At 32.1% G+C, this 141,292-nt stretch overlaps 16 protein-coding genes, 2 long non-coding RNA genes and 3 pseudogenes across 39 annotated transcripts in view; 10 read left to right on the top strand and 11 right to left on the bottom strand.

Moving 5' to 3' along the window:
- Positions 1-3,328, bottom strand: part of LOC123211528 (kelch repeat-containing protein At3g27220) — a 10,812-nt gene extending 7,484 nt beyond the window's left edge. The window contains exons 1-4 of one of the 2 annotated variants that reach the window (XM_044630317.1): positions 3,095-3,318; positions 2,944-3,004; positions 927-1,112; positions 104-333 (exon numbers count right to left, since the gene is read on the bottom strand). In XM_044630317.1, coding sequence (XP_044486252.1) covers positions 104-333; positions 927-1,112; positions 2,944-3,004; positions 3,095-3,153 — 536 coding nt within the window. In that variant the 5' untranslated portion in view covers positions 3,154-3,318. Of the gene's footprint in view, positions 1-103; positions 334-926; positions 1,113-2,943 lie in introns of both variants that reach the window. The other variant, XM_044630316.1, reaches the window with a different exon arrangement.
- Positions 3,329-4,151: 823 nt separating this feature from the next.
- Positions 4,152-9,045, bottom strand: LOC123210534 (uncharacterized membrane protein At1g16860-like). Of its 6 annotated transcripts, none has more exons than XM_044628948.1 (6): positions 8,839-9,045; positions 5,848-6,817; positions 5,386-5,541; positions 4,943-5,154; positions 4,569-4,780; positions 4,152-4,444 (listed from the first exon to the last, which is right to left on the bottom strand). In XM_044628948.1, the coding sequence occupies exons 2-5, from the start codon at positions 6,739-6,741 to the stop codon at positions 4,588-4,590; spliced, it is 1,455 nt and encodes a 484-aa protein (XP_044484883.1). In that variant the 5' UTR covers positions 6,742-6,817; positions 8,839-9,045; the 3' UTR covers positions 4,152-4,444; positions 4,569-4,587. The 6 variants fall into 6 exon arrangements, with proteins under 6 accessions (XP_044484883.1, XP_044484880.1, XP_044484878.1 ...); XM_044628945.1 differs by adding an exon at positions 8,186-8,252 and having other exon boundaries at positions 4,152-4,780; positions 8,839-9,041; XM_044628943.1 differs by having other exon boundaries at positions 4,152-4,780.
- Positions 9,046-10,936: 1,891 nt separating this feature from the next.
- Positions 10,937-16,697, bottom strand: LOC123210533 (uncharacterized membrane protein At1g16860-like). 3 transcript variants are annotated; one of them, XM_044628941.1, is made up of 6 exons: positions 16,583-16,697; positions 16,303-16,470; positions 14,485-15,422; positions 12,500-12,655; positions 11,809-12,020; positions 10,937-11,584 (listed from the first exon to the last, which is right to left on the bottom strand). In XM_044628941.1, the coding sequence occupies exons 3-6, from the start codon at positions 15,367-15,369 to the stop codon at positions 11,392-11,394; spliced, it is 1,446 nt and encodes a 481-aa protein (XP_044484876.1). In that variant the 5' UTR covers positions 15,370-15,422; positions 16,303-16,470; positions 16,583-16,697; the 3' UTR covers positions 10,937-11,391. The 3 variants fall into 3 exon arrangements, with proteins under 3 accessions (XP_044484876.1, XP_044484877.1, XP_044484875.1); XM_044628942.1 differs by lacking the exon at positions 16,583-16,697 and having other exon boundaries at positions 14,485-15,403; positions 16,303-16,528; XM_044628940.1 differs by lacking the exon at positions 16,583-16,697 and having other exon boundaries at positions 16,303-16,527.
- Positions 16,698-20,514: 3,817 nt separating this feature from the next.
- On the top strand, positions 20,515-23,271 carry LOC123211196. Its single transcript, XM_044629765.1, has 3 exons — positions 20,515-20,951; positions 21,473-21,574; positions 22,899-23,271. Exons 1-2 carry the CDS (start codon positions 20,573-20,575, stop codon positions 21,544-21,546), a joined length of 453 nt encoding a protein of 150 aa, XP_044485700.1. The 5' UTR covers positions 20,515-20,572; the 3' UTR covers positions 21,547-21,574; positions 22,899-23,271.
- A 284-nt stretch (positions 23,272-23,555) lies between these two features.
- LOC123211195 (E3 ubiquitin-protein ligase MARCHF1-like) lies at positions 23,556-31,060 on the bottom strand. Of its 10 annotated transcripts, none has more exons than XM_044629757.1 (9): positions 30,571-31,057; positions 28,739-28,763; positions 28,435-28,615; positions 28,216-28,301; positions 27,982-28,128; positions 26,580-26,682; positions 25,500-25,612; positions 24,790-24,914; positions 23,556-23,761 (listed from the first exon to the last, which is right to left on the bottom strand). In XM_044629757.1, exons 1-8 carry the CDS (start codon positions 30,882-30,884, stop codon positions 24,822-24,824), a joined length of 1,062 nt encoding a protein of 353 aa, XP_044485692.1. In that variant the 5' UTR covers positions 30,885-31,057; the 3' UTR covers positions 23,556-23,761; positions 24,790-24,821. The 10 variants fall into 10 exon arrangements, 9 of the variants coding, with proteins under 9 accessions (XP_044485692.1, XP_044485695.1, XP_044485691.1 ...); XM_044629760.1 differs by having other exon boundaries at positions 23,556-23,601; XM_044629756.1 differs by lacking the exon at positions 23,556-23,761 and adding an exon at positions 23,763-24,032.
- Positions 31,061-33,223: 2,163 nt separating this feature from the next.
- On the top strand, positions 33,224-35,847 carry LOC123210153 (AAA-ATPase At3g50940-like). The gene is made up of 3 exons (XM_044628377.1): positions 33,224-33,395; positions 33,771-33,870; positions 34,400-35,847. The coding sequence occupies exon 3, from the start codon at positions 34,691-34,693 to the stop codon at positions 35,807-35,809; it is 1,119 nt and encodes a 372-aa protein (XP_044484312.1). The 5' UTR covers positions 33,224-33,395; positions 33,771-33,870; positions 34,400-34,690; the 3' UTR covers positions 35,810-35,847.
- A 982-nt stretch (positions 35,848-36,829) lies between these two features.
- On the top strand, positions 36,830-39,770 carry LOC123210154 (annotated as a pseudogene).
- An 877-nt stretch (positions 39,771-40,647) lies between these two features.
- On the top strand, positions 40,648-42,797 carry LOC123211254 (AAA-ATPase At3g50940-like). The gene is made up of 2 exons (XM_044629860.1): positions 40,648-41,834; positions 42,198-42,797. Exons 1-2 carry the CDS (start codon positions 40,848-40,850, stop codon positions 42,588-42,590), a joined length of 1,380 nt encoding a protein of 459 aa, XP_044485795.1. The 5' UTR covers positions 40,648-40,847; the 3' UTR covers positions 42,591-42,797.
- A 1,476-nt stretch (positions 42,798-44,273) lies between these two features.
- LOC123211253 (V-type proton ATPase catalytic subunit A-like) lies at positions 44,274-51,909 on the bottom strand. The gene is made up of 20 exons (XM_044629859.1): positions 51,623-51,909; positions 50,735-50,861; positions 50,536-50,591; positions 50,394-50,450; positions 50,184-50,295; positions 50,020-50,057; positions 49,809-49,910; positions 48,836-48,892; positions 48,676-48,747; positions 48,481-48,582; positions 48,300-48,362; positions 48,084-48,216; positions 47,768-47,874; positions 46,566-46,760; positions 46,203-46,289; positions 45,965-46,069; positions 45,489-45,586; positions 45,259-45,337; positions 44,774-44,862; positions 44,274-44,667 (listed from the first exon to the last, which is right to left on the bottom strand). The coding sequence occupies exons 1-20, from the start codon at positions 51,698-51,700 to the stop codon at positions 44,553-44,555; spliced, it is 1,872 nt and encodes a 623-aa protein (XP_044485794.1). The 5' UTR covers positions 51,701-51,909; the 3' UTR covers positions 44,274-44,552.
- Positions 51,910-53,072: 1,163 nt separating this feature from the next.
- On the top strand, positions 53,073-57,620 carry LOC123209990 (pentatricopeptide repeat-containing protein At5g12100, mitochondrial-like). 3 transcript variants are annotated; one of them, XM_044628118.1, is made up of 4 exons: positions 53,073-55,214; positions 55,296-55,705; positions 55,811-55,925; positions 57,280-57,620. In XM_044628118.1, the coding sequence occupies exons 1-2, from the start codon at positions 53,148-53,150 to the stop codon at positions 55,563-55,565; spliced, it is 2,337 nt and encodes a 778-aa protein (XP_044484053.1). In that variant the 5' UTR covers positions 53,073-53,147; the 3' UTR covers positions 55,566-55,705; positions 55,811-55,925; positions 57,280-57,620. The 3 variants fall into 3 exon arrangements, with proteins under 3 accessions (XP_044484053.1, XP_044484054.1, XP_044484052.1); XM_044628119.1 differs by having other exon boundaries at positions 53,073-55,384; positions 55,461-55,705; XM_044628117.1 differs by having other exon boundaries at positions 53,076-55,705.
- Positions 57,621-58,300: 680 nt separating this feature from the next.
- Positions 58,301-59,656, bottom strand: LOC123210899 (GDSL esterase/lipase At1g29660-like). The gene is made up of 4 exons (XM_044629391.1): positions 59,419-59,656; positions 59,180-59,313; positions 58,713-58,958; positions 58,301-58,633 (listed from the first exon to the last, which is right to left on the bottom strand). Exons 1-4 carry the CDS (start codon positions 59,654-59,656, stop codon positions 58,385-58,387), a joined length of 867 nt encoding a protein of 288 aa, XP_044485326.1. The 3' UTR covers positions 58,301-58,384.
- A 4,547-nt stretch (positions 59,657-64,203) lies between these two features.
- On the bottom strand, positions 64,204-73,839 carry LOC123210898 (GDSL esterase/lipase At5g45670-like). The gene is made up of 5 exons (XM_044629390.1): positions 73,602-73,839; positions 73,363-73,496; positions 64,837-65,082; positions 64,517-64,757; positions 64,204-64,436 (listed from the first exon to the last, which is right to left on the bottom strand). The coding sequence occupies exons 1-5, from the start codon at positions 73,837-73,839 to the stop codon at positions 64,204-64,206; spliced, it is 1,092 nt and encodes a 363-aa protein (XP_044485325.1).
- Positions 69,484-69,829, top strand: LOC123212471. The gene is made up of 3 exons (XR_006501552.1): positions 69,484-69,518; positions 69,627-69,710; positions 69,795-69,829. It is a non-coding gene; the product is annotated as an uncharacterized LOC123212471 (long non-coding RNA).
- Positions 73,840-79,073: 5,234 nt separating the features above from the next.
- LOC123210897 (GDSL esterase/lipase At1g29670-like) lies at positions 79,074-80,855 on the bottom strand. The gene is made up of 5 exons (XM_044629389.1): positions 80,615-80,855; positions 80,339-80,472; positions 79,792-80,037; positions 79,472-79,712; positions 79,074-79,388 (listed from the first exon to the last, which is right to left on the bottom strand). The coding sequence occupies exons 1-5, from the start codon at positions 80,853-80,855 to the stop codon at positions 79,156-79,158; spliced, it is 1,095 nt and encodes a 364-aa protein (XP_044485324.1). The 3' UTR covers positions 79,074-79,155.
- A 2,421-nt stretch (positions 80,856-83,276) lies between these two features.
- LOC123211070 (GDSL esterase/lipase At5g45670-like) lies at positions 83,277-85,893 on the bottom strand. The gene is made up of 3 exons (XM_044629597.1): positions 85,460-85,893; positions 85,129-85,259; positions 83,277-84,133 (listed from the first exon to the last, which is right to left on the bottom strand). Exons 1-3 carry the CDS (start codon positions 85,701-85,703, stop codon positions 83,405-83,407), a joined length of 1,104 nt encoding a protein of 367 aa, XP_044485532.1. The 5' UTR covers positions 85,704-85,893; the 3' UTR covers positions 83,277-83,404.
- Positions 85,894-88,193: 2,300 nt separating this feature from the next.
- LOC123210959 lies at positions 88,194-89,615 on the top strand. Its single transcript, XM_044629454.1, has 2 exons — positions 88,194-88,782; positions 89,264-89,615. The coding sequence occupies exons 1-2, from the start codon at positions 88,230-88,232 to the stop codon at positions 89,527-89,529; spliced, it is 819 nt and encodes a 272-aa protein (XP_044485389.1). The 5' UTR covers positions 88,194-88,229; the 3' UTR covers positions 89,530-89,615.
- Positions 89,616-90,414: 799 nt separating this feature from the next.
- LOC123210896 lies at positions 90,415-91,720 on the top strand (annotated as a pseudogene).
- A 3,779-nt stretch (positions 91,721-95,499) lies between these two features.
- On the top strand, positions 95,500-107,528 carry LOC123210891 (annotated as a pseudogene).
- Positions 107,529-110,760: 3,232 nt separating this feature from the next.
- Positions 110,761-120,335, bottom strand: LOC123212324 (receptor-like protein 14). Of its 2 annotated transcripts, XM_044631423.1 has the most exons (13): positions 119,928-120,335; positions 119,473-119,634; positions 118,446-118,520; positions 118,067-118,141; positions 117,764-117,838; positions 116,996-117,070; positions 115,942-116,016; positions 115,408-115,482; positions 114,646-114,720; positions 114,353-114,418; positions 113,690-113,764; positions 113,294-113,368; positions 110,761-112,939 (listed from the first exon to the last, which is right to left on the bottom strand). In XM_044631423.1, exons 1-13 carry the CDS (start codon positions 120,307-120,309, stop codon positions 110,802-110,804), a joined length of 3,423 nt encoding a protein of 1,140 aa, XP_044487358.1. In that variant the 5' UTR covers positions 120,310-120,335; the 3' UTR covers positions 110,761-110,801. The 2 variants fall into 2 exon arrangements, with proteins under 2 accessions (XP_044487358.1, XP_044487359.1); XM_044631424.1 differs by lacking the exon at positions 117,764-117,838.
- A 9,556-nt stretch (positions 120,336-129,891) lies between these two features.
- LOC123212330 lies at positions 129,892-134,387 on the bottom strand. 2 transcript variants are annotated; one of them, XR_006501534.1, is made up of 4 exons: positions 132,083-134,387; positions 130,530-130,572; positions 130,332-130,387; positions 129,892-130,204 (listed from the first exon to the last, which is right to left on the bottom strand). It is a non-coding gene; the product is annotated as an uncharacterized LOC123212330 (long non-coding RNA). The 2 variants fall into 2 exon arrangements; XR_006501533.1 differs by lacking the exon at positions 132,083-134,387 and having other exon boundaries at positions 130,530-132,075.
- Positions 134,388-136,851: 2,464 nt separating this feature from the next.
- LOC123210888 (pumilio homolog 5-like) lies at positions 136,852-138,583 on the top strand. Its single transcript, XM_044629376.1, has 4 exons — positions 136,852-136,941; positions 137,122-137,334; positions 137,446-137,556; positions 138,160-138,583. Exons 1-4 carry the CDS (start codon positions 136,852-136,854, stop codon positions 138,244-138,246), a joined length of 501 nt encoding a protein of 166 aa, XP_044485311.1. The 3' UTR covers positions 138,247-138,583.
- Positions 138,584-141,292: the final 2,709 nt, after the last annotated feature.

Raw genomic sequence — 141,292 nt, 5'->3', positions numbered from 1 at the left:
AAAAACAGCAAAGCACAGAAAGAGAGAGACAGAGAGAACAGAGAATATCCTATCAAGCCCAAAACACATTTCAAGGATAACAATATATCAACAGGGAACATACCTGGGAACGGGTAAAGGCGGCAGGTCCAACCATTGCTTTGTCTCAGTATCAAGAACAAATGTATGGGCTGTAGGCCCTCTACATTGTGGACCATATTGGCCTGTAACTACATAAATATATCTCCCATCTGTACCAATTCCTAAATGTGAATGAGCCATTTCTTTAGGCATATCAAATCTTCCTCCCCATGTATTATCAGTGAAATTGTAGATATCAACATGAGAATGTACCTATTAAAGCAGTAAATATAAAAATAAATGCTAACTTTAAGGTTTTCATGGACAAGCAAACATTTTGCAAAAGACTATGAGAGGGAAAAAATAATGGTAGCATGACCCACCCTAGGCTTATGGGAGGGATGCTAAATTAGGCTTGCATCATTACTCATGATAAGAACAGAAGTAATATGCAATGACAACACAAATAAATTGTGAAAGGCCTCACACTTAAAATTAATCAATTAAAAATAAACAAGCCACCCACTATTGATAAAAAAATTATTATTGGCCACTCCAATATAAAGTCCAAAAGATTGCAAATTTTGAAGGTTAAGTTTTTATTAGAGAACAATGTCGCATATTAAATTTGAATATGTGGAGGTAAAAAATATGTCAGAAATTCAAATAAAGAGAGTCTGAAACTGCTAAATATGGAGAAATTATAATAAATAGGGATGCTAGCTATGAAGACAAGGATTGCTGGGCAGCTTCCTTGTGAGTTTGTCTCTATTTAGAAAATTTTATTCAATAAAAAGCATAATCAGTACAAGAAGTAGAAACAATGTGTATAAAAATAAGTAGTAGGAGCTAGAAAAGGTTCTCACATAATCAGAGGTACCATATCCAGCAAACACATATAAAAGATTTTTTATCTGTATTGCAGCGCCATCTAGACGAGGCACTGGTGCTGACGCCATCTTCTCCCACGTCAAATTCGGTGCTGGTAAATCTTGAAAAGTCGCTGATAAGAATCTCTCAGGAAAAACATCCTTATTTTTAGCTGGGTCTCCCTTCAAATAATGCATGGAGGTTATTAATTCACAGATTTAGAACAATTAAACATAAATATTGAGGAGCAAGCCTTTTTGTTTCAAATGAACCAGCAAACTTATTGAGGTAAGCCAATCAGGGTATTAGACAATTCTTAAAAGGGCTCACAAGTTTGGTTTCAAGTCATGCATGTCTTGAACTAAAAGAAATAAATTTCAATTTCTTGTTCTCCTAAGGTACTCTCACAGATACAAATGCACTTCTGAAATTGCGAAATAGAGGTCATGTTTAATATTCCAAATAAGATGTGACTCAAATCAAACACTAGATCACATTATTAAATGTAAGGACAACCCAGTTAAGGATAAAGTTCATGAGAGATGAAATATAACCCAATCACTAAAGTCTACAAGAAGAAGGGTAAGAGTGAGAGCAGAAGAACTTCGCCTTTTGGTGAGGTGGCAAATATCCAAAAGGAGGGCACATATGTAAGGTTTATGATAAATGATGAAAAATAAAATAAAAGAGTTTTGGCACTGGTATAAAAGAAAAAGGAGAAAGAGGAAGTGGCCAAGAAGATATTACTGGAGAATAGGGAAAAGGGGGGTGTTTAGCCTGGGAGGATTTGGCACCTCTGTTGCCAGAATAGTTTCAGTCCTTCTTAAGGTCGTTGGATCATTCTTATTTCATTTTGCAAGCACTAAGGAGTAGGGATTGGATATATATATCAGTATATTTATTGTTCGGTTGACACTCTTACAGATTTTTATTTGGTTGGACTGTGTGTTGCTGTGTGTGTGAAATTGGACTGGAATATTTGGGGTCAGTTTTGCAGGTTATCATCGTTTTGGCTTAGCAGGAGCAGTGTCTATTTGGTTGGATTTCTCAAGCATCTATCAAATAATCAAATCGAACTTAAATGTTTGGTTTTACTCGTCAATCATTCTGTATAGAATTTAAACAATAGAACAAATCAATTGATTTTGCGACATTTTTTAGTCAATCAAATGAAGCATATACAAAATTCACAACACTCAGATAATTGTTAAATTTAGTATTTTCTGCATCTTTCTAACTAACCAAACAGAATTTTAACTTTTCATATATCTTATGAGGCTTTCTATTGGCATGACAATTAAAGCTCAAATGAGACTTATCACGAACATGAGATGGACATATCAAAAATTACATAATAAAATGGAAAATGGTACTATTTTTCATAGAAATACTAAATTAACAATAAAATCATTCAACAAAACCTAATCTCCACATATCCACTTAAACTACCAACCTAATTACTCTAAATTTGCGACTTTCCTGTTCACTTCTATTTCAATTTTTTAAATAGTTACATAAAAACCTTATTTAACTGTAATTAAGAAAACAGAGATCCCAATTATTAACCTCATTCAGAACTGTACTATGAATCTCTTCTTCGTAACTTACATACCCATCAAAATTTCGACAAAAAACATAAAAAATTCACAATTAGCTTAGAATCAATAAAATCAACAAAATAATGAATACTGACTATCAAACACTGACACTACAATTAATCTTTGACTCCCTAAATTTTAAGAAGCCCAATTGCATAAATCAAACCTTACCCATGAAAACTTCGGCACCAAACATCACAATCAGCTTAGCAAGAAATCAAATCTAATGTTTAAGCTCTTTCACTAAAAATAAGCCGTTATTTCCTTGTAACTTTTCAGGAAAAAAAACTCAATTGCATAAATAATAACACAGCCTTTAAAATTACCATATCAAAAACTTAATTGAGATAATTAGATTAAAAATCAACCTAATGTAAACAGTTAGTTAAAGCAGCAATTGAAGTACTAAGCTTACTTTTTTCTGTGGTTGGCCGGGCACGACAAGGGGGTAATGGGAGTTCCACTTGGAGTCGATACTGAAATAAGAAGAAGTGAATCGTGAAGAAGAAGCCCAGAAGAAATCAGCGATCAAAGCAAACGCTAAAATCAGCATAAAAATCAGCAACACCACTCTAGCCGGTGAGATGGCCCTGGCTCCTCCTATAGCTGAAGAATAGCGCACCATTTCTGAATTCTAATGCATAAAACTCTGCAATATGAATGCGACTGGACAGAGAGAAGTGAACAAAGATTTGAGACAGATCTTGAAACATTACACCGACAATTAGCTGCCTTGCAATTGCATCAATTTTTCAAGTTAAGTTAAAATTCAACAGTTCCACTTGAATTTCCGCCGAAATATTATTTTTATAAATAAATAAAACATATACGACATTACTTTGCCAATGAAATTTCATTTTTTAATAATTAAATTATTTTTAAATAATTAATTTGTAGACCCCAATTTATTCCGTACATATTTACTTTTTACTGGGCTATTCAAATCGAGGATATGTAATTATACATCAAATTGTATATATAATTTTAGATTCAAATTATTATCTTTAACAGAAAAATGTTCTTTCTTTTCTTTTTTTAATTTCTTTACTTACTTCTCAAATTCTTTTTTTTTTAATTTTAAATTTATTATATTTTGCAACAAACTTTGGGTATTAGATTCGGCTGTAAAGCCCAAAATTTTGTTGTCGAATAAAGATAAAAGTTAATTTCTCCCTACAAGTAAGATACCCAAAACATTGTTATATAATGTGTCATATGTGATTGAGTTTTATTTTATTTTTAATTTAAAATTACTTAATTATATGATAAAGTGGCATTTGTATACTTAATTATGTATTTAAAATTATATATACATAATTTTATTTCGAACCCATAACAACACTGGTCCTTCATAAGCCCTGTATTGGCATCCCAGACACTAAATAATGTAAGTTCAAGTACTCTGTCTAGTATACCTATACATTCCATCTCCACCTTTCAATCTTATATAATCTAATATTGAGAGTTAAGAATTTCCTACCAGAATTGCCATTGCACTGCTTTAGCAAAAATTTCTGCCCATACACCATTGATAAGGCTTGTCAACAAGTTCAAGTCACATAGCTTTGGAAAAGATAAGGCCCCATCAAGGGAAGGATTACATGAGAGATGGAGACAAAAAAGTTTCATGCCTAAATATAAGTCAGTTCAATATAAATTATATAATGCATCAACAAGCTGTACTTACAAATTTCAGCCAGAGAAAGGTAGACACACTATAGAGATTGCATGTGAAGACAATATACTTGGTAACTCTTTTTTTTTTTTTTTTTTTTTTTTTTTTTTGTTTTTATAACATAACCGCAATCTGCTCACACATACATTTCCCTACTGCTGAACCAACCCTCCTCACAAAAGAAAAAATAAAGGGGAAGAAACCCTGAAGAGCTATACATTGAGTTAAGCACTGCAACCAACTGCATATTCAAGCATCACAATCAACCATCACTCCTGAATACTACCATTTTACCATCCGCAGCATCAAATATTAACAGACAAAAAGAAAGAAGAAAAGAATATTCCTTAAAGAGAAAGGCTTACAATGCACATAGACATAGAACTAAACTGGTATGACATCATTCTTTGACGCGTCTTCACATCTCAATACGATACCATCAAGGTTAGCTGGAACAATACATTTTGCCCATTGGCATCCTGTTGTGATGGGGTCAGGTGGAGGGACAATCATGAGCACATTGTCATTCCTCTGAACAACTCCCATTACACTGGCAGTGCTACCTTCTTTGATATACCTATAAGACAAATACAATTGTAAAAGATGTGGATACTAATAGAAAATTCTTAGAAGGTTATATCCCCCCTTCCAATACACACAAATATCGAGAGAGAAAAAGTTCCATATTTGGACCAGTAATTATGGTGTAAAATGATGATATCTAAGAGATCATTTTTACCCTTCTTTCAATCGCATTACACGATCATCACTTGAAAGGTTCCTCTCTGCCAACCACCTAATGAACTCAGGAGACAACTCTTCTTTAGCTGGATTAACATCTATGACAAGAGAGTTGTCAACATAAGGTGTGACCTTTGCTCCATACCCAGTTTTAACCAATGCTCTTAACCCAGACTGGAAATCAGAGATGTAGAAGTCAACTGCACGCCTCTGTAAAAAGACATATAAGAGATTACATCAAAACTGTGAAATGTAGCAACTTAAAAATAAAGGTTTATTCATAAGCTGACAACAGCCCCTTGATAATAGCATATAATTGCATTAGATCCAGGTTCTAGTAAACAGAGACTCTCCAAAATAACTCAGGAAGCAGCATCAAATGTACTTCACATACGTTAAAATATAAAACGATATTACCATTACAAATTTTCAATTACTCACTTCTAATGACCTGAGCCCCCAAGTAAAACGACGATGTGTAGGGTTGGCAGCTTTTGAGTCCCATCCTCGATACTCATACAAACTTGTGGACGTATATATGCATCTAGGAACTTTTTGGAAGGATGACTCAAGAGGCACATTACCACAGGTGACCACCTTCAAAAACATAACTAAACATTTTAGATCACCAACATTTGAACATTTGCAAATGGATTACAGAAAACAATGAAAACAACCTCATTGGATGTGCTTGAAACTATATATTAGTCAAAATCATGTCCAAATGATTAAACGGCATTATATACAAGAAATATATTATCCTATTCTCATGGTCACAATGAACTCTTTGCAACAATCGTTAGTGAATGTCCACAGAGTTAGAAAAAAATAGCATGAAAATCTAGATGCACATACAAGTGCAGCAGACAATGCAATCTGTAACCTTCAATAAAATTTACTTACCCCAGAGATCTTCACAAATTGGCCATTCTTGGCATTTCTAAGTTCAGCATCTGGATAACGAGCAATATAACTGATAATAGCTTTTCTTCCCCACCAAGAATTCCAACCAAATAAAGCACCAACAGCACCAAAAAGAACCACGACAACAATGAGAAGAATGGCATTATGTACTGCACCAAGAATAAAACCACCAGCAATAAAGCCCATCACAAATAGTAGAATCAATGACCACAATATTGGCTTTGGGAAATTCCTTTTGAAGGAAAAGTCCTCCTCTTGGCTAAGAACAGTCACAGCCTGGTTATGAGCAACAGAGCTTGGTATTTTAATTGGTCCCATAGAATCCAAAGGGCCAGATACTTTCTTAGGAGCCCCAGATGAACTTAGTGGACCTGAAGAGATGGGTCCAGACGTAATAAGACCAGTTGCAGGGAGAACAGGAGGAAGCGGGCCAGAGTTTTGGCGCCCACTTGGTGTTACTCCACCTGATTGAGGGCCTGAAGATTTTTTTATAGGCTCCCCATGTTTATTAAGTGGTCCAGAGTTCGACTTCTTTAATGAAGCAGAAGCAGACATCCCTCCAGAAGATACAGAACCGGATGTGAAACCAGCTCGGGCAGATGCGTTAGGCATGATCGGACCTGAATGCGAAGCAGCACCTCCAAAAGATCCACTCCTTGAAGGAGCACTATTTATAGGTCCAGATTTTCTAGACTTGGAACCATCAACAGGGATATCAAACATTTTCCCTAGTTCTCCAGATTTCTTGATATCCCCACCTGTATAAGGCATGGCTACTGAACTCATAGTTGGTGTCCTTTCTTTTGGCTGCTCAGGCCGGCCCGATACATAAAGGCCATTGCTGAGCTGATGAGATGGGAATCTAGAACCCATCTATCTCGAGGAGACAGCCCAGAATACTACACACTATACAATAATGGCAGTGTAGTGGCAAGATTTCACAGCCCACCTGACAACAGAAAATACCATAAGAGTCAGAAACAATGTTCAGCAAAAAAAAAAATACCATGGATGTTACTTCATGACTATCCAGGGCCGTAAATCAATAAGCATATAACTAATTATTAATTATAAATTTACTATCAGTTTCCTGTTGAAGGAAAATGATAAGAGGAGCCCAATAAACCACTCAAGCTTATGGAGATACATAAACAAGACAAGTTCAAACTTATTTATCAGTTAATAGTACTGCCACTGCATCAACTGACAAGGCAAAGGAAAAAGCCCAAAAATCTTGATGGTTAATATTACATCAGACTTTCGTATCAGATTTTTGATAAAGCAAATGGAATACGTGGTTACTCAGGTAAATTTAAGATAATCTGTGCATACAGCGAGATCTCAATTGAAAAAAAAAATGTAAACAAAACTAAATCAGATAATGGTAACTAGCTCCAAATTGAATTAAAACTAGCCAAAGGACATTGCCTACTAAAGTGAAGAATTTTCAAACATGGTTGAACAAACTTGACAACTTGACGAAGCTAATGTACACAGAACAGGATTTTTTAAAATCAGATTACTCTCTTGGCAAGTCCAAATGAAAACATACGATAGTTAATCCCAAAGGAATGAAGAACAACAAATAAAATTACAGGGTCCTAAGTTTCTAATACAGTCCAAATTTTACATCTAAAAACCCAGTAACCCTATGAGCTTGAGCAAGAAGCAGGAAGAGGACTGCAAAGTTAAGGACTAATATCCAAGTTTCTTGGTTTTCTCTTTCTCTACATTATAAGCGAAATTACTTAAAATTTTGTAAAAGAAAATATGAAATAAAAGTTAGTTAAATTGCAAGAGAAGAACATCACAGCCATTCAGAAAACTGATAGAAACCAACGCAATTTACTGCTGAAAAAAGCAAAATCTACAAAATGTTAAAGCAGTTTTTAACTGATGAACTTGTCTGAACTAAAAATTCACAATTTCAAATTTTGAATACCTTACCCACCCCACTATTTCTATGCAGCTAAAATAAAGTAGGATCACTTGAGTAAAGAAACCCAGAACTTTAGAACAAAGTAAAAAATTGAAGTTGACAACGAAGAAGACTGTATAATTGTGAGAGACTATTGTCAGTTAGGTAATTGCCATGTGAAGCCTTCAATGGCAAAATATTTTTCATCTTTCCACCTACCATTCAACTCTAGTAACATTATCCTCTCAAAAGTACATACAAAGGAATATGATTATCGTTTAATCCCAAATAAGTCTAACCATAACATACATAGACTTCATATCCACAGAACCAGAATCAATCAACCCTCAATCACCATTTCAAACCAAATCGTAAAAGGAATGAGATAAACGAATTTACTTTCTCTTGAGCAGAAATCCAAGTTTCAATACTTGAAAGTCTCTTTCCGTATCTTGTTTTCACTCAACTTTCAAACAAGCAAAAAAGAATAAATTTGTAATGAGATCGAAACTTGCCATTTAAGGAAGGTCTCAAACAAAAAGCAACATCTGTAAACATCTCACTTGTTACAACAACAGAACCAGACTCCAAAAGCAAAACAATTTTTTAACTAAAAAATCATTCAAGAAACAAGATCTACCACTGACAAGTAGATTTTTCAACCTCAAGAGTTCAGCTAGAAAATCAACACTTTCCCCTGATTAAAATCTCCAAATTCCTTATCACGTCTGACATTTTCCTCAACAGGAAAAAAAATTAAAAAACAAAACACACTCAGTTCAAAAAAAAGCACAAACAAGCACCGAAAAAACTTCCATTTCCACAACGATTCAACAAAAAGTAAAAACCATGAAATGACCTTAAAGGAGCAATTTTTTAGGCGAATTGGAGAAACTAAAGCATACCCTGATGACCATTCTGAGGAAAACCCAAGAAAACGGGAAAGATCTAAGAAAAGAAGGAGAGATTTGACGCGGGTTCAACGCTAAAAAGTAGAGTAGCCATGCGTGAAGGACAAAATGGGAACTAAAACAAAATACAAACAAACTCACCTGTAAAAGTAGTTCAAGTTTGAGTACTGGAAGTCGAAGTAACTAAAACAAAAGAGAGAATAAATCTTCAGATTTGACAACATAACAACGAAGTAGTGAAAAGTAAGTAGAAGAAGCAGAAGCAGAGAAAAGAAGAAATTTGCTGCGGTTGTTGTCAATGTCAATGTACGTGTTTTCGTTTCTATCGCAAGAAAATAAAAAATAGCAACTTAAAATTTTCTCGCTCTAAACTTAAATATATAAAAGAAATCCGTAGACACGATAAGGTTTTTGAATCTCTATGTATTAAAATTTAAAATTTACATAATTACAAATTAACAAATAAATTTAGGTGAGTTTCTCAAAAAAATCTAATAAGTAATATTAATTATTATATATTGTATTAACGGTTAAATCTACGTATAGATTTTTACAAACAAGCATATCAAAATTAAAATTTTCAAACTCAAAGTGAAACAATGTTAGTTTATCAAAGTTGAGGGGGAAATTAGTTATTTAGCTTTTTATTTTATTAGTTTTAGTAATTATGTGAAAACACTTTTATTTATTTATTTATTATTTCTCGGCTTTGTTGCCACAGTTTTGAAGATACTTTCCCATAGGATTAGTGATGTGATATAATTGATACTTTTTATTAAATTACAATATTACCCTCTCCTTTTGCTTCTTTGACTTTTTTAATTCTCAACTTTAATGCACTTAAATAATAAATTTAAAAATAAATTGAACGTGTGTTATTATTTTATTTAATTTTATTTCTTTCCCAATCAGTCTTTAACAATTGTCAATCTGTCTTCAATTATAAATCAAATTAAGGAAAAAAACACACTAAGTGTCGCATCAAATAGATAATTGATAATAACTTGATTTAACCAAGTCAACATGTCATATTCAGAAGAAAATATAAAAATATAAAATGGGATTTCTTATTTATACGTAAAAAATTTCAAAGACTATGTGTTGTCGTTGGTGGGAGACAACCATGAATGTTGAAATATCCATGTTTTCAGCAGACATGTTCAAATAGACTTTTTATTTTATTTTATTTTTATTTTACTAATAAAATTATATATTTTTTTTTAATACTTCAGTATGTTATTACAGGTGTTTTAATAATTTTATAAAATATTTATTAATTAATTCTATCAGTGTGAACAAATTATTACTAATTTTTATATAAATTAAAAATTGTTGGAATTTTGTAAAAATAAAATAAAATTATAGAGTGTTGAGATAATGAACTAAGTTTGCAGGAAGATCATTTTGGATGCACGTTGTCAAGGGTAATTTGGTAAATGTATTGGATTTCTTAAGATTGAAGTTGAAAAAGACTCTTGAGTATTGCTTAATGGTCAAGATTGAATAATTTGGTGGGTGTTTTCAACTATTATAAAAATAAATTATTTATTTTTACAATACATATATGATTAAATGATTTATTATAATATAAAAATAATTTAAAATGTTTTTGGGAAGAAACACTTGATAAATAGTCTGTCTTTCACATATGGATAAGTTGCATTTACTTTATTTTTAAGATAAGTAGGGACATCAACATTTATCTTTTACATTTTAATATTTCCAAAATTTTAATTTCTTTTTTTTTTTTTAAGTTTTTGAGTTAATTTCTTTTACTCAAGAGATTGATAAATATCAAACGCCCGATTAATTTTTAAATATTAAAATACCATTCAAATTTTTTTGTTGTATTTAAATATTTGAAAAATAAATTATTAATATTTGAAAATGTGACTTATATTAAAGTAAAGCATAAATATCCAGAGTTTTGCATTTTGAAGATTTTTATTATTATTTTAAGGGGGAATTTACCATTTTTGAAGAATTAACAATTTTATTTATTTATTTTTTTTTTTTCGGTTCTAGATTTTTTTCCTAGTCAAGTTTTTATTAGAATATGACTTTGCGGCCAGAAGACCACCGAATAAAATAGACTTGGCATGAAAAAGGAAATCCAGTTTGCCCGTCAAATATGCCTTCAAGCTGTGATTTTTTCCAAAGCTACAATTCTTAAACATTATACACATAATTACAAGAGATTTTAGAAGCCAACAAACACAGCTTTCCGTAAAGAATGACAGAATCAAAATAATGTTTTTGCAAATACACAGAGAAATGGTTTACAGACTGAACCAAATATAGCACAGAAGGAAAAATAAACTACATTTTGAGCATTTGAACAGGGGTTTTACATTTTACGAAGTGTAAAACACAATCTAATAATAACTTGTAACATTTCCCTTTTTTTCACTCACATAAAAGGTATCTGCTCAAACATGAAATATTCCCCCATAACCCACATCCATTACAGAAGCTTTCAAGCCCTAAAAAATGCAAATGAAATCGCCAAAACTATACAACAAGTTTGCACAAAAAGAAAAAAAAGAAACCCGACACCTCATTCCTAGCCATTATACTAATGGTCACTTATCACTACAAAACCACCGCACACCACCATCAAATTAGTAGAGGGAAGTAATATTTTTCAGTAGGGGTAAACACTTAAACAAGTTTGAAATGCACATAGACTACTTACTAAACAGGGATGACATCGTTATTTGATGTATCTTCACATCTCAATATGATACCTTCAAGGCTTGTTGGAAAGATACATTTGCTCCATTGAAATCCAGTTGCTATCGGCTCTGGTGGAGGGATGATCATAAGCACATTGTCATTTCTCTGAACAATTCCCATTATACTTACTGTGCTACCTTCTTTAATGTACCTAAAAGCACAAGTCCAAGTTTCCACAAGATTAACTCAGAGATCATAAATGATGTTATAAGATGGTAAATGCTGCAAGACTCTTAATCATTAACTTATTGCATTGACCATACGGAATTCCCTGAGAAAGAAGTAGTATGTTTTTTGCAATGCTAACACTTTAAGGCACATGCAATATTCCAATGACTAGGATGAACTTAATAGTTATACAGCAGAGTATCCTACCCTTCTTTCAATCGCATCATACGATCATCACTTGAAAGATTTTTCTTTCCCAACCACCTGACAAACTCTGGAGACATATCTTTGTTTTCTGGTTTAATATCAATAACAAAAGAGTCATCAACAAATGGAGCTACTCTTGCACCATTTCCAGTCTTAACCAGTGCTCTCAGCCCAGACTGAAAATCAGAGATGTAGAAGTCAACCACGTGCCTCTGTCAAAAAACACAAAGAAACTCAATTAGACATGAGCTTCAAAATACCAAGGTTCAGTACTTTGGTTTCGACCAAGGGGTCAGGAAAACAAACCCCCAGGCAATAAAGCATCTACAAATTTCGTGACTATCAAGCTTGCAAGGACTGATAATACACCTGCTTTAGAACTCAGTAGAAGTTGAGGGTTTTAAAGATAATGAAAATGAAATTCTCACGGGTAACTGTTGTTGCTCAATGGAAAGATAAGGTGTCCCTAAACAAAGGAGAGCAAGGTTCACGCTTCACTTCAAATCTTAACGAGAAACTCAAATAGCATCCAGCAAAGTTGATCAAGACTTAAATTAAGAGGGTCATCATTTCAGACATTTCTTTCTTCCATAGACAAAACAGCCATTTGGAGCATGGACTTTGTCTAACAGGTCTTTGAAAACAAATCAATGGTCAAAACATAAAAACAAAAAGTTTTCAGGATACTTACATCTAATGACCTCAATCCCCATGTGAAATGACGGTGTTTAGGGTTGGCTGGTTTTGAACCCCATGCTCGATACTCATATAAACTTGTAGATGTATAGACGCATCTAGGAACCCTTCGGAATGAAGATTCAAGGGGCACATTGCCGCAGGTAACCACCTTTAAAAAAATGCCAAGAGACATTAAAGAACTGTCATTTGTTCATAAAAAAGGTTCAGAAATCAACATTCCATCCAGACCATAACCTGGTACAATAAATTTATATATCAAGGAAATCATTGGTCCATGTAAAGTTAAGGAAGCTATTTAAGCAGCTAACAAAATCTCAACTAAGAAAGTTATTAAATTATAAAGCCATGAAGCAGTTATTTGGTTAGTAACAAATGTTGTTTACTAGGAAGCTTTGACTTTAAAAACCCTCTAAAAAAAAAAAAGCAACAATAAATGGGCTGATCTAACAACTAGACTAGCAAGAAACAAAAATGGGATAGTATACATACAATCCACATCCATCAGATTCCACATAGCATTAGGTTCAAGCATCCAATGAATTACTGTTTGTTTTCATTTTGAGCTGATCCAGGGTGAAAAAAGGTTGTTATTAGCTTCAGCTTTGTCATGTGAAAATAAAAAGGCTAAAGCTAATTTCTAGAAAATGACTACTATAAAAAGGTACTACCATACTTTAGCTACTTCAAAGAGTTCAGGAAGCCCCTTTTGTTTTCTTATATTTATCATTACTGGTGCTCTTCCTTCAATGTCATTCTCTTAGTTCTTTCTTTTCTTTTACCATTTTAATTTTTTCAATCACCACTGTAAAAGTTATAACCACAGGAAAATCACTAATGCAATTCTTCTTACTAAGCTGTTCGCTTAAGTTTCAAATATATATGCCAGTGATGTTATATTTTACTTAATAGCATGCTATCTTCTATGAACATATCCAGTACACAAGTAAATTAGATAGGTGAATGAAATAATATTACTAGTGTACATGTTCCTAATAGAAGTACATATGTATATAACTTTATTTTAAATTTCAGAAGTGACCAGCCCATTCTTATTGACAAAGTTCTCCCCATGGTCAGAAGGCGAAAAGGTGTAGTGGGTTTCAAGGGATATTAATATCATGTCAAGTATCAAAAAAATTACTTACTATCTCCCAATTCTAAAGTTAGACAAAGGAATGCTTTCTAGAAGGAAGCTAATAGTGGCACAAGATTAAAGGGATGAACTAATAGTAATAAAAGGTGCTATATGACAAGTTCATGCCTTGAAAAAGAAAACAGAGATTGAGAAAACTTAATCTTTTTCTACTTGGACGTCATCCACAGGATGACTATATAGGTCATTATTTATGTACTTTTCTGCTATTAAAATGACTTAAGGTTGTGCTTTAGATTGATTATTTAGGTGGGAGTCTTTTCATTGTTGTGTATAGTTCTCCTAAAGGAGAATTTAAAATCAGGTCCTTCAATTATTCAACTTTCAAATTTTTATGTCAAAGTTTATTTGAGAAAATTATAACTTTATTTATCCTTCGAAGTTTTATTAGTCATTTGTACTGTATGAAAAGTTTTAGTTATTTCTAAATTAGTGTTAAGTTTGTAAAACCTTTGTAAAAAGAATAAGAGTTGCATCTAAAAGTACCAGCTTGTGATATTAGCTCTCCCAATCTAACAAAAAGTTGAAGACTTTTTTCAATATCAAAGGTGAATGTCGCTTGTGATTCTTACAGCAGAAATCTGCCCTAAAACTAAAAGATTTGTGAAGATAAAAACGTTTAGAATTTAATAGATGAACTATTGTTAAGATACCCTTTCAATTTTCTCAATCCTTTCTGATCGGGACAGCATGTTGAACACATCTATTCCTTCTGCTAAACTATTCAATTCTCACTAGTCTTGCTACAATTTGTCAGACTATAATGCAAAAGTAACAAATAAGGAAACAAAAAATTTTCTGTAACCAGAAACTAAAATACATACCCCAGTAACTTTCACAAATTGCCCATTTTTGGCAGTTCTAAGATCAGCATCAGGATAATGAGCAATGAAATCTGTAATAGCTCTTCTCCCCCAACATGAATTCCAAACAAATATTGCAGCAATTGCGCCAAAAAGTACCACAATAACAATGAGGAGAATGGGATTGTGAACTGCTCCAAGAATAAAACCACCAGCAATGAACCCCATCAGAAATATCAGAATCACCAACCATAATACAGGCTTTGGAAAGTTCTTCCTGAAGGAAAAGTCATCATCTTGATTAATAGTGGTAACAGCTTGATTATTTGCAATTGAGGAACTGTGCATTTTGAATGATCCTCCATTGTCTAAAGAACCAGATACTTTCCGAGGGGCCCCAGAAGAATTTAGGGGGCCTGAAGAAATGGGCCCAGATGTAATCAGACCTGTAGCAGGAAGATTTGGTGTAATAGGACCAGAGTTTTGCCGTGTAACTCCACCAGACTGAGGGCCAGATGACTTCTTTATTGGTTCCCCATGCTTATTCAGTGGTCCAGAATTCGTCTTCTTCATCGAAGTTGAACCAGACATGCCCACAGATATAGGACCAGAGATGTTATAGCCAGACCGAACAGCAGCATTAGGAATTGACCCAGAATGTGTAGTTGGCCCTCCAAAAGATCCAGTCCTTGAAGGGACACCAGTAATAGGCCCAGATTTCCTAGATTTAGAGCCATCCATCGGGATATCAAACATCTTACCCAGTTCTCCAGATTTCTTAATATCTCCACCAGTATAGGGCATGGCCACTGAGCTCATTGTTGGAGTCTTTTCTTTTGGCTGCTCAGGCCGACCTGATACATAAAGGCCATTGCTGAGCTTATGAGATGGGTACCTGGAACCCATCAAGTCTCTTCACAAGAACTGAAATTAAGAAACCCTGCAAAAAAGTCCTTGTCCTGTTATGAAAAAGACAAATGTCAAAACGTGTGGAAGCATTTTAGAGCAACAAAGTCATAAAGAACCATGCATCAACAATAAAAATTTTAATTAAAAAATTGCTGTCATCAAGGCCAAGCCAAAATAAATCTCGATAATGGAAACAGTATATGATGCTTGAAACTTGAGCTAGAAGCCAATAAATCACAGAAATACAACTGCAATCTAAACCCTGAATTTAGTTGTCATCTGTAATTTCCAACTAAGAACCAAAAAAATAGTAGGCTTGCCAGTTAGATTGTTATTAGCACAAGCTGAATTGAACAATTAGCTAGATGCAAACTAAAAATTCACAGTGATATACACAAATAAGAGAGCTTAATTCGCATCAAAGCAACCTAAGTTGAAGACTTTTCCTTAACACACAATTAACGTATACCAATATTCTCATTAAATCAATTGAAAGCAAACAATAAAACCTACAATGTTCAGATTAAAAAAGAACAACAATAACGGATCTACAAGCTGCAACTACAAATAAACACATAAAACAATGAAAAAGAGTAGAAAATTAAAAACATTTTTCCCCGATAACAAATCACGAATCTTACTAAAAAAATTTGTGTTAAATAATCAAAATAAAACATATTAAATATTTGAAATTCCCTTTCTTTCCCTAGATCAATAAAACACAAGATCAATTTCCCACTCATTCTCTCTATTTCCTTTCACTTCAACTTCCTCACTAACCAAACAAACCTCACTCCCTCAACTTACATTCCCATTCCAATTTTACCCACAAGTCAAACACACAAAAAACCCCAGAAAACAGCAAACAAAAAACTTGACAAACAAAAACACAAAGAATGACCAGAAGAAAGAGAACCCAGTTGAGAATACCTGAAAGGAAAATGTGGAGATTAGTTGAATGAATGAAACTGAAGTAATACTAGTAGAAGATGAATCAACAGTAATGAAAATGAGATCCCATCTGCGAATGTCTCTCTCTCTCTCTCTCTCTCTCTCTTTCTCTTCAAAGAGCCGCAACAACTGGTGGGTTGTGTCTACCTGCAAATGAAAAAAAAAACACCCACTAAACGATCAATAATTGTTATAACTTAGATTATTTAATAAAGATTTGATTTTTTTTAAAATATTGATATGAAAACACTCCTTTCACCTTCTGCGCTCTTTTCTCTCTCTTAAATTTTAGAAAGGAATTAGAGTGAGTGAAGTGATAGATTGTGTTAAATGTCAGAACTGTCCCTTCTCTCTCTTTCTAATTTGTGCCTTTTGCTTGCTTCATGGATTATTTCTTTTTTTGAATTTTCATTTTCATAATTTTGATAGCACAATAATTAATTGGTTTATAGAAAATATAATAATTAATCAATTAATTATTAAAATCTGTACAATAATAAACATGAGATTATAGATTATATATAACAATTAATAATTCATATATGATTATAAATATGGTATCTATAATGGTAATAAAATATAATGTGGGGTTTTTTTTTTAAACAGAAAATCTCAAAAAAATTATAAATTAATAAATTTTTAAATAAATAACTTAGGTTCGAATATTTATCATGTTTACAAAATCTTGAAAAAATTAATTATCACAAAAAAAAAAAAAAATAGGAACCCCACCCAATTTGGAAAGTATACCATTTCTTGATATCAAATCTAAGTATTATCATTTAATCGTATAATAATATATCATTTGTGTATCTAATTATATATTTAAAAGTGTAAACGTATAACACTATTCTTTTTATAATTATCAAATAACAATTATTATCTTAAAATTTGAAGTATATCAATAAAAATATATACACCCAATTTTGAGTATCTAATTAGGTATTTAGACATCGTTTTATTATGTCATTTAATAATTTTATAGAAATAATAATGTAACATCTAATTATATAATAATGTATTATCTAAATATCTAATTAAATATTTAAAATTAGATAATCGAATGATTAATACAACTCGGGTTTTATTAAAATAATATATTGTTGTATTAATACTTGGGCATAAACAAAACTGTATTAATATTTAATATATTGACATAGAACTTTAAACAATTGTAACGTAGAACTTATAAATTAGAAACGTACATGTTAATAAAATACATTTATAAAAATATTTGTAATATATTTAAAACCATCAAATATTTCACAATTTGTGGAAAAAGGAACCTTTAAAATTTTCTTGATTTCAATGTTTTTACTTTGACTAAGAGACTTAATGACTTTGATTTTGACCATTCTTCAAAAAGAACAATTTACCTTTTTGTAATTTTGTATTACGTCTGGTTGGTGACAGATGGTAATTAACAGTGTTGATTTGATTAAGATAAGATTGGTTATTAGTCGTTGTGTGTACCAAACATTGCTAAATTATTATTGATTATAGATTATTCTTTGCTGAAAACGATTTTATTATTATATTTTAATTAATTAATTAATTAATTAATCTACCGATTGATTATTAATTACTTCTTTTTAAAGTAAATTGAAAAAATGGTTGGGAGTTAATATTTAATCTCGGCAACAGGCCAATGGGTTTTCAAGAAATGATGGAGGAATGGCATATTGGTTTAAAAAAATTATGAAGCCTTCGATAAAGCCCAAACCAACGATCAAACATGGGTTGAATATGACATTTAAAAACCTAGCAAATTATTTTTTTTCCCCTTATATCTCAAATCATTTCTCTATTGTATCCGTGATATAGAAATGATTTTTAGATTATCTTCTATATAGACAAGAAAAAAATATATTTTTCTTTTTAAAAATAACGTCGTTATTTTAAATATTAAGTTTTAATTTAATGAAAATAAAAACATATAATAATAGATAATATAGATATGGTCGATGGGTAGAAAACAGAACGTGCAAATTATTTTTCATACACTCATCATTTTTATGATATATTATAATATCAACTAAGAACATAAGTTTTTTTATTGTCAAATTAAACCACGTTGATTTTATTTTATTTTATTTTATCAAATCTTTAGCGTTGTTATTATAATCTATACAGAATTTTGAATTATATACATCAATTAATGGCAAAAAATATCATCGAATGCATATTTGCTTTGCCACACTACGCCACTAGTACTCCAACAATCATCATGAACAAAAAAATTTATTATTTGTTTACCAAATTCTTATAGCGATTATGCATTGTTTTGCGATTTTAAGCCAATTATTACAAAATTGGGGATAACAATCAGATTAATTTTTATATTATTGATAATAGAAGATTTTAAATATTTTATAATTTAACAAATAAAATAACATAATATAAAAAATGGATTAAAAGGATATTCCTGATACTTGAGGCAAGAAATGGAAATTATCCCTTTAAATATCTTTTTCATAAGTAGCCATTTTTTTGCCGAAGGGACCAAAACATTCTTTTTATGACTTTCTTCAACAACACTGCTTTCTACCGAAAAGAAGAAATAAATATCTCAAGCTTTAAAAAATCAAATGAAAAAAAAATAAAATAAAATTTTGCCGACATGAACAGCAAATGGAGTCTCAAGATCTTTGCAGAAGTCACGTCTCCTACATATTTCCTCTGTTCTTTCTGCAAATTATCAACGTGTCATCAGAAGCAGGAATCACAAAACCACCTTCTCTTTTCAATACTTCTGCATGCTGTTTTTTTGTATAAACCAGACAAAAATGGCAAGACAACACACCTCCATTCTCTTGACTCAAAAGTACAGCTTTATCTTTTTGATCTGATGGAAAATTAGAATATTTTCTTTTCAAATTATACCCATTCTCCTTCTCTTTTGTATAATTATAATATACAATTACTTGTAACCTCTCTATCTTTCGGGGAGAATGGGAATTCTGGGGTCGGTGTGTAATTCGTTAAAACTCAAGGGTTCCCGATGAATTATTAGTTAGATCTATATTTGAAATTACCAAAAAGCCCGATAGAGGGTAATAATATAAAAAAGGGCAAAGAATTATTTTTCATTTGAGTTTTAGCTCAATCTAAAAAATATACTACTGACAGATAAAAAATTCAAATATCCATTAATTCTGAAACTGTCATTAATTTTTTTTTGTTAAATACAAGAGTAAAATCGTTATTTAACAATAATATAAAAAATCTCATTTTCTCTCTTAAACTTTAAAAATTAACATTTAACCGTATATTTGAATTTTGAAAAGTGACTTTCACCCCTCAAATGTCTAATTTTTTCTTCACTGTCCCTTCGGTCACTAGTGACTGACATGGCTGGAGGTTAAACCATAAACATTGTTGAGATCTAGATAATACTCGTCATCCTTTACTGGACGACACTCGTTGTCTAGATCTAGATGATGCTCTCTCATTTTGATATTTAGATGCCACTCATCGTTTAGATTTAGATGATGCTTTGTCATCCAGATATTTGGACAATGAAACGTAGTCCAAATTTGGACGATGCTCGTCATCTAGAGGATGACCTCGGATGAAGACTTTTCTGTCATTGGTCAGCCATCTCTAGAGAAAATGGTTGGATTTTGAGAAAAAAAGTGAATTTTTTAAAATTTAATTCAGAGAAAAAATATTAATTTTTTAAATTAAAAGAGAAAAACGAGATAAAATTTTAATTATTTTAATATTACTGATAAAATGACTAATTTACCTTAATAAAAAGATATGTAAGTGTATCCTAACAAAATAAACTTTAGGTCAAATTTAAATTTTTTATTTGTTATGAATATATGTTTATCATTTTAATGAAATTTGAGTGAAAAATAGTCTATTTTTTATATAAAAGTAATTTAATTATTATTTTTTAAACGAAAGATTAATAAAACAATATCAACATTGGTTATAATTATTATTTTATTTATTAAAATTTTAAAATAAAAATATATTATTTTAATTAATATAATAAATAATAAAAAAATAATATTTTTAGTATTCAAATAATTAATATTTTAATTTGTTTATTATATTCAATTAAATAAAATATCTTTGTATTGTAATTTTTTTTTTATATATAATAAAATATTTTCCGAATCAAAGAGTGAAAGACAGCATGAATGTATTTATCAACTTACTTTATATTAAATTTCCAAATTTAGCCTTCTCTCTCCTTGCTAAGACGCCACACGCCTCTCAGTCACTTCCACCCAATGCGATGGCTCGTTCACTTTTTCTCTCTCTCAACAAATCAATCTCCACCGTCCATCTCCAGCACCACTGCCTCCCCTTCACACAATTCTCTCGCTTTGTATCTTTCCGCACTCAATCCAACCAACCCGACCTCTCCGACCTGTCCACGACCGACCCTTTGCTCTCGAAGCTCGAGGACGCCATCCACTGCATCATCGTCCGCCGCTCCGCACCCGATTGGCTCCCCTTTTTGCCCGGTTCTTCGTACTGGGTCCCGCCTCCCAAATCCCAATTCTACGATGTGGCTCAATTAGTTGAGAAATTAGCCAATCCGTTGACCCCCGAACAACCTATGTCTACTAACAACTTTCGAGGCTGGCCGTCGTCGGATTATTTTGTTAAAGGTATTATGAAGTTTGGATTTTTATGAATTTTGTTTCTGGGTTTCTTTATGTGAAGTCAAAGTTGTTATTATTATGGGTTTGAATTTCTTTGGTTTACATATTTGGTTTGTTTTTGTGTACAAAAGTAATTGCAGGTGGATCTACTGGTTGATCATGAATAATGAATTTAAGTAGTTTGTTTCTAGTTATGCGATAATTGTGGGTTACAATTTCATATGATTTTGTCCAGCTTTCGACAGGCTAGTCTCTCTCCCTCAATCAGCCAAAGGTTGTCCAAACAAAGCCCAATTTCTCCTCTCCTTTCCTCCATCCACAATCTCTCTTTTATGCTTGCTTTTTTCAGAACTGCCCGAAGAGGTTTCATAATTGTCAATCCAATCTCATAACTGCCCATACATATTTCATCGAAATATTAGTCCTAACACAATTTCACCTGGGAACTATTTAGGTTATTAATTATCATTTAATTACAAGTTTTAAGTATTAAGAATGCTTAACTTATTTTGAGTTTTTGATTTTAGGTGCATCTTTATATCCAGTGGAAGCAGACACAACTTCCACTAATGTATCTCAAACTGAAGATGAGGAGGGATGAATGACTCCTTAAAATGTCGCGCATATGGGTGAGGAAGATTTTGATTTGTATATGTATATTTATTGAATTGTTTAGCTATGTCTTTTTAATTTGACTAGCTGTAATGGCACCATAAATATTCATTAAAGTAGATGTCACTGAAAAACTGCAGTGGTCGAGAAATATAGGTGTTTAGTGTATTTGTAACATCCCAATCTCAATGTGTGACGATAGATTAATCTGTAAGATGATTTCAATTTTCAATATCAACATCTTAATTATTACAACATCATAGAGGTGGAGGGTGGAACTTACTGTGGTTGTTGGTGTTGGCTTTTGGTGGCGTGTTAGAGGTGGTGAAAAGTAGTAATTATGATGAAGGTGGTGCAGGATGTTGATGGTTTGATCTTGGAAAAAACTAATTGTAATGACGATCATTTTGGTGATGGGAGAGCACCATCCAAGAAAATGTAATGTCATATAACAGAAGGGTGGGCTGTATATTTATTAAACCTCAAGTTAGTCAAGTTAATTGTCCGGATTTTGTTCAATGTTTGATCATTTAGTATATATCTGTGCACTGACAGATAGATATCCCTCTTAGAGTTTTGAGATATTTTAAGTTATAAACTAGTGGGCACAAGCAGCTACGATGCCCATGATAACAGGCATGGAATGTGACGGCATATTTCTCTGTAGGTAATGAGTATTTGGTCTAGGTATCAACAGGTACTTCTTGTGGTTTTGCTGGATTATGCATATGAAGATCATTTTTTGAAAACAATGCTTTTTAAAACTGGAATGATGTTTTGTGTCTGAAAACTGGAATACTACTGCTAGTGACTCTGGATTGGAACCTGTGACAGACTCATCATTCATGTGTAAGTGAAAAGTCTCATATAATACAAATGGGGATGGCATTTCAATAAGATAGTTGGTTCCACTTTAAATGACTGATTGAGAATTTAGTGTCTCCTGAGCCTTGATGCTTTGGGAAATGCAGGCCTAATGTTGCTTCTTGGACTTTATTAAAAAAGCTTTCATAGTAGTATTGTGAAACTTATATTCTGTTTGTTTGTATTGGTGATTTTGGTTGGTAGGTCTAAAATGTTTTGGCAAGTGATATCTAGTATACAAATTGTGGACTTCTCTAGGACTTGAACATACTTAACACAGATTCTATCTGATAATTTTATTTGTAATTCTATTCTTTAAATTTGAGCCCTGCTTGTTCCATGTTTTCAGAACTTTTTGTGCTGCATGTGTCATGTCTGCCTGCTTACCTTATCTTCTTATTGAACTTATAATGTTATCTGATTTTTGATGAAGAAACTATCATACATAAACATGAAGATCCATTGTGTGATGTGCAGGCACCCCTCAGAGCTGTAAATTTATGTAGAACCAAGATCAGAAAGCAGAAAAACCCCTGCATCGACAGACTTCCAAGGAGCAGATCCTGCAACTTCGTTTGGGATGATAACTTATTTCCAAATTTTCCACTGCCCGAAATAACTTTACATCATTCCACATGTTGTTTGCCATTGCATCTTATGTCGGAATCATATATATAATTGTATGTATAGATTTTAGATACCCTCGTTTCATCTGATGATAATGTAGTTATTTGACATTTCCTAACTTTATTATACATCTGCTGCGGCGGATTCTTGTGAAAAATTGTCTGTTGTCATTCTGGGCTCCCATTTTCTTCAAAAGATTAGTAGAAATTTCAACTTGTATCAATTTCTTTGGATTACCATATTATTCTCAATCCAATTGCGAAAGTAGCACATGACCCTTGATCTTCTGTATCCTTGAGGGATAAAAAATTGCCATCAAGCGAGCTATTATGAAAAGTATCAAATTATTTCGCTGGGATGATTGTAGCAAAGAATGGCAGGAATGTCAGCTCTGCTAGTCGCTATGGAATCTCCTCTCCAGGGGCATTGTTTTTAGAGAGGTCTGGTAAGTTGTGAACGTTGGTAGAGATGTAGGATGTCGATAGGAGACTATTGTTGGAAAGATGGTGAATGTAAGGCCAAGCCCTCTCATTTTGGGAATTGATTCTGAAACCTATTCATAAATACCAAGTTACAGGAAAAGAGAGAGATGTTGGTACACCATTGGGCCTGAAGCCACTCTGTCGACAGAAAAGGTCAAAAAAAGGCTTCATGCGTTTCAACTCTCTTTTTTCAGCTATGTAAAAAAACATAAGCAAAGATTACAAGGCGCCCTGCACAAAAAAGTTGTAAAAAAATGATTTTGGGTAACTCCGTATAATACAAGTTTTTTTTTTTTTTTTCTCGTTTCTATGAAGCTGATATCTAAGAACAAACATTGATTACTTGATGGTGGGAAACGGGTGTACTCCTTAAGCTTGTGCAGTTTGACAGAAAAGATGAAGTGCAATGCTTAGATATATGAGTTCTGGAGGGAACAAGACCAATTATAAACTGTCGGCTCAATACCATTTCCACGATGACACCAACTAGTGGAAAAATGACCTGAAGTAAAATATAAGAACTATTTAATGAAGTCCCTCCAATGATGCATAAATTTATCTAAATTCTGAGTAGTGGTACTTGCAAAAGTCATAACACTGAAAGCAACAGGATCCTTGGAATCGTCAACAATCCCACAAACAGGGGATGAATCCAAATCACTAGTACTTTTGGTTCTGTTAGGCTCAAACGTGTGTGCACATGCAGGTCTATATGAAAGCGTTGGTCTGAGGGAAGATCAAGATCCCATTAACTTGATGAGATGTTGGAAATCAATTATAATTACCACTTGAAGTCAGCTGCCACTGATGTAACATGGATACAAATTCCAACTTACTATCACTTCATCAAGGTTGAAATCAAATCCTAACTCAACTTGTAAGAGAATGGACAAGTAAGTTCAAATTATAATGAAAGAAATCACAAGGATGAAGCTTTAATATATAACATGAATGGCTAGGAAAGCCAGTGAACAGAAAGTAACTGAGGGAAAAATTGTAGCAGCTGATTGGAAACAAAAAGTTCATCAGTTCTCCAGAATTTGTTAAACATGAAATCGAGAAGGCAATAACAGAGAATTTGATATGTATTTGGGGAATCTGGAATCAATCTAACTAGAAGGATGAACAACCAAAAAAGAACGAGGAGGCAATTACGTGCAAATACACATATGCATGCATGTGGGCATCTTTAATCTAGACAGAAGTGGGAAACGCATGCGAGGGAAAATGTGAAAGCATACAAAGTTATAGATGCTTACATAAAGAACTGTGGAATCCTCATACTTCCAAATTAGTAAAGGCCTAACATTCTTAGCTCTGAGATATGGCTCTGATCAAGTTCAGGGACATTTTTGTTACTTTCCCGGTCCTCCACCACATATTCCTGACATTATGAAATACAGGAATCCATCAAATGAACTGATATATTAAGAGTTCACTGGAGGTTAACAAATTAAAACACTCAGTATAACAAATTCCAAGCTATCAAGTGTATTAAGGAAATAGGAACAAGACCATATGTGTCAAGGAAACAACACAAATTAATAAGAATAGCGAGGAGGTCTTTTTAAAACTTAAGAATAAACCACCCCACAACAAAATTGATATATTATGAGGATACATTTAAATACTGTAAATAATATTACAAACACTAGAAAAAAAAATTTAGAAAAAGTATACATTACTCAAAATTTTTATCTGGTTTTGAAAAATAAATTCAAAAAATGATGAGAACAACTTAACTATTGTTCTCACCTTTACAGATGTTATACCACTTCTTTATTTTCTAGATGGAAGGTTCTCCATATTTTCTAAATTCAGAAAACAGAATTATTTTGCCAAAACAAAAAGCTAATACCTGAACAACCAGTTGTTTTCTCACTTTAACTACAATCAATACATTCTCCAATGAAAGCACATCCCAATAAAGTTCTACTTCCAACCTGTTCCATCAGGAAATGTTAGATACCTTTGTTAGTTCTTGTATGGCCAGAACATGGTAGTGGCGTTCACTAATCCTCTGTCCACATATTATGGCTATGAAGAAACCATAGAGCAAACCCACCAAAACAATAGCTAAACCTAACAATAAAACAACATAATATAGAATCAAATTTGCATTCAACAATATGATAAGCTGTATAATGACATGTGCATGCCATATAAATGCATTCATGTGAGTTTTCCGAAAAAACAAGTCAAGATGAAATCGATAAAAGAGTACAAGAACAAATAAGGGTCAACAGTTAAATATTGGAAGAAACTGAAAAAAAAATTGTAATGAGTTAAATAATCTATAGAACCAATGTAATATGATGGGACAAGCACATGAACCATAGACTTAGTATGAGTCAAAACCAAAAGTATAGCCCATGTCTGTTTTGAGAAGTTCAAAATAAATTTATAGTATTTGTGTGAAAAGCAAAATTTGAAATAAGGATCCGGATGAGTCATTTCAAGTACAAGGGGAAAAAACTTACAAGAAAGTAAAAAATATGTCATTCTATTAAAAGAATATATACCTAAAAGATATATATACTAAGATACATAATACTTCCAAGTCATTACCGTCTAAAATATGTGACCAAATTTTGGGTCAAAAACTCAAAATGTTATAATCCGTTAAATACATATTTATGACCACTTATTTTACAGTTGTTCAACCATTTGCTAAATTCAACATGATGCAATGCCTCAATAAAGTAATTGCAGAAGGAAAATATTTTATATGAAGCATGCAACTAACTTTTTCTAGAACAACAAAATAAATTGAGAAACAATTCCTTGAGAGAAGTGGGAAAACATGTTTATTTATTTCCTTTGTTACAAATATAGAAACAGTTGACAAAAGACAATGTGATTTCATACATGCATGCATACATGTACACACAAATAAATATAATTTATACATGTCTTAGCAAAACAAAAAAAATAATAATAATAAAAAAAATTTATATGTGATGTATTCACTATCAAGCATTAGTATCCTTGTTCAATTAACGCATATCGTCTATACAGGTGGATGCAGAAAGTGAGAAAAACAACATACCAGCCATAATATAGAACCCATAAGGATGCTGATCATAACCAAACATTTCTCTTAGTTCCTCCCCGTAAAATTTGTACACCAGCACCGCCAACAATGCCACAATCTGTTAAGAGCTTCATTAAGTTGCATGTAAATTCTAACAAGGAAAACTTCACATGCTGATTCACATTAGAGACAAAAATGTATAGCAACAATCAACTAATAAATAAATTCCTTTTATCTAGTAATTAAATTCATATAGAAACACCCAAGGTTTTGAAATGTTAACAATAGCATAATAATGAAACAGAAGTGTTCATAAATTATTATGAAATAAGCAAATTGTCTTTGGACCCTTAATTGGCAAATATGGCTGTATCAACATACTTCTATCACGAAGACACCTAAAAGATCTAAATATATAATAGTGCACAGTGTCTAATTGTAATATCTAACGAAGCTTCCATGGCCATCCATTTTGATGAACACATTCTCTTGAAAATAACATCGATTATGGCTAAATTCAGTTTTTACCTCATTTTACTGCCAGTGGCATCATTTTAACTTATGTAAAATTAGAAATTTTCTCATCTCACACAATTAATAGATTAATTAGAGTATCAAAAAGAAAGAAAAGATTGCCTCAACAGTCTATCAATTAACACATTTTGAAAAAATAGTTAAAGAATTTAGAAATTATTAAAATATCCACGAGAAACAAACACAGGAAATTTTCCAGAAGCTGAACTAATGATATTTTTGTAAAAACAACTGAATAAATATAAGCAGCAGGGTATTTGAGCATTATAAGTTTTGTACCAAATCTAACGAGGAAAATTGCCTGTATACTCTCTCAGAAGATAATTCTTTTTTCACAAATTGCTTCCATTGAATCAATATTCTATTTCTATTAGATTTTTCCATAATTTCCTTTTAAGACTTTTTCTTTGCCAACTAACTCGCAATATATTTATATAACATAAAAGATCACTACCTAGTATCATTTTCACTAGAATACAACCTCCGCAACTCACTGGCCCAACATCTTAAGGGCCAATCAGGGGGTAAAAGTGAAAAGAGATTGCATTTTTAATTTTACAGAAATTTCTAGAATTCTCCAGAAATGCACCTGTTAAGGAAAATCCAAAATTTATCAGTCACAGGAATGCTTCCTATTACAGCAACAAAACTCTCCATTTTGTTTGCAGAGCAGTAAGAACATGCAATCTCCAATAAACAAATGGAATTGCTAAACTTCATATGATAATAGCAGTATTTCCAACAGTTATACTTTCTACAATCAATATGGCATGCCCTAAATTGAGAAGTCATAATATTCACATTTGATTATAGCATAACCAATTATCTACTGAGTCACTATCTAGACCAAAATATTGATATAGAGAAACTGAAATCATCTTACAAGCTGAACAACTACAAAAATGAATGCATGGTCCCTAGCAACAAGGAATTGAAATTTCAATCTCAACCACCAGCGGTCAGCTGGAACATTAGCACGTAATAGGAATGCTACCCTGCACTCTGTACAGTGAGAAAAAGCAAAACCTTCCTGAAACAACAAAGGAAGCGATATAATAGTATCAATCCACAGAACAAATATACCAATCTTTTTTTTATTTTTCCAATCAGTATTCACCTTAGTTGACCTCCAATGATCAAGACATGATCTATGAACATACTTTTGAGTGCCTCTGCAATTGCATGGTGCAATCAAGTCTTCTCCTTAAAAAAAAAAAAAAGAAATAGTAAACAATTACTAATACAAGTGCACCCAGAATATTGATATATATAGTGAGTGCCCAGAAATAATCTATAAGAAATTAAAAAAAATACCAAGTAGAAAAGGAGTAAAGACCTCCAATATCAAAACATATACGGCATTGTGGTTGGTCAGCATTCATCAAATGGCTAGTTTCATCGACATCAAGATTTTGCAAATCATCAGCCCCTCTAACAGCTGTAATTTCAGATGAAGGTGAAGACAAAGACGACGAAGATGCAGAAGAAGATTCTTCCACTTTTTGCAAACTCTCAGACTGAGACAAAATAGGTTCACTTTCTGAAATATCTTCTTTATGACTATCACTTGACACTAATTGCATTGCGAAAATTATCAGATCAAAATGAGAAATTCAAACAGCAAAAGCAATAGTTCCTACCGCCAACATCAACAAAAGATACAACCTGCAAAAAAACAAAAAGGAGAAATACCAATAAGCTCAAAAATTCACTCGTTAAATAATATCAACGAACTCTATTAAGCTCAACGAACTCTATTCGAATCAAGTCTTGCTAAATTATTCATAAAACAACAACATTATATTTTGAATTCTCAGCTATGTCAAATTTACCAAACAACATGAATTACGAATCAAAATTATAGGAAAAAAAAGTGAAAAATTGATCAAACGCTCACCTGACATTCAACAGAAGCCTCAAAAACCGAACGTTCTCAGAGTTCTCTGAACAATTTCACAATAAAATGAAGCAAAATTACGGAGGTCTTTAGGTTTAAACACGGGGAATTCAACAACTCTGTGTGGAAAATGAAAGACCAAATTTTAATTCAAAAAATCAAGGTAAATTAATGAGGTAAATCCACGTATAATATTAAAATAACTAGAACTTCTCGAGAGATAATCTGTTACAAATTTTGGAAGACAGCCTAGTGGATGGAGACCACGTAAGCAAAAAATAAAGATGTGTTGACTGCAGTGTCTGAAGTCTGTTGACGGGCAAGTGAGATGAGCATAAAAAGACAAGAGTTACGTAAGATTTGTCATGACGTGGCGCGGATGTATCTATTCAGGATTATGTGAATCCTCCCATGTAAGAATTTCGTCTGATAATTTAATTTAAATTTATATATTATAAAAATATAATTTAAAATAAATTTGTCTTTGGACTGCCAGCACAAACCCGATGGGCTTGGTATCCAACCCGGTTGGGCTACGTCATAAAGTAATGATGGGCTAAATTGGGTCGATCTTAAGTAATGTGTAATTTGATATCATTTCTCTCTTTCACTGAAATCTAAATGAACGCCACAATTGAATGATCACAACCAAATCAAAATAGGAAAACTTTATATTAAAATGGACTGAGTTTTGAGTATTGGAATTTTTTTAAGAATACTGTTACAATGTTTCAATAATACATCTACACCGTCCATAAGATATTCCAGTTAGCACAATCATGAAACAACTGCATAACCATTTGCTCAAATGGGTCAGCTAACTATTGGGAATTGAATCACCAAACATCTTGGTAAAAAATTTCTCTCCCTGGACCTTAGAGGAAAATCGTTCTGGAGGATTATCAATGGCTGTGAGTTTTTATGAGTCTTTGATCAATGATTTGTGAAGACCAAGAAAAGCAGCTGCAGCATCTTACTACAAACCACTCTAACCTGTATTTTCATGGGCCAAAAAATAATTCCAGAGTTATTATAATTTTAAAAAAAAAAGTATAAATTCCGGTACTGGAATGTTAGCTAATCACTTAATTCCATTGAGATATGATAAAATAACAAATCCCCCAGAGGAAAATTCGATAATATTTGCTCAGCTTAATTACTAACTGTTTATTAAATGCAGGGGGATTTGAATGGTAGATGTCTTGAACTTTGAGGGGAATTCAGCTGTATTAGTTCAGATTTCAATGGCTTTGACTGGTTGTTAGGCCGGTTTGGATTTAATATTAAAATCGGTGTCTTCAAGATGGAGAAAGAAAGTAAAAACTACCAGTCAAATGATACCTGAAAAGCTATATTTGCAAGGAAAACGGGTTTTCTGGGTTAAAGGCACAACTCAAACTCCTACCTAGATTCCAATTTTACACAGAGAAGTAAAGCAAGATTTATCTTCCAAGACAAGGAACTTAATTTGCAATGAAACCAAGTTTCAGAAATAATCATATTATGCAATACATAATCTGATAAAGCTAGAGATCCTAATAAATGTAATAGAAAAAAATTATGCAGAAAACTTACAATTCTGTAAGGCATGAATTGGAATCACCAGATGGCTTATCCGGGGCTCTTCTATCCAAAGAAAATGCTGATGGCGTCTGGGCTGTTGCAGGCGTGGACAAGGTTTCCAGCAAGAAGGGGAGGTTGTTAGCTGAGCCGTGGCTGGAAGAAGGCGGTGAGAAGGGCGGCGAGGGCGATGGAGACGGCGAAAATGAGTACTTTTGGTTACCGGGTCCTACACTAATGGGAAGAGGTGATGGTGGAGTTGGAGGAGATGATGATGGAGAAATGTATCCATTATTTTTTATCACATGATCTTCTCCAAATTCTTCCATGAAAAAACTGCTATGTGTTCCTCTGTTTTGTGTTTTTGTATTTTGGGAGTTGAATTAAATGTAAGTTTAGTTTCCCGGTAGTTTATTATTTGAATTGCCGGTAAAACCTAACGGTCTTTGGCAACCTACCGGCTAAGCTGTACATTTCTTTCTCTTTCTATCCAAATTTCAAAGCAAATTTTGAGTTAAAAAGATAATACAAGCTTGAGAAGAAGAAACACATTATGGATAGTAATATATACATGGCAAAATGATGGTAAAATTTATACTTTACATAGAATTAATTTTTACCGTTATTAATATTACAAAATTAATCTTTTCAAAATTTTCTTCTTCGACATGGAATTTCAATGAATTATCTAGAAATCATCACCTTTTTTTTTGTTTAATAATAATGGGATGACTTGTTACTCTACCTAAATAATATTTTATTTTTCCTGAAAACTTATTATTTCGAAAATGTTTCTATTGAGCTAAGCATTTTGTACAATACATTGTTGATGATAAAGTGTATAAAGGAAGATGGAGGAAACTAAATCATTCAATTGGGTTTGTGCATATTAGGGTTGGATTCGAATCGAACCAGCTCGAACTCGATTTGATCGAGCCCAAAACCAGTCGGCCTTAGCCGAGCTCGGTCGGGCTCGAGCTCAAGCTTAAGCTGCTCGTTAGATTTTCTAATTAAAATTTTTGATATAAAACGACGTCGTTTTGACTAATATGTATTAAAACGACGTCGTTTTGATAACGAAAAACGAATCGAACTGAATTCGAATTGAATTTGAGCTCGGCTTTCACGAGCTCGAGCTCAAACTTGAGCCAAGTATATATGAACATAGCCGAGCTCGAGCTTGACTCGACTCAAATCCAACTCTAGTGCAGATTATTGATGTATTTGAAGAGTTTACATGACAACAAACAATGAAAGAACTGGACATATATGACCTTGTATGCTATTAATAGAGATGTTGGGGAGACCTGTGATAATGACATTTCATCATTTGTATTTATGGTGATTACATAAATTATGAACTGAATTCAAACAATTTGAACAAAGAAAATTTTAAAAAGCAATGTTACATATACATATTTCAAGTACATAAAATAGGTATACATATAATATGTAATTATGTGATTGAATTTTATTTTATTCTTAATTTAAAATCACATGATAAAATGTTTATTTTTTGTACTTAAATATGTATACATAATTTTATTAAATTTAAAAAATGTATAAGATTTCTAAAGGTCAAATGACTATTTCCCACCCAAGGTCATATGAAAGGATAAATTCCCATTTTTTAAGTCTTAAAAACCCAAATTTTTACTTCTCATCAACTTTTGTTGATAAATATGTTAAATATTCTTAAAAATAAATATTATGTCCTCTTATTAAAATTACAAAATTATCATTAAAACTCAATGTATATGTCTAATTACCAAAATTTTTTTATTAGTTTAAAATTTTATCACTTAAATTCTTAAAAAATATCAAAATTCTAACAAACTTTAAAACATTGCATTTTGGTCAATTTTTTGGGGATATAATTGTTATTTTTGAAACTATTAGGAGACATATAAAATTTTAAAATTTTCAAAAATTCCCATAATTTTTTTTGAATTTCCATAACCTCTAAAAATTTTATTAACTCTTCTAATATTTTTTAAAATTATGTTTGCCCCTTAAAGTTTTGAAAAGAGATAATGGAAAAAATTAGAATGGTAATTTGGAAGACAAGTTGAATTTAACCTTTCAAAACTAAGTAGTGAGAATTCATCATTTCAACAAACATTAGATGGAAAAATGACTGTTGGCCTTTTAAACAAATTCTCTCAACTAGAAGATAAATTAAATTTCAATGATTATTAAATAATTATTTTTATTAAGAAATTTGAAAAGCTCCCTTCAACATAAATAAAAAAACTATTAAATTAAGGTCATATGGTTATTTCCTATCCCCTGTATGATGAACGGATAGATTCCCAACTTTTAAATTTGAAAAAATCAATTTTTTACTTAATTAATTTTACCCATGGAAAGATAATTATGTTATTTTGTCCAGATATTATAATAGTGATATAATTCATATTGTTTAAATTTCATTCTGTCCTAAAGTTACATTTTTTTGTAAGTAATGCCATTGCAAGTGGTTGCCAAAATACAGCGATGGTGAATTGCTGTTTTGGTACCTTGATTGCCTGTTTACTCTTATTATCCTCAACTCATTTCCAACATAAGATAATACTTACCATGATCAGTGTTTTTTTGTCTAACCAATTGTGGTAAAAAAAAATTCTGCTTTTTAGTATGAGAATTTTATGGTGGTGAGTTTAATTATAATCATGATGATCTCCTCTTTTAATTTCTTCTGTTGTTATTTTACCAGTATGAAGAGAATGGGAAAGTAGCAGATTCCATGCTTGTAAATACAATTTTGATGCTGGTTTATGTGGCAAAGTTCTTGTGGGAAGCTGGGTTCTGGAACACTATGGACATTGCACATGATCGAGGTTTACATAGGCTCTATTTCTCTTTTATTCTTCTTATGCTGGTTCCATATTTATGGTTATTTTAATGATCGAATAAGAGTACAAGCTTGTATACAACCTAGAATGACCATGGACCTTAATGAAATAACACCTACCCACATGTTTGAAGACTTGAAGAGAAAAAGATAGAAGATAAAGACCTTGAGGAAATGACTTTCTTGAGGGATTTGATTGTAAACTCCTGTTGTTGTGGGCTTTATATGCATGATTTTTTCTTTTGGATTCATTTCTGTTTTGATTCAAACAACTATGTTGTTTTTAAGTATTAAAGATTCTTTATGCCCTTTTCTTTTTGGAGTTTATCTTATCTTCCTGATCTATTTAATTTTCCAACAGCTGGTTTTTATATTTGTTGGGGATGCTTGGCGTGGGTTCCATCTACATATACCTCCCTGGCATGTACCTAGTTAATAATCCAGTGCATCTTGGAACTCAGGTAACAGGTTTCAAAGTTTTGTTGGTTTGCCAAATGTATTGGAGTAATGAGTTAAAGCACTGTTTTCTTAGCCATCTTTTTTCAATACATGTTTTCACAACTCAGTTCTTATTTTGGGGATCTGGAATCGAAATGTTTCGGAAACAATCATGTCCCTTTTGTTTATCATATATATGCCCTTGGGATGGATTGAAGGGAAATTTAAGTGTTGAAAACTTGGCTGTGAATTTGAGCATCTGACCTTATATATGAAGTCAGATACTTTTTACTGGTGTGGATAAAATACTGACTGCAGAAATTGATAAATATATGAAATTTGAAGGAACAATTAAAATATTGATGGTTCGGTTTGCCGAATTACAGTATGAGTTTGGCAACATTTCCGAATTTATATTTGAGTTTGAGTACCCCGCCTTTGCCAATAACTGAACCTAGTTGGATTAGCATAATTTCTTTTGTTTTAGCAGGTAAAGAATTCCAATTTACATGTACATATTGTTAATGCTAGTAAATTTATTCACTTTTGCAGCTTGCACTTTTTATTCTGGCGGCTGGCCTTCTTTGCATATACATCAACTATGACTGTGACATCCTTAGAAAATGTGTGTCATCGAGTGATCCAAATTCTTCTCCCTTTCACATCCTTAGAAAATGCATTAGTTGACTATGGTGAAGAAAAAGAGACACAGACCGAGCGTTCACACTTTGATCCTAAATAATATATAGCATCAATGAAGCAGGCAAAAAATTTGCAAGAGCCTAAGCAAGCTTTGCTTTTTCTAACCCTCTTCCCAAAACTCCTTTCAAATCTTATCTGAAAATGTCTAAAGCCCAGATAGCTTTGTCAACAGCAGCCTCACTTGCTGCATCTGCAATGCTAATTCGAAGCATTGCCAACGACATTTTACCCTCCGAAATTCAAGACTACTTGTATGCCGGCCTGTACAGGATTTCGCGCTGTATGTCTTCTCAACTCACCTTTGTTATAGAGGAGTTCCAGGGACTCGCCATGAACCAGGTCTTTGAGGCAGCCCATTTGTACTTGGGTGCGAGAGCCAACGCCACTTCAACTCAGAGACTCAGAGTCGGCAAGACTGAGAATCAGAAGACCTTTGCAATCAGCCTCGACAGAAATGAAGAAATTCTCGATGTTTTTCAAAATGTCAAGCTGAAATGGCGATTTGTCTGTATGCAAATTAAATCACCTTCAATGTACGGACATGGAAACATGCAGGATTATAATTCGTCGCTGCGATCAGAATTTAGACAATATGAATTGAGTTTTCACAAGAAACACAAAGACTTGGTGCTGAATCTCTACTTGCCACACATAGTAGAGAAGGCAAATGCAATAAAAAAGGAGAGCAATATGATTAAGCTTCACACTGTTAACTATGACCGATGGGATTCAAACGACACCTTTCTTAAGCACCCAATGACCTTCCAGACCCTTGCGATGGATGAAGAGCTCAAGAAGGAGCTCATGGAGGATCTGGATAACTTCATCAATGGGAAGGAGTACTATGAAAGAATTGGCAGATCTTGGAAACGTGGGTACTTGGTACATGGACCACCAGGCACCGGGAAGTCAAGTTTGATTGCAGCCATGGCTAATCACTTGAAGTTTGACATCTATGACTTGGATTTAACAGGCATCGAATCCAATTCAGATCTTCGATTTCTGCTGCTTAGCATGCCCAGCCAATCTATGCTTGTCATTGAGGATATCGATTGCTCTTTGAAGCTGCAAAATAGGGAATCAGAGGATGCATCAGAGAATCAATCAAAGAATCAGAGAGAAAACAAGGTTAGTGCTATTAGTATGTTGACAGAAGGAAACTCCTATGAACCGGCCAAGCCCGAATATCTGTTGGTTCATAGAAAATGGTTTAGTTCAGATTTAGTGGAGTTTGTCAAACTAAAATTAAAAGTGGGTTGAGTTTAGTTCGAATAAAAATAATTCAGTTCAATACCAAATTTGAATTGAATACCCCGTAGTTTAGAATCAATTCAATTTAAAAAATGAGTTAAATTTTTTTATTTAAATTTAAATCAAATAAATTTAAATTAAATTGAATCAAATCAAATTGATTCTCGATACCAAATCAACCTGGAGCATATCCAGCCCTAGGTGATATAATTTTAACTCTGTGTCTTTCAATTTTACAGGTTACGCTCTCAGGCCTGCTGAATTTTATTGATGGGCTGTGGTCATGTTGTGGTGAAGAACGTATAATCATATTCACAACCAACCACAAGGAAAAACTGGACCCTGCGTTGCTGAGGCCTGGAAGGATGGACAGGCATGTTCTAATGTCATACTGTAATGCTTCTGTGTTGAAGCAACTCGTGTTCAACTATCTGGGGATTAGCCATCATCGTCTTTTTGAGAAAATTCAAGAGCTGATAATGGAGGTGGAGGTTACTCCGGCGGAAGTGGCGGGAGAGTTGATGAAGAGGAAGGGTGCTGGTGCTGACATCTGTCTTGAAGGCTTTGTCAAATTTCTTCAAGCAAAGAAGATTGAATTAGATAAAGTGGAAAACCAAGGTGAAAAAAATTAGATAAAGTTCTACTTAATTTTACCAAAATCATACTCTTAATTCAATTTTCAAATTATTAGAGGCATAACATAATTCATTCAAGACTACGGTTAAAAAGATAATTTCTTTTCCTTTTGGGAGTTTTCCGAAAAATTTCCGTTCCCTTGGTTTCAAAAAACGTCGAATTGAAATCGCACACTTTCTTGGGTTCATTCGAGACCGAAGGGATATATCATGTACGAATTTTCGGAATTTATATGAAGAGACTTTCGGGCTGTTGTTTTTGTTTTAATAGAAAAGTTATGTTTTGATGCTCAAAAGGTTTTGAACTTAAACATATTTGAGTATAAATCATTTGAATTTGTCGGTAAATTTGGGAGGCTCAGACATTGATAAATTGTTTCAATTTGACAGGGAAAATGTCATCATATGATAATGCTGTAACTGGGAAACTGAAGCTTAAAGGAAAAGCTCTGGATGTCAAGGCTAGTGGGGTGAATTAAAAAAACAAACACAAGCAAAGTAATGATCAAATTACCAAACTCGTGAATGATGACGTCGAAGCAGGTTTGTTGTTTTCCCTTATCGTCGCATGTAATTGGTGTAGGAAGTGGTTTAGCATATACAAGTCTTAATGTACTATTGTTTGTTTGTAAACTGTGAAATTGATTTTTTTTTTGCTGTCTTTCTTTAAAATTTTTTCCTAATTCATTTAATAAGGTTTGTAGGCCTATTTCTCTGCACATGCGTTTACCTAGCTGGTAGAGAAGGCACGATTTTCTAGTTTAAATATTGTAAACCCATTTGAGCGTTTCACGTCGTATATTTTTCAAGTTGCGTTGATTATCCTACCCTGATGGCCTTTTTTTCATTGTTGGCGATAAGGTGGTGTGCGATATAATTTTTGTTCCATCTCTTAGTAGGAGAATATTTTAATAACTCATTTTACTTGAATATTAGTTTCTTTTCTGGGCCAGCATCAATATAAAAATGCTCTCTTGTAGCTCATCTAATGGTTCAGATGATCTAGTTGACAAGTAGGAATCTTGTCCTGCAGCTAAGTAATCTTTTATGTGTATCACATAAAAGACCTGTATAAAAATTCTGAAAGGCATCAGTGTTTCTAGTGCTTTTGCAATTGATGGTTATTACGCTTGAAAGCATTTGTGTCACAATCCCCTTTTGCAGCCAATGTTATTTTAGTTGCCGATGGATGTAGCCCATAAAATGTAAGAGTGAAAGCTGCTCTAATTCTTAGCATAAGCTCTGTATAATCATAGGTCATATTCTTGTACGAAACTTCTTCCCGCTGGCTTTAGACAGGGTGGTTGCTCACATTACTTTTGTAGTGAAGTCAATGTAATGGTCTCCTAAAACCAATACAATATCAACCACAATGGGCTGGATGAAACTAGAGTGGTTCCATTCAGTATTGGGGCCAGTAGACCTCTGATTTGATCAAGCATTGTGGCAATGACCGCAAAATCATAACTTCTGATTCTTCTATTAAAGCACCTCCGGCTTACTGTAAACGCTTTTAGCATTTTCCTATTCTTTGAAGTGAAGTGACATAGTCTTCTTCTTGCAACCAAGACCTTATTTAATTAATTGGGTCGAGGAAACTAAACCACCTGTTCCTAATCACTGCTAATACAATTATAAGAGCCTTGATTAAGCAATGGTAAAGCTACATCTTGTTGTGACACTGAGTTGCCCTGCTATTTCATCCTTGATATCAATGGTTTATTTATCTGCGGTATCACTCTTGCCCCAGCACAGCCCTTCTTGAACAAAGCATATGGAATTCTGTCCCCCTGCCCATAGGATCTCTAACGGTCCTATTAGAAGGATGCTCACTTGCCCTAAGATTCACTATGATTGTTTAGTTGCTTTGAATTTTGATTAAGCAACACTATTAATTAAATAAATAATGTTATCATCTGATTCTTGTCTCTGATGACCCTCTGTTTACCTTAAAGCAAGCGATAAGTGTTAAACGAGCCTTGTAGTAATGCAGCATTCTCCTTGCAACCAATAACTAGAACAATGTCAATCATCATTGTGTTTAGTAGACCCTTGACTAAGTAACAGTGTTAAACTACCCCGTGATCATGACATCTGACTCTCTATTGTTAAGTCAAGTCATAACATCTGATTTTGGTATGAAAGGTCTCTGCTATCTGGAGACAGATTGATGTAGTTTTCTCTTCTCTTTGTTATTTAAGGTTTTGAAACTGTGTGAATGACAAGAATTTGTTGAAATTTTGGCTTTACTGAACTTTTTACATTTAAACTCCTCCTGTGTCTTGTTTCATAATCTAAATGGTTTGTATGTGTGCTGTGTCAGTGGCAAGATTGAATTGCTGAAGTTTGCTTAGTTAGATCAGCACTTCATCCTTATGCCTTGGCTGACATGGTATGAGAGTGAGGTGGATTGGGTAGGTGGTATATTCCTAATTAAAGAAGTAAATAATGAATCTCTTAATAGTACAAATAAAAAACTTAAGGATGCAGCAGCATATGTTATTTGTTTATTTAGGGATTTATCGCTGAGGGTGAGTTTAATTCTTGGAAAGAAAGTGAATGTGCATATATAATGAGATCACATTACAACACCAGACAATATGCATTTTTTCTGAAGAACCTATTTTACAAAATGGGCTTTGTTACTTAAATTTCATAGCTGTCCATTCACTATCAAAACAATATTTGCCATTGTGGTTGATGATAAAGTGGCTTTTCATTAATATTATATCTGTGGATTGAAGCCAAAACTTTTGGCAACTTCTTTGGCCTAATTTACACATTTTGATTGGTACTATACTTTTGTAGGATCTTCTTCTCATTATTGTAACTTCTTATGACTGTTCAATTAATGTCATTGATCTGCTATTTTCTGTAGGTGGAAGCACAGAAGTATCAACTGATCCTGGTGAGAAAGAGATAGACAATCGTAACAGACTGACTGGAGAAGAGAAAGCTGCTACTTATGATGACCATCTCACACCTGCAGAGAGACGATACATTGAGCAGAGAGAGAAACTTGACATTAATAGGTTGGCAAAGGAAGCTAATAAATCTCATCGTGATAGAATCCAAGACTTCAACCAGTATTTGGCAAATATGAGTGAGCATTATGACATCCCTAAAGTTGGCCCTGGTTAATTCAGACTAGACTTGGTTATATGGACATAGTATCAACTTTTTACACAAATTTTAGTGTAATATGAATGTAGCTGTGATGGTATCCCACAGGTTTAACAACTCTGGATTGCCTGTTGGCATATTGCAGATGATGCATACTGTTTGTTATGTTTACTTGAAATATTCAGCTCTTTGTTAATGTTTTGGTTGAGCTTGGAAATCTCCTTGATGTAGTCTCTATGAAAAGTCACATCCGTCTTCCCTTTACAAGTCAATAGTAGAATATTCAAGTCAAGCATTCAACTCAAATTATAAGTTAAAAGCCCCACTGAGTTAATAATTGTGATCCCAGTTGGAAAGTTCTCTAGTAAGAAAACTTAGCTGCATTAATGTTCTCAGGATGTGAAATAATCTTTTTTGTTTCCATTCTAAAAATAATAGAACCAAAATGCAAGCTAAACATGACTTGGCCATGCCTGCGCAAGAATCACAGATATGGGGCAGCTTCCTCGATGCTTCTGCCTACTTGAAGAACGAGTTATATGCAAAACCAGTAATACAACGGAGTTGAAAAGTTGGTGAATTTAATGCTAAAGAAAGACTGTTCTATTAAATTGATTTTAGTCTTCTTTTTACATTTGAAATTTAGAAGAATTTCATTTTAGAAAAAGACATTTTCCTGTTAAATTTATCTCTAAATTATTGATTAAATTATAGTTTTAAGACCAAATCGAACTAATTACTCTCATTGGTGAGACCAAGTAAAAATCAAATTTAATCCAATAAACATAAAAAAATTAATTAATATAAAAATAATTAAAAATATATATTTAATAATAAATTATACAAAATTATTATTTTGAAGACTATTTTTAAAAAGCTAACCCATCCAAACATTGATCTAATGGTTAGATTGAATTGTACCTTCCACTAAATCAACATCCAGTCTAGCTCTAAAAGTAAGTTTTGAACTTAATATCAATTGGACTTAATATTAATTTAATCCTTGAGAACAGAATCTTTTCTCTAGTATTATCTAGTAAACTCAAAAGCACACATTAATATATATGTATATGAAAGCCAAAGTTGATCCAAATTCTTCTCCCTTTCACATCCTTAGAAAATGCATTAGTTGACCATGGTGAAGAAAAAGAGACACAGACCGAGCGTTCACACTTTGATCCTAAACAATATATAGCATCAATGAAGCAGGCAAAAAATTTGCAGGAGCCTAAGCAAGCTTTGCTTTTTCTAACCCTCTTCCCAAAACTCCTTTCAAATCTTATCTGAAAATGTCTAAAGCCCAGATAGCTTTGTCAACAGCAGCCTCACTTGCTGCATCTGCAATGCTAATTCGGAGCATTGCCAACGACATTTTACCCTCCGAAATTCAAGACTACTTGTATGCCGGCCTGTACAGGATTTCGCGCTGTATGTCTTCTCAACTCACCTTTGTTATAGAGGAGATCCAGGGACTCGCCATGAACCAGGTCTTTGAGGCAGCCCATTTGTACTTGGGTGCGAGAGCCAACGCCACTTCAACCCAGAGACTCAGAGTCGGCAAGACTGAGAATCAGAAGACCTTTGGAATCACCCTCGACAGAAATGAAGAAATTCTCGATGTTTTTCAAAATGTCAAGCTGAAATGGCGATTTGTCTGTATGCAAGTTAAATCACCTTCAATGTACGGACATGGAAACATGCAGGATTATAATTCGTCGCTGCGATCAGAATTTAGACAATATGAGTTGAGTTTTCACAAGAAACACAAAGACTTGGTGCTGAATCTCTACTTGCCACACATAGTAGAGAAGGCAAATGCAATAAAAAAGGAGAGCAATATGATTAAGCTTCACACTGTTAACTATGACCGATGGGATTCAAACGACACCTTTCTTAAGCACCCAATGACCTTCCAGACCCTTGCGATGGATGAAGAGCTCAAGAAGGAGCTCATGGAGGATCTGGATAACTTCATCAATGGGAAGGAGTACTATGAAAGAATTGGCAGATCTTGGAAACGTGGGTACTTGCTATATGGACCACCAGGCACCGGGAAGTCAAGTTTGATTGCAGCCATGGCTAATCACTTGAAGTTTGACATCTATGACTTGGATTTAACAGGCATCGAATCCAATTCAGAACTTCGATTTCTGCTGCTTAGCATGCCCAGCCAATCTATGCTTGTCATTGAGGATATCGATTGCTCTTTGAAGCTGCAAAATAGGGAATCAGAGGATGCATCAGAGAATCAATCAAAGAATCAGAGAGAAAACAAGGTTAGTGCTATTGGTATGTTGACAGAAGGAAACTCCTATGAATCGGCCAAGCCTGAGTATCCGTTGGTTCATAGAAAATGATTTAGTTCAGATTTAGTTCGAGTTTATCAAACCAAAATTAAAAGTGGATTGAGTTTAATTCGAATAAAAATAATTCAGTTCAATACCGAACTTCAATTAAATACCTCCTAGTTTAAGCTCAGTTCGATTTAAAGAATGAGCTAAATTTTTTTATTTGAATTTAAATCAAATAAATTTAAATAAAACTGAATCAAATCGAGCTGATTCTCAAGACCAAACCAACCCGGAACATATCCAGCCCTAGGTGATATAATTTTAACTCTGTGTCTTTCAATTTTACAGGTTACACTCTCAGGCCTGCTGAATTTTATTGATGGGCTGTGGTCATGTTGTGGTGAAGAACGTATAATCATATTCACAACCAATCACAAGGAAAAACTGGACCCTGCGTTGCTGAGGCCTGGAAGGATGGACAGGCATGTTCTAATGTCATACTGTAATGCTTCTGTGTTGAAGCAACTTGTGTTCAACTATCTGGGGATTAGCCATCATCGTCTTTTTGAGAAAATTCAAGAGCTGATAATGGAGGTGGAGGTTACTCCGGCGGAAGTGGCGGGGGAGTTGATGAAGAGGAAGGGTGCTGGTGCTGACATCTGTCTTGAAGGCCTTGTCAAATTTCTTCAAGCAAAGAAGACTGAATTAGATAAAGTGGAAAACCAAGGTGAAATAAATTGAGTTTAGCAGCGCAATAGAAGAAAATAACGAAGCTTGTTCTGAGATTTGCTTCTCAACCTGCAAAAACTTTAGCTTCTGCGATCTTGCATTATATATATCCACTCCCAGAAATGCATATCACTTGATTGTAACTTAATTCCCCATTGACAACAAGGTATTGTTCTTATTCTCCATTGACAATCACAATCATTTGACCCTTCAGCATTATTAACTTCTTGTATTGAAGCATTTCTATGTTATACTGTTGAAGAAAAAAGGGTTTTCTTCTTCTTCTACTTCTTTTTTTAAAATTTTTAATGCAATAACTGGATTCAACAATAAAAAATTGCAAACCATCATCGTCTACTATCTCTGCGACCAGAGTCGATCGACTCCTACTTGATAAAAACACTATACCAATGATGGGCAACATGACATTCGAGATTATCTCAAATCCTACAATTACTTCCATAACGGCAAAGCAGAGCTATAATGAGGGAAGGGGGAAGGGGGAGACAGAATATGGCTGTAAAAAAAATTCTAGAGGAAATAGAATTAAATTGGAAGGTGAACGAAAGAGAAAATAAGCATGAGATTATATATTACCTTCTGTTATTTCTTCGGAACAATAAGTCAGAAATGTTGTGGGTTGGTGTCTAAATCAATAAATCAACCTCGATCAAGTGGTAATTTTTAAGAAATTCGCCAGAATAATACAACACCAAATTAAAGAAAACTAAACAAAAGCAAGAATGTACAACAATATATTATATGGCTGAAAACCCTATTAATGTGAGGAGATAAAAAATACTACAAAGTCAATCTTCCTCTACCACCAAATGTGCATGCAACAAAACTTCTCTTTCGATAAAAGTACAGTGATGCACCAGTAACTCTCAACATCGAACAATTTTGGTAAAAAGAACATATTTTATATTAGACAAAGGAAGTTTTTTTCACCAAAACGAAGTCAATTTTGGGCTTTTGAACATTTTATTTGCAGCTCCAAAAGATGTCCACCGTTACGACGAAAAATGAATTATGAAGTTGCACGAGACCACACATCAGCCTTGATCAGAGCAAATGATTAAGGGTAGTTAGACCCCTGAAACCTAGAGATTATTTGCCTCATTTCTTTTTGTCTTTCAAGCATTTCGCCTTACACTTTATTCTCCTTTAGGATCTCATTTAATTAATACTGCATATAGGCTTGGGTCACCCTCACTTCTAAATTTTAAAAATTACAAAATCAAAATTTATCTTCCTATTTTCCACATTTATTTTTAAAAACAAATATTTCAAGTACAACACTAAATGCCATCTTAATCCTAGACCCACCTCGCAAACTCAGGTAGAAATACAGATCTTTAAAATAGAGAGAGTAAACATTCCACAATTTGTATATTATTTGGTGCAAAATGAAAGTATTGAGTGAAGTTAGAAGGTGAAACAGGACCCAATTGGCGAGGAAGTTTCGTGGCTTGGTTTTTACAACACAAACAAAAGAGAGCACGTCTTATATATGCACACCCATGTTTTCAAATTTCAAAACCACCACCGATCACGAAGAAGAGATACACCTCATAATTCTATGAAACAATTTGCTGTTTCCATCAATTCTGCTTTTATTCCATTTGAGAACTGGAGATGAAGAAAGGGAATAGAAAGCAAATTTCTCAAGCATGCTAAAAAAAATCAGACAGATGAGCACCACTCAAATCGACACCTTATTAAATAAATACATAAAATAACAATTTGATTTAATTTCTTGTCAAAAAAGAAGTTGGGGAATGACAGGAATACAAACTAAATCAAAGGTAGCCACACTACAACAACTAACAGGCCAAACAACCACCGGAAAGTGACAGATATGGACCCGCCAATTCAGTTTCCTGTACAATGAAATATAGGGAAACCACATACTGAAGCCGCAAGATCATAGCTGCCACTTGGATTATGAAAAATCGAATGTGAACCCTCAAATCATCGGGTTTCATCCTCTAAGGCACGGAAACCAGCGGTCAGATCCTCATGCAGCTTGTTGAATTTTTCCACAAGGGCTGCTTCTCCTTCTGCTGGGTCCTCAAACTTCTGGGACCTGCAATACCAATGTTTCCTGAGTAAGACATGTTATCCTTAAACCAGAAGCAAATAATTTTTTTCGGGTATTTATAGTTACACTATTATCAGAACGAATTACTTACACTAATCGGTAAAAAAGATCCCCCAGCCGGTGCTTGATAAGACTGTAAGTTATCTTCTGACCATCCATACCAGCTGCCTTCTCTACTGCCTGTATAAATAAAATTCAACAACTTAAAAAAGCCACAACAAAGTAAAAGAGCTCTATGTCATTTGGTTTGACAGTTGTGGGATAACATCATAAATCAGTCTAAGTCTATAGAACATTAAAAGAAACAAAAGGGAGAACACTCGATCTATTCATCTCATTCCCTTATATACAAGGAAAAAAAAAGATATAAACAATACGCTTTAAGATTGAGAAGCATTCACATTTCCTTCCTCTCTCTAAATTCCTTTAAAGGACCAAAAGGGTGATAATGAACCAGGAAAAAAAATTTTCAATCAACTCAAAATCCAATCTATCAGGATTATAACAGAGGGTTGAGATCCATGAAGGAAAACCTGTAGATAAGAAGTGAAGAAACAACATGTGGATGTACTCTACCTGATTGGCCAGATTAAAAAAATGGATTATGTTACGCATCATCCACACAGACTTGTAGAATGGACAGAATTTATCATATCTGTTGCAGTCAAAAAAGAAAAAGGGTAAGATTATAGACAGTAGTTCTTAACAATGAAAAGAATTTATCATATCTGTTAAGTCTAGCATGTTTGTAACAATGAAATGATCACCATTACAGATCTACAAAGCTTAAATACTGCAGGACTTACGGAGTGAATGCATTTTGAGCAAGATAGTCCTCCCTCAAAAGCTTAGCAGTATCAAGGGTAATCTTATCTCCTTCAGCCAAAGCATCCTTTCCTACTAGCTGCACCAATCAAACCAGTAATTAATCTCAGTGATAAGACAATGAAATCCACTGAAATTTACTGCACAATTTCCAAGAACAGAAAACAAAGTAGGACATGTGTTCAAATCTATTTGGTTAGAACTGGGAGCACATGAGAGCAACATGATCACTCTGTACACATGTTTCTATATTGGTTGTGTTTCAAGAAGTAGAAAACAGGGCAGCACCCCGCCACATCTATAATACTCCTAAATGAAAATACCCAGTTTCTATAGCTGACAATCTCTCTCTTTATCTTAATCCTAGGAGAACAGCTAACCTACATAGCTGAATTCCATTTTATCTGGGAAATGCAAGTGTTAAGCTGTAAAAGAAAGTAGGACTATAGAAACATACCTGCACAATTTCATTCAGGTCATCTTCTCTCTGCAGCACTTCACGGGCCTTTGTCCTGATGTTAATAAAATCAGGATCAAATTGATCATAGAAAGACTCCAGTGCCTGACACGTTAACAGAAAAAGTTAATACATACACAGGTCCTCCAATGCCACTGACAAAAGGAGTGATGACTGCATAAAAGGGTAATGAATGTTATATGACTCAGAAAAGAAAAAACAGATTCAAAGAACATACCGCTGAATACTTAGAGTAGGAAATAAGCCAGTTCACAGCGGGGAAATGCTTTCTCTGGGCAAGTTTCTTGTCCAGACCCCAAAAAACCTACAAAAAAGAAATTGAAAAAAGAGAAGAACAAAGAAAAAACAAGTTCATTTTATATAGAAAAACCACCACCAAACAATGATAATGTAGTATAGAATTTAGTCCAACAATGAATATTATCCATGAAATTCAAACATCTGCTGAGGTCAAGTCATGGACGATAGGCATATGAGGATGCAGTCGTCATTTTACAATGCAGACCTGAGAGGCACTCAATTGCTTTGTTTTCACGTACTTATATTATTATACAAATGATATAAATAATTTTATATTTACCTGGACAATACTGAGGGTTGCAGAGGTCACAGGATCAGAAAAATCTCCACCAGGAGGAGAAACAGCACCGACAATTGTGACACTGCCAGTACGTTCTGGTCCGCCAAGACATTTTACTTTTCCAGCACGTTCATAAAATGAGGCCAAACGTGCTGCCAGATAAGCAGGATATCCACTATCAGCAGGCATTTCTGCCTGAAAGAGAAATCATGAGAAGACCCATTAGAATGAGTTAAAGTCTTCATATATTGTCCAAAACACTCAGAAAGAATGTCAATAAAATTTGAGTTCAGAACATGGTAGATAGATTACTGCAATGCTTAAACTCAACCAATTTAATAAAAAAGTTTAAATCCAAAACCAAAATTTCTCCCTGAAATGGCAATATAGAACATTACACACTACTTCAAACATTGAATGGATAGGTGGAAATACCAAGAAGATGATTTCACCTTGAATTCTCACAGCTAGAATCTTCATCATTAACAAAGATACCAAAAATTCTTCTCTGTGCACGGCCCAATCAGAGTAAACTTTTACAAAAAAAAAAAAAAAAAAAAATTTGCAGGACCCTTAAATGTCTTAACAAATCCTAAAATTAACAATTTCAACTATAAGCCTTCAAGATGCAAAATAGAAATCTAGTACCCCCTGAAAACTGAAATTACTACAACATTTATTGCAAAAGCTACAAAAAAACTTAAATGACAGAAAGACTACATTGTTCTCTAGATCCAAAAGATTGAAAATTTTTGTGCATTTTTTATAAAGATTTTAAAGCTAACAGACAATAATTATTCTTCACTCAGAAAACAGTAAGCTTCCCACTCAGTTTAATTAAATGCACAAGTCTTCTTAGCAAAGTGATCAAAGAATCAACAACACGAGTCAATTAATTGAATATAAAAGCACACTATTTTGTACTGGTACCTCTTTCTATTACTGCCATAGGCATTAGCATCATAATGTTAGCAGATGGAGAAATGCTAACAAATTCTACTCTAGCTTCCCACAAAACTTGAATGAAAATTGCACCTCCATCAAACATTATAAAGCAAAAGGCAAAATCAGTACAACCATACAAGCAAACAGCCCTTGTTGCACTGTTGCTATATAATTTTGACACTTGCCATCCAATACACTGATAAAGGTTCCATATATAACAACCATAACAAACAAAGCTTCAACAAAAAGAGACTTACCAAACGCCCTGAAATTTCACGCAATGCTTCTGCCCACCGAGAAGTTGAATCAGCCATCATACTAACATTGTATCCCATATCTCTGAAGTATTCAGCTATGGTGATTCCTGTCATTCGATGATAACGGGAGGAACAGTATCAACAAAATGCACATCATGACAACTTAATTCAAGTTTCTATACCTATTGATGTGTCAATACTGACAACAGCTATACCAAAGCTACTTTTGATTATCACTATGAAAAAAAAACCACCTATTTCTGAATACTCTTCAACTAAGTATATGATGCATAATATTTTTTGCATGACCTTTTACCTGTATAAATTGAAGCTTCACGAGCAGCCACTGGCATATTAGAAGTGTTTGCCACAAGTGTTGTGCGCTTCATGACAGATTCTTCACGGCCATCAGGCAATGTCATTGTCAATTGTGGAAAATCCATAAGGACCTAAATGATTGGGCACCGTGGTTCAAAATTCCACAAGAAGTCATGAAATAATATGTAATAATAAAAATGACAGAAGCATGTACCTCTGCCATTTCATTTCCTCGCTCCCCACAACCAACATAAACAACAGTATCAGAGTTGGAGTACTGCACATAAAAAAAATCACATAAATTATAAATTTGTTCCTCAGGAAAAAAAGTATAAATCATTAATCCCACTACATAAAAATCAAAGCAAGACTGAAATGCAGCTATGCCAAAGCACCTTGGAAAGAGCTTGACTAATAACAGTTTTCCCACAACCAAAGGCCCCAGGAATGGCACAAGTTCCCCCAAGAACTGAAGGGAAAAGGGCATCAAGAACACGCTGAGAAGGAAAAAGGTTGTCATTAATGCTCATCATCAAAAGAAAACAATCATAGAAGAAGCAATCACTATATTTATTCCATTTAATACTCACCTGCCCTGTAAGTAGTGGGGTATCAGCAGCAAGCTTTGATGCAACCGGCCTAGGTGTACGTACTGGCCAAGTCTGCAAACCAAGAATTTTAAATTTAGCAATTCTTTAAATACATGAAATTAGGCTCTGGAATTGTATACATAAGAACAAATTTCCATACTTGGAGCATAGTGAACTTCTTCTTGACACCTTGAAATTCAAGCTCTAGCACAGTATCCTGGAAATTTACAGAAGTCAGAGTATGCTTTCCTAGAAATAATCAGTGCATTATAACAACTTCTAAAATTTTAAAAGCATTAAAAGGAAAACAAAAGACTGAAGCCATCCCATTCAGTTTCAGATAATGTTTGGCATTTCCAAGTTTAGCATACAGAAAAATTCCATTGTAACTTGACAAAAAGCCATAAACAACTTTAGCATTACACTGTGTCACCATAAATGAGAACTAAAGGCTGTTATGAGGCTCAAAGCTAGTATTTGCATTGTGAAAGTCTTACAATATTCTTCTTCAATTCAACTAAGGCTGATGTTATCCCCATTCAAAACACTAGAGTAGCAAAACAGAATAATATTTAATAACTGTGACAATTGCTACATTCAGAATCAATTACACTTTCAGGTAAAATTTTAATTTTTTTTTCACATAATATCTGATTTAGAGGTTCTGACATGGATGCATCTAACTGTCATTTTCTATTCACTCTGCTTTTATTTCTTTTGCCTCTCTCCTTTTATAAATAATAAATAAATAAATAAATATGTATGTATGTATGTATACAATAGGCAAAGATGCACTGAGTGCAAAATATACATACATTCACTGACTTATAGGCCTTTCCAGGTCATTTCAATACTACTTCTTACTCCAAGATGTCTAAATTATCCTAGAAGAGACATATATGATAACTTATAAAAGTCAACGTCAAAATCATTCTCCAACAGATGTAATGCATCCCAATGTATGTATACCAAGTAATGCAGCCAAGTCTAGAAGTATAAATTCAAAAAATATACCATATAGTACAGAAATATGGATTAAACATATCTAGGTTTTAAGACAGGCATACACACTTTGCTATGAACAATCAACTTCAAAAATAAAAAATAACAAACAAAAAGGTTAAAAAGTAAACCTTCAACGAATATTGCCCAGGAGATGCAATGTAAGTAACTTTTCCCATAGCATCAGGAGGAAGTGCAACATGGTGCTGCATAAGACTATTCTCAAAGACAGTCTGCATCAAAATATATCCATGCAGGAACCTTATATAAGTCTTAGTGCAAAATGAAAACACTATTATTTTACACAAGGAACTGCTATAGGTTCAATTCTAATAAACTTACAGCATATAAGTCTCCTCCAGTTAGAAGATCTCCCTCACCTGAAATCCGCAAATAAATTAAAATTTGAGCATATCAGACAAAAAAAAAAAAAATTTACAACCAAAGACAAAAATTGCCAAAAATATTTTAAACAAAAACAGCAGTAATTGATTTTCTTCAATTACCTATCTTTTTTGGCTGAAATTCCCACAGTGTATCTTTATCAAGTGCAGGGACAGAGACACCACGAGGGATGTAGACATCACCAGATCTCTTTGCAATAGTTTTCAATGGCCTCTATTTTGATTAAACAAAAAAAGAGAAAAGAAAAAATGTTGCTTCTGAAGTTGCAGTAGTAACATTTAAAGGAGAATAGCAGAAGTTTAGCACCAAACCTGAATGCCATCAAAAATATTTCCCAGTATTCCAGGTCCTAACTCAACTGACAGAGGCTGTGACATTAAAATATATATTTATATAAGCTAATGCAGTCAACTCATAGCCCAGAAAAACACTAACAAATAAAAAATAAATTACCTTGTGTGTCCTTAGAACAGGGTCATTTACCGTCAAGCCAGCAGTTTCTTCGTAAACTGAAATAAAAATTCATAACAAACTTTCTGGTCAATTTTGATGCCAGTTTGAATTCAATAGAAGAAACAATACTAACTAGAAATTCAAATGACTTCTTCAGTAATGGAGAAATCATAACAGTACTATAACCAAAAGAAGAAACCTTGAATTGTTGCAGAATCTCCTTCCAAACGAATGATTTCACCAATCAAATTGTCATGTCCAACACGAACTAATTCATACATAGCAGCTCCAGCCATTCCATCAGCAACCACCACGGGTCCTGATACCTGTTCAATAGTATTTATGAGTACAAAAAACATAGATAAAAGTACAATAAGTTGGTTCACCATGGTAATTACCAAAGCCAAGCTTCCAAAGGAATGACATTAAAATAAGAATAAAAAGCCAGACTGCACAAGCAGCCCGAAAATGAATCTATACAAATTCTTTCAGATGTTAAAATGGAGAGAACAAGAATAGAATCAAGAAATTATTTCAGGTTTCAGTAAAAACTTAAATGAGTTTGGAAAGTATCTTCTGCTGCTGAATTAAAAGATTCTGGATTTAACTTTGAAAAAAACTGTATTAAAAAGTTTTATCTTATTCAGTGAGATTTATAAACTACGACAGAAAAATTTACAACAATTCAGAGAGCAAACATGTGTCACCACAAACACTCGGCAATCACTCATACTATCAATAACATTTAGAAATAAATTTAACAAGCTGCAAATGACTCAAAATCAAACAGCTACAAATGAAACCATTGAAAAAATCTAATATTAACACACGGCAGAATTCAGATCAAAGTAAACAATGGAACAAAATTGAACCAATCTAATCACTCTAATTCTACCTTCAAACACTATCCAAACCAATTATTAACCAACAGATCAAGAACTCAATCAAAACTATATATTAAAAAATAAGTTTAAAAACAGAAAAAATAAGTTACATTCAGCTTCCAGAAACCGAAACTAAACGATAAACTTAGAAAAAAAAAAAACAATAAACACAGATCGTAAAAGACTGAATTTCATTTCCTTACCTTGCGAACATATCCATACTCACTCTCCTTCTCTGAATCTTCAAAAGTGGTCAATCGTGCTCCGTAAATCGACGGCATTTTCCCGATGAATCAAGACGACGTCCAATCGTGGTTGATTGGAATGAAATTCGGGATCTGATTGGAAAATAAAACGGAAACGAAAATTAAGTTAACGAAGATCTATCAAATTCAGCGGCCTAGGGTTTGAATCGGGGAATTTCGTAGATGCAGAAGGAGTGCTTGTCAGTGTGGCTGTGGTTGTGATAATTGAAAGGAAAAATAATTATGTGCTAGCGGACAGAGGCTAGTAAATCATAATGGATTTTTCTCGCTTCAGAGAGAGTGATCATGTGCATGCTTCTGCAGTCTGCTTCATGGTCATGACCTATCAGATTTCGCCATGGGCACCAGTAAGAAGTGAAAACTAAAAAACTAACAAGTGGGCGTGCCATTTGCGTACTCTAATTTTTTTTTAGTTTAGCGTTACTGTACTTGTTTTTCCCTTAAAAACATATATGATTAATGTATGAGATAATTTAATTATTAATTTCAATCAAAAAATATTTAAATAAAACACATTAATTTAACCAAACACACTTTAAAAAACAATGGAAAAAGATTATTTTCTCATAAAGTTTTAGTTAAAATTCAAAATCATATTACAGTAGTTGAATAATCTAAACTTTTAATCATAATTTAACTTTTGTTAATTTTTCCTATTAAAAATAAGAGTAAAATACTCATTTTACTGTTTATATTAAAAATATATGAAACTTATTATTTTTTTCTTTTAGGTTTTAGAAACTTTTATATAAAGTTTTCAAATTTTAAAGAATAAAACTTTCACCTCAACCCTAGAGTTTTTATATTTTTCAAACTCAGTCAGCCCTATAACTTTTAAAAACAATACTCTCACCCTTATTCTTCAACTTCAACTTTTAACATCCCTTTTAGTATCCTTTTAGGCCTCCTCTATCTCTTGAGTTGGCGATAGACGTTGTACGATGTGACGAAGAGATCTTTATCTCTTTATTGCACCATTTATTGTTGGCTTAAGAGAAAAAAGAGACTAGAAAAAACGTTGGAAGAGATGTCTAAAATTGAAGTTAAAAATGGGGGTAAAAACTATTGTTTTTAAGAGTTTTAAGGGGTGGTTATAATATGAAAAATATAAAATCTCTAGATTTGGGGTGAAAATATTACTTGTTAAAGTTTAAAAACTTTATACGAGGATGAAATTATTAGTTTTTGAAATTTAAGAAAGAAGAAATAATAAATTTTATATTTTTTTAATATAAATAATTTTATTTTTATTTTTAACATAAAAAATTAATAAAAATTAAATTATAAATGAGAATTTAAAATTTTTAATTATCATAAATATAATTTTAAATTTTAACTAGAACTTGTGTGAAAAACACTCTCCCTCCCCAAAAATAATTATATGCTATTAGGTTAAAATTATAGTATAGCAAGAGTTTGACAGGCTTTAAGCAAAAATGCATAAAAAATTAAAGAAGCAGCCATGGCTAGGCAACTCCGTGTTCTTCCCAGGTTGCCTCTCACTCCTCCACTCAACCACTTGACACTGTCTATCTCCCTCTGTACGGACTCGTCAAACACCAACTACCATTTTCAAGAACAACAGCGCAATGAACAAGTTCGCAAACTCCGAATCCTCCTACAACAAAACCGCACTGAAACCGCCCAAAATCTTCTCAAAACCCTCCTCCTCTCTAAAGATTCCCCTTTCTCTTCTCCCCATGAACTCTTCTCGCTTTTCTCCATTTCTTCACCCTCCTTAAAACCCATTTTCTCCGATATGTTGTTGTCATTTTTATCCACCGCTAAAATGCCCGTTGAAGCTACAGAGCACTACTATTCTGTTCGAAAAGAGGGTACTTTTCCTTCTTTGGCTGCTCTCAGTGTTTTTCTTGAGTGTTTGGTGAATTGTAATCAATTTGATGAGACTCTTGAGCTGTTTGAAGAGATTGTAGCGTCGGGTTTTCGACCAGATAGGCTTATGTATAGTAAAGCGGTTCAAGCCGCGGTGAAATTGGGTGATTTGGAGAGGGGTTTTAAGTTTTTTAAGTCTATGAAGAAGAGAGGAGTGAGTCCTAATGTGTTTGTTTATAATATTTTGATGAGTGGGTTGTGCAAAGAGAAGAGAATGCGGGATGCGGAGAACATGTTTGATGAAATGTGTAGGAGAAAATTGGCGGCGACGATGGTTACATATAATACGTTGATTGATGGGTATTGTAAAGTTGGGGAGGTGGAGAAGGCTTTTGAGTTGAGAGGAAAGATGGAGATTGAGAACGTCAAGGCCAATATAGTAACTTACAATTCTTTGCTTAGTGGCCTTTGTAGGGCAAAGAAGATGGAAGAGGCAAAAAGTTTTTTCAAGGAGATGAAAAATAATGGCTTTGTGCCTGATGGGTATAGTTATAGTATCCTTTTTGATGGGTTGTCAAGGTGTGGTGATGTGAAGGGTGTGATGGCTTTGTATCAAGCAGCTAGTGAGAAAGGTGTTAGGATTAATAATTATACTTGCAGCATTTTATTGAATGCATTGTGTATAGAAGGGAAGGTTGAAAAGGCCGTGGAACTTTTGGAGAAGGAAAAGGAAAATGGACTTGTTCCAGATGAGGTTATGTTTAACTCAATTGTGAATGGGTATTGTCGAAGGGGTGACATTAATCAAGCTATTTTGACTATTGAACAAATGGAAAATTATGGGTTGAGACCGGATTGCATTACTTTCAATTCTTTGATTGACAAGTTTTGTGAAATGAGAGAGATGGATAAGGCGGAGAGATGGTTGAAGAAAATGGAGGATAAGGGTGTTTCTCCAAATTTAGAGACACATAACACCCTAATTGATGGCTATGGACAGATGGGCCTCTTTGATAGGTGCTTCCAGATTCTTGAAGGAATGGAAAATCATGGGATAAAGCCAAATGTTGTAAGCTATGGCTCTCTCATAAATTGCCTGTGCAAGGATGGTAAACTTCTTGAAGCTGAGATAGTTCTCAGGGATATGGAAGGCAGAGGGATTTTTCCTAATGCTCAAATATATAATATGCTCATTGATGGTAGCTGCACAGTGGGGAGGATTGAAAATGCTTTCAGGTTTCTTGATGAGATGGTGAAAAGTAGAATGGGTCCAACACTTGTAACTTATAATATCCTAATTAATGGCCTTTGCAAAAAGGGAAGGGTAAGGGAAGCTGAAGACTTGCTTCTCCACATAATTAAAAGTGGTCTTAGTCCGGATGTGATCACATACAACTCACTGATCTCGGGTTATTCTAATGCAGGAAATGCTCAGAAATGTCTGGAGCTATATAAAAATATGAAGAAGCTGGGCATTGAGCCTACTCTAAAGACTTATCATCCCCTGATTAGTGGATGTAGCAAAGAGGGAATTGTAGCTGTAGAGAAACTATTTAGTGAAATGTTGCAGGCTAATTTGTCTCCTGATCTACCTGTGTATAATACACTCATTCACTGTTACGCACAGCATCGAGATCTTCAAAAGGCATTAGCATTGCATAGTGAAATGGTGGACCAAGGAATTCATCCAGACAAGGTGACTTATGATAGCTTGATTTTTTGCTTCTTAACAGAGGGAAAAGTATCTGAAGTAAAAGATCTTGTCAATGACATGAAGGTCAAAGGATTGATCCCTAAAGCCGACACGTACAACATGCTGATTAAGGGATACTGCGAACTTAAGGATTTTGGTGGAGCATACATTTGGTACAGAGAGATGTTTGAAAATGGTTTCCTCCCCACTTTTGGTATATGCAATGAACTTACCACTGGTCTTAAACAGGATGGGAGGTTGGAAGAGGTCCGGATTATTTGCTCTGAAATGAGTGCTAAAGGAATGGATGATTTTAACACTACTAAGGATCTTTCTGCTGCTGCCAAAATGTAAAGAGAGACTTCGTGTGAATAAGTACTCATAATCTAGATGAATTAAGCTCTCAAGGAAAGCTGGAAATGCAGCTGCATAAAGCACTGTGATTACTTGGGAATTCGTGATGCTTATGCCCAGCCTGGACCTGATTTTCTCTGGTGAGCCATCTTTCTTGTTCTCAATCCAGAATTTGTTCTGTTTCAGACTTTGTTGGAAATTGGTACGAAGTATCATGTGGTTTCAATGAAATTTTAAATATACAGGGATGACAAATGTGTAATACTACTGCTCTAAATGTGGTTGGAGGACGGTGAAAATATCAATTAACTGTCTGCTATTCTTGGAGTCAGGAAGTCCATATTTTGAGGCAGTCTAAAGGTACTTTATGTGCAATCTTATCTATGATTTTCTATGTTCTATTCTGATACACCAAAAGTCCATACTTTCTGTTAGAAGCCCATTCTTTCAATGTGGGATCTAAGTACCATAACTTACACTTGAGATTGTAATATTACACTACACTTCATAGCCCCAGCCGCCCAGCACTCATGCAAGCTGACTGTTTGCTAGCTCCCTAGCAAGCCTTGGGTGAACACTGATTGCTGGCATCACCACTTGCATCGCATGATTGCATCTGAGAGACATAATGGTGACTCTTATACCAAATGATATGAACCTTAGGAAAACCATACCCTAAAAGTTAGATGTTAAGGTTGAAGAACCTGGAGCTATATAAATCCTATAGAAACCTAAACCCATATTTTTTTTATGTGTGATGCAAGTCTTGTACTTTGCATTTGAGATTATAACATATTCCCAAATGGAATTTCTTCCATGAAAGGAAAAAAGATAGAAGCATTATCTTTATTGATTGATTTTCAAGGTGCACAAGTCTTGTTCAATCTTTTGATGGTCAGCAGCTGTGGGCCTTATAACCTGTCCAAGAAAATATTAATGGAGATTTACTAGAACAAGTTCATGTCATGTGTTTATTTATTTTTGGGCTTATTTTTATTGAAGTTTTCTGTCATTTCCTAAGAGATATGATCGCAAGCAATTCTTCTAAAATGGATAGAAAAATCAGGGAGCAAAATGAAATCAAATTAGTAGTATTTTTTTTCCATGTTTATGCAGAGATGTGATTAAGGAAGTTGTACATGTGGTCCGTATCTTCTTTATGAGGGAGAGATAGTTTATGATTTTCACATTTATCTTTGCTTGCTAAGAAGTCCTTTAGTCTCATTCACCTTTCTGGGATCTATTTTCCAGTGTTCTTGCTGGTAATTGGACTGTCATTTATTCTATAAACTGAAAAACTTACCTTTGTTGGTTAGAGGCTGGTCAAATAATCTGAAGGATCTTCATTCTTCGCTGAGAAACCAGTAGACTCTGTTAGGAATCTACCTTGGAATAGGTCAAAGCACACAAACACACGTGAAATAAAGTAATGTTATATGCACAAATAATGAGCACAAACTTGTATACAAAGATAATATGTCATCATGTGATTAAGTGATTTTTTAGGGAGTTGATTTTACAGAGAGGGAAAAATCCCATTTCCTTTCTCTGCCTGTTAATTGTATGAGTTACCAAGTACTTGATAAGAATTCCAAAGTATCAGCTATTTTAGCTTCCATAGTTTCTTTGTTGCAACACTTGGTTTGGGTGTTTCCTTGTCTTCTGTTATGGACAAAATTATGTAAGATTCAAAATTCTTATGTGTCTTATACAGGTTTTATTGGCAAAGGGTCCAGTATTGACCAGAGAAAGATAAATTTGGTTGTTGCCAAACACCCTGTCAGTGGCCACCATTTTTTGATAGATTGGATGCGTTTGATACCACGGCCGAATAAAATGCCTTAGTTGAGGAGAGGGAATCCGCTATTTGGCTGGCTTTTCTTTTCAAGGTTAACTCTTGACTGATCATTGGTAATAAAATCCTTGTATTATTAAGTAGGGCTGGTGTCATTTCAAAGTATTTCAATTCTTTTGAACAAGAGAGGTTTGATGCTTGTAACATTGTATAAATTTCACTTCTTACTAGAGAAATAAGCAGTTATCTATTTCTAGAAACGAATATACAGATAGGTAGCAAGTGAATGTCTGTTTTGGGAACAGAGCAGATACATAAACACGTCAAAATGGTTTGTTTGGAATGAAAGAAATAATCAGGTGTTCCATGATGCTCATAGGCACCATCATGAGATTGTTCTGGATTTCTGTGATGTGGTTAGCACTAGGATCATTTCCTTGGAACACAGCTATGAGGCATCATCACAGTATCGGGTTATTTGACAGTTACCTAATTTGTTTACTTTTGTTTGAGCCTGTATGCTCTTGTGTTTTGTTTTTTTGTCTTCTCTGACGTTGTTTAGGTATGCCTCTCATATTTTGTACTACATATATATATATATAAAACCTTTCGAGCAGCTATCAACTAAAGATAAAATAGATGGTAATTAATTTTTCAAAGAAGAAAGAATAATTCATCCCATTTATATATGCTAATAAAATTGAAGTTCTCCATTTCAATTTTGAGCAAGTCTACTAATATCCTCTGGATAAGCATCAGAAGGAAGTTGAGAAGTGTATGATCTTCCTGCTAGGAACAAACTGACAGCCTCAGTTGGATGAGTTGCATCCCAAAGTATATACTGGGTTCTATCGGGACATACAATACCGTAAGGAATGCACGCCGAAACTCCATTGTTCATCGCTAGATTCGCTACCTCGCAGCACGGAATATTGCTTACTAATGATCCTGAGATGGGTGTACATCCATTGAAATCAATAAAACAAATAATTAAACTTACTAATTAATGAAGATAAGATTAAGTTTATATACCAGATGGCAGGGTAGAAGAAATCCCAAAAATGTTGACATATATAAACTTGGCGTCTGGAAATTGTTTATTGAGGTCATCCACCAGTGATAACAGTTTAGCATTAAATAGTTGGACTGCAATATTAATGGAGTCTACGCATGAAGATCCATTTGTCCCATACATAGCCACACTGCCGGGCGTACAGCCAATGAGACCTAATCCGAATACCGCTATCTTTCTCGCTCCAAGCTCGTACAAATCCTACCAAATTTCAAATAAATAATTACAAATTTTGATACAGAAAATCAGATTGCAGAAATTAATGAGAATGAACACACACCTCCAATCGCTTTGAATATTGTTGAACAAGAAGAATGGAAAATTGCTCAGGAGAATATTGGTGACTTGTAGGGTAAAACTGAGGCAAGAAGTAATTGTTTATGTAATCGTTGTTCCCAATTCCGACTGTATACATGCACTTTCTCAGATGCTCTTCTGCTGATATATTGCCTCTGTATATTCTTATGATATGTGAGACAGTTTCTTGGTGATGTAGTAACTGCTTGTTCATGCTGATCACTTCTCCCTGTGAGACGACAATGGGTTTGTATCATGAAGAACATATGAGTAATTTGCACGTAATTTAGATAATATAAGACAAATATATATGAAAGTTGGTTTGCATTCCAGCTTTAACCGTTTAGAATATTTTCTCAAAAATTAATATATATAAGTTAATAAGATTTGTTTATATGTATGCGTAATTTTATTCTGATAGTAAGGCAAGGCAATGAATGTTTTATTTACTAGGTTTTGGATTGCAGTTTCATCACGAATTCCGGCTCCTCCAGATGCATAATTTACACCTTGGAGAATGTCTTCACTACGATTTTTAGTACTTGCAAAGGATGGAATGTAACTTTCAAATCCTAGAAGTTCAGCTGCATGAACAATGAATTTTCAATTAATATTTTATACCAATTTACTCTTGCATGCATGAGCAAAGTGGTAAATTTATGCAGAGAGAAATTAATTAAGAAGAAAACCTAAAACATCTGCCCCGTTTCGACCATTGCTAAATCTTCCTGTTGGTCCTCCGGGAAAATCAATCCCATATGGAGGATGATTGGCTTTGGCCTTGGTCAGCAGGTAATTGTTGTTGACATTATCGAATAATGAATCTCCAAAAATGAAGTAACAAGGGACCTGTGGAACTCCATAAACCCAAGTTGACGTATGTAAAACTAACACTATTAGATGCCACATTTCAGGCCTTCTCACCATTTTTATATTTTAAAAAAAAAAAAGAATGAGGAAATGTACAGAATATTTATCAGTTTGATGATAAACTGAGAGGGACATTGTTATATATAGGGGAAGATATGCACAATTGGAAATAAATTATCATATATTATGATGATTAATAATAATATTTTGGCCAAAGGACTATTTCCCACCCAAAGTACGTGGTTTTCTCAATTTTCCCCCCATTAACTTTGAAAATCTCATTTACCCACCTATGGACTGTTAAAATTAATAAAACCCTAACCCCTAAAAAATTTATCTCATTTTCCCTCATAAACCCTAAAAACTAACAATTTCCCCCAACCAAAGTTTTAAAAAACAGTATTTTCCCCCCTAGGGTTTTCAATTTTTGGGAGTTAGTTTTCCGGCTCTGTTTCTTGCTCTCCGACGACCTTCAGGCGATGCTTCTTCCTCTCTGGTGCAGCCTCCTTCTCGCGGTTGTCTTGGGCACTATCATCGACGAAGACGAGCCATCTTCGTCGACAACTGTGCCTAGGACAACTGTCGGAAGGAGGCCACGCCGAAGAGGAAGAAACGATGTCAAAAAATTAACTCCCAAAAATTGAAAACCCTAGGGGGGAAAATGTTGTTTTTTAAAACTTGGGTTGGAGGAAATTATTAGTTTTTAGGGTTTAGAGAGAAAAATAAAATCAAATTTAAGTTTATTTTTAATAATATAGACAAAATAATGATTTTATCCTTGAAACCGTTAATTTTAACCGATCACGGGTGGATAACTGAGATTTTCAAAGTTAACAAAAGAAAACTTGAGAAAACAATATACCTTGGATGAGAAATAGTCTTTTGGCCTAATATATTTATCTTCTTTTGTTACCATGATAGTTGAATCGATTTATGTCATGTCACTTTTTAATTAATTCAGTATTTTTTTCTCATTAATTTTGGATGATTAATTAACCATTTGAATTTGGAAATGTGTCAATTGCCATTATTTAATAAAAATATCTATTGTTGTTATCCGTCTTTATTAGATTATAATTAACAATTTGTTATTATGCTTGTGATGAATAAAAATACATATATATAAATTCTTTTGTGGGGGTAATTATATGGACCGCAATATTTCCCTAACCAAAAAGGAATCACCAAGTGCTCAAAAATTCAAAAGCTAACCTAAAATATATGGGAAAAGGACTATTTCCCACCCATTTTTTAGCCTATCTCAACGCATACCCACGGAAAATGAAAATCCACTGTTTCCACCCATGACCAAACTGTCATCCAATTTTTCAATTAGGGACAGAGGTAAAATCATCATTTTACTGATTATATTAAAAAGTTATAAAGTTTATTACTTTTCACCCCCTTAGGTTTTAGAAACTAACATTTCACATTTACCTAAAGTTTTTAAACTTTGAAAAGTAACATTTTCATCCCCAAACATAGGGTTTTCATATTTTTCAAAACGCGACCACGCCCCCATAACTTTCAAAAATAGCAGTTTCACTCCCATTCTTCAACTTCATCTTCCGACGTCGTCACCGGCCTCCTCCTTCTCCAGGCGCGATGGCGGTGGTGCGACAAAGAGACGAAGATCTCTTTGTCGCACAAACGACACTTCGTCGTCCTTCGTCGCTCGTCGCGTCATCTAGACACTATGACGAAGGACGACGAAGCATCGTCCTTCGTCTATTCTTCTAGATCTGGATGACGAATGGTTCCTTTGTAATCGGAGATGGAAGATCGATGGAATACGTCAGTTGTCGGTGGTGGTCGGAGAAGGAAGCAAACCCTAGGAGTGAAATCTAAATTTTTTAAACTTTGAGGATGAGTTGAGGTGTTAGTTTTTAAAACCTGGAGGGGGGAAATAGTGAAATTTTAAAGTTTTAAGGTTTAATAGTAAAATAACGATTTTACCCCTGCCCCTAACTAAAAAATTGGATGGCAGTTTGGTCACGAATGAGAAAAATAGATTTTCATCTTTTGTGGATATGTATTTGAGATAGGGTTAAAAAATGGGTGAAAAATACTCATTTTTCCCAAAATATATAGTTGATTTGTTCCCGATTGTAAAATGAAACAATTAAACACGTTTAAACTTCTTGACACCGACTTAAATAATCAAAATCATAATATATAAATAAATAGAGAATATAAAAATAAGAAAAGTTGAAACCCATTCAAGCCAAACCCACATGCAACTTGAAGAGAAAAAGTAATACATTCTAGCAAGATAAGAAACCCACAAAAAACCAGATCAAAACAAGTATTAATGATCACAGCAACAACATCATCCTATTAATTGACACACAATTGCTCCTCCGCCCACATATACCAAATTTTGAAGGATGCATTATTAATATTATTTTGTTTGATTTATAAATAAATTTTTTTTTGTAATTTTTTATTAGCAATAATAATTTTCTTCTATTCACAAGTTGAATTTTTCAAAAATGTTGATCGGTTTATGTTATGTCACTCTCTAATTAATTTGGTATCTTCCTCTTATTAATTTTGAGTGATTAATTAACCATTTGAATTTGGAAAAGTGTCAATTACCATTATTTAATAAAAATATTTACCATTGTTATCGGTCTTTATCAGATTATACCAAACCTATTAATTAACGTACAACTATCATTCTGATAATTAAAAAGTAATTTGATTATCTTTAATTTTTTTGGTCTTTAAGTAAAAGGTAATTTGAGCGTAATTTATTGTTGTTATCAATCTTTATCAAATATTACCAAACCTATTAATTGATGCACAACTGTCCCTTTGGAATAAATAGAAAAATTATTTATGTCATATCACTTGGATGTGGCACAAATCCTATTAATCGACACACAACTACCCCTTTACCTATATATACTAAAACTTTTAAATTTTGTAATATTTTATTATTAACAGTGATATGACATATAATAAAAAAATAATTAAATTATCTTTAATTATTTTTTTACTTATTAATTTTATAAAATAAAGATAATCTCATTTTCAATTAATATAACAAGTAACATCTAATATATTTTAAAATAATAATATTCAAAAGTATTCAAGTAAAATAATATTTAAGTATTCTCTTATTATTTCTAATAATAATTTTTACCAAATTTTATAAAAAAAAAAAAAAATTTATACCTAATAATTTTCTAATTAATCTGTTTTTGAAGTAATATTTTATTTTTGATAAAATATTATCTAAATCAAATGTCCTATAAGAGATCAAATGGATAACAATGAGCCTCCAATGATCAATTACATGATTCCAAAAACAACAAAATATTCACATACAACATGTCTTTAATATGTAATTGAGAAATATGGGTTATTTTATTATAACAAAGATTTTTTTTTTTTAATTCATTACAAAAGTACCAAGGCTGCAATGAGCATTAGGGTTACACGTAAACAAGTCTACCTACAATATTGAAGTCACAATGGTGACTGATAGATTGGTAAAATATTGAAATTTAGTTAATAATATTTAATCATTTATTGATATATTATTATTTAAATCTTGATTAGCAATAACAAAGATTTCATATACAATTTTGATTAATATGGCGTTAATTAAGAAAAACATATTTTCTCTTTTTTTTTTTTTTTATATTGAAATTTGTGAACATTGAATAGATCATACATAATCAATTTTTAAGTTAATCTTGATTCTTTAAAATATATATTTTTTATATATTGTATATAAAATATATAATATGAGGCAACTCTATGTCAAAAAGCACATATCATTATCTCTCCCTCTCAATTGTAACTAGGGGACAAAATGGTGACTTATATGAATCTTAAGAAAACTATATAGTCAAAGCTAACTAAGAAGGTTGGAGAACCCAAAACTATATAAATTGTGTATTAAAAACTCATACCCGTTTTGTGTGATCCATTGTCTTGTGTTATGGACAAAATCATGTAATATCCAGTCTTCTTTTCTGTCTTACACAGTTTATTTGGCAAAGGATCCATCATTGACCACAGAAATATAAATTTGGTTATCGCCAAACACCCCATCAACGATCACCATTTTTTGATACATTGGATGCGTTTGATCCCACAGACAAATAGAATGCCTTAGTTGAGGAGAGGGAATCCGCTATTTGGCCGGCTTTTCTTTTCAATGTTGACTCTTGAGTGACCACTGGTAATAAGATCCTTGTATTATTAAGTGGGGCTTTCGCCATTTCCAAGTGTTTCAGTTCTTTCGAACAATAGAGGTTTCATGCTTTTGAATTCATTGTATAAATTTCACTTCTGACTAGACAAATAAGCTATGAAACCAGTTATCTATTGCTAGAAATGAATATACAGATAGGCAGCAAGTCCAGGTGTTGGGAACAAAGCAGATAGATAAACATCTCAAATTGGTTTGTTTGAGATTGTAGGAGTTGTATGATTTTCTTATTCTATTTATTTATTTATAACTATCTTCAGGACCAATTGAGGGATGTTCTTATTCTTAAATTCATGCTGTATCATGTGATTTCGACCAAATTAAACATTTTTTTCAGGAAATCCTAACAATACATCCCCAAATATTTAAGTCCTTCATATCAAATTTGAGCAAGGCTACTAATATCCTCTGGATAAGCATCAGAAGGAAGTTGAGAAGTGTATGATCTTTCTGCTAGGAAGAAACTGACAGCCTCAGTTGGATGAGTTGCATCCCAAAATGTATACTGGGTTCTATTGGGACATATAATACCGTAAGGAATGCACGTCAAAACTGCATTGTTCATCGCAAGATTCGCCACCTCACAGCACGGAACATTGCTCACTGATGATCCTGAAATGGATGTTCATCCATTGACTTCAATAAAACAAGTAAACTTACTAATTAATGAAGATAAGAATAAGTTTATATACCAGATGGCGCGGTAGAAGAAATCCCAGAAATGTTGACAAATATAAACTTGGCGTCTGGAAATTGTTTATTGAGGTCATCCACCAGTGATAACAGTTTAGCATTAAATAGTTGGACTGCAATATTAATGGAGTCTACGCATGAAGATCCATTTGTCCCATACATAGCCACACTGCCGGGCGTACAGCCAATGAGACCTAATCCGAATACCGCTATCTTCCTCGCTCCAAGCTCGTACAAATCCTACCAAATTTCAAATAAATAATTACAAATTTTGATACAGAAAATCAGATTGCAGAAATTAATGAGAATGAACACACACCTCCAATTGCTTTGAATATTGTTGAACAAGAAGAATGGAAAATTGCTCAGGAGAATATTGGTGACTTGTAGGGTAAAACTGAGGCAAGAAGTAATTGTTGATGTAATCGTTGTTGCCAATTCCGACTGTATACATGCACTTTCTCAGATGCTCTTCCGCTGATATATTGCCTCTGTATATTCTTATGATATGTGAGACAGTTTCTTGGTGAAGTAGTAACTGCTTGTTCATGCTGATTACTGCTCCCTGCGAGACGACAATGGGTTTGTATCATGAAGAACATATGAGTAATTTGCACGTAATTTAGATAATATAAGCAAAATATATATGAAAGTTGGTCTGCATTCTAGCTTTAACCATCTAAAATAATAAAATTAACAGTTTCAGACAACCTAATGTGGTATCATAAATCAATAGTTCAAATAAGGTAATAAGATTTGTTTATACTATAACTTTATTCTAATAGCAAAGCAAGACAATGAATATTTTATTTAGGGAAATTTTAAAAATTAGGCAAAATTAAAGGGGTCTAAGCGAAATTACCCAAAAAATTAAGCTTTAAGCAAAAATACCCAGGTTTTGTGAAATGACGAAAATGCCCCCATATATAAACACAGCAAATTTTCACTGTGCAATTCAAAGAAAATTCGAATTTTTAACGCATCCCACGGGAATCCCACGGGGAACGTCATTTTCGCCGATTTGCTTGCTTTCCGGCAACCGAAAATGGAAAATAATGTTATCACATCTCCCGTAATCTTGTTTGGATCAAGTTATTGCTCATATTATTGAGATTTGATTGAGATTTTTAGGTTTGAAATTTTAGGGTTTACGGTTTGAACAATGCTTAAAATGTTTTGATTCTTGGTTGTTTTTGTTGAATTAATTGAGGGGTTTTGTGTTATACAACGTGTAGATTCGATTTATGTGAAAATCGGTGGCTAAAACGACCAAAATTTGGCCGGAAAAGACTGCAGAAGAGATCGGCAGTCGACTGGGAACAGTGTTTCCCACGTTAAAATCAATAAGCCCACGTTCAGCCTAATTTCGGGGGGGAAACATAGCTTTTTGAAACAATTGGGGTGACGTGGGAAATTCTTATCCCACGTGGGGTTTTTTTAAAATTTATCACGTCAACGCGAGTTTAGCAAAATTACGAAAATGTCCATATATATTACACAGAAAAAATTGCTATTTCCCACGTTAATATTACGAAATTACCCTAAAATTTCTCTCAAATTTCACGTACCCACGTTCATCCCACGGGCGATCCGATTTCCGTCGATTTCCGTCAATTTTCTTGATTTCCGGCACCCACAAATGGCAAAGAAGGTTAGTATATCTCCCTTAATCTTGTTTGGATCAAATTATTGCTCATATTATTGAGATTTGATTGAGATTTTTCGGTTTGAAATTTTAGGGTTTACGGTTTGAATAATGCTTAAAATGTTTTGATTCTTGGTTGTTTTTGTTAAATTGATTGAGGGGTTTTGTGTTAGACAAGGTGTAGATTTGATTTATGTGAAAATCGGAGGCTGAAACGACCAAAATTTGGCCGAAAATGACTGCCGAAGAGATCGGCAGTCCGACGTGGGAACAGTGTTTCCCACGTCAAAATCGTCCAGTCCACGTGCAGCCAAGATTGGCTGTTTTTGGGGGGGAAAAGTAGCTTTTTTAAAATATTGGGAAGCTGGGGAAATTCCTTAGATTTTCAGTGGACCTTAGATTTTCAGTTTTCATGAGGGGGTAAATTGAGATTTTTCTTATCTAGGGTTTTTGATTGTGTACTTTTCGAATTTTATATCCGTTTTTTCTGTTCTAGGGTTTTTCAACTTTTAGAATTCGAATTTCAATTCCGTTTTTTCGAATTTCATCGTTTTACGCGATATGGACTCGTATTTTTAAGATTTCCGAAGGATTTTTTGATTGTTCCCATTCTAGGATTTTTCAACTTTTAGAATTCGAATTTCAATTCCGTTTTTTCGGATTTCATCGTTTTACGAGATATGGACTCGTATTTTTCAGATTTCCGAAGAATTTTTTGATTGTTTCCATTCTAGGGTTTTTCAACTTTTAGAATTCGAATTTTAATTCCGTTTTTTCGAATTTTATCGTTTTACGAGATATGGACTCGTATTTTTCAGATTTCCGAAGGATTTTTCGATTGTTCCCATTCTAGGGTTTTTCTATTTTTAGAATTCGAATTTCAATTCCGTTTTTTCGGATTTCATCGTTTTACGAGATATGGACTCGTATTTTTAAGATTTTCGAAGGATTTTTCGATTGTTCCCATTCTAGGGTTTTTCAACTTTTAGAATTCGAATTTCAATTCCGTTTTTCGGATTTCATCGTTTTACGCGATATGGACTCGTATTTTTCAGATTTCCGAAGGATTTTTTTATTGTTTCCATTCTAGGGTTTTTCAACTTTTAGAATTCGAATTTCAATTCCGTTTTTTCGTATTTCATCGTTTTACGAGATATGGACTCGTATTTTTAAGATTTTCGAAGGATTTTTCGATTGTTCCCGTTCTAGGATTTTTCAACTTTTAGAATTCGAATTTCAATTCCGTTTTTTCGGATTTCATCGTTTTACGAGATATGGACTCGTATTTTTCAGATTTCCGAAGGATTTTTCGATTGTTCCCATTCTAGGGTTTTTCAACTTTTAGAATTCGAATTTCAATTCCGTTTTTTCGTATTTCATCGTTTTACGAGATATGGACTCGTATTTTTCAGATTTCTGAAGGATTTTTCGATTGTTCCTGTTCTAGGGTTTTTCAACTTTTAGAATTCGAATTTCAATTCCGTTTTTTCGAATTTCATCGTTTTACGTGATATAGACTCGTATTTTTCAGATTTCCGAAGGATTTTTTGAATGTTCCCATTCTAGGATTTTTCATATTTTAATGTTTTTTCCACGTATACATTTGTTTACATATTTGTTTTTACTCATGTCTAACGAATTTTTTACATTGTCTCAGGATATTTCTCGCAAAAGAAGACGGGTTGACAGCGAGCTGCGAATCCCTGACGAGACCAGACACTTCCGGGCAGAGGCGATATGTCGTGCACAGCGTGCCGCATTATCTCGGATTACTGCTACATTGACCCCAGATCAGCTACGACTATTTGAGAGGACATGTTTCGGGTATCTCCTTCGTTTACCCGAAACCAAATTCTCCGGGATGTTGGTTCATGCGTTTCTACTCCGACAGTTACATCGACCATCTACCAGAGACGAGTTTTGGTTCAGGGTTAGTGGGGTTGATGTCAGATTTAGTCCGTTCGAGTTTGCACTAGTCACAGGTCTATCGTTTAGTCGACGGACTGATGTCTCTTCATATATGCCTCGCTCTTCCGGACATCGGATCAGAGATACTTACTTTCGAGGTTTTTTGACGGTGCAGTATCATGACTTAGAGCGTATTTTCTTGTCGAGGCCATGGGGGGCTGACGATATTGACGCTGTCAAGATGGCCTTGTTGTATATTCTTCACATTGTTTTGTTGGGGAATGATCGACGAAAGAAGGTGTCCACGGATTACTTCCAGTTAGTTGATCATTTGGACGGGTTTAATTCCTACCCGTGGGGCGTTGTTGTGTGGCAGATGACATACGATTCTATGTCACAGGCGAGTGAGAGAGTCTGTTCTGGACGGATGCCGGAAATCCGTAAATACGACCTTTACGGATTTCCGTTCGTATTTCAGGTAAGTTTTATATTATCATTTATATATATTAATTGACAAAAATATAAATTGATTTATTTACATCGTAAATGATTATATTACAGTTTTGGATATACGAGACTCTAGAGACGTTACACGATTGGATTGACCTTGTCGATCTCTATTCGTCCCCCCGGATGTTGAGGTGGCGTACGCGAGACGTCCCTAGTTGGACTCATATAGGGCGTATTTTCAGTGGTGATCCGGTATGTACTAGTTAATTAATAAGTTGATTAATTCATTATATGTTACAATTATTTTGACTTATATATCTTCATCATTAGGAGGATGTTACATTCCCTCTTGAGCCATCATCGATCGAGGAGGGTTTACCGTGGTACGCTGAGATTCGTGAGTACACCGGTTTACCCGATGCTGATTCTTCCTCATCTTCTTCGGTTCCGATCGCTACTACAGACGGGGCTTCTCCATCCTCAGGCCCTTCAGATGTACCCGTGGAGACTTCCGAGACACATGAGGAGCCCATTCAGCATCCTGTTCAGAGTCCACAGACAGACCATCTTGCAGTGGAGGACCACCCTGGACTACACGACGATTCCACCCATCATGCCACCGAGCAATGTCCCCCATTCGCATCACCCAGTTTTGCTACATTAGATGCTACATTAGCACACTGGAGTGCTACGATTTTACGTGAGATATCCAGTTTTCGTGACGATATCTCTTCCCAGATGACCCGATTACGTGACGATGTCTCTTCCCAGATGACTCGATTAGAGGATCGTATGACTCGTTTGGAGGACATCATCACGCGTTCATATCCAGCCTCCATCGCTCAGGTTGTAAAACCACTTTTAATTTATTACTTACATAAAATGTCTACAGTGTTATTATTCTGACAACTATTATTACATTCGCACAGGAGAGGGACGAGGATATCCCACCGACATCCCCTATTGATACCGCAATACCATCCCGTCACCCACACGAGGTCCGTATGATATTTCAAATTTATATTTATTGTTAAATGTCATTATTATATTATGGTATTGTTATATATGAAATGTCACTAATTAAGTTATTATTACTAATATCTTAGGGTAGTGGCCCGGAGGACGCACCGGTTAGTCCTTCTGTTGCATCGATCGAGGGTTCTCCCCGAACACCTTCCCCGGAAGTTCAGGTTAACTTTATTTTTAAATTGTCATTGATTGATCTGTCTTTTCAATTATATTATTTATTTAATGATGTTTTGACTATTTTTCAGGACGAGCGATTATGGTTACTTGCTGATATCCCGAGCTCGACAAAAAAAATTGTGGATATTGGTTCACAGGAGGAGGACTTCCAGGAGGACGATTTTGAGGCCATCCCTATTGAGGTATATCAATTATACTTAGTATATAAATAGTTGTATATACTGGTCATTGAGATGTTCAAAATTTGTATTTTCTAGTCTGCCGAGGGAGCACGCGTGGTGGACTTGACCGTGTTTCAAGATTCTCCAGCTAAACCTCCTCCCGCATACGTGGAGAAGGTAAGATAAATCGATTAATGCTAATTGTTGCGTAATATGAATGATGAATTAATTATTTTTTTGGGATCATGCAGATGATTCGTACAGCACGTGGCCGGATCGTCCGGAAGGGTCCGCTGGTTCGCACCCCGTATACGAATCCACTCAAAGGGAGGGCGAAACGGCAACGACCTACGGCCATTCCATCCTCTGCCTCTGAGCGTGAGGAATCTTTCCTCACGTGGTACACCAGCGCCGCGGCTTCCGACTCACATGATGTCTACTTCATCGGGTCGAAGTCAAAGGACAGCTTCTGGACGCTTGTTGTAGAGTTGCGCGAATGGTTGACCGACGATGTGAGTTGTCTATACTATATAATTTGATAAAAAGCTAGATATATTTATTAATAACTAACACGCGAACTTGTTTATACCATTGTAGCATGTGGATTCCTTTTTGGCTTTATTACGTCGGCAGCAGGATGATCACCAGTCGACTATCTCACAGCGTTGGACGACTGCCCACACATTCTTCGGAGGCCATATTGAGATGGCCTGGAAGAGTTGGCAGACCACACCGATTGGAGAGTTTGAGTTTTCGGGGCTCTTCACGAGGATGGTTGATGCATCGTACACCCCGGGATTGATGTACAAACCATGGGGGATGGTCGATCAGGTAGAGTTTATATATATTTCTGTTATATTCAATTGGTTAACGACAACGATAAGTAACTAAAATGTCTCATTGTTTATAGGTTTTCATCCCTATAAACTTCGAGAACGCACATTGGGTCGCCGGAGTTATAGATTTCCGTGAGTGGTCGATTACGGTGTACGATTCAGATGTTTCATATTCGGGGAATATAGGGACTCTGGAGCAGCACATGCGACCGTACATGACCTTTATTCCCGCGTTATTAGAGGCGACGACTTTTTGGACAGCTTCTAGGAGGACTCCACGACGTGATCCCCTCACTTTACATCGAGCGTCGGATGTCCCTCAGCAGGGTTTGGGCTCCGGTGACTGTGGCGTCTTTATGTTGCGATTTTTTGAGTGTTTGGCGTTGGCACGGAGCTACGTTTTTCCCCGAGAGTCGTCTACCTCTATGCGTCGACGATTAGCGACACAGTTATATTTTCATTGTATCGAGTAGCTCACGGATGTATATTTATCGTTATTCCTATGTTTAGATGTATATATTTATTGTATGTTCATATGTATATGATATACTTTATTTGTGGTTATATATGGATGTGTATCGTATTTGAGTTCATTTTTTAAATAATCTTGTCATAAAAAAACAATAAAAACGTATAATTACTCAAACATTTACACACTTGAAACAAATTAGAGAAAATATAGTAATAATGAAATAAATTAACACCAAATCCAACAATCCTTCGAAAATCTGGAAAATACAAGTCCATATCTCGTAAAATGATGAAATTCAAAAAAATAAAATTGAAATTCGAATTGTAAAAGTTGAAAAACCCTAGAATGGCAACAATCGAAAAATCCTTCAGAAATCTGAAAAATACGCGTCGATATATCGTAAAACGGTGAAATTCGAAAAAACGGAACTGAAATTTGAATTCTAAAAGTTGAAAAACCCTAGAATGGAAACAATCGAAAAATTCTTCAAAAATCTAAAAAATACGAGTCGATATCTCGTAAAACGGTGAAATCTGAAAAAACGGAACTGAAATTCCAATTCTAAAAGTTGAAAAACCCTAGAATGGAAACAATCGAAAAATTCTTCAGAAATCTGAAAAATACGAGTCGATATCCCGTAAAACGGTGAAATCTGAAAAAACGGAACTGAAATTCCAATTCTAAAAGTTGAAAAACCTTAGAATGGAAACAATCGAAAAATTCTTCAGAAATCTGAAAAATACGAGTCGATATCTTGTAAAACGGTGAAATCCGAAAAAACGGAACTAAAATTCAAATTCTAAAAGTTGAAAAACCCTAGAATGGCAACAATCGAAAAATCCTTCAGAAATCTGAAAATACGAGTCGATATCTCGTCGATCGGTGAAATTCGAAAAAACGGAACTGAAATTCTAATTCTAAAAATTGAAAAACCCTATAATGGAAACAATCGAAAAATTCTTCAGAAATCTGAAAAATACGAGTCGATATCTCGTAAAACGGTGAAATCCGAAAAAAAGGAACTGAAATTCAAATTTTAAAAGTTGAAAAACCCTAGAATGGCAACAAATGGAAAATCTTTCGGAAATCTGAAAAATACGAGTCGATATCTCGTCAAACGGTGAAATTCGAAAAAACTGAACTAAAATTCGAATTCTAAAAGTTGAAAAACCCTAGAATGGCAACAATCGAAAAATCCTTCAGAAATCTGAAAAATACGAGTCGATATCTCGTAAAACGGTGAAATCCGAAAAAATGAAACTGAAATTCGAATTCTAAAAGTTGAAAAACCCTAGAATGGCAACAAACGAAAAATCCTTCGGAAATCTGAAAAATATGAGTCCATATCTCGTCAAACAGTGAAATTCGAAAAAACTGAACTAAAATTCGAATTCTAAAAGTTGAAAAACCCTAGAATGGCAACAATCGAAAAATCCTTCAGAAATCTGAAAAATACGAGTCGATATCTCGTAAAACGGTGAAATCGGAAAAAACGAAACTGAAATTCGAATTCTAAAAGTTGAAAAACCCTAGAATGGCAAGAAACGAAAAATTCTTCGGAAATCTGAAAAATATGAGTCGATATCTCGTAAAACGATGAAATCCGAAAAAACGGAACTGAAATTCGAATTGTAAAAGTTGAAAAACCCTAGAATGACAACAAACGGAAAATCCTTCAGAAATCTGAAAAATACGAATCGATATATCGTAAAACGGTGAAATTCCAAAAAACAGAACTGAAATTCGAATTCTAAAAGTTGAAAAATTAAAATGCCTTTACAATGTAAAATATCCAAAAACCCCTCATATTTATCTAAAATTATTTTAACCCTATAATGAGTGAGGGGAGTTATATAAATGAAGGGAAGGGTAATTTTGGTATTTTAGAAAAAGTTTGAAATAAATAAATAAATATCAAAATGCCTTTATAATGTAAAATATCCAAAAACCCCTCATATTTATCTAAAATTACATTAAAACCCTATAGTAAGTGGGAGAGTTATATAAATATGAGGGGAAGGGTAGTTTTGGTATTAAAAAAAGGCATAGGCATTTTTTTTTTTGGAACAGTGATTTTGGGCATTTTGGCTTGAAAATAGTGATCTTGGGTATTTTTGCTTAATGGGAGGTCATTTTGGCCATTTTTTAAAATTTCCCTTTTATTTACTAGGTTTAGGGTTGCAGTTTCATCACGAATTCCAGCTCCTCCGGATGCATAATTTACACCTTGGAGAATGTCTTCACAACCATTTTTGGTGCTTGCAAAGGATGGAATGTAACTTTCAAATCCAAGAAGTTTAGCTGCATGAACAATGAATTTTCAATTAATATTTTATACCAATTTACTCTTGCATGCATGAACAAAGTTGTAAATTTATGCAGAGAGAAATTAATTAAGAAGAAAACCTAAAAAATCTGCCATGTTTCGACCATTGCTAAATCTTCCTGTTGGTCCTCCAGGAAAATCAATCCCATATGGAGGATAATTGGCTTTGGCCTTGGTCGGCAGGTAATTGTTGTTGCCATTATCGAATAATGAATCTCCAAAAATGAAGTAACAAGGGACCTGTGGAACTCCATAAACCCAAGTTGACATATGTAAAACTAACACTACTAGATGCCACATTTCAGGCCTTCTCACCATTTTTATATTTAAAAAAAAAAAAAAGAATGAGGAAATGTACGGAATATTTATCAGTTTGATGATAAACTGAGAGGGATCGACATTGTTATATATAGGGGAAGATATGCACAGGTGGAAATAAATTATCATATATTATGATGATTAATAATAACATTCTTATCTTCATTTATTACTGTGAAAGTTGAATTATTTGTTATATTCATAAGTTGAATTATTCAAAAAACTTGATCGATTTATGTCATTTCTACTTCTACTTTATGATATTTTATTTGCTTTTTTTCTTATTAATTTTGGATGATGAATAAACCATTTGAATTTGGAAAAGTGTTAATTATTATTATTTAATAAAAATATTTATTGTTGTTATCCGTCATTATTAGATTATAATTAACAATTTGTTATTATGCTTGTAATGAAAAAAAATATATTTATGTAAATTCTTTTGTAGGGGTAATTATACGTAAATGGACCACAATATTTCCCTAAGGAATAAGGAATCACCAAGTGCTTCTAAAATTCAAAAGCTGACCTTTAATTTGTGGTTGATTTGTTCCCAATTGTAAAAAGAAACGATTAAACATGTTTAAACTTCTTGACACCAACTTAAATGATCAAAATCATAATATATAAATAAATAAAGAATATAAAAATAAGAAAAGATGAAAACCCATTCAAACCAAACCCACAAGAAACTTGAAGAGAAAAAGTGATACATTCTAGCAAGACAAGAAACCCACAAATAAAAACCAAATCAAAAACAAGTATTAATGATCGCAGGAGCAACAGCATCATTCTATTAATTGATGCACAGCTGTCCCTCCGCCCATATTTACCAAACCTTCAAGGAGACTATACTAACATTACCCTGTTTGGCAAGGGAAGTATTAAAAAATTTTAGTAACATATTATTATTAATTATGATATGATAAGTAATATAAAAAATAATTTGATTATCACATCTTCTTTATTTATTAAAAGATAATCAAAATAATTTTGATTTTATTATAATTATTTATTTACTTATTAATTCTCTTGGATAAAAATAATCTTATTTTCTATTAATATAACAAGTAATATATAATATATTTTAAAATAATTATATTTAAAGGTATTTAAATAAATAAAATTTTAATATTTTTTTACTATCTTTTACCAAATATAATAATTATTTGTATTTATTAATTTTTATCAAATTTTATTAAAAAAATAAATAATTTACACTCAATGATCTTCTAAATAATTTGTCTCCGAAATAATATTTTATTTTTTATAATGAGCATTAATGTTACACATTGACAAGTATACCTACAATATTGAAGTCACAACATTGGCCTATAAACTAGGAATATTGAAATTAAGCTAATAATACTCAATTATATATTGACATATCATTATTTAAATCTTGATTAATAGTAACAAAGATTTCATATTCAATTTTGATTAATATGTTGTTAATTAAGAAAAACATATTTTCTCCATTTTCTCTAATAACAATTATTTTAATCTTTCACTTTGTTGCATGTTTATGTAGTAAAATTAGAGGTAGGCAGGAATAGAAAATCCTGATGGATCTTTTTGTAATTTTACAACTTTTGATCAATTCTTCAAATTTTTAATGTATAATTTTCTTCTACTAAAGGTAATTTAGAAGATTGAAATGTAGAAATATTATTATCTTTTTCAATATAGCTTATACATTTTCATTTTTTATATATATTTTATGTCTATTTAGCATAACTTATGTTTTGGATTATGATTATACATTTTGTATATACCATACAATATTTAAATATTTTTTAAAAATATTTTTGTATTATAATATATGTTTTTTTAAATAAATTAAAAAATATATTTTTGAACATCGTTTATATTTTTAATACAATATAGTTTATACCAAACGTGTAAACTATGTTTCATTTTGAAAATTATAGCTGTTGTGTCATTGTATCTAGGTGTGGCTATAGATGTTGGGATTTCAAAGTGTGAATGCATACATTAACTTAGGAAGCTATTATGTGATTGGAGTCCCGTTAGAACGTTTTTGAAGGTTTTTAAATTTACACGTGTTGCGTGAAGCGGGGTTTTCCACCAAAGCAATGAATATAGACTTGTCTTCACAAAGGCAATAAATGGAGAGGCATTGACAATATATGAAGACTGCATTGAAGTCTTGGGTGCCTTTAATATGGGCGGTGCACTTGTGACTTTGGGTGGTAGTAAAGGCATTAAAAATAGCCCAATACTTCTCTCATTTTGTAAGATAAGAAAGAGGCACCAGTTTCATTTTGAAAGTTTATATGCATGCTCTTCTCTTTACTTTGTTAGTTTCTAATCTTTTGACTCTAAACTTCTTTTGTTTTATTTCCCTCTTATTCCTCTTTGTACATTTATAGCATATTATTAACATGAATTGTTTAGATATACTTTAATACTAGTGATTTTTCAATTATATTATTATTGTCTCGTTGGTGTATTATAAATATGAATATTTTAATTATGATATTATCTTGTTTGCAAAATATAAATCATAGATACTTCAATTATTATTATTATTTTGTCTAATTTCTTCATTACATTTATTCTTCCATTTACAAAAAGCAAATTGAGATTATACCTTATTTACAATTCAAAGTTTGTAAAATCATAAATAATATAGATATGAAGTTTGAAATATAATCAAAACTAAGCTTTTGATTTAAAACTCAATGTTCTGAATGTTAATAACAAATCCAAAAGTTTTGTGAATATAAAATAATATATGAACCTGAAGTTTAAAAAATTAATCTTAATATTTTCTCTATAAAATCAAAAGTTTTATGAATATGTGATAATATTTGAATATAAAGTTTTTAAGATTGGATGAATAAAATTATATAGGTTTTGACTTGATTCTCCACTTAGAATATATAAGCCTTGAAAAAAGACAAATCCAAGACCACCGTTTTTCTTTGGCATCACATTCATGAAGAATTGCGGATCGAATATGTGGATATAATAATAGACCAAGTAAATTTGTAGAGAAATTTGAAAGACAGATTTGAATATCAAATTCAATAATGACTTTGTAAGTTAATATAACGCTACTATATTTATAATCTTTTCTGATTGAGATAACGTGGAAGAAAAAATATTTGAGAGAAAATATTCTTCACCTTTCATTCTTAAAATATATTCATACAATAGCAATATCGAGAAAAGAAATTATGAATTAATATTATGTTTGCTCATTGATGAAAAACTATTAAACTCATCTTATTGATACTAGACTATTTCTTAAAGTGAAGGTGACTACTAGTAGGAGTTACACACTTACAAAAACTAAAATGAAATGTAATATCCAATTTTCCCTGCCTCAATCAGATACCACAACTGAGAACAAAAAATAAAATGAAATGAAAACGAGATGAGTGCAGACCCCCCTAGCACAAGGCTAGCCAAACATTTTCTATAGTTCCCATAACAACCCACCCAGCTCTCCAAATAAACGCCTCATTCCCTGGCTCTCTCTCTCCCCAACAGCTGTTGCCATGTGGTTTAATCCCTCTTTTATGGAATCTTCCAAAACTATTTCAACCCCCAACAGATTCTTTCCACTGTGTGTTGCTCTATTCCTCCTAAGATACACCTTAGGAGGTCTAACACTATCCTCCAGGTTAAAGAGGCTATTGGAGCTCCTGGGAATCTTTAGATTGAGGGCTGGACTTTGGTATACATTCTCAACTACAACTGCTACCTTTTATTTCATGTTTTTGTGTTTACAGCCTTTCATTGCTAGGTTTGAGGTCTAATTCTTCTTCAAGGGCAATGTATTGCCTGTTGGGAAAAAAAACCAACTCCTTTATGAACAAACGATCCATTTCATTGCTAGGTTTTGTTGACACATTTGAGTGCTAGTCTTTGGGAGTTGAGTTTACGGGAAGGGGAGAGTCCCATTTCCTTTGTTTGCAGTACTAGATAGGAATTCCATCGTATTAGATATTTTAACTTTCATACCATCTTTATTCTAACACTTGGTTTAGCTGTTGCCTTGTGTTATGGACAAAGTCATGTAATATCCAATCTTCTCAACTGTTTTGTACAGGTTTTATTGGCAAAGGATCCATTATTGACCAGAGAAAGATAAATTTGGTTATTGCCAAGCGCCCCATCAACGGTCACCATTTTTTGATAGATTGAATGCGTTTGATCCCACAGCCAAATAGAATGCCTTCGTTTTGAGGAGAGGGAATCCGCTATTTGGCTGGCTTTTCTTTTCAAGGTTGACTCTGATTATTAAGTAGCGCTGGTGCCATTTCCAAGTGTTTCAATTCTTTCGAGCATGAGAGGTTTGATGCTTTTGAATCCATTGTATAAATTTCATTTCTTACTAGAGAATTAAGCTAGGAAAGCAGTAATCTATTTCTAGAAATGAATATACAAAGACAGGTAGCAAATGAATCTAGGTTTTTGTGAAACATTAATTTATCTGAAACATTAATGGTGAGTTTTGTCATTATATTTCAAGTTTATCTATTTAATAAATACAGATGGTTCTAGTTATTTAAAAAGAAAAAAAAGTGAATTCAGGTTTTGGGAACAAAGCATATACATAAACATCTCAAAATGGTTACTTTCGTTATTCTATTTATTTATGGTCATCTTCAGAACCAATTGAAGGATGTTCGTATTCTTAAATTCATGCTGTATCATGTGACTTCCACCAAATTAAACATTCTCTAGAAAATCCTAACAAAGCATTCCCAAATATTGAGATTACAAAATGAAACTTTTTTTTATATTTATATTCATTTTTTAAAAAATAAAACAATTATATAGAACTATGGATGGCCCTTCATAAATCTCTCAATCTCTTTAGCGTGTATTTTATTTTCTAATAATTTTAATTTTGATCATTTTTAATTTCTATTTTTATTTTTAACAAATAATAAATTAAATTTTCAAATACATTTTTATCCTCATATAAAGTTAAATACACAATATTTTGATAGGTTTGACCTTAAGGAAAAATGTGATAGGATTTTAGTTTTATCATGTAATCTAAGAATAACTATATATAGGATTGTAATTCACACACTTATAAAAACTTTTTCTTGTTTTCCTTACGTGGGATTATTTTCTTGCTCATTGATCTGATCAGTTTGAGAGTTAAACCAATCGGCTCTACAATGATAGTCTAACGTCCTTTACTAATTTTATAGTTTTGTCAATTGCTCATTGAATCTGCCTCAATATGAAAATAAGTGAATTGAAGTAATTATTCAAAGAGGAATTAATTCATCCCATTTATGAATATAAAATTGAAGTTATATATCTATATCAAATTTGAGCAAGGCTACTAATATCCATCGGATGAGCATCAGAAGGAAGTTGAGAAGAGTATGATCTTCCTGCTAGGAACAAACTGACAGCCTCAGTTGGATGAGTTGCATCCCAAAACAAATATTGGGCTCTATTAGAACATATAATACTGTAAGGAATGCACGTCAAAACTCCATTGGTCATTGCTAGATTCGCCACCTCACAGCATGGAACATTGCTCACTGATGATCCTGAAATGGATGTTCATCCATTGACCTCAGTAAATTAAATAAACTCAGTAATAACTGAAGCTAAGAAGAATAAGTTTATATACCAGCTGCCGGGGTAGAAGAAATCCCAAAAATGTTGACATATATAAACTTGGCGTCTGGAAATTGTTTATTGAGGTCATCCACCAGTGATGACAGTTTAGCATTAAATAGTTGGACTGCAATATTCATGGAGTCAACGCATGAAGATCCATTTGTCCCATGCATAGCCACACTGCCGGGCGTACAGCCAATAAGACCCAATCCGAATACCGCTATCTTCCTTGCTCCAAGCTCGTACAAATCCTACCGCATTTAAAATGAATAATTACAAATTTTGGTACAGAAAATCAGATTGCGGAAATTAATGAGAATGAACACACACCTTCAGTTGCTGTGAATATTGTTGAACAAGATGAATGGAATATTGGTCAGGAGTATACTGGTGACTTGTAGGGTAAAATTCAGGCAGGAAGTAATTGTTAATGTAATCGTTGTTGCCAATTCCGACTGTATACATGCACTTTCTCAGATATTCTTCTGCTGATTTCCTGTCTCTGTATATTCTCATGATATGTGAGATGGTTTCTTGGTGACGTAGTAACTGCTTGTTCATGCTAATTACTTCTCCCTGTGAGGGGACAATGGGTTTGTGTCATGAATAATATGTGAAGAACACGAGTTTCGCACGTAATTTAGATAATATAAACAAAATATATATGAAAGTTGGTTTGCATTATCTAGTTTTTTTAATAATACTATATGTACAACTAAATTGTATAAACTTATTTATATAATCTAGCGTGATAATATATGATTCGGTAATTTTGAAATAAAAGAACATTACTCAATTATAAATCGTTATCTCAGTTTATATAAATTAATAGGTGTAGTTTTATTCCAATAATAAAACAAGAAAATGAATTAATTACTAGGTTTTGTATCGCAGTCTCATCGCGAATTCCAGCTCCTCCAGATGCATAATTTACACCTTGAAGAATGTCTTCACCACCCTTTAAACTGCTTGCAAAGGATGGAATGTAACTTTCAAATCCTAGAAGTTCAGCTGCATGAACAATTAATTTTCAATTAATATATCTATACCAATTTACTCCTGCATGCATGAACTAAGTTGTAAATTTAAATTTCAAGGGATGATTATGAGTGTGTATGCCATAGAATTATGCAGAGAGAAATAAGAAGAAAACCTAAAAAATCTCCCATGTTTCGACCATTGCTAAATCTTCCTGTAGGACCTCCGGGAAAATCAGTCCCATATGGAGGATAATTGGCTTTGGCCTTGGTCAGCAGGTAATTGTTGTTGCCATTATCGAATAATGAATCTCCAAAAATGAAGTAACAAGGGACCTGTGGGACTCCATAAACCCAAGCTGACACTTGTAAAATTACCAACACTACTAGATGCCACATCTCAGGCCTTCTCACCATTCTTCTTCTGGCAAAAAATGAATGAGGAAATGTAGAAAATATTTAGCAGCTTGATAATAAACTGAGAGAGATGGACATTGTTATATATAGGGGAAGATATATATGAGTTTGATGCACAAGTGGAAATAGTATATCATATATTAAGATGATTGATAATATTATTCAGTTATGGCGGCGAATTGAGAAACTGAATTGTTGAAGAATTCTGGGGAGGCTGATGGAGATTTGATTTGAATTGGCAATTTTCTTATCGAGATGTTGACTTTTAAGTCAAGAGAAAACAAGAATTCGAGTTCCCGAAATTTTTCATGTCACTATTTGTTATATTCACAAGTTGAATTACTCAAAAAACTTGAAAGATTTATGTCATGTCACTTTCCAATTAATTCCTTCAACTTCTACTTTATGATATTTTATTTGGTATTTTTCTTATTAATTTTGGCTGATTAATTGACCATTTGAATCTGGAAAATTGTGAAATGATTAGTTCCCAACTGTATATAGTAGCAATTAACATCCTTGAAGCTCTTGACATCAACTTAAATAATAATAATAATAATAAAATTAAATAAATAAATAATATACAAAATAAAAAAAGTTGAAACGATCAACCCCCTAATGCTATATAAAATTCTTCTTAGCCTTTTGTCATCCATTGAAAACCCGTTCAAACCGAACCAATAAGAAACAAGAAGAGGAAAGTGTTACATGACCAAATCAAAACAAGCATCAATGATCACACCAACAGCATCATCCTATTAATTGAAGCACAACTGTCCCTTCACCCACATATACCAAAACTTAATGAAATAAAATTGATAACTAAAAGCCTCGCAAAATGTGATTCCAAAAACAATAAAATATACACCCACAACACAACATTTATCTGAAATGTAATTGAGATATATGATTTTCTTTTATTATATAAAACATAAATACTTTTCTTTATTTATTAATAAAATTGCCTACGTTGCAATGAGCATTAATGTTTACGCGCAACATGCATTGACAAGCCTAACTGATGTCACAGTAATATTAAAAAAAAAGGGGATATTAATTATAGTCAATAAAAATTTTTTCGCCTAAATCTTTTTAGGGGAATATATAACGATTTTATCTTTATAGACAAATTTACTTTTAATTCTAAAAATATTCTCTCTCGGCTTATTACGTCACTCTCTACGATTTACGTCACGTTCGATAACCTAAAATTTTTTTAATAAATTTGATAATTTTTTATTTGAACTATCACTAATTTACGTTCTAAAGATTAAAAATATACTTAAAAATTGATAAATTTTTATTTTGGTTTCAAATACAGATAGTAACAAAAAAATAGCATAGATCAAGAGAATGATAAGTACGAACCGACGCTGTATCACAATACATATGAGGCGTAAAAGGTGCGTAAAGTGCATACAAAGTGTATAGAGTACATAAAAGATGCGAAAGTGTGTAGAGTACGTAGAATGAGTAAGGAGTGCGGGGTGCGTAAAGGGTGCGAGGTGCGTAAAACTCATTTTAAAATCTAACACATAGGGGGTGCGAAGAGGGTGTGCACCCTTATTGCACCTTTGTTTTATATATATTTATATATAATAATATAATATAATATTTAAACAATATAATACATATTTAAAAATTATGATTATTATTTATATATATTATATTAAATATTATAATATTTAAATATTAAATAATAATATATAAATAAATAATTTATAATATTATAATATATATAAAACAAAGGTGTGATGAGGGTGCGCACTCTCTTCACATCCCATATATACATATATATATATGTGTGTGTGTGTGTGTGTGTGCGCGCGCGCACGTGCACGCATATATTTATATTTATAGATTTTAAAATAAGTTTGGCGCACCCCATACTCTTTACGTACTCTACACACCCTGTATGCACCTTAAACACCCTATACGTATCATGTATGTACCTTGCACATACCTTACGCATCCTATACGTATCATGTATGCACCTTATACGCACCATTTACGTCCCATACGCATCGTGATATGATGTCAGTTTGCACTTATCATTCTCCTTATCTATGCTATTTTTTTGTTACTATTTGTATTTGAAACCTAAACAAAAATATATCAATTTTGAAACATGTTTTTAATCCTTAGAACATGAATTAGTGATAGTTCAAATAAGAAATTATCAAATATGTTAAGAAAATTTTAGATAGTCAAACGTGACGTAAATCGCTGAGAGTGACGTAATACACTGGAAGAGGGCATTTTTGAAATTAAAAGTAAATTTACCTATAAAAGTGAAATCATTATATATTTGCCTAAAAAAATTTACGTAAAAAAATTTTTATCGATTTTAATTAATATCCCTATTAAAACCCTGTCAACTACATCTGAACACATATTGATATATTATTATTTAAATTTTGATTAACCGTAACAAATATTTTATTATTCGATTGTACCGTTGTGCTGACACCCTCGTCCTTATGGTACAAGAACAATTTTCGTGTAAAATTAAGCAAGCATACTCATTGATAACAGCTAGACTTAGATTACTAAAGCTCAACTAGTGTACTAATATCAAATGGGTAAGCATCAGAAGTAAGCAGAGCAGAGAATGCTCTTGCAGCTGAATAAACATTTGCAGCTTCAGATGGATGCGTTCCATCCCAAAACACCCGTAAAGATCTACTAATACACGGATTTAGCAAAGGGATGCACGTTAAAACACCATTATGCATCTTCAAATTGGCCACATCACAGCATGGACTATTATCCACTAAGAATCCATCTACACCAGCCACTAGAGACCCCAATATCCCAAAGGCATCAATGTAGGTAAACTTGGCGTCTTTCAGATCATTGTTCAGTTCATCCACTAGAGATTTAACCCTGGAATTGAATAGCTCAATGTGTCTGGTTATGTAGTCTACACATAAAGATCCGCTAGTGCCATACATGGCCACGCTGCCGGGTGAGCAGCTGAAAGGGCCTAATCCAAATAGGGCAATTTTTCTTGCTCCAGAATTGTACAATGTTCTTAATTGTTGAGAGTATTGCTGAGTGAGAGCGATGGCGTATTGCTCTGGTGTGTACCAGCGACTTGTGTTGTAAAACTTAGGCAATAAGTAATTGTTGACGTAGTCATTGCTGCCGATTCCGACTGTGTAAATGCACTTGCTTAAGTGCTTTGAAGCTGATTCTTTATCTCCTAGTATGCTCTCAATGCGGGAGATAATAGCTTGATGATTTAGTAATTGCTTGTTCATGCTGATTGCAGCTCCCTGTCAAATTAATTATAATCAAATTTGATGAACATAGATAAAATTGTTGCTTGCATTTACGAAACAGAGGGAAATTTGGATAACATGAAAGCTTTCCTAATGTAGAATAAATGGGTGGAAGATAGATTGTCGGATGTTTTGCAAATGACACTTGGAGTGCAATAATGGGGAATGAATTGTGACGAAACACAAAGTCTACGACTGTGACTCATTGTCTCTTTTGTTGCATTATTGGGGGGACGGTCCCATTGACCATGAAAAATTGATTACATCTCTCTCCTCCTTTTCGCCTCTACAATCGGATCTCCCTCACATGCTCCGGTGATGGTGGAATAAGTGGAGGGAAATTGGTGTTAGTTGTGGTGGCAATTATACTGGTAGCATGTTTGGTTGGGTTTGGATGTACTGTATACGTACAAGAAGAGACAAGACAACATAGATTGATAATTCTTATACACGTACTTGTAAGTTCACTCCAATCCACAGGAATGGATACAGGTTTTTATTTTCATGACCCATTTAGATTGATTCCTTTTGAACTCATACCTGTATCCATTTCGATTCGGCTTATACCCGTCTGCTTGCCAGTTCTAGGCAATACCACAATTGTGTTCTGAATTTTCTTCTTATAAAAGGATATGCTTTGTATATGAACTCAATATCCATTTGAATACAAGTTTAGACCTGTTTTCATTGAATCCTTTAAAACATTCTTTCGTTTCTCTTTCTTTCAATCCAAACACTCTCAATGAATTCTGAACAAAATATTTTTGAAAGACCTCATAATTCTCATATTCTACAAAGACTTTCATCTAGACCTTCATCGCAAATTATGAAAATCAGTTGACATTTAAATTGAACTCATCATGTACTTAAAAAAAACAATTTGATCAAAAAATTTTGTACACACACACACATATATATTCATATATCGCCAATGTGGAACTATATAAATTAAAGACACAGGCACAAAGGTTGTGTCAAGACTTAATTACCAGGGTTTTTGATGCAGTTTCATCTCGAATTCCAGCTCCTCCAGATGCATAATTCAACCCTTTGAGAATTTCCTCATCACTTTTTGCAGTTGCATGAGGTGGTATAAAATTCTCAAATCCAAGTAGTTGAGCTGCAAGAACATTAATTATGACAGATAGCCAGTTGTTGGATAATAATAATTTGAGGGGGTAAAAAACAGAAGAAAAGTAATTTTAAACAAAGAAGTTACTCTAAACCCACTGGTAAATCCCTTCCAAGTTCAAAAATAACAAAATCTATCCCTCTTTAAATACACAAGAAAATGCATACTGGAGAAAGAAGAAATTGAACCTAACATATCAACGAGGTTTCGGCCATTGGTAAATCTTCCAGTCGGCCCTTGAGGAAAGTCCACACCATAAGGCGGGTAATTGGCTCTAGCCTTGGTTGGAAGATTGTTATTATTCCCATTGTCGTATAAAGAATCTCCGAAAATGAAGTAACAAGGAACTTTTTGACCTCCCTCAACAGCCCAAATAGTCGACAAACTCAAAGTCAACACCAGTAGACGCCATTTTTCGGGCCCCCGTGCCATCGAGAGGTTGAAGTTGATGCTGAAGAGATTTGAAAAGGGTTGATCAAAGACAAATGAGAAATTGAATCTGATAAAAATGAAATGCCATTGTTATTACAGGAGTATTAGGAAATGGTGAGGGGGAAGAGAGAATGGAGAATTTGAAATAGAGAACGTGAAGGATGTAGTGTCTTACATTAAAATAAAAACAGTAGCAAGAATATGATAGCGGTGAATTTGTCGGTAAGATGGACTGTATTAAATTTGACTGTGACAATTGGTTTATAGATATAATAAATATTTGCCAGAGGTTGGGCTTGTTAGTTGAGCGGAAAAACTTAGTTAAAATAATAATAAAATTACATCCATATAATTTAAATATATAAAATAAATATATAAATAATGAGTTTTTAATTAAAAATAAAATAATAAATAATTATATATTATTTTATTATATATTATATACATGAATAACATATAATTATTCATATATATAATATATAACAAAATAATATATAATTATATATTATTCATATATAATATATAATATATATATTTTATGTATTCATAATAAACTCACATTTTCTAAAAATAAACAGCGAGGAGTCAAGGGGACAATGCCATACTGGATACAACCGTAAGGTAGGACGTGCACACATGCAAACTTAATTGGTGACCATTTTAGTTGAAATTTTAAAGAAAAGAATATACCATTGTCGATTACCACTATATCAGCTGGAGATAACACTTAATAGGGAGAGCGACAACTTTTCGCCGAAGGTTTGGTATATTTATGCTTTCTCACCCACCAAGTTCCAGAAAAATAATATTCTACCCATCAATAAATTTTAGATGGTTACTTTTACAAAAATTGTATATTGTAGGATTAATATTAATTACACCTTTTTTTTTAAAGTATATTAATTACACTTTTAAAATATAAATAAATTATTTTTTTTACTAACCTGAAAATTAAACATTAAAAACCTATATTTTCAATAGAAAAAGTCAAGACAATAACCTAACATTATTCTAGGTAGCATGGATATTGTTTTCGGGTGTAATATTTGACCATATCAAACCTACCGTAGTATTATCCAACTAATCGCATAATTTTCCGTATAATCAGGTCAAGATCATCATTACCGTGCTATGGGAGACGATTGTCATCTTCGCCTAGGAAGACGAAAAACTTTGTCTTCCCCAACGAAGTTTTTCGTCTCTCAAAGCTTCTCCAACGCCAATTGGACATCCAAATGAGAGGAAAGAGATCGTCGGAAGGAGAGGATGCTTCAGGAGGGAGAGTCTGTCGGCAATGGAGTCAGAGATGTCATCGGAGATTTCAAAACGAAACCCTAAGGTGAAACTACCATTTTTTAAAATTTAGGCTAGGGGAAAATTTTAGTTTTAAAGTTTAGGGGGGGTAAAAATAGATTATATTTTAGTTTATTTTTAATATTATAGAGAAAATGATGATTTTACCCTTACCACCGTTAATTTTAACTATTCATAGGTGGATAAACGGTATTTCTATTGTTAATAGGGAGAACTTTGAGAATTCAGTATAGTTTAAGTGGAAAATTGTCGTTTGGCCTTATATTTATATAATTCTTTCAGTGAAGATTAGAAACAACTTTAAAAAAACTATTTTAACTAATTACTCTTACATCCTATTAATATATTTCTTAGGCCGAAGAACTATATCCCACCCAAAATATAATGTTTTCTCAAATATCCTCCTTTAACTTTAAAAATTCTAAATACCTACCTACAAACAGTTAAAATTAACGGAACTTTAACCCCTTAAAATTTATTTCTTTTCCCCTCCTTAAACTTTAAAAACTAAAAGTTTTCTCTTAACCTAAGTTTTAAAAAATGACAGTTTCTTTTTGAAGTTTAGTTTTCAAATCTTCAACATCATTATGGGTCGTCTATCCCTCTCAAAGTTTCCTCTCCCTCCAACGGTCTCTCTCCACCCATTTGGAAGATGAAACTCTTCATCTTCCCAAACATCTTCTTCTGAAAAGACGATCGTCTTCTCAGACGAAGATGACAGCTTCATCTTTCAAACAAAGATCAACACCGAACGGACATCTAAATTGATGGAGAGAGACTGTCGGAGAGAGAGAAAACTTCAGGAGGGAGAGACAATCGACAATATTGTCAAATTTACCGTTGGAGATCTGGAAACTAACCCTACGGCGAAATTATCATTTTTTAAAACTTTGGTTAAGGGAATACTTTTAATTTTTAAAGTTTAAGAGACGAAAATGAGATCATATTTTAGTTTTTTTCAATATTATAGATAAAATAATGATTTTACTCTTATTATTGTTAATTTTAATCAATTATAGATAGGTATTTAAGATTTTTAAAGTTAAAAGGTGATATTTAGACAGACAACATAGTTTGGGTAGGGAATAGTCCTTCGGCCTATTTTTTATTGATAATTTTAGTACTTAAAATTTGATAATGGAGAACTTAATAAATTTACTCCACAAATCAACAGGCGAGATTACCCATCTCTTCGTCCCACCACTCTTTTCAATGTCTGCGGTCTCCACCTTATCATTTATCTCTGCCTCCATGAATGTCTTCCTCTTTCACACAATTCCAACTAGTCACACCCACCTCACTTTCTCCACCATCTCATTCTCATTCAAACCCCACAAAAACCCTTTAAAAATCTCCAAATCTCCTCCTCCAAGAGACACAATCATCGACTTCGGCAAGTACAAAGGGAAAATGATGGGCACCCTCCCTTCAACCTACCTCAAATGGGTCTCCAAAAACCTCCGCGCCAGGGACTTCGAGCACTGGGCAAAACTCGCAGACCAAGTGCTCCAAGATCCCGTTTACAAAGACAGAATCGAATGGGAGTTTGCAGAAAGCGTCTTGACCGGAAATAACGCAAATACTGTTAATTTCTCAGGAAACGATACGAATATTGGCGCAGTTTCTCAGTTGTTAGAGTTGAGTGAAAGGTTCGGTTGGGATAACGAAAACAAAGCGGCGTGGAGTCGGGTTAATTTCGAGCTTCTGGGGACAAGTAAGGGTGGAAGAATACCGAGAATTTTGGACGGTGAAAGTGAAAATGATGGAGAGTGTCGGAAATATAAATTACGCTTATAAATGTGTAGATTGAAACCCATGTTACACAAAATTAATTGGCTTATGTTAATGTCCAATCTACAACACTTATATACCACTCATTTTACTTAAGTTTATTAGATGTGGGACTCAACACCCTCATTTTACTTAAGTTTATTAGATGTGGGACTCAACACCCCCGCTTAAGTGCAAGCATCTAGGGTGTTAAACCTGCCTTTCGACAGAGCCGGTTTGTGGCTGGGTGCATTGTCACTTGTATCTAGGAACACTTAGGCTGTTAAACCCGCCGTTTGGCTCGCGCTCTGATACCATGTCGGAAATATATATTGGGCTTATAAATGTGTAGATTGAAACCCATGTTACACAAAACCAATTGGCTTATATTAAGGTCCAATCTATAACACTTATATACCACTCATTTTACTTAAGTTTATTAGATGTGAGACTCTTCTTTATTTGAGTCCTCAACAGAGAGAAAGAGTTATTTGAAGTGCAGAAGAAAGAGAGAGCTGGGATGTTAACAGAGAGTGAAAAAAGAAGAAGGGAGAGGAGGTTGAGAATGAGATTGGGGGCGAAGGAGAAGATGAAGATTAGAAACGATGATAAGATTAATGGTGAGATAAGAAGTGAGATTAAGAGGGATGATGATAAAGATTTGAGGGTGGAGATTAACAATCCATTTCCCGGACGTGAAGAATTATTGAAGAAAGTGCTTAATCGGAAGAGAATTTTGTAAATGTATATCGAGTCAAGCTGCGAGCTGTTTAATTTGTTTACTGCTTTATTCACTTGATACAATGGCAGATTTTCGGTCTTTAAAATTGAAAAATTAATTTTTTAAATTTATATATTAAATTTATTAAAAAATATACATTAAAGTTTTTATAAAATTATTAAAAATACAAAAAAATTTGCAAACTTAAACATTTTGTCTCAAAATTGTATTAAATAATGTTTTAAATATATTTTATATCAATTTTAGTCAAAAAATTATACATAAGAATATCAATTATATATAACTTATGTATTAGATAAATTATAATTTTTAAAAGAGTTAGTCTGATAATAAAATTTTGAAGGTATTCAAAAAATATTTAAAATTTTGAGAGTGTTTTTAAATATAATATACTTATTAATAGTTTTAAAAACTATAATTATACCTTAAAAATAATAAAAATATAAATATTATATTACAAAATAATTGGTATATAAATATATTTTTGATAAATATATATTTTTCAAAAAAAAAAAAGGAAAAAATCCTTTTACTATTATAAGTTTTGAGAAAGGATACTCACTCTCTTACTTATCCTCTGTATTATGATATTAGGTAAAATAATATAAACATCTGTTGATATTCTTATGATATATATAAGAAATTGGCCTTTTTCAAATTTAATAAAGAAAAAAAATTATCATTTTATCTTTAATTTTGTTGAAAATAGTCTTTAAACTCTTTTTTAAAATAAAATTTGTTAATGTGCCATGTCAATTATAATCATCAAATCTAATAGTCATTCAGCTAATATTTTATTATTAATTTGATTTTAAACTTTACAAATATGACAAGTGTGCTGCAATTGATATTTCTGTTATTACTTCTACTTTGAATGATATCAATATGGCGTTGTACATTTGATGATGTTGAATTTTGTAACCCATTAACCCGGGTAATGTAAAATTCTGCATAAAAAGTGGTATTCTTCTTAAATCTTTAATTCAGATTCTCTAATGTTGTTGCTTACTCGTGTTTTCTATTTCTTTTCCCTTTTTAAATCTTTTTTTCTGTTTGATCAATTATTATTGACTTACAGTGAAGTATTCTCAGAAGCTACCATGGGTATGCACAACTAGTTATTGGCCCTGCTGGCAGTGGAAAGGTAAGTGAGAATATTTGGGTTCTTGCATTGTGATTCTGGGCATTTTTTAGATTATGATTTCAGGAAAATGCTGTATTATCTTGTATAATGTGATTTTAGGAGAATGCCTTAATATTTTGGTTCACATTTATGCTATGAATCACTAATTACATGGTGGATTCTACACTTTGGGGACCATATTTCTTTCTTTTCAAACAGTCAACTTACTGCTCGAGTTTGTATCAATACTGCGAGAATGCTCAGCGATCAATACATATTGTAAATCTGGATCCTGCTGCAGAAAATTGACTATCCTGTGGCTATGGGTAAGTTTAGTACAGATATTGCCTGATTATGCGGTGAGTTTGTAGAAGCGATTTCTTTTCTTAGTTTTAGAGTGATTTATGTTTTTTTTTTTTTTGGCAGATATTAGAGAACTTATTTCTCTGGAAGATGTTATGGAGGAGCTTGGATTGGGTCCTAATGGTGGTTTGTTATACTGCATGGAGTGTCCTTTCTGTTGCTTTGTTTCTTCATCTTTATTAATTTCTCTTTTTCCTATTTTCTACTAGTTAACCATTGGTCCCTGTTTGTGGTTGAGGCCTTAAATCTTTGAAATTCTATGAGTTAATTGCTATATTAAGTCCTATGAGTTGCCATGAGCTCGGTGCATGGTATTATCTTCTGAAGGAAGGAAGGAGAACTTTCTTGTGGCTAAATATATGCGAAACTGTTTTTTGGTATAATTTTTATTCTGGAAATGAGTGACCTTAATGTCAATGCATAGACACCTGGAAGATAATCTGGACGACTGGTTGGAAGAAGAACTGGAGCATTATATGGAAGATGACTATCTAGTTTTTGATTGTCCAGGTATCTACTACTTCTCAGTGCTTGCATGCATTTCCATACATATTTTTTTACACTACTAAAATTAATTGATGGGAGAATGGAATTAGAGAGGGGGTTTCTATTCTGTGACCTTTACCACATAAAACTCTGGCTAAGGGTTTATTATACCCTACAGTGTCCTGAATAACTCTGACTGATTACTAGGCTTGTCTTGGTGCTGCTAGAATAGGGAAAATTTCCTACACTGCCATATGAATTTGCTGTGTTTTACCTTTTTAAACTGATTTGATCTTATGGCTGAAAAGTGAATTCACTATATCTGTCTTCCAACTGTTGCACCTACCTATTGATGATAGTCTGTTGAAAGAATATTTTTATTTAGTTACTGCTTAACTTAGTTCACAGTTAGCATTAGCATTTTTTTTCACGTTTTGTTTGTCATGTCGAAATAATTGATATAATATTTGGGTATTTGATTTGTGGCCTGTCTATCATTGGAAGAACCATATACACTGTTCAATTACCCGGGAGATTGTAGAAATTAGTATTTTGGTTTCATTTCTGCTCAGAAGTGTTGAAGTCATGCATTATGCTGTGTTTTTCAACTAACATTGGTTGTGCAATGACTTGTCTGTTTTCTAGAAATAAAGTCCCACCTAGGGTATAACTAGAATTGTTTGACCAGTGATGAGGATTGCTTAACTCTCATATGATTTTGTTGTATTAGGTGGATGAGTACAGCATGGTTAGTTTTGTGCCGCTTGACTTGAGGAAGCAGAGCAGGCGCTGCCTCTATCTCTCGTGTATGTTATTGGATATAATGCTTCTAGAACTAGATGCATGACTCTCAGTGTCCTTTTTGGCTAGTAAAAAATGGTTCCTCTTAATTTGCTAATGACTCTTATAACATTTTTTTCAGAAAAAAAATTGTCTACAACAGATAGGGGATGATTAGCTGTAGCAGGAATAATACAAATCTTTCTGGAAATAATATGTTTATTGCAGGATTTGGTTTGTGGTTAATTTAATAAATCTGTTACATTGGATAGGCAAAAAGAGAACACTGGACCTAATACCTTATGCTTTTACTGTCATGTTTGGAGCCTAATTTTGTTGGTTTCTAATTTTATATGAACTTGGAAAGTGATTCATGTCATGAAGGAGTTAAAGATGAAGTTAAGTTGCTGTATTTGATTTTTCAAGCAGATAATGACCAGTGTTAGCTTTTTCTCTTTTGTAGTATACGATATGTATTTAATCAAATTGACATCTGCATCCAGTTCGGAGAAGACGCAGACGTGAAAGTTAAGGATTTTGATCCACCAGAGGATGACTAATCTCACTAATAGCTCAAAAATACTACCAACTTAGTTGTGACTGGGTAAAACTAGATGTTCTGCAGATATATCCTTATTGGAAGAAGAAAAAAAGGAAGTTTTTAGCATATATCTATTTAAAACTCAATATATATTTACGATATAGTATTAGCGTACGAGTTAAACAATAGGTTTAATAGTCTAAGTGCTTTTAGATACTAATAACAATAGGTTTAATAGTCTAAGTGCTTTTAGATACTAATAACAACGCACCTAGCCAAAAAACTGACTGAAACAAAATGACAAGTCTAACAACCTAAGTGATTGCACTTAAGTGAGGAGGTTAGAGACTCAGATAAAAAAAAGAGTCTCATATCTAATAATTTTTTAGTTTTATATAATTATTAATAGGGGTGGATGTAAATTTTATAATTTTTTGGGATAAACATTATTTAGGGGCCGTTTGGTTTCAAAATTTAAAGATTACTTTAGTAATATATTTTTTATTATCTTGTTTAGTTTGTCAGTAATATAAAATTACAATAATCTTCTATTATCAATACTGATGTGACAGGTAATATAATTGTTAATCTGATTATTACCTTTATTTTAGGTATTGAAAAATTATCAAAGTAATCTTAATTTTATTATAATTATATTATATTTATTAATTTTTTAAGACAAAAATAAATTTATTTTTAATTAATATAACAAACAATATAAAAACATTTAAAAATAATTATATTTGAGAGCATTTAAATAAAAACATTTCTTATTATTATTTTATTACCTTTAACTAAATATAATAATTATTTATACTTACTAAATTTATTAAACATAGTAATCATTTATATACAATAATCTTCTAAGTAATTTATCTTTAAGATAATTTTTTTATTTTGATAATAAAATATTATCAAAATTAAACACCCTTTATTGTCATAGATTTTATCATTGTATCAATTTTATGAAAAAAGAGATTAACATTTTCTTAACACTATTAAGAACAAATAAAGTTAAAATTTTGGGAACAATGGGATGTAGGTGTACTTGCACCAAACTTCAGGGTTAATGAAAATTTTCCTTTGTAAATTGGCCTTGACTATGTAACCACGCAATTTGCGATAGGCCGAAAGCACTTATTCCCGCCAAAATTACTTTTTTTTATTTTTATTTATTAATTTTAAAAAATTTAAAATTAACGAATGAAAATGTGAGAAAGGAATAACTGTAGGTGAAAATACGTCATTGGCCTCTGCAAAAATGATACGTGCAAATGAGACAAGTTTTTGTTGGGCTTCGTGTTCAAAAATCGCTATTTCCCATGTCACGTCAAATCTCTGGCTATATATTTGTATAACAATCCTGCAGATTTCCCTGGTTTACTAGACCTTTTGAAACTCCACATTTCTCAAAATTGGTAATCAATTCATTTTTCTAATTTTCTTGAAACCCAACAATCCACACCCAAAGTTCATGGGGTTTACACTTTCCCACTCAGTCTAACGGGTTCTGTGGAACGTTTACATTGTTCCAAGTTTCCAATAGTTGATTGTTGCACGGTATTTCACCCACCCACCCGCATTACTCACTCACTTCTTGGAAGAGGTATTTTTTGAGGTGGGTTTGGTGGTGTTGATCAAAATGTTGCCTTTTTAGGCGTTTAATGCTGCGTAAATCTGTAATTTTGTGAGATTTTTGAGTCTCTTGATTTTCTTGTGAGTCGTCGTTGGGATTTTGAGGTAAAATAAAGTTGGTTTCTTTGGAGTTTGTACTAACTTGAACCTGATTAAAGCTTTAAAGTGTAAAGTGTTTCAAATTTGAGCTCTTTCTGTTGTGCTCTTCAAGGAATGTTTTATGAGATTCTTGCATGAGGAACTATCAAGATTTATAAAATAGTTTGTTCTAGGACCCTTTTGCATGAATATCTTAAAGATGAAAAAGTTAGATTTATTAGACGGAAAGGTGAAAAGAGATCCCTGGCCTATCCTTTTTCCCTGTTGATAGTTGTGGGAAAAAACTGAACAAGCAAACATATTTGATAGTCAGCCGCCAGGAGATCCTCTCCCAGTTCTTTTCAATTTTGGATACTAGCAGGACCCTTGTCTGAGGATGATACAGAAACCAATCTTCCATGTATAGTCAGCTCTGGGTTTCATGAAACTACCTTTATGTTACCAAGTGTCATAAGGACAATAGGGAAATGTATTGAGGAAGCCTTTGGTGCTGAAGTCTGCAATAGAAGAAACTTTGGTTGCGTATTGTTTAAACAATTTGTTGATATGCACGAGTGGCATGGAGGAAGAAGCATTTGTGTTATCTTTTGGTAAAAGGGTTACTTGTGGACACTAGTAGGATGAAGGACAAGCGAAAAAGGACATCAGCCTCTAATTTGATAAATGTAAGCATGATTAATGAAAAAATGCATTAAGTGATAGCATGGTGTTGTTTCTTTGCAACCATAATGTTGTTGCGGAGATACATTGTTCATGTGTTGTAAAAAAGTTATTTCTATATTAGTGTCTTCTTGTTCAGTGCAAGATTTAAGAATAAATTTGCAATTTGATGTTCAGGAAATAGTATGATTTCTAATTGATGAACTTGATGTTGTATCACTGCAGGCAATAATGTGAGTGTCCTTGTTTCAGAGAAAAAAGTGGCTAATGATCCCTAAATCAAATGGCGACCGAGAGCCCTATGAGGATGGTGGAGGGCGGTGGATGTAGAAACTGACCCTCATCCAAGGATTCTGCAATGTGTGGTTCCCAATTGAAGAATATGGCAGCAGAGGAATTGGGATTGCTTCTGAAGGGGCACAGATTTCGTGGAGACCAAACAGACATGATTCCCAATCGAAGTCGTAGTGCCCCACCAAGTATGGAAGGGTCATTTGCAGCCATTGGAAACCTTTTAGCCAAACAAAGCTCTCATCTGAATTTAGGCTTGCAAAGTATAAGCGATGATCTTGGACATTATGAATCTGAGGAGCAACTGCATTCTGATCCAGCTTATTTTGCTTATTACTGCTCTAATGTGAACTTGAATCCACGGCTTCCTCCGCCTATGATTTCACGAGAGAATCGGCGCTTGGCATGCCATATTGGTGTGTATGGCAATAATTTGGGTTCTACTTCATTAGATGATAGTGGCAACAGTATCTTGTACCTGTCTCGACGTTCCCTTACTACTCATAAGGAGGAACCAGAGGATGATAGGTCCCCTAGACAAGCTTCAGACAACTGGGCATAAAACAGTTCTGCATTTATGTCAGGACAGAAAACAGGTTTAGTTGTGCGGCACAAAAGTTTGGTTGATCTGATGCAGGTAATTTTCTGGGAATATTTAGATGTTAGATGGTTAACAGGAGAGTTCTGAACCAATTGAAGCTTGACTTTTGGTATAAGTGGTGGTTACATGACAATAGAAAATAAAATAAGGGAATTTTGTTATTGAGTTGGAAACAATTTTGAAACTTAGATAACTTTTTGATATACCGACAGGGAACAGACAGAAAAAGTTTAATGATAGGATTTAAACTAGTTCTGAAGATTGTATTCTAAAACTCCTCATATCTCCCAAAGATGCATTTTCTCAATTTTCTGTTTTCATAAAAGGAGAAATGGATTGGGATTTCATACTAAATGTTCCCTTTGTTCTTAATCATGCCTATCTGAATTAATGCATCAATGGTCATCATGCTTGCACATAATATTGAATCTTATCGAGCTTCTTTACGTCTCTTCTGACCTGGGGTTTCAATGTTTTTCACCACAGACAATTGGAAATATCTTCTATATTTTTTCTTTTTTGGGGAAACTTTATAAAATGAAAACACTCATACCAGTGTTGAGTTCTTGTGTGACATTGCATCCCTTTAGGATCTGCTCTCTATTGAGCTAAAATCTTGAGTTCAAAGAATCATGTTGACCTTTTTATTTGTGTTGTTGATGCTTTGCTTCTTCTTTTGGTGTATTTGTAGGAGGATTTCCCCTGCACCCCTTCTCCTGTATATAATCAGTCTGACTCCTCAAGCCACTCAACAACAGATGAACTGGTTAATCATGATGCCCATGCAGTTGCTTTGGATGTTTCTGCTATTAACATTTCAGAAGTACCAGGATCAGGTGGATCTGATGATGTTTGTGTGGATACATCTGCCTTAGATTCAAATGATATTGCATTAATATCCAAAAATGATCCTCTGGCTTTGTCTTTTTCTAGTTCAACAATTGCTGATGGAGCAGCATCCTCTCAGAATTTGCAAATTGATGAAACAAACACTAAAACTGCCTTGGAGGATGATGTGTCAGTTATTGTTGCCCCTCATTCGGGGAGAATTATGAGGAAACAAGAAGAGCAACAGTGTCATAAGGGAAGTATGCTGCAACAATATCTGCCTGCAAGCGACCCCATATCAGGTTCAGGGTCAAGCAATATCACCAGGAATGAATCATATCCATGGTGGCATGGAGAGACACTCCCATTGTCATCCTAAGTTCTCTTCTATTGAGGTACAGGCATCAATGCATTCCCCTGGTCTAACTACTCCTATGTATGTGACCGCAGGAACCTACATGCCATCAGGAAATTCATATTACCCAAGTTTTCAGCCATCTGGTGTATATGCTTCACAATACGATGTGGGTGGATGTGCTCTGAATTCTGCATTTCTCCCCCCATTTGTTTCTGGATACCCTCCGCATGGTCCTGTTCCTATGCCATTTGATGCTACTTCAGGTCCAAGCTTTAATATTCAAACTACTGGCATTTCAACAGCAGAAAGCATTACCACATATGGGTGATTTGCAACATCAGAAATTCTGTGGACAACATGGAATGATGCTGCAACCTTCTTGTGTGAATCCTCTCCAAATGCAATACTTTCAACACCCTTTTGGGGATGCATACAGTGCTTCAGTCCAGCATGTTAGGTTGTCTTCGAGTAATAGTACTGGGACTCAAGTTGATTCTTCTATATGGAAAGAGCCTCCTTCTGCTGCTTTTATGGGTGATCAGAAACTTCTGTCTCCAACAAATGGTAGTCTGGGTATTCCAAATCCTAGAAAACTGGGAATCAGAATTGGTAGTTATTATGGGGGTCCTCCAGGCATGGGTGTCATGGCACAATTTCCAGTGTTGCCTATTTCTAGTCCTGTGTTGCCATCATCACCTGTTGGTGGAACAAGTCATCCAGGTCGGCAAAATGATCTAAGGTATCCTCAGGGTTCACATAGAAATGCAGGTATCTATTCTGGATGGCAAGGGCAGAGAGTAGTAAGCATCTTTGATGACCCCAAGATGCATTCATTTCTTGAAGAACTAAAATCCAGCAATGCACAAAAGTTTGAGCTCTTGAACATAGCAGGGCGTATAGTAGAATTCAGGCAGTGTTCTTTACTGAGTTTGTTTCCTAAAACCTTACATCATGTATTTGTTGTAATATCTGCAATATGAAAATTAATTTGTATGCATGTCTCGCTTTAGTGTGGATCAACATGGGAGTCGATTTATTCAGCAGAAGCTAGAACATTGCAGTCTTGAAGACAAGGTGTCCGTTTTCAAAGAAGTTCTTCCTCATGGTTCAAAATTAATGACAGATGTTTTTGGAAATTATGTTATTCAAAAGGTTTGCTTTGCTACATTATGTGGTCCTAAATGCATAGTTCTCTTAAACCAATTATCTTGCTGGATTTGTTAATTCTACAGTTAGCATTCTATTGATTGTTGTTTGTTAATATCTATTTCTCACAGTTCTTTGAGCATGGAAGTCCTAAGCAGAGGAAGGAGTTTGCAGGTAAACTTGTTGGCCAGATATTGCCTTTAAGCTTGCAGATGTATGGTTGCCGAGTGATACAAAAGGTAGGCTGAATTTTCTGAAATATCTCCCTTAAAAGTTTAGTGGTACATTGGCTTCTTCTAGAGCATTTTTTTGAGCTGTCAACTTGAAGAGAAGGTTGAACTGTTCATGATGGTTCGACAATTGGTGCTGGCTTTAAATTCTTTTAGCCTTCTTTTGTTGGCCTGCAGACCTCATAAATGATTATAAGGCATTTAAGTTAGTTTAGTCATTTAAAGTTGATTGCCTGGAAGTTGAGACAATCAACAAATACAACCTCACCCTTTTTAGGAGTAGACTAGGCGATCAGAGAAAGCGAAGTAAATTCCAAACTGAAGTCTTTCAGTGTGAAGTAAGATACCGAATTAAAAAGGAATTTTGGCAGGGAATATTGTGGGGGAGAGAGAAGGGGGGTTTGTTTTTCAGAAAGAATGCATCATTTTTTTGCTTGAATGAGTTCCAAGTATAACTGTTTATCCTTTGGTTCGAAATTTTAATAGCATTTTCTTTGAATCTTGATTCTTTTTCCTAGGCCCTTGAAGTCATTGAGCTTGATCAGAAAGCACAGTTAGTCCTTGAGCTTGATGGGCATGTCATGAGATGTGTATGTGATCAGAATGGGATTCATGTGATACAGAAGTGTATAGAATGTGTACCTACAGAAAAAATTGGATTTATTTTTTCTGCTTTTCAAGGTCAAGTTGCCATGCTTTCTACACATCCATATGGTTGTCGTGTTATTCATGTAATATAACTCGAATTTCTTGGTTGTGCAGACTTTATTTATTTGAGATCACAGTATGTTTATTGTGCCTGCTGAAACTAATATTTATTTATGTATTTTTCTTTTCAATACAGAGTTTTGGAGCATTATTCAGATGAACAACAAGGTCAATGTATAGTGGATGAAATTTTGGAATTTGCTTATGTTCTTGCTCAGGACCAGTATCGGAACTATGTTACCCAGGTAGTTATTGTGTGCTTTGTGCTGTTTATTTGATAATTGTTGTCAGTTGTCTATTAAGTGCTTAGGAACTGGTTAATTTGTCATTAAATATGTGTCGCAGCATCTGTTTTCTAACAACATATAGTTTATTTTTGTATAGCCTCAAACTGACTTCTTTGAACTAGTTGCTGACCAATCTTATTCGTCTTGATTAGACTTGTTGTTTTCTTTATCTTTTAGCACCAAGCTCACCAATTATTCCACCAGTTGGTGATGTAGATGATTTTTCATTATTGATTTGGGAGGAACTCTCTTCGGTGCTCCCTGACCTATGAGTAGTATGGAATCTGGTGTTACTTCAATTGGCTTGCTGTTTCATTCTTCTGTCTTGACTTGAGAGTGCTTTGCAATTTCAATAGGTGAATTAGATGTATTTGCAATTTTGTTCTTCTCTCTTGAGAGTGCTTCACTGGGTTTCAGTTGGTCCAAGTCATTAATTGTTTGTCTGGAGTTCCTTACTGCCTAAAATTCCCCAAGTTTCCCTGCTCTATCTGTAAAGCATTTCTAATCTCTCGGATGATGTTGTTCTTGACTCAAATATGAATTGTTTGTACTGCTCCCAGCATGTTCTGGAGAGGGGAAAGTCCAATGAAAGTAGCCAAATTATCAACAAGTTGGCTGGAAAAAATTGTACAGTTAGTCAGCATAAATATGCCTCAAATGTTGTTGAGAAGTGTTTGGAGTATGGCAATGCTGCAGAGCTGGAACTCTTGATCGAGGAGATAATTGGGCAATCTGAAGAAATATTAGTGAGGCAAATTAAAACCTTAGTTTACAAATTCTACTATCATCATACCTCCTTCCAAAGCTTATTTTAAGGTTGTCTTTTTCTATTTGTTGACTCTTGAAGTTTTGACTTTCCATAAATCAGATAATGATGAAGGACCAATTTGCTAACTATATGATACAAAACATTCTTGAAATATGTAGTGATAAACATTGTGAAGTATTGATCAATCGAATAAAGGTTCATTGTCGTGCTCTGAGGAAATATACTTCTGGGAAGCACATAGTTGCTCGGTTTGAGCAACTTTATGGCGAAGGTGCATGAATCTCCAATATCCCTGCATAGATGCATTTACAATCTTTCTCATGTTTTTATATTTGGTAATGTTTGTTTGCCCTGTGTGTATAACTAAAAGACGCTAAAATATTTAGATTGGACGTGGTATTTGCATTTGGATAATCATCTTGAAGAAACTATGGGAAAGAATTGTTGAACAATCATCTCATTCTTTGTAAATTCAGGATTGTGTTTCTTTTTAAACTCAACTTCCATAGATGAAACTTCTCCATTTTCTTTCCGTTATTGCCAATTCAATCTCTCATTCACCATAGCCGTCAATGTATCTTGTCCTTGGTGAACTATTATCTACACATCACTGATTCTAAAATATCACCAGGGTCACATGCATTTGATTATTACCATGTATGTACAACATCAATTACTGACATTGCATGCTTTATCCATGCTATTTGACATATCTTTGTCTTTAATCTATGATAATCAACATATTTAGATTCAGTGAAAGTATATTGTCTGCTTCTGAATTTATCAAACAATTTTTTGTCAAAATGCTAGCCATTATAGTTACATGATTCGTCAAAAACCACTCTTAAAATTGTCAAGATCATCATAGATATTCTTTAAAATCCTAAAAAGACTTCTCATAAATGTATTCTAAAGAAGTGTGTACTTAAGTTAAGACAGCGTAATTAGCAAAGCATCTTGCATGGTGAATGACATTTGTCCTTTAAAATAGTCTTTCTTTGGAGGTGTCACTCAGTTGTCATCACTTCCATTTGATGCAATAAATAAGATTATGAAAAATATTTTTTTCTGTTACTGTAAAATTTTATTTCAAGAGGTCAAAAATTACCTAGTGTGTTTGGTTTTATGGACGCACACATTCGATGTTTTGGTATTTGATGCTTGTTCTTTGATTTCATTGAAATAATGTAAAAAAAATGTTGATGTTGATCTTTGATGTGCAGAAAGCCAAGCCTCAGAATTTTCAGATAGGTGGAATGGGATGGCCCCAAAAGACTGTTTGGAAAAAATTCCACCCTGGTATGTGATTCTAATACTTGCCAATTCGAAAGAGCTAATTAGTAAGTATATGTAATATACAAAACATGCAATGCTTAATCTGTGTATAGAAGTAAATAATGGTGATTGCTCATATAATTATTAGTATTGCTTTTATTTGCTTTCTATATTTTCACATTTGAAGTAAGTGGAGCATTTACATTAATAGAAGGTTACATGCATAACGTGGTGTGTCAAATTTACTTTTAAAGAAATCAGTCATTATTTGATTTGAATCAATAAAATTAAAGTTTAATTCGAAATTCCAATAATTCTCCAATGGAGTTGGTTTTCAATAACATATATTCATAAATTCTAGTTTTTAAGCAAATTCGGTAAAAAATTATTCTGTTTTGGTGAGAGCATGAAATATGAGAGTATAATATGCACATCCCAGTTATATTTGTTTTAAGAAAAGGGTAGGGAAGAGCTATTTGTGGGCCTATGACGGTTATAAGGATAAAGAACAATGTTATGTGTATACATTTTCAGTATATAAATATATACATTTATGAATGCGTTATCATATAATTAAGTGTTATTTTATTAATTCATGTGTGTACATATTTGTGTATCAAAATTATGTATATATAGTTTTATTTTAAATGAAATTATAGAAATAAATGTAAACAATTTTATCATTTAAATTTCATTTTTTTTTGTATATATTTTGGTCATCCTATATTACTTTCCTATGAGATGGAAATTTAGTAAAAATTGAAGTGAAAGGTTACAAGTTGACATATGCAACACCAAATCTTATGCTGATTGGAGAGTTCATACAAGTGATGGAAGATTTTGAGGCCAAATTTGAGCTTTTATTTCATAATTTTAGAATTGTTTGCTGGCTAAATTATGATATGTTTATTATTGTTCACTTCAATGTATTTTTTTATTATTACATTAATCCTGATTTGGTTTTAGGTTTCATTTTAATCTGTTCCTAGGCTTGTATGAAGATGCAAAACCTAAACAAGAGGCTAAAACCATCTATCTAATTGCATTAGTTACTGATTTAATATGGCAGTTCATCATTATCAACGTCACAAGACATATGGATGGCATAAAATTTTGTAGTGCCCGATTTCTTCTGGGGCAAATATATAAAGAACAAAAAAAATGGAAAAAGGAGAAATCATTGTAGGTTATTGCTTGTGCTATATGGTATTGTCTATCCTAGAAATTTCTCTCCGAGCGACTTCTTTTCAAAGGATTTTACTCAAGTAACTATAACCAACCATCAGACATCAAACTAGTACCTAAGAAGTCCTTTTTATCCTACAGACAAGAGGGGCATCAAACTTAAGCAAAGTCATAAGTGTAACTACTAAAAGTGGTGTGATCTTTTAACTTAAAATTTGACTGACACATGGATTCAGCCATTGGTAGTTTCTTATACATGAAAATTAAAATGAGATCAACTTATTATGACATATATATTGATCAAAATCAATGCCAAACATACTTGATAAACCAGTAAAAACATAAATAAATAAATACATCAATAAAATTAAACCAAATTCTACGCCAATATGGGTTGATCCAAATGATTAGTATCAACACTATTATAGTTGTGACATATGATCCAGTGAAACTCCAAGCAAATGCTACCATATCGATAACAGATTCATCATCATCATCTTCATCTTGCATAGTTGTTGAAGGTGGTGGTATTGCCACATTAGTGCAATTCTTCTTAATTAATTGCCCACAGAGATAAGGATTACCTTCAAAATCGTCTTCATCAAAAGTTCCAAATTGAAATTGACTAGGAATTGGTCTTGATAAATTATTGTGTGCCACATGGAAGACCTCCAAATTATATAGTTGAGTTAATTGTGGAGGAATTTGACCTTTTAATTTATTGTGGGAAAGGTCTAGACTCTCTATCTCTTTCATATGGGCAAAGCTCTTAGGTATAAGTCCCGATAAGATATTGTAAGACAAATTCAATGCTATGATTCCTTGCAGCTCTCCAATTGTTGATGGAATTTCACCAGTTAATTCATTGTTTGACAAATCCAATCCGGCAATATTTTCAAAAGTATATCCCTTGTATGAATCTAATCTATTTTTCATCGTAAATTCTACTTCGAAGGATATTTTTATATCTACTGATTCATAAAAGCCTTCCTCCATATAAAATGATGAAATTGTTGAATCAGAGGAGAAATCTAGTTCCTCATTAGCAATAATCCAACCATACACCAAAATGGAAGGCTTACAATCAATCTCTCCTACCATTCTCCAGCATGTCAAATTAGTAAAACATGAAGGTATTGACCCATTGAGTTTGTTATGTGAAAGATCTAAGAGACCCAAGTTCATTAGTTGACACAATTGATTAGGAATACTGCCTTGTAGGTGATTGTTTGACAAGAGAAGAAAATGAAGAGCTGAGTCATGATTAAACCAACAGGGATCAATATTTCAAAAAAACTTGTTGTCTCTCAAATCAAGTGTAACTAATTCAGAGTTTTCAAACAATGAATTTGGGATTGATCCACTAAGAGAATTTTTTTGCATGTAAAGATGGTTCACTGAAAGATTAAAGTCATATGGTATGGATCCTGACAACCTATTTTCAGAGACATCTAGCATTGAAAGTGCTTCAAGATTGCTTAGCTCAATGGGAAGAGTACCTTCTAAAAGATTATTTGACATTAAAAGATAAACAAGACTTGAAATTTTGTCAATCCATTGCGAAATTTGACCAGCTACTTCATTGTTGCTGATATCTAAGAAAAATAAAGAAGTTGCATTCAATAGCCCATTTCCAATCTTCCCACTAAAGGTGTTGTTATCCAAGTATAACCACTCCAATCGAGTTAGGTTTATCCGCCTAGGAAAATCTACCCTTGAAATTTGTTATTTGATAGTCTTAGTATTCTTAATGAGAAGCAACCATTGACAAAATTATCAGGTAACCCTCCTGAAAAATTATTACTAGAAGTACTAAGTCTTTTCATTTCACCCATTGAAGAGGGAATTTTACCTTGTAATAAATTCTTTGACATGTCTATATACGACAAGTGAGGCAAAATTATACCTATATTCTTGGGTAACTGACCTGTAAAATTGTTGCTAGCAATATTTAGAAGACTTAGATTGCATTTAGACTTGGGCACATGAAGGATTCCTGATAATGAGCTATTCCTTAAAGTTAGATCTTGTAATTTGGTGCAATTTTCTAACAACCAAACGGGAAAATTTCCAACTAATTTGTTATTAGAGAGGTCAATGTATCTTAAATTGTAATGGTATGAAAGAAACTGAGGTATGGTAGATAAGCTGCAATTCTGTAATAGGATACCCTTCAATTGATATGTTGGAAGCTCATTTTCACTTGTAGGTTGAAACAGATCATAAGTCGAGGAACCTTCCAAATTGTTATGGGAAAGTGACAAATATTCAAGGGATGTGAGATCATGAGCAACAAATGACAAGAAGTTCCCACTTAACTGATTGTCTGAAAGATCAAGAGTCTTAAGCTTACTCAAGTAACTCTCTTGAAAAATTTTTATTAAATAAGTCCAAATTACGAAGTCTCTTCATTTCATCCATTGAAGAAGGAATATTACTTCCAATAAATTGTTTGTCATGTCTCTATGTGACAATCTAGGCAAAATTGTGCCTATATTCATGGGTAATTAATTTGTGAAATTGTTGTTAACAATATTTAGAAGATGTAGATTGTACTTAGACTTGGGTACTTGAAAGATTCCATGAATTTAAATGTTGTAATTTGATGTTATTTTCTAACAACCAAACAGAAAAATTTCCAACCAATTTGTTGTCAGAGAGGTAATTGAATCTTAAATTGTAATGATACGAAAGAGAAAAAAGGAGGCATGACATCTACGAGGCATGAAAGAAAAAGACGTCACCCTTTTTAGGCAATCAGAGAAAGCAAAGTAAATTCCAAAGTGAAGTCTTTCAATGTGAAGTAAGATACCAAATTAAAAAAGAATTTTGGCAGAGAACATTTTGGGGGAGAGAGAAGGGGGTTTGTTTTTCAGAAAGAATGCATCATTTTTTTGCTTGAGTGAGTTCCAAGTATAACTGTATATCCTTCGGTTTGAAATTTTAATAGCATTTTCTTTGAATCTTGATTCTTTTTCCAAGGCCCTTGAAGTCATTGAGCTTGATCAGAAAGCACATTTAGTCCTTGAGCTTGATGGGCATGTCATGAGATGTGTATATGATCAGAATGGGAATCATGTGATACAGAAGTGTATAGAATGTATACCTACAGAAAAAATTGGATTTATTATTTCTGCTTTTCAAGGTCAAGTTGCCAGGCTTTCTACACATCCATATGGTTGTCGTGTTATTCAGGTAATATAACTCGAATTTCTTGGTTGTGCAGACTTTATTTATTTGAGATCACAGTATGTTTGTTGTGCCTGCTGAAACTAATATTTATTTATGTATTTTTCTTTTCAATAGAGAGTTTTGGAGCATTGTTCAGATGAACAACAAGGTCAATGTATAGTGGATGAAATTTTGGAATCTGCTTATGTTCTTGCTCAGGACCAGTATGGGAACTATGTTACCCAGGTAGGTATTGTGTGCTTTGTGCTGTTTATTTGATAATTGTTGTCAGCTGTCTATTAAGTGCTTAGGAACTGGTTAATTTGTCATTAAATATGTGTGGCAGCATCTGTTTTCTAACGACATATACTTTATTTTTGTATAGCCTCAAACTGACTTCTTTGAACTAGTTGCTGACCAATCTTATTCGTCTTGATTAGGCTTGTCGTTAGTATGGAATCTGGTGTTACTTCAATTGGCTTGCTGCTTCATTCTTCTGTCTTGACTTGAGAGTGCTTTGCAATTTCAATTGGTGAATTAGATGTATCTGCAATTTTGTTCTTCTCTCTTGAGAGTGCTTCACTGGGTTTCAGTTGGTCCAAGTCATTAATTGTTTGTCTGCAGTTTCTTACTGCCTTAAATTCCCCGAGTTTCCCTGCTCTATCTGTAAAGTATTTCTAATCTCTCGGATGATGTTGTTCTTGACTCAAATATGAATTGTTTGTACTGCTCCCAACATGTTCTGGAGAGGGGAAAGTCCAATGAAAGAAGCCAAATTATCAACAAGTTGGCTGGTAAAAATTGTACAGTTGAGTCAGCATAAATATGCCTCAAATGTTGTTGAGAAGTGTTTGGAGCATGGTGATGCTGCAGAGCTGGAGCTCTTGATCGAGGAGATAATTGGGCAATCTGAAGAGAATGACAATTTATTGGTGAGGCGAATTAAAACCTTAATTTACAAATTCTACCATCATCAAACCCCCTTCCAAAGCTTATTTTAAGGTTGTCTTTTTCTTTTTGTTGACTCTTGAAGTTTTGACTTTTCATGTATCAAATAATGATGAAGGACCAATTTACTAACTATGTGATATAGAAGATTCTTGAAATATGTAGTGATAAACAACGTGAAGCATTGATCAATCGAATAAAGGTTCATTGTCATGCTCTGAGAAAATACACTTATGGGAAACACATAGTTGCTCGGTTTGAGCAACTTTATGGCGAAGGTGCATGAATCTCCTATATCCCTACATAGATGCATTTACAATCTTTCTCATGTTTTTATGTTTGACAATGTTTGTTTGCCCTGTGTGTATAACTGAAAGACACTAAAATATTTAGATTGGACGTGATATTTGCATTTGGATAATCATCTTGAAGAAACCTTGGGAAAGAGTTGCTGAACAATCACCTCATTCTTTGTAAATTCAGGATTGTGTTTATTTTCAAACTCAACTTCCATAGATGAAACTTCTCCATTTTTCTTTTTGTTATCGTCAATTCAACCTCTCATTCACCATAGCTGTTAACGTATCCTGTCCTTAGTGAATTATTATCTACACATCACTGATTCTATGATATCACCAGGGCCACATGCATTTGATTATTACCATGTATGTACAACAACCATTATTGACATTGCCTGCTTTATCCATGCTATTTGATGTATCTTCATCTTTAATCTATGATAATCGACATATTTATATTCAGTGAAAGTATATTGTCTGTTCTTGAATTTATCAGACAATTTTTTATCAAAATGCTGGCCATTCTAGTTACATAATTCATCAAAAACCACTCTTAAAATTACCAGGATCATCATAGAGATTCTTCATGAAAAGACTTCCCATGAATGTCTTCTAAAGAGGTGTGTAAGACTCTGTAATTAGCAAAGCATCTTGCATGTTGAATGACATTTGTCCTTTAAGATAGTTTTTCTTTGGAGGTGCCACTCAGTTGTCATCACTTCCATTTAATGCAATAAATAAGATTATTAAAACTATTTTCTTCTGCTTCTGTAAAATTTTATTGAAGAAGGTCAAAAAGTACCTAGTATGTTTGGTTTTGTGGACACACACAGACGATGTTTCGGTATTGATGCTTGTACTTTGATTTCATTGAAATAATGTAAAAAAATATTGATGTTGATCTCTGATGTGCAAAAAGCCCAGCATCAGAATGTTCAGATAGGTAGAATGGGATAACAATTAAGAAATCTCAGATGTGCAGAAAGCCAAGCTTCAGAATGTTGAGATAGGTGGAATGGGATGGCCCCAGAAAACCGTTTGGAAATATACCACTCTGGTATGTTATTCTAATACTTGCCAGTTTGAAAAAGCTAATTAGTAAATGTACCTAATATATAAAACATGCAATGCTCAAACTGTGTATAGAAGTAATTAATTAATGGTGATTGCCCATATACTTAATAGTATTGCTTTTAGTCGCTTTTTATATTTTCACATTTGAAGTGGAGCATTTACATTAATAGAAGGTTACATGCATAACTCGATATGTCAAATTTACTTTTAAGAAATTAGTGTTAGTTGATTTGAGTCAATAAAATTAAAGTTTATTTTGAAATTCCAATATTTCTCCACTGGAGTTGGTTTTCAATAACATATATTCATAAATTATAGTTTTTAAGCAAATTCAGTTAAAAAATAATTCTGTTTTGGTGAGAGTATCAAAATATGAGAGTATAATATGCACATCTCAGAAGAGCTGTTTGTGGGCAGGTAGGTTAAAGAATAATGTTATGTGTACACACTTTTAGTACATAAATATATACACATATGGATATGTTATCATATGATTAAGTGTTGTTTTATCATTAATTTAAAATTATCAAATCACATGATGACACATTCATGTGGATACATATTTATGTATCAAAAGTGTGTTTATATAGTTTTATTGTGGGAAAAAGACTATTTCCCACCCATATTTTACCCCATTCTCAAACTTATACCCACGGTAGATCAAAATCCACTTTTCCCACCCATGACCAAACTTTCGTCTATTTTTTATGTTAAAGGGAGGGTAAAATCGTCATTTTAATTAAAAACCTCAAAACTTTAAAATTCCACCATTTTCCCCTCCAGGTTTTAAAAACTAACACCTCAACCCATCCTCAAAGTTTGAAAAGTTTAAATTTCACCCTTAGGGTTTGCTTCCTTCTCCGACCACCACCGACGGCCGACGCATTTGACCGATCTCTCATCTCCGACTACAAAGGACGACCCTTCGTCGCCTAGATCTGGACGACGAAGCGTCGCCCAGATCTAGACGAAGGACGACGCTTCGTCGTCGTGTCTGGACGACACAACGAGCGATGAAGTCATCCCTCGTCGTCTTGGTGGATCTCTTCGTCGCATCATGTGACGAAGAGATCTTCGTCTCCTTGTCACACCGTACGACAAAGAGATCTTCGTCTCTTCGTTGCACCGTGCGACTGGAGAGATGAAGATCTCTTCGTCACACCACCGTCGTCACACCAGGAGAAGAAGGAGGTCGGTGACGACATCGGAAGATGAAGTTGAAGAACGGGGATGAAATTACTATTTTTGAAAGTTATGGGGGGCGGCTGCATTTTGAAAAATATGGAAACCCTAGGTTTGGGGATGAAAATGTTACTTTTCAAAGTTTAAAAACTTTAGGCAAAGGTGAAATGTTAGTTTCTAAAACCTATGAGGGATAAAAAGTAATAAATTTTATAACTTTTTAATATAAACAGTAAAATGATTATTTTATCCCTTCCCTTAACAGAAAAAATGGATGGAAGTTTGGTCACGGGTGGAAAAAGTGGATTTTGATTTGCCGTGGGTATAGGTTTGAGAATGGGGTAAAACATGGGTGGGAAATAGTCCTTTTCCCTTTTATTGTAGGTGAAATTATAGAAATAAATGTAAACAATTTTATCATTTAAATTTTTTTCTTTTATTTGTATATCTTGGTCATCCCCTTTTTTTATATTACTTTCCTATGAGATGGAAATTTAGTAAAAATTGAAGAGAAAGGTAACAAGTTGAAATATACAACACCAAATCTTATGCTGATTGGAGAGTTCATACAAGTGATGGAAGATTTTGAGGCCAAATTTGAGCTTTTATTTCATAATTTTAGTGTTGTTTGCTGGCTAAATTATGATATATTTATTAATGTTCACTTTAATATATTTTTTTATTATTATATTAATCCTGATTTGGTTTTAGGTTTCATTTTAATCTGCTCCTAGACTTGTATGAAGATGCAAAACCTAAACAAGAGGCTAAAACCATCTATCTAATTGCATTAATTTCTGATTTAATATGGCAGTTAATCATAATCAACATCACAAGACATAGCTGACATAAAATTTTGTAGTGCCCCGATTTCTTCTGGGGCAAAAATATAATGAACAAAAAATTGGAAAAAAAAAAATCATTGTAGGTTATTGCTTTTGTTATATGGTATTGTCTATCCTAGAAATTTCTCGCCGAACGACTTCTTTTCAAAGGATTTTACTCAAGTAACTATAGCCAACCATCAAACATCAAACTAATATCTAAGAAGTCCTTTTTATCCTACAGACAAGAAGGGCATCAAACTTAAGCAAAGTCATAAATGAAATTACTGAAAGAGATGTGATTTTTTAACTTAAAATTTAATTGACATATGGATTCAGCCACTGGTAGCTTCTTATACATGAAAATAAAAATGAGATCAACTTATTATGACATATATATTGATCAAAATCAATGCCAAACATACTTGACAAACCAATATAAACATAAATAAATACATGCATCGATAAAATCAAACCAAACTCTATGCCAATACGGGTTGATCCAAATGATCATTATCAAGACCGTTATAGTTGTGATATATGATCCAGTGAAACTCCAGTTGAATGCTACCATGTCGATAATAGATTCATCATCTTCGTCTTGCACTGTTGTTGAAGGTGGTGGTAATGCCGCATTAGTGCAATTTTTCTTAATTAACCGACCACAGAGATAAGGATTACCTTCAAAATCGTCTTCATTAAAAGTTTCAAATTGAAATTGATTAGGAATTGGCCCCGATAAATTATTGTGTGCCACATGGAAGACCTCCAAATTATATAGTTGGGTTAATTGCGGAGGAATTTGACCCCTTAATTTATTGTGGGAAAGGTCTAGACTCTCTATCTCTTTCATATGGGCAAAGCTCTTAGGTATAAGTCCTGATAAGAAATTGTAAGATAAATTCAATGCTATGATTCCTTGTAGCTCTCCAATTGTCGATGGAATTTTACCAGTTAATTCATTGTTTGACAAATCCAATCCGACAATATTTTCAAAAGTATATCCCTTATATGAATCTAATCTATTTTTCATCGTAAATTCTACTTCCAAGAATATTTTTGTATCTAATGATTCATAAAAGCCTTCCTCCACATAAAATGATGAAATTGTTGAATCAGAGAGGAAATCTAGTTCATCATTAGCAATACCCCAACCATACACCGAAATGGAAGGCCCACAATCAATCTCTTCTACCATTCTCCAGCATGCCAAATTAGTAAAACATGAAGGTATTGACCCATTGAGTTTGTTATGTGAAAGATCTAAGAGACCCAGGTTCATTAGTTTACACAATTGATTAGGAATACTACCTTGTAGGTGATTGTCTGACAAGAGAAGAAAATGAAGAGCTGAGTGATAATTAAACCAACGGGGATCAATATTTCCAGAAAACTTGTTATCTCTCAAATCAAGTGTAACTAATTCAGAGTTTTCAAACAATGAATTTGGGATTGATCCACTGAGAGAATTTTTTTGCATATAAAGATAGTTCACCGAAAGATTAAAGTCACATGGTATGGATCCCGACAACCTATTTTCAGAGACATCTAGCATTGAAAGTGCTTCAAGATTGCTTAGCTCAATGGGAAGAGTACCTTCTAAAAGATTATTTGACATTAAAAGATAAGCAAGACTTGAAATTTTGTCAATCCATTGTGGAATTTGACCAGATACTTTATTGTTGCTGATATCTAAGAAAAGTAAAGAAGTTGCATTCAATAGCCCATTTCCAATCTTCCCACTAAAGGTGTTGTTATCCAAGTACAACCACTCCAATAGAGTTAGGTTCATATGCCTAGGAAAAATCTGCCCTTGAAATTTGTTATTTGATAGTCTTAGTATTCTTAATGAGAAGCAACCATTAACAAAATTATCAGGTAACTCTCCTGAAAAATTATTGCTAGACAAGTCCAAAGTATCAAGTCCTTTCATTTTACCCATTGAAGAAGGAATTTTACCTTGTAATAAATTCTTTGACATGTCTATATACGACAAGCGAGGCAAAATTATACCTATATTCTCGGGCAACTGACCTGTAAAATTGTTGCTAGCAATATTTAGAAGACGTAGATTGCATTTAGACTTGGACACTTGAAGAATTCCTGAGAATGAGTTATTCCTTAAACTTAGATCTTCTAATTTGGTGTAATTTTCTAATAACCAAACGGGAAAATTTCCAACTAATTTGTTATTAGAGAGGTCAATGAATCTTAAATTGTAATAGTATGAGAGAATATGAGGTATGACCTCTAAGTTGCAATTTTGTAATAAGATGCCCTTCAATTGATATGTTGGAAGTCGATTTTCACTTGCAGGTTGAAACAGATCATAAGTCGAGGAACTTTCCAAATTGTTATGGGAAAGTGACAAATATTCAAGGGATGTGAGATCATAAGCAACAAATGACAAGAAGTTCCCATTTAACTGATTGCCTGAAAGATCAAGAACCTTAAGATTACTCAAGTTGCGTAGGCATTTCAATTGGTGACCATCGAAAATGTTGAAACCAAGATGCAATTCAGCCAAGTCCTTCAATTCACATATTCCTAAAAATGAGATCAAATAGAGAAAATAAAAGTTTAAACACTCATACACAAATAGATGTGCAATATGTTATTATAAAGGGAATTTTGGATCATATGAAAAAAAAAAAAAACAAAATATTGATAATAAATTATCGCAGATAGTACTAATCATCTATAAAATCTTTAAACACTTGCTAATTCGATAAATATATTACGTATTTTGCATGCCATTTATTTTACAGTCTCTTCCTAGTTCATTTTTATTTGTCATATATCCACAAATGTAATTGGAATGAAGGTTCGATTATAAGGATACCTTTATTCATTTTAACATAAAATTAAAGACAACTTTTCAATTTTTTTGATTTTGCATACCTAAGCTTTCCAAAGAGGTGTTAATATGATTATATCGTAGATCCAATACTTTCAAATTTGTCAAATTTGCTGGACCTGAGCAAATGAACAAAAGAAATGGAATTTAAACATCAGTTAGGAAAATACTGAATTATTCTAAAAAATTAATTGAAGCCAACAACTAAAACTGCGAATACATATATATTTTTCAAAGAATCACTTGACAATCAGAAGTTAAAATCATTATAGAAAGATTCAAATTTGATATTTAACTATAGTATATTGTAAATTAAGGGTTTCAAAATGCTAAAACAATGTCGTAAAATTTTTAAGTAAATATCCGAAATAACAAAGTAATATTAATTTAATACTTTGACATTGAACTTTGAAATTATTAGTTTTTTTTTTAATTGTTACCTAAAGTAAGAGCATCACCGCTCATCTCATTGGATTCCATATACAACTGTTCCAAGTTTTTTAAATACTTTAAACCTGCATAAGAATAGAATTAGATAACAAAAGAAGAGATAACAATATTATTGCAGTCCTACTCTTTTGAGCCAACTACATATATTTATATATATTTTTCTCATAAATAAATATGCATTTTCTAGAGCATGTATATAAGACAACTACAGACTTTGTCTTATACTTAATGTATATAAAAATTAATATCTAATAATGTTACATTATGACACAGGTCCAACATTTCCAAGTTCTTCAATTTTTTTAATCTTACACCAAGAGAAAGAATTATATTTTAAAATACAAAAATCACTCTCTAATAACCTTACATGATTTAATTAATTTATTTGAGCCAATTAGAAGATACAATGAAATATGCATAGTTTAAATAGTAATTCTATACTCTGCATTGATTATACAGACTCTTTCACGTCTATTGAGACATGTTATGTGATTGTTACTTTAATTATTTTATAAGTTTGATTACTTAAAACATTTATTATTGTTAATTATCCACACATTATAGATGTAATCAGTACTTGAAATAAAGGTTCAAGTAAAAAGATGCTATTATTCATTTTTAATAGTAAAATGAAAATTTTAGATTTTGTATACCTTGAGCATTGACGATCTGATTAAATCTTAAATCCAACATTTTCAATTTTGTCAAATTTACTAACCCTGCACCAATGAAAAAGAGAAATAAAATATAAAAGTCAGATAATTAATTATAGAGAAGGTTAGATAAGTATACTCTCAGTGATTAATTGAACCCACCAGTTAAATCTTCAAGTAATTTAATCTATTTTTTAAGATAATGGCTTTAGATTGAAGAGACAAGTTATTATAAAATGTTTTAATATTGGTATTCAAGTATTACATATTTAAATTGAACATTTGAATATTACCTAGTTGAGTAAGAGAACCGCTTATTCCATTATCATACATATACAATTTTTCCAAACTTTTTAAGTTTTGTAAACCTGCATCAAAAGAGAGTTAAATTACTAAATATATAATAAATTAAAATATTACTATATATCTTATTTATTTGTCTCTTATTGAATTATTTACTTAATTGTTGTTTAGTATAACTTATTTAATCTACATTATTAGATTAAATAATCAATTATAACATATTTAGGGTAGTTTGTTATGTGAATAATCTAATTGTGATTATAATCAAATTTATTTAAGTTATAATCCAAAACCAAAAGTTAATAAAATTAGATTTTTTGAATTATTGGATTTAATTAATGATTTTTTTTTATTTTTTATCTAGAAGCTAAAGCATTATGTATATTGGACATCTTAACACAAACAATTATTTTTTAAAATTATTTGTCAAATAGATACAATTGAATTTGATTATTCCATAATCAATTATTCTTATAATAACAATTTCTTATCATAATCTAATATATATATTATTTGGACAGTGAAAGATTCATGAAAATGATAATTTTTTAACCTTTATTTATTTGTACAATACTACTGACCTATTCGTATAATATCATCTATTTAGAATGTGCATAATTGATAATCAATTTTTAATATTTTTGTATGCATTATTTTATATATGCAAGAGTACTTCTAACTATTCTTAATTTTTTAGTATGATATTTATAGCATAAAACACAAAATTTTATGAATTTTTAAATGTTACAAACCTAAACTTGCCAGAGAAGTGTTGATTTGATTTGAACTTAAATCCAATATTTTTAAGTTTGTCAAATTCGCTAAACCTGCACCGGAAGAAAAATGTGAGTACTTTGAACCAATGTAAGCAATAAAAGTCCATGATGGAAAAATTAAGGGATATTAATTAAAATGAGCAAAAACTTTTCCGTGTAAACATTTTTAGGCAAACGCACATTAGTTTTACTTTTATAAGCAAATTTTTTTGTAACTCCAAAAATACCCTCCCAGCCCTGTAGGTGTAGAAGCTGGAAAAATGCGTTTGCCTAAAAAGGTTTAAGTGGAAAAAATTTTGCCTATTTTAATTAATATCCCAAAAATTAATAGTCATGAATATTATTAATAGAGAATTATAATATATCTACAAAATATGTTTAATAATATCTACAAGGAAAATCCTCTAATATCAAGATTAAATTTCTGTATACCAATTTAATTTGAATTTTCAACTTTGAATATTAAATAACTTTTTAAGCATTACATATTTAAAGTGAAGAAAGATTTACCTAGAGCAGTAAGAGAACCACTCATTCCATTATAACTCATATATAACTCTTCCAAACTTTTTATATTTTGTAAACCTGCATAAAGAGAGTTACAATAGTAAATAAGAAATTAAAATATTATTATATATCCTACTTTGTTTGTTATTTATTTATTTACTTAATTATTGTTTAGTATAACTTATTTTATCTAGATTATTAGATTAAATAATCAATTACACCATGTTAAGGATAGTTTATTATGTAAATAATATAATTGCAATTATAATCACATTTTTAGATTATTTAAGTTATAATCCAAAAGTTTATAAAATTAGATTTTTTTTTAAATTATTGGATTTAATTATTTTTTTTTTTTCATCTTAATCTAAAAGCTAGAGTATAAGGTGTAGTGAACATTTTAACACAAACAATCATCTTTTTAAATTATTTATCAAATAGACACAATTGAATTTGATTATCACATAATCAATTGTTTCCATAATAATAATAATAATAATAATTTATAACTATAATTCAATAATCATAGGTATTATTAGGACAGTCAAAGATTCTTGCAAATAATAATATTTCAATTTGTAACTACTTGTACAATACTACTAACCTATTGGAGTGTAAAATCTTAGTTATTTGAGTGTAATGTCATCTATTTAGCATATGCATAATTTATCATCAAATTTTAATGTTTTGCCTTTTGGTTGCATTATTCTATATATGGAAGAGTATTTACTCTTAAATTGTCTACAACACTTATTGATTTGATAGGAATGTTAAATGATTTCACTTTATTTATTTTATAAATTTGTTTACTTGAAATATTTTTTATTATTATTTATCTATATATTATGCAAATTGTATTGGAAATAAAGTTCAATTATAAAAAGGTGTTAATATTCATTTTAACAGTAAATAGAAAATTTTACAAATTTTAACAGTAAATAATAATTTTACTATTATTTTATATATGCAAGAGTATTTCTATCTATATTTGATTTTTTTTAGTATAATATTTATAGCATAAAACACAATTTTTTATGAATTTTTAAATAGTATATACCTAAACTTGTTAGAGAAGTGTTGATATGATTTTCACTTAGATCCAATATTTTCAACTTTGTCATATTTGCTAAACCTGCAAAAAATATAAAAAAAAGGATAAAAAAGAAAAGAGTTCGAAAATCATATAGAAAAAAGAAGAAAATTAATTTTATATACGTATGTATATAATTGTAGATATTAAATGCCATCAAACTCAAAATTCTAATATTATAAATTCATTATACTGTTTAAAAATATATCTAAAAAATATGATTAATAATATCAACAAAGAAAATCTCTAATCTCAAGATTAAATTTGAATTTTCATCACTTAAATCTTAAATCTAATTAATTATAATTATAATTTTATAATATGTACATATTACTTAATTCTAATTTCGTTAATCTTTAAAAAATATTTTATGTAAAAACATTTTTAGGGGTGGATATGAACTTTGTGGTCCAGTACTTGAAATTTAAAAGAAAAAAAAGGAAGATAATAAATGACTTTTGGTCATCATAAGATACCACTTCAACATGTTAAACTGTAAGATAAAATTAATAATAATAAAATTATGTATAAAAATAATATATATAATTTTATATATAAATAATGATATATTATTATATAATTAGATGTTATTTTATTTTTAATTTAAAATTACTTAATTATTTAGTAATTTATTAAAATTATATAAAATATAATATTAGTTAATTAATAGAATAGGTACTAGATAAATTCAATATAATAAAATAATATTTCACCATTGGTTTTCATTGATGTTACCTAATGAATTAAGAACACCGTTCAGTCTATTATATCTCATCTTAAATTCTTCTAGGTTTTTCAAATTTTTTAGACCTGCACAAAGAAAAGAGAAATTAGAATATCATTTTTTATCATATTTCATAAGCCTTAACCAGCGATATGTATGTTATGTAATTGTCCTATCACCTATTTTATTGATATAATTGACAACTCATTCACTTTTAATTTTCCTTTGTACGAATTATTTTATAATTCTTGTTTTTTTAATTGTGATTAATAGCATAAAACTTAAAATTTTGCAAATATTTAAATATTGCATACCTAAATTGGCTAGAGAAGTATTGATTTCATTATAACTTAGATCCAATCTTTTCAAGTTTGTCAAATTTCCTAAACCTGCACCAAAAATTTAAATAAATAAGCTGTCATACATAGCATACATATCTACAAGTAATTACTTGAAATTTTCAACTATATATAAATTACTTGAAATTTTAAATACTTGGAAGAGAATTTAATAAAACAAACCCAATTCAAATATCATAAGTTCATTATACTGTTTAAAAATATATCTAAAAAATATGTTTAATAATATCTACAAGATTAATCCTCTAATATCAAGATTAAATTTTTATATAACAATTTGCTTTGAATTTTCAACTTCAAAAATTTAAAATAAAAATTGCTTGATGGTAGATACCTAGATTTGATAGATGTCCATTTATTTGATTATCACTTAAATCCAATGCTTGCAAGTTTTTCATGCTTGCAAAACCTACACACAAAAGATAAATAAATTTTAAAATCAAATATACGAATCCATAAATGAAAAATATTAGTAATTTGATATAGTGGTTAAAACTTCACATATTTGAACACCAATTTTTAGTATGATTTCTTCTATTCTTATATTATAAATAAACTAATTCACTATAATTAGAAAAAGAAAATATACTTGTTTGTTATTATCACTAATTACAAATAGAATTTTATTTTTTTAATAATCATTTATTTTTAGAATTTTCATTGAGTAGAAAAAAATAAAATTTTCTAACTTAATTCTAAAATTTGAAAGCTTTTCATCAATACAAAACTTAATTACCTAAAATACCCTACATTATGTGATAAATTTAAATTAAAATATTAAAAGGAGAATTAAGTAGTTTAATTCCCAAAAAAGAAAAAGTCAAGATTTGATTATAAAATTCATATGAAAATGCTTGTATTTAGATACTCTGTTTATTCCTACAATTTGACTTAATTACAGATGATGTTTTGGGCCGCAAGTATTTGATATTAATTTTTATTACCTTTATGCATAAAAAACTATACAACTTGCCATTGAGAAATATAATTAATTATTATAAATAGAAGGTTATAATAATAAATAAAAATACTAAAAATTATTCAAACAGTATTTGTTTAAAAATACAAACACATTATTTGTTTAAAAATAATTACTAAATGTTTTGTGTAACTAAATACTATTAAGTTAAAAAAAAAAGTGACAACAAAAACAACAACAAATAATCCCTCCAAATTTTAGTATCAACAAATTAAGAAGAGATGATTATTGTTATAAATTCTATTAATATTATAATTATAACTTAGATTCAACATTTCCAAGTTTGTAAGATGAATTTTATACCTGCACCAAGAAAAAAGAGTTAGTTTTTTGAAATTAAAAATAAAAATAAATTAAGATTAATTAATTGAATATTGTATACCTTGTTTCACTGATTTGAGACCTTCTCCCAAACTATTACCCTTAAGATTCAAAGTGATGAGTGTAGTTAGGGTAGTCAAATATGATAAAAGGGTGACGTTGAAGTAATTCCAATGAAAATCTAAGATCTCGAGTTGTTTCAAACTCCTAAATCCATCATTTGCTGTAAAGGTAATATCAATACATTATTTACTCATTATATTTATAATTTACTCTGGATATTTATTGATTCTCCAAAGAAAATCAATGAATCCATCAACAGAAATATATAGATAGAAATTCTTTGACACATAATAATCATGTTTTATAATTTAATTAAGAACGTCTGCAACAATGGCATCAATTTTTTGTAGGCCGATAAATTAAGATAATATAAATACTTTTCTGCTTGACTGCTGCAAAAGTAATTTAACATGAGCATATATATTAAGCTAACTACTTAAATAATATACATACCTTTATTCTCATGCCAACCTCCAAAGTCATTCCCAGATAAATCCAGACTTCTCAGCTCTTCAAAAGGATGGAACAAAGACAAATTTAGAGTTGGAAGTCTACGAATTGAATAAAACTGCCTAGTGAAATTGAGGGACAGTTTGATGACATGTCTAGTAGTGGTGTTGCATTGAACTCGCTCCCATTCACAATAATTAGACATTTTATCATCAACCCATGAAACAAGGATTTTTTCTGTTTCATAATTGCTAACTGATTTTATGAAAGACTTCAATTCTAATAGACCAATCCTCTCTTTCTCTGAAAAACCTTTGAATCCGTATGCTTGAACCAAAACTATTGAAACCATCAATAACAACTTAATTAGCAACCTCTCCATCATATTTTTCTTCTTTAATCTATCGATCTGTTTGTTTACTATGCTTTGAATTTTTTTCTTTCTGTTTTGAGTTCTATATATAGAATTAAAATTGAAGTCTCTATCAACTTTTTTGGTTTTAGTCATAAAAATCTCAATCAACTAATGGAGTAAATTACACGAACAATAATTTTACTTTCTTTGTTTATTGAATTTGTCAAAACATGTTGGTTGATAGAATTATTAACCTTCTAGATTCCTAATATATAACCAACTCAAAAATTATAATTTGGTAAAATATGAAAAATTAATTTTAAACACTAATATTATCATAAAATCCAATAACTTATGTATTATTCCCTTAATGAAACAATAAATATTATATTATTAATATATTGTGCTAGATAATGCTAGATGTGATAGTGTAGATAGAGTCTACCATCATATAATATAGTTTGATGTTAGATAGTAGAGTTGATAGCCATATGCATTCTGTTTCATCAAAATACATTTGGTTTGAATAATATTTTATTATTAAAAATAAAATATCACCACAAAAATATATTATCTAGAATATTTTTTGAAATAAATTATTAGTATATTTGATAAAAATGAGTAAATATAAATAATTATCATATTTAATTTAATATAATAAAAAATATTAAGATATTATTTAATTAAATGTCTTTGAGTATAATATTTTAAAGAAATTTCATATTATTATATTAATTAAAAACGATAACATTTTTATTCTAAAAAATTAATAATTAAAGATATAATTATAATAAAATCAATATTTACTTTGATAATTTTTTAATATTTAAATTGGGCATGGTTTATGACTAAATCTATCTTTTAAACAATTTTTGATACTTTGTTAATTAAACTTAATATTGAGTATTATCGAGAATATTTCAAAATTAATTGAAATACACAAATAGTAATGGCCAATGAATATATAAATATATGTGTGTGTATTTTAATTAGGCCAAAAAAAAAAATTCATACAAGATTTATCATTCAAACACAACTCATTTAGAATTAAGTTTCATATATAAATTTCAAATCTCAATCAATTAATGAACCAATAATTTTTTATTATTTAATTTATCTCAAATTTAACAAGTTAAAAGATTAACTTATCTAGTACACAATACTTTTGTTTTTCTTTAAATTAATTATATAAACAAAATTGACATCTTGATAAAATTTATTGTTTTTAATCATTAATAAAATTATCATGTGGAGTAAATAGAATGACCAATAATTTTATTATTTTACTAATATGTCAAAATATATTATTAATATTTAAAATTTTTATATAAGTGATACTAAATAACACTCTTTTCAATCTATATCAATTTGAATCACTCATTTTTATTTAAAAAAATATCATGAAAATGATATAACAAATAATTATTGATTTAAACGAATTCATTTCAAATATATTTACTTTGATTGACTCACACACATTCAAATATATATATATACTTTTATTTTTTTATTAATTTGCTAAAATATTAGCATAAATTATTAGATATTAATAATTACTTGAAATTAAAACATTAACATATCATAAGAGGATTTTGATAATCTTTTAAACTATTAATAACTCAATTACAAATAATTTTAAATCAATTAATATTTAAAGTCACAAGTCAATTACTATTTTAATCTTAATATTTTCCACCAATTGATGGGTCAACAAATTTGCTATCATAAATTTAAAAGTTTGACTAAAGACTTTTACATTTTCTCATTAACGAAATTTCCTTACATTTTATTAATTTTCAAATGTAAGTCTATAATCAAAATCATTTATTAATTGAAAACTCTTTCGTAATTGAAGGGATTTTAAATGTTGAAATTTTAACATATATAGAGACAAATTAAGAAAAGAAATTTTATGAATCTCGTGATAATATTATTATAAGTCACTCATTAAATCTTATTGTTTAAATTATAGACAAATCTTGCATGTAAATAACAAAACTGTTAATAATAAATATTTGACAAAAAGACAAAAAAGAATATAATCTTGTTTTGAAGTCTCCTCTTTCAAATTATGAAAAGACGATATAATCTTTACTAACTTTTAAATGCAAGTCTATAGTCATAGTCATTTAAACTCGCTCTCATTCACGACAATCAGGCACTTTATCATTAACCCATGAAACAAGAATTTCTTTTGTTTCATAATTACTGATTGATTTTATGAAAGACTTTAATCCTAACATATCAATCCTCTTTTTTTTTTGAGAAACTTTTGAATTCGTATGTTTGAACCAAAACTATGACAACCATCAATAACAACTTAATTAGCATCTTTTCCATCATATTTTTCTTCTTTAATCTATTAATCTACTTATTCACTTTGCTTTGGATTCTTCTTTTCTTTCTACTTAGAGTTATACGGAACTAAATTTGAAGTCTTTATCAACTTATGTGGTTTTAGTCATTACAATCTCAATCAACTAATGGAGTAAATTACATGAAGGATAATTTTAATTTCTTTGTTTACTTAATTTTTCAAAACGTTGATAGAATTATCAAGTTTTTAGATTTCTAATATATAATCAACTCAATAATTATAATTTCCCAAAATATGAAAATTTAATTTAAAATGCTAATTTAATCATAAAATCCAATATCTTACCTATTATACACTTAATGGAACAATGAATATTATATTACCAAGAACAAGGTTGCATGCACACACACTTTGAGTACATAAAATTAATATATAAATTTCGTATTATTATATGATTGATTGTTATTTTATCTTTAATTTAAAATCACTCAATCATATAATAACATATTATTTGCATATTTATTTTGTATACTTAAAATGTATACATATAATTTTATTAATTTAGTATCACTTGTATGTAAATTTAAGATATTTATAATTTCTTTGAATATTTTGACACATTAATAAAAAAATTAAAATGATTGCTTGTTCTATTTACTTCACTTGGTAATTTAATTAATGACTGAAAACACAAATTTTTTTTTATATATCAATTTTATTTGTTTATATAAATTTTTTTTTTTTAAGCTAAGTATTACGTATTTTAAAAGTCCATTTGACTTGTCAATTTGAGGTAAACTAAACAAACAAAAAATTGTTATCAAAATTAAGTATTATGCATAAATTTCAAATTTCAATCAATTAATGGGCCAACAATTTTTTGTTTATTTAGTTTATCTCAAATTTTATAAGTCAATCAATTGACTTTTAAAATACGTAATACTTTTGTTTAAAAAAATTTAAATTATATAAAAGAGAAAGATTGATATCTCAATAAAATTTACTATTTTCAATTTATAATAAAATTATCAAATAGAGTAAATAGCATACCAATAATTTTTAATTTTTTATTAATGTGTCAGAACATTCAAAGAAAATATTAGTATCTTAGATTTTTATACAAGTGATACTAAACACCCTCTCTTTCAATCTTTATTAAGAACATTATTATATGTATATATTTTTTATAAATAATTTGGTTACAAAGATAATGTGTAAATATATGATGAGTATTATCTTTAATTCTAAATCATCAAATCACATAATGATACATCATTTGTGTATCTAAATTATGTATCAAAAATATATATGTATAATTTTATTATTTTATTAATTAGTATCACTCATTTTTAAGTAAACAAGTACCATGAAAATAATATAAGTAATTATTGATTGAGAAAATAACATTTTCCCATCCAATGTATTATCTAAAAACATTTGTCCACCTAAAATGAAATTATATTTGAAAAAACTAAAAATGTAAGGGTAAATAGTATTTTTATCATTTATTAACTTTGAAAAAAATAAAAAAATAACAACTTTCTATTACATTTAAATGTTTTAAACATGCATTTAACACTTAAAAAGTTTAAAAAATTACAAATTAATCTTTGAAATTTTTTTCAAACCCTCATATATTTTGAAACTATTATATGGTCCCAATAGTTGTAAATAACATTTATATCCACAATTTATTACATTTTGTTCAATTCTTTGGAGATGTAATTATCATTTTTTAGACTATTAGGGGTAGATTTATATTTTAAAATTTTCTAAAAGACATCCAAACTTTTTTTGAATTTTCAATAACCTTCAAAATTTTTTTAAAAAACTCCTAATATTTTCAAAAATTACAATTTATCCTTTGATAAACAATTACACGACAAAAATAACCCTACCTATAGGAAAAAGGAAGAAAGATTGAGGGTGAAAGGAAAGAAAAATAAGAAGCTTCTTTTATAATTTGGATATTTAGATAATTATTTCTTTAATTGTTTTTAATTTTAGGGTTATATGATAATTTTAAAAAATAAAAAGTAGAGATAAAGTAGTAATTTCACTATTTAATATTTTTGTTTCATTAGCAAAATTTAATTTTGGGTAGAAAAATATTAATTATGCTTGATTTTAGGTGAAAAATGTTATTTATATTAATTAGGGGTGAAAAATTGTTGCAGCGTCAAACCATGGGTGAAAAAAGATAATTCAATCTTATTGATTTAATTGAATTCATTACAAATTTATTTACATTAACTCAGGCAAACAAATTATAAACTTTTAATATTTTTATTAATTTGCCAAAATATTAGCAAAAATTATCAGATATTAATTATTTGAAATTAAAACGTTAACATATTATTGGAGGATTCAGATAATCTTTTAATCCATTAATAACTCCAGTCAATTACTATATTGGTCTTAACAATTTATTATCCTAAAATTGAAAATTTGGCTAAGGAAATTTCATATTTTGTTATTGATAAAATTTCATTATTTTTTATCAACTTTCAAATGTTATTGTTCACTTGTCAATTTTACTCTTTTGACCGCAAATATTTCAATTAAATAAGGAAATAAATTAATTGGCTAGCAACTTTTCATACTATAATTGAGATAAGATTTATTGTCATTCATCAAGTCTTGTTTAAATTGACAGTCAAGTCTTTTATTGAAAGACAAACAAAAATGATATAATAATACATATCTTATATAATATAATTTTATATTTAAATCTTATCGTTTAAATTACGAAATAATAGATTATTGAATTTAAAGAATGAAAATGGGAATAGTCAAGTGTTTTATTATAAGACAAAAAATGAAAGTGATGAAACAATACATATATATCTTAGATAATATAATCTTCTATTAATCTTGTTATTTAAATTATGAAGTTTAATAACCAAGTTTTTTATTGAAAGATAAAAAAAGAAAATGATAATTGATTCTTATATTTGAATAACGAAAATATTAATTATCAAGTCTTTTATTAAATGACAAAAAGAAAATGATAAAACAATATATATCCTCAACATAGACTCTTGATATTTTAAATCAAACTACATAAAAAATTGGACTCTTCAATTTTTTTTTGTGTCTCTTTATATTCTTATACCGAATCCTATAAAAAATTAGTGTATTTTTCATTGGTGTAAACTTAGACATCGATAATAATTTATGAAAATGCTAATAGTTAAACCTTTCATGTAAACACACCGAAGAAAAGTTTATAAAAATCTATTTACAAGAAAATAATTATTGGCAAATTAAAGGGGGAAAAATTATAGGCCGATAAATTCACACAATGAGTATAATTTGATAACAAATATGATACATGTAACTTATGTATACACTTTGTAAACACATCTCTGATAGTTGCTACACGCATATCTAAAACAAATACATATATCCCACTTGTAATAAGGTTCAAGCTTCTCTAGAACAGTCAAGCTAATATCTAATCAGTTGTTGAGGTTAAAATTCCTTTAGTCTCATATAAAAAATGTATTTCACAATTTGTGCAGAGAGATAGACTTGTCAAAAGAATCTAAAAATAAAAATCAGAGTGAAAGAAGCAGTTTTGAGCTGCTAAAAAAATAAAGTGAACATGATTGAAAAACCAATAAAATATCAGAGATATATGAAGCTACTAAACAAAGGAGAGAAGAGTAGTTTGTATACCCAAAATAAGTTTCCATAACAATAAAACCTGAATCCAAGAAGCAGTCCAATTGTCCATATCATAATAATCATACAAGTAAAAAATAATATCAATCGTCAGACAATTGTCCATGGTTTGTTGGATCACATTAAAGAAATGGTTTTAACAAACCATGGTTTACTTAAAGTTGTGTACATTTATGATATCCATGGGATTGAATCCAATAATCACTTAATGAAAAGTGAAGGGATAGAGTAATACACATCATCATATTATACCTTTAATTAGAGCAAAATTTTGGAAATCACAAGCATAAATTAACCTTAAAATAAATTGATGGAATTAATTCAATTTCCAACTATTTGTGTTTATTTGATTTACCTAAAATTTGAAAATTCTGTCTAAGAATCTTATATTTTTGGTATTGACAATCTCAATAAATTGAATAATGGAATTTAACAATCACTAAATATTGGTTGAATATTACATGAACATATTAGTTGTGGAGTCTTTGACTATAAGACAAACGTGAAGAAAAAGATATTACTATAAATTTGGGCAATATATATTTTCTATTGACCGAAAAAGAAATTCCTTTCGTAATTGAAGGGTTCTAAATATTGAAATTTTAATATATATCTAAACAAATTAGAAAAAGAAATATCATAAACCTAGAGGTTAGATTTATTGTGGCCACTCGTCTATTTCTTTCGTTTGGTCACAAAATTCATGATCAATTAATGAAATAAATTGATTAATGAAATAAATTGATTGAATAACAATTTTCACCCTTTAATTTGAGCTAAAATTAGTAGTCAAATATTGTCATTTGAATTACGAAAATGTTGGATCGTGCATTTAAATAATGACACTGTTAATAGCCAAATCTTTTGATGAAAATGAAATAACAATACACACATTTAGACAATATGAAAATGAACATATTAGTTGTGGAATCTTTGACTATAAGACAAACGTGAAGAAAAAGATATTACTATAAATTTGGGCAATATATATTTCCTATTGACCGAAAAAGAAAACCCTTTCGTAATTGAAGGGTTATAAATATTGAAATTTCAATATATATCCAAACAAATTAGAAAAAGAAATATAATAAACCTAGAGGCTAGATTCATTGTGGTCACTCATCTATTTCTTTCATTTGGTCACAAAATTCTTGATTAATTAATAAAATAAATTGACTAAATAACAATTTTTCATCCTTTAATTTGAGATAAGATTAGTAGTCAAATATTATCATTTGAATTACCAAAATGTTGGATCATGGATTTAAATAATGATACCGTTAATAGTCAAGTCTTTTAATGAAAACGAAATAACAATTCACATATTTAGACAATATGAAAATGAATATATTAGTTGTGGAGTCTTTGACTATAAGACAAACGTGAAGAAAAAAATATTACTATAAATTTGGGCAATATATATTTCCTATTGACCGAAAAAGAAAACCCTTTCGTAATTGAAGGGTTATAAATATTGAAATTTCAATATATATCCAAACAAATTAGAAAAAGAAATATCATAAACCTAGAGGCTAGATTCATTGTGGTCACTTATCTATTTCTTTCGTTTGGTCACAAAATTCATGATCAATTAATGAAATAAATTGATTGAATAACAATTTTTCATCCTTTAATTTGAGATAAAATTAGTAGTCAAATATTGTCATTTGAATTACGAAAATGTTGGATCGTGCATTTAAATAATGACACTGTTAATAGTCAAGTCTTTTGATGAAAACGAAATAACAATACACATATTTAGACAATATGAAAATGAATATATTAGTTGTGAAGTCTTTGACTATAAGACAAACGTGAAGAAAAATATATTACTATGAATTTGGGCAATATATATTTCCTATTGACCGAAAAAGAAAACCCTTTCGTAATTGAAGGGTTATAAATATTGAAATTTCAATATATATCCAAACAAATTAGAAAAAGAAATATCATAAACCTAGAGGCTAGATTCATTGTGGTCACTCATCTATTTCTTTCATTTGGTCACAAAATTCTTGATTAATTAATGAAATAAATTGACTAAATAACAATTTTTCATCCTTTAATTTGAGATAAGATTAGTAGTCAAATATTATCATTTGAATTACGAAAATGTTGGATCGTGCATTTAAATAATAATACCGTTAATAGTCAAGTCTCTTGATGAAAACGAAATAACAATACACATATTTAGACAATATGAAAATGAATATATTAGTTGTGAAGTCTTTGACTATAAGACAAACGTGAAGAAAAAGATATTACTATAAATTTGGGCAATATATATGTCCTATTGACTGAAAAAGAAAACCCTTTCGTAATTGAAGGGTTATAAATATTGAAATTTCAATATATATCCAAACAAATTAGAAAAAGAAATATCATAAACCTAGAGGTTAGATTTATTGTGGCCACTCATCTATTTATTTCGTTTGGTCACAAAATTCATAATCAATTAATGAAATAAATTGATTGAATGACAATTTTTCATCCTTTAATTTGAGATAAGATTAGTAGTCAAATATTATCATTTGAATTACGAAAATGTTGGATCGTGCATTTAAGTAATGACACTGTTAATAGTCAAGCCTTTTGATGAAAATGAAATAACAATACACATATTTAGATAATATAATATTATATTCAAAGTCTTATTATTTAAATTATAAAAAAGTTTTAATAGTTAAGTTTAGTTTTAATATTCAATGTTTTAATAGTAAGTCTTTATCCATAGATGGAGAAAGAAAATAATATAGCAATTACATATCTAGGATAACCTAATCTTGTATTCAAAGTCTTTTCATTTAAAATACGAATATGTTTTAAGAGTTAAAGTTTAACACTGAAATAATGAAACTGTTTTATCTTATATTTAAATAATGACAATGTCAATAGTCAAGTCTTCTAAAAAAAATGAAATAACTATATATATTTTTTTGACAATATAATATTATATTCAAAGTCTTATCATTTAAATTATGAAGGTTTTAATAGTTAAGTTGGCTTTTTAATAATGAAAGTTTACTTTTAATAATAAGTTTTTTATTAAAAGATGAAGAAAGAAAATGATATAACAATACATATCTTAAACAACATAATTTTGCATTCAAAATCTTGTCATTTAAATTATGAAAATATTTTAATTGTCAAATTTTATACATAAATAATGATAATGAAAGTATTAATAGTCAACTATTCTGTTAAAAGACGAAGTAAGAAAAATAATAAATAATATATGTTTTAACCAACATAATCTTATATTCAAAATTTAGTCATTTAAATTATAAAAATGTTTCAATAGTCGAGTTTTGCATGTAAATAATAAAAATGTTAATAATCAAGATTCAAGTATTTTATTAAAAGATAAAGAATAAAAATGATATAATAATACATATTTATAATAGTATAATCATGTATTAACAAAAATAAAACTGCCTTTCAACTCAGGCAATCAATTAATAACTTCATTGAGATAGTAAGACTATGTAAAATAATTAGGTTTGAGATTTCAATTTACAAGCAAACAAAAATCATAAACTTTTTATATATAATATGGTTGCAACGTCATTAAGTTAATAAAAATGAACGGTTAAAATGCACATTCAACTATCTCGTGCTCACTGTCTTACCCTTGCTTAGATCAGCAAGCTCCTTCATAAGCTTTCTCTCTTCACTGCTCAATCTTTTGGGATTTCAACTTGTGCGTGTACCAACCAATCTCCTCCCATGTTGCTTTTATTTAGTAATGGAACCCTTTTCCTTGCCATAACAAGAGTTGTGTTTGGCTGCGTCCCAGGGGGATCTTAAAATCAACCATGCCATCTACTGTGGGGACCTTGATTGTAGTCCCCAAAATGGCATCTATATATGAAACTTTTCGGGTGTAAAGAATGTTGGTGTCATCACGTTTTAATACAGGGTCTGGAACAACATCAATAAAAACAGTAAGAACAACCTCGTCAGTTGAAACATCAAAACACTTCACATCATGTACCCTGGGTTGACCACAAATAACAAACTAAAATAATCACATGATTCAATTTTTCACCTCATATGCATTGTTTATTTCCTTAAATTTCTGTTCAGCACCAGGTTCTCTGTATACTTATTAGAACAATCACAAATAAGCAACATTAATGATATGAGTCTCAAACTTATAAAGAAGATAGAACACAAACTAAGCAAGCTAAAACTACTGGTGTTGCAAGCAGTAAAAAGGACAAATTAGAATAATGTAGGAACTCACTTGTTCACATCTGGGTGGTAATTCCTAGCAAGCTTCCGATAAACTGAAAAATGAAAAGAGTATAAAAGCAAGTTTACATTAATTGAACAAAAGTAAGAAGTCATGCCAAAGCTGTTGATTAAAGTACCTTTGGCAGCTCAGTCTCAGAGGGAACAGAAATGTAGAAATGACAAAAGCTTCTAATTTGAACAAAATTATTACTTCAATCAACCAAGTATATAATTCACAAAGAGAGGATTTCTCCAACAAGGTACCACAATCATCTTACAAAGGAAAACAGCATAGACCAAGTGAAGTAGGACATATGAGAAGGATGCAAAAGGCTATGTAGTCCTTGTCTCTCAATGTTTTAGAACTGAGTTGTCTTAGTCAGATCAAACATTTATTTTGTTCTTATTCTCTCCAATTCTTCTATTTCTTTTCCGTTCTCTATCACCAAGGCTCTTCTTTTCTTTTAGATCTCTTCCAATGCTCACACTAATCTACAAGTTTAACTAGTGTTTTTGCAAGGACAGAGTAGGGTAGGGTCTGAAGAAGGAAGAGAACGTTCCATTTGAATTAATTTTGGATAATCTTGTTTCCACCAAGATGAATATATCATCATAGGCCACAGTACCCAAAACCAAATAGTTCTGTTACTTTATATAGATTCAATAGTTAAGAAAAGCAGAGAAACAAATCACTCCATAATATTTCTCCAATCATCCAAAAGAAAAAAGTTCAGACATTTCCTACAGCATAAATGTGATGTTATTTCCAAATATGTACACCTCTACTACTATTGATTGTTCCTTAATCATAAGTCCAAGGAAATTAATTTATAAAGTGGACCATGTATTATATCCAAACAAGAATAGGTTTTGGTACTCTGTTTCAGACCAATTTTTTTATCTTTCAGATTTCAGTTCAACTTATTTTTTAGTTACATAATAATTTGCAGCCACCAACCCGATCATTTGGCACTGCCAAACCAGATAACATACTCTAGCATAATAATCTAATGCTCTTTTTTCTTTTTCAAGTTGTGATTTTAACTGAGCTTCGTATTTACTTTCTGTATACATATAATATTAACCTCATATAGTTCCCCCACACTATTCAACATCATGTTATGAAATCGCTTCCTCTTAAATGAAGCAATACAAGGAAAAACAAATTAATGTCAATTGTGCCAACTGCCAAATACACAAAACAAATAACCTTTTACCAGGGACTTGAAAGAGCATAAGGATAATGTAAAATAAAAAGCCTACTGCATGCAGAGTTAAAAAATACACAGAGAGAAACTATCACATACCATGCAAATAAAATGAAATACTCAAAAAACCAAGATATGATTAGTAAAGTTAGTATTAATAAACTGGACAGCAAACAGGGAGAAACCACAAAACATATCATGGAAGCATATGCATTACGCTAAGATGCCAATAGGGCAAATTTATCATAGAACTAATAAGAATAGGAGAGAATCATAATTTAAAATCTCAAGCAGAGAAGAATCCTAGATTTCCAAATCTAATTTGCAATAAAAAGGGAAGTCCATGATTCCCTACCTTCTTAAATTATTCTCAGTGTCAATAAAAAGGGAGGATGGGTGTCAGCTAGACTCATCAGATTTCAGAGTTTTGTTGGGAGGTGATCTGGCTCCTCAGAACTGCCAGAAAAGTGTATTTTCTACTTTTATAATTTCCTGTGCAATAGGAACCTTACAAGTTCCCATACTTATTATAATAAACAAATTTGTCTTTGCAGTGATACAGTTGATTGTGTACTAGATTCCTATCACATTGTTAACAAAAATTAACACTTGCTAGTTCTTTAGGCCTAGAATTTAGATATACTCTAAAGCCTGATTAATTATGAAATTCAAATGACTAGAAGATAAATCATTTTGATATATAAGTGATCCGAAAATTTTGGATAAAACAAATAGAGAAAGAAGAATAAAGAAAAAAGGATACTTACTCCACTATGTAAACCATAAAATTAATGTAATAGAACAGTACAGACATATAGAAAAAAATGAAAATGAAAATCTGCATTCCACTTTTTATTTCAGGACTGAATAGTAATCCTGCATGTCAGAAAATATTAGTCATTGACCATATAACAAAACTATCAAACAGCATATCAATGAAATTATAAAGTATGCCAAAATTTCTTTAAAAGTCCACAGAAAGTATAAACTGCCGCATAAAAAATAAAAAGTTCCATTGTCTCAAAGGAAAGCTAAAGTTTGTTCTTATACTCACAGCATCAGCTCTAACAACAAATCTTGCTCCTCTACGGCAATTTGAAGTTTGAGATGATCCCAAATAAGATGATAATGAAAAGGAATCACGTGAAAATAAGCTTGAACCTGGAGACGACAGACAATTCAACCTGCTTGAGACACCACAAAGTGGCAATATATACATTAAACATGCTTCCCAACTTACTAATTCAGAAGATTGGCAGAGAAAAATAATGAATTAATATGTCATGCTTCAAAAAGCTGCAAGCTAGAGACAACAAGCAATTCCTTCAGCAACCAAACAATTAAAAAAAACAGATCACACAGATTATTGGTATCTCTTTTACTACTTCTGAATTTCTCCTCTTTCAAGCTGTTAAGCCTAATCTATACTTCTTATTCTCTCCAATTCTTCTGTTTCTTTTTCCTGTTCTCTATCACCAAGGCTCTTCTTTTGGTTTAGATCTCTTACAATGCTCACACTAATCTACAAGTTTAACAAGTGTTTTTGCAAGGACAGAGTAGGGTACGTCTGAAGAAGGAAGAGAATGTTTCATTTGAATTAATTTTGGATAATCATGTTTCCACCAAGATGAATATACCGTCATAGGCCACAGTACCCAAAACTAAATAGTCTGTTACTTTATATAGATCCAATATTTAAGAACAGCAGAGAAACAAATCACTCCATAATATTCCTCCAATCATCCAAAAGAAAAAAGTTCAGACATTTCCTACAGCATAAATTATGTTACTTCCAAATATATACACTTCTACTGCTATTGATCGTTCCTTAATCAGAATTCCAAGGAAATTAATTTATAAAGTGGACCATGTATTATATCCAATCAAGAATCGGTTTTGGTACTCTGTTTCAGACCAATTATTTTATCTTTCAGATTTCAGTTCAACTTATTTTTAGTTACATAATAATTCTCAGATAAAAGGTAATATTGAGAATCACAAATGATTCATTACCAGTATCAGCCACCAACCCGACCATTTTGTCACTGCCAAACCAGAAAAGAGAAGTCATATTCTAGTATAATAACCTAATGCTCTTTTTTTTTTTTTTTGGTTCATGTTGTGATTTTAACTGAGCTTTGTATTGAGTTTCTGAGTACATATAATATTTATCAAAAAAACAACCTCATATAGTCTCCCCACACTATTCAACATCATGTTATGAAATTGCTTCCTCTTAAATGAAGCAATACAAGAAAAAACAAATTAATGTCAATTGTGACAACTGCCAAATACACAAAACAAATAGCCTTTTACCAGGGACTTGAAAGAGCATAAGGATTATGTAAAATGACAAGCCAATTGCATGCAGAATTAAAAAATACACATCGAGAAACTATGGCATACTATGCAAATAAAATGAAATACTCAAAAAACCAAGATATGATTAACAAAGATAGTATTAATAAACTGCACAGAAAATAGGGGGAAACCACAAACATAACATGAAAGCATATGTATTGTGTTAAGACCCCAATAAGGCAAATTTATCATAGAACTAAAAAGACTAAGTGGGAGAGAATCATAATTTAAAGTCTCAATCAGAAACTAATTAAAGATTTCCAAAATCTAATTTGCGATAAAAAGGGAAGCCCATGATTCCCTACCTTCTTAAATTATTCTCAGTGTCAATAACAAGGGAAGATGGGTGTCAGCTAGACTCATCAGATTTCAGAGTGTTGTTGGGATGCGATCTGGTGCCTCAGAACTGCCAGAAGAGTGTATTTTCTATTTTTAAAATTTCCACTGTAATAGGAACCTTACAAGTTCCCCATTCATATTATAATAAAAATATTTCTCTTTGCAGTGATTCAGTTAATTGTGTTCTATATTCAGATCACATTGTTAACAAAAATTTGGATAACCTCTAAAGCCTGATTTATTATAAAATTCAAATGACTAGAAGATAAATCATTTTGATATATAAATGAACCGAAAATTTCGGATAAAACAAATAGAGAAAGAAGAATAAAAAAAAAGGGATATTTATTTCACCATGTAAGCCATAAAATTAATGTAATAGAACAGTACAGACATATAGAAAACAATGAAAATGAAAATCGGCATTCCACTTTTTATTTCAGATTTACTGGCTTTTTTGACACCCCGAGGACTAAATAGTAACCTGCATGTCAGAAAATATTAGTCATTAACCATATAACAAAACTCTCAAACAGCATATCAGTGACATTACAAAGTATGCCAAAATTTCTTTAAAAATCCACAGGAAGTAAAAACTACCGCATAAAAAATAACAAGTTCCATTGTCTCAAAGGAAAGCTAAAGTTTATTCTTATACTCATCGCATCAGTTCTAACAACAAATCTTGCTCCTCTACAGCGATGTGAAGTCTGACATGATCCCAAATGAGATGATAATGGAAAGGAATGACATGAAAATAAGCTTGAACTTGGAGAAGACAGACAATTGAACCTGCTCGAGACACCACAAAGTGGTAATATATACATTAAAAAATACACAAATGAACAAATCTTATGCTAACCCTTTTTACTTCTTTTACAAAATTTCAAATTCTGTGCTGTGTGATTAAACAAAGTAGATTGATCACAAAAGTTTCTTCATACATCGATTGTATGTTGCTGAACTGAAAGTATTGCAGCCAGCATAGCTATTATATTATATATTTCCAACTTCACTTTAACTCCCAGGAACTAATTCAAATCAACAAAAAGAGGGCTTGCAAATTAGATTTAACATATACTTGGGATTATATAAAGACTTAACTTAAGAATAACCAATAGAAGTCGAATTAAACAATAACTTCATTTGGAAAAAAAAAATGTTCTTTTATAAGAAAATAATATAAAGTCATTAAAATACACGCTCAATTAAAATAATCAACTTGATGATTGGAAAAATATGTGTCTAATTCTTAATAAATTAACAACATCAAACATTTTTATGCAAGTGAATTTCCGATTTTCACAATAAACCAAAGCTACTGAGTATAAGCTTTCTTGTTATGTGTACATTTGCAATATTGCTGTTGAATTAATATCATATTTGTTCAGATTAATTTTTTATAAACTTGAGCCATACCTATTCAATCTTAACCAATGTGGATTAATGAACACAGAGAGACCTACAATATATAAACTTAAAATAAGTCATATGTGTAACTAATTACAGAGAAACAATCTTTTAACTCAAAATTTTGCTTGACACATACACTCAGCCACTAGTAGCTTCTTATGCATTAAAATTCAAATGGTATTAACTTATCATGACTTACATTGATCAAAATCAATGTCAAACATACTTGAAAAACCAATAAAAACATAAATTAATACATACATCAATGAAATTAAACCAAATTCTATGTCAATACGAGTTGATTCAAAAGATCACTATCAATACTAATATAATTGTGACATATGATCCAACAAAATTTCAAACGAATGCTTTCATGTCGATAACAAATTCATTATCATCATCTTCGTCTTTCATAGCTGCTAGAAGTGGTGGTATTACCACATTAGTGCAATACCACCACTTCTAGTAGCTATGAAGAAGTTGCGTTCAAGAGCCTATTTCCAATCTTCCCACTAAAGTTGTTGTTATCCAAGTATAGCTAGTACAATTGTGTTAGGTTCATCTGCTTAGGAAAAATTTGCCCCTAAAATTTGTTATCTAATAGTATTAGTAATGTTAATGAGAAACAACTATTAACAAAAGTGTCAAGTAACTTTCTTGAAAAATTATTACTAAACAAGTCCAAATTACGAAGTCTCTTTATTTCATCTATTGAAGAAGAAATATTATTTTCAATAAATTGTTTGACATGTCTCTATGTGACAATCTAGGCAAAATTGTGCCTATATTCACGAGTAATTGATTTGTGAAATTGTTGCTAACAATATTTATAAGATGTAGATTGTATTTAGACTTGGGTACTTGAAAGATTCCTTGAACTTAGATGTTGTAATTTGGTGTTATCTTCTAACAACCAAACAGAAAAATTTTCAACCAATTTGTTATCAGAGAGGTAAGTGAATCTTAAATTGTAATGATACAAAAGAAAAGGAGGCATGACATCTACGAGGCATGAAAGAAAAAGACGTCACCCTTTTTAGGAGTGGACTAGGCAATCAGAGAAAGCAAAGTAAATTCCAAAGTGAAGCCTTTCAATGTGAAGTAAGATACCAAATTAAAAAAGAATTTTGGCAGAGAATATTGTGGGGGAGAGAGAAGGGGGGTTTGTTTTTCAGAAAGAATGCATCATTTTTTTGCTTAAATGAGTACCGAGTGTAACTGTATATCCTTCGGTTTGAAATTTTAATAGCATTTTCTTTGAATCTTGACTCTTTTTCCTAGGCCCTTGAAGTCATTGAGCTTGATCAGAAAGCACAGTTAGTCCTTGAGCTTGATGGGCATGTCATGATATGTGTATATGATCAGAATGGAAATCATGTGATACAGAAGTGTATAGAATGTATACCTACAGAAAAAATTGGATTTATTATTTCTGCTTTTCAAGGTCAAGTTGCCACGCTTTCTACACATCCATATGGTTGTCGTGTTATTCAGGTAATATAACTCGATTTTCTTGGTTGTGCAGACTTTATTTATTTGAGATCACAATATGTTTGTTGTGCCTGCTGAAACTAATATTTATTTATGTATTTTTCTTTTCAATAGAGAGTTTTGGAGCATTGTTCAGATGAACAACAAGGTCAATGTATAGTGGATGAAATTTTGGAATCTGCTTATGTTCTTGCTCAGGACCAGTATGGGAACTATGTTACCCAGGTAGGTATTGTGTGCTTTGTGCTGTTTATTTGATAATTGTTGTCAGCTGTCTATTAAGTGCTTAGGAACTGGTTAATTTGTCATTAAATATGTGTGGCAGCATCTGTTTTCTAACGACATATACTTTATTTTTGTATAGCCTCAAACTGACTTCTTTGAACTAGTTGCTGACCAATCTTATTCGTCTTGATTATGCTTGTCGTTTTCTTTATCTTTTAGCACCAAGCTCACCAATTATTCCACCAGTTGGTGATGTAGATGATTTTTCATTATTTGTTTGGGAGGAACTCTCTTCAGGTGCTCCCTGACCTATGAGTAGTATGGAATCTGGTGTTACTTCAATTGGCTTGCTGCTTCATTCTTCTGTCTTGACTTGAGAGTGCTTTGCAATTTCAATTGGTGAATTAGATGTATCTGCAATTTTGTTCTTCTCTCTTGAGAGTGCTTCACTGGGTTTCAGTTGGTCCAAGTCATTAATTGTTTGTCTGCAGTTTCTTACTGCCTAAAATTCCCCAAGTTTCCCTGCTCTATCTGTAAAGTATTTCTAATCTCTCGGATGATGTTGTTCTTGACTCAAATATGAATTGTTTGTACCGCTCCCAACATGTTCTGGAGAGGGGAAAGTCCAATGAAAGAAGCCAAATTATCAACAAGTTGGCTGGAAAAAATTGTACAGTTGAGTCAGCATAAATATGCCTCAAATGTTGTTGAGAAGTGTTTGGAGCATGGTGATGCTGCAGAGCTGGAGCTCTTGATCGAGGAGATAATTGGGCAATCTGAAGAGAATGACAATTTATTGGTGAGGCGAATTAAAACCTTAATTTACAAATTCTACCATCATCATACCTCCTTTCAAAGTTTATTTTAAGGTTGTCTTTTTCTTTTTGTTGACTCTTGAAGTTTTGACTTTCCATGTATCAAATAATGATGAAGGACCAATTTACTAACTATGTGATACAGAAGATTCTTGAAATATGTAGTGATAAACAACGTGAAACATTGATCAATCGAATAAAGGTTCATTGTCATGCTCTGAGAAAATACACTTATGGGAAACACATAGTTGCTCGGTTTGAGCAACTTTATGGCAAAGGTACATGAATCTCCTATATCCCTACATAGATGCATTTACAATCTTTCTTATGTTTTTATGTTTGGCAATGTTTGTTTGCCCTGTGTGTATAACTGAAAGACGCTAAAATATTTAGATTGGACGTGGTATTTGCATTTTGATAATCATCTTGAAGAAACCTTGGGCAAGAATTGTTGAACAATCACCTCATTCTTTGTAAATTCAGGATTGTGTTTATTTTCAAACTCAACTTCCATAGATGAAACTTCTCCATTTTTCTTTTTGTTATCGCCAATTCAACCTCTCATTCACCATAGCTGTTAACGTATCCTGTCCTTAGTGAATTATTATCTACACATCACTGATTCTATGATATCACCAGGGCCACATGCATTTGATTATTACCATGTATGTACAACATCCATTATTGACATTGTCTGCTTTATCCATGCTATTTGATGTATCTTAATCTTTAATCTATGATAATCGACATATTTATATTCAGTGAAAGTATATTGTCTGTTCTTGAATTTATCAGACAATTTTTTGTCAAAATGCTGGTCATTCTAGTTACATAATTCATCAAAAACCACTCTTAAAATTACCAGGATGATCATAGAGATTCTTTGAAATCATGAAAAGACTTCCCATGAATGTCTTCTAAAGAGGTGTGTAAGACTCTGTAATTAGCAAAGCATCTTGCATGTTGAATGACATTTGTCCTTTAAGATAGTTTTTCTTTGGAGGTGCCACTCAGTTGTCATCACTTCCATTTAATGCAATAAATAAGATTATTAAAACTATTTTATTCTGCTTCTGCAAAATTTTATTGAAGAAGGTCAAAAAGTACCTAGTATGTTTGGTTTTGTGGACACACACAGACGATGTTTCGGTATTGATGCTTGTACTTTGATTTCATTGAGATAATGTAAAAAAATATTGATGTTGATCTCTGATGTGCAAAAAGCCCAGCATCAGAATGTTCAGATAGGTAGAATGGGATAACAATTAAGAAATCCCAGATGTGCAGAAAGCCAAGCTTCAGAATGTTGAGATAGGTGGAATGGGATGGCCCCAGAAAACTGTTTGGAAAATATACCACTCTGGTATGTTATTCTAATACTTGCCAGTTTGAAAAAGCTAATTAGTAAATATACCTAATATATAAAACATGCAATGCTCAAACTGTGTATAGAAGTAATTAATTAATGGTGATTGCTCATATAATTAATGGTATTGCTTTTAGTCGCTTTTTATATTTTCACGTTTGAAGTGGAGCATTTACATTAATAGAAGGTTACATGCATAACTTGATATGTCAAATTTACTTTTAAGAAATTAATGTTAGTTGATTTGAGTCATTAAAATTAAGTTTATTTTGAAATTCCAATATTTCTCCACTGGAGTTGGTTTTCAATAACATATATTCATAAATTATAGTTTTTAAGCAAATTCAGTTAAAAAATAATTCTGTTTTGGTGAGAGTATCAAAATATGAGAGTATAATATGCACATCTCATAAGAGCTATTTGTGGGTAGGTAGGTTAAAGAATAATGTTATGTGTACACACTTTTAGTACATAAATATATACACATATGAATATGTTATCATATGATTAAGTGTTGTTTTATCATTAATTTAAAATTATCAAATCACATGATGGCACATTCATATGGATACATATTTATATATCAAAAGTGTGTTTATATAGTTTTATTGTGGGAAAAGGACTATTTCCCACCCATGTTTTACTCTATTCTCAAACCTATACCCACGGCAGATCAAAATCCACTTTTCTCACTCGTGACCAAATTTTAGTCCATTTTTTCTGTTAAAGGGAGGGGTAAAATAATCATTTTAATTAAAAACCTCAAAACTTTAAAATTCCACCATTTCCCCCCTCTAGGTTTTAAAAACTAATACCTCAACCCATCTTCAAAGTTTGAAAAGTTTAAATTTCACCCCTAAGGTTTGCTTCCTTCTCCGGCCACCATCGACGGCCGACGCATTCGATCGATCTCTCATCTCTGACTACAAAGGACGACCATTCGTCACCCAGATCTAGACGACGAAGCGTCGTCCAGATCTGGAAGAATAGACGAAGGACGACGCTGTCGTCGCATCTGGATGACGTAACGAGCGACGAAGCGTCGTCCTTCGTCGTCTGGGTGGATCTCTTCGTCGCACGATGGTGCGACGAAGAGATCGTCGCACCGTGCAACGGGGAGATGAAGATCTCTTCGTCGCACCACCGTCTTCACACCAGGAGAAGGAGGAGACCGGTGACGACGTCAGAAGATGAAGTTGAATAACGGGGGTGAAACTGCTATTTTTGAAAGTTATGGGGAGCGGTTGCGTTTTGAAAAATATGAAAACCCTAGGTTTGTTGGTGAAAATGTTACTTTTCAAAGTTTAAAAACTTTAGGCAAAAGTGAAATGTTAGTTTCTAAAACCTATGGGAGGTGAAAGGTAATAAACTTTATAACTTTTTAATATAAACAGTAAAATAACTATTTTACCCCTCCCTTTAACAGAAAAAATGGACGGAAATTTGGTTACGGGTGAGAAAAGTGGATTTTGATCTGCCGTGGGTATAGGTTTGAGAATGGGGTAAAACATGGGTGGGAAATAGTCCTTTTCCCTTTTATTGTAGGTGAAATTAT

This window comes from Mangifera indica, chromosome 3 (genome assembly GCF_011075055.1).
Source record: "Mangifera indica cultivar Alphonso chromosome 3, CATAS_Mindica_2.1, whole genome shotgun sequence".
Taxonomy (NCBI): Eukaryota; Viridiplantae; Streptophyta; class Magnoliopsida; order Sapindales; family Anacardiaceae; genus Mangifera; species Mangifera indica.
The sequence above is the reverse complement of the archived record's forward strand: the minus strand, read 5'-3'. Positions and strand labels throughout refer to the sequence as shown.

What these genes read in the sequence shown, in the direction of transcription:
- LOC123211195 (XM_044629757.1), bottom strand. Translation starts at nt 30,884, where the DNA reads ATGGAAGAATTTGGAGAAGATCATGTGATAAAAAATAATGGATACATT. An exon ending in AATTCATGCCTTACAGAATT is followed by an intron (nt 28,764 to 30,570) that starts GTAAGTTTTCTG and finishes GTTTTTTTGCAG; the next exon opens with GTTGTATCTTTTGTTGATGT. An exon ending in TTTTTGTAGTTGTTCAGCTT is followed by an intron (nt 26,683 to 27,981) that starts GTAAGATGATTT and finishes AGCTCTTAACAG; the next exon opens with ATTGTGGCATTGTTGGCGGT.
- LOC123212324 (XM_044631423.1), bottom strand. Translation starts at nt 120,309, where the DNA reads ATGATGGAGAGGTTGCTAATTAAGTTGTTATTGATGGTTTCAATAGTT. An exon ending in TACTTCTCTAGCCAATTTAG is followed by an intron (nt 117,839 to 118,066) that starts GTATGCAATATT and finishes TTCTTTGTGCAG; the next exon opens with GTCTAAAAAATTTGAAAAAC. An exon ending in CACTTCTCTAACAAGTTTAG is followed by an intron (nt 116,017 to 116,995) that starts GTATATACTATT and finishes CTCTTTATGCAG; the next exon opens with GTTTACAAAATATAAAAAGT.
- LOC123211196 (XM_044629765.1), top strand. Translation starts at nt 20,573, where the DNA reads ATGGCTCGTTCACTTTTTCTCTCTCTCAACAAATCAATCTCCACCGTC. An exon ending in GTCGGATTATTTTGTTAAAG is followed by an intron (nt 20,952 to 21,472) that starts GTATTATGAAGT and finishes TTTTGATTTTAG; the next exon opens with GTGCATCTTTATATCCAGTG.
- LOC123210153 (XM_044628377.1), top strand. Translation starts at nt 34,691, where the DNA reads ATGTCTAAAGCCCAGATAGCTTTGTCAACAGCAGCCTCACTTGCTGCA.
- LOC123210899 (XM_044629391.1), bottom strand. Translation starts at nt 59,656, where the DNA reads ATGGTGAGAAGGCCTGAAATGTGGCATCTAATAGTGTTAGTTTTACAT. An exon ending in AAACTGCAATCCAAAACCTA is followed by an intron (nt 58,959 to 59,179) that starts GTAAATAAAACA and finishes GTCGTCTCACAG; the next exon opens with GGAGAAGTGATCAGCATGAA. An exon ending in AATATTCAAAGCGATTGGAG is followed by an intron (nt 58,634 to 58,712) that starts GTGTGTGTTCAT and finishes GAAATTTGGTAG; the next exon opens with GATTTGTACGAGCTTGGAGC.
- LOC123210534 (XM_044628943.1), bottom strand. Translation starts at nt 6,741, where the DNA reads ATGGGTTCTAGATTCCCATCTCATCAGCTCAGCAATGGCCTTTATGTA. An exon ending in GGGGGCTCAGGTCATTAGAA is followed by an intron (nt 5,155 to 5,385) that starts GTGAGTAATTGA and finishes GTCTTTTTACAG; the next exon opens with AGGCGTGCAGTTGACTTCTA. An exon ending in GTAATGCGATTGAAAGAAGG is followed by an intron (nt 4,781 to 4,942) that starts GTAAAAATGATC and finishes TTTGTCTTATAG; the next exon opens with GTATATCAAAGAAGGTAGCA.
- LOC123211254 (XM_044629860.1), top strand. Translation starts at nt 40,848, where the DNA reads ATGTCTAAAGCCCAGATAGCTTTGTCAACAGCAGCCTCACTTGCTGCA. An exon ending in AGAATCAGAGAGAAAACAAG is followed by an intron (nt 41,835 to 42,197) that starts GTTAGTGCTATT and finishes TCAATTTTACAG; the next exon opens with GTTACACTCTCAGGCCTGCT.
- LOC123210533 (XM_044628941.1), bottom strand. Translation starts at nt 15,369, where the DNA reads ATGGGTTCCAGGTACCCATCTCATAAGCTCAGCAATGGCCTTTATGTA. An exon ending in GGGGATTGAGGTCATTAGAT is followed by an intron (nt 12,021 to 12,499) that starts GTAAGTATCCTG and finishes GTTTTTTGACAG; the next exon opens with AGGCACGTGGTTGACTTCTA. An exon ending in ATGATGCGATTGAAAGAAGG is followed by an intron (nt 11,585 to 11,808) that starts GTAGGATACTCT and finishes TTGTGCTTTTAG; the next exon opens with GTACATTAAAGAAGGTAGCA.
- LOC123211253 (XM_044629859.1), bottom strand. Translation starts at nt 51,700, where the DNA reads ATGCCGTCGATTTACGGAGCACGATTGACCACTTTTGAAGATTCAGAG. An exon ending in ATTTCAGCCAAAAAAGATAG is followed by an intron (nt 50,058 to 50,183) that starts GTAATTGAAGAA and finishes TGCGGATTTCAG; the next exon opens with GTGAGGGAGATCTTCTAACT. An exon ending in CCTACTCTAAGTATTCAGCG is followed by an intron (nt 46,070 to 46,202) that starts GTATGTTCTTTG and finishes TTAACGTGTCAG; the next exon opens with GCACTGGAGTCTTTCTATGA.
- LOC123211070 (XM_044629597.1), bottom strand. Translation starts at nt 85,703, where the DNA reads ATGGCACGGGGGCCCGAAAAATGGCGTCTACTGGTGTTGACTTTGAGT. An exon ending in AAACCTCGTTGATATGTTAG is followed by an intron (nt 85,260 to 85,459) that starts GTTCAATTTCTT and finishes ATGTTCTTGCAG; the next exon opens with CTCAACTACTTGGATTTGAG. An exon ending in AAACTGCATCAAAAACCCTG is followed by an intron (nt 84,134 to 85,128) that starts GTAATTAAGTCT and finishes TTAATTTGACAG; the next exon opens with GGAGCTGCAATCAGCATGAA.
- LOC123210959 (XM_044629454.1), top strand. Translation starts at nt 88,230, where the DNA reads ATGTCTGCGGTCTCCACCTTATCATTTATCTCTGCCTCCATGAATGTC. An exon ending in CGGTGAAAGTGAAAATGATG is followed by an intron (nt 88,783 to 89,263) that starts GAGAGTGTCGGA and finishes GAGTCCTCAACA; the next exon opens with GAGAGAAAGAGTTATTTGAA.
- LOC123210888 (XM_044629376.1), top strand. Translation starts at nt 136,852, where the DNA reads ATGAAAGAAAAAGACGTCACCCTTTTTAGGAGTGGACTAGGCAATCAG. An exon ending in GTGAAGCCTTTCAATGTGAA is followed by an intron (nt 136,942 to 137,121) that starts GTAAGATACCAA and finishes TCTTTTTCCTAG; the next exon opens with GCCCTTGAAGTCATTGAGCT. An exon ending in ATGGTTGTCGTGTTATTCAG is followed by an intron (nt 137,335 to 137,445) that starts GTAATATAACTC and finishes TCTTTTCAATAG; the next exon opens with AGAGTTTTGGAGCATTGTTC.
- LOC123210898 (XM_044629390.1), bottom strand. Translation starts at nt 73,839, where the DNA reads ATGGTGAGAAGGCCTGAAATGTGGCATCTAGTAGTGTTAGTTTTACAT. An exon ending in AAACATGGCAGATTTTTTAG is followed by an intron (nt 73,497 to 73,601) that starts GTTTTCTTCTTA and finishes TTGTTCATGCAG; the next exon opens with CTAAACTTCTTGGATTTGAA. An exon ending in AAACTGCAACCCTAAACCTA is followed by an intron (nt 65,083 to 73,362) that starts GTAAATAAAAGG and finishes GTCGTCTCGCAG; the next exon opens with GGAGCAGTAATCAGCATGAA.
- LOC123209990 (XM_044628117.1), top strand. Translation starts at nt 53,148, where the DNA reads ATGGCTAGGCAACTCCGTGTTCTTCCCAGGTTGCCTCTCACTCCTCCA.
- LOC123210897 (XM_044629389.1), bottom strand. Translation starts at nt 80,855, where the DNA reads ATGGTGAGAAGGCCTGAGATGTGGCATCTAGTAGTGTTGGTAATTTTA. An exon ending in AGACTGCGATACAAAACCTA is followed by an intron (nt 80,038 to 80,338) that starts GTAATTAATTCA and finishes GTCCCCTCACAG; the next exon opens with GGAGAAGTAATTAGCATGAA. An exon ending in TTCTTCTACCCCGGCAGCTG is followed by an intron (nt 79,389 to 79,471) that starts GTATATAAACTT and finishes CATCCATTTCAG; the next exon opens with GATCATCAGTGAGCAATGTT.